Source organism: Oncorhynchus tshawytscha, linkage group LG13, assembly GCF_018296145.1.
Source record: "Oncorhynchus tshawytscha isolate Ot180627B linkage group LG13, Otsh_v2.0, whole genome shotgun sequence".
Classification (NCBI taxonomy): Eukaryota; Metazoa; Chordata; class Actinopteri; order Salmoniformes; family Salmonidae; genus Oncorhynchus; species Oncorhynchus tshawytscha.
The window spans coordinates 34,108,445-34,231,487 of record NC_056441.1 but is presented as its reverse complement, the minus strand read 5'-3'; the positions used below and the strand labels follow the sequence as shown (position 1 = coordinate 34,231,487).

Here is a 123,043-nt window from a genome sequence, read left to right as displayed (position 1 = left end):
TGGAGGCGTACAGGACCACACAGTCATGGGTGAACAGGGAGTACAGGGGGTTGAGCACACACCCTTGTGGGGCCCCATTGTTGAGGATCAGCGAAGTGGAGATGTTGTTTCCTAGTTTCACCACCTGGGGGCAGCCCGTCAGGAAGTCCAGGACCCAATTGCACAGGGCGGAGTTCAGACCCAGGTCCTCAGGCTTAATGATGAGCTTGGAGGGTACTATGGTGTTGAATGCTGAGCTTTAGTCAATGAACAGCATTCCTACATAGGTATTCCTCTTATCCAGATGGGATAGGGCAGTGTGCAATGTGATGGCGATTGCATCGTCTGGGGTCCTATTGGGGCGGTAAGCAAATTGAAGTGGGTCTAGGGTGACAGGTAGGGTGGAGGTGATATGATCCTTGACTAGTTTCTCAAAGCACTTCATGATGACAGAAGTGAGTGCCCAGGGGGCAATAGTCATTTAGTTCAGTTACCTTTGCATTCTTGGGTACGGGAACAATGGGTGGCCATCTTGAAGCATGTGGGGACAGCAGACTGGGATAGGGAGTCAACATGGGCCAGCATCCCTGTGGAACGCTTTCAACACCTTGTATAGTCCATGCCCCGACGAATTGAGGCTGTTCTGATGTTTTTTACACTCAGTGTAGTACCTGAATGTACTAATAATATTTTTTAAAGCTGTGAGTGAAAATATAATCAGATACAAAATGGAGTAAATAAATGTTTTCACACCTGGCTTGATGATATGAAACATAGGACATCCAGTAAGAAATTCAACGTGTTATTTTCTAGTCACAGAACTTGACTGCAAATATCAGAATATTCATCAGGCCTTGAGGCTAAGATGCCGTAAATAGCCGACTACTAGGTAGAGAGTGTGAGGTGTTCCACGAGTGTTAATTTGATTGAAAAACATATTCCTGAGGGAATTGGTTATGTACTTTTCTTATTCAATTGCATTTTCCAAATGTCTGATTTCTGATCTCTCAGCCGCAATGTGTTTTCATTGTCAATATTGTATGCCTGATTTATTGTGAGGAAAATAAAGTATCTCTTGCAGCCTATGCCATTTTTGCGGTCATGTGAGGACCTCTTGTGGTAGTCTGTAGTACAGTACAATTAGTACCTTCCCTCATTCATAACCAATTAGAACCACAATCCTAACCCTAAACTTAACCCTAGCTTCATGTCCACATCCCAGTTCAACCCTAACACTAGCATCAACCACAACCCTACCCATAACACTAGCTTCATGTCCACATCCCAGTTCAACCCTAACATCAACCACAACCCTACCCCTAACATTAGCTTCATGTCCACATCCCAGTTCTACCATAAACCCTCAACCACAACCCTAACCCTAACCTTAGCTTCATGTCCACATTCCGGTTCAACCCTAACCCTCAACCACAACCCTAACCCTAACCTTAGCTTCATGTCCACATTCCCGTTCAACCCTAACCCTCAACCACAACCCCAACCTTAACCTTGGTTTATTTAACTTCATTTTCGTTTATCCTACTTTATTCTACATTGTATCCTACTTTTCTCTTTGGGCCTGTAAGGTGCTAAAGCTCAGCTCTACCTGGCTTTCCCTTTGGAACTTGGTGCAGGAGGTCAGCTCTGGGTTGCTCTGGGTAGCTCTGGCTCAGTTACATCAGTTCAGTGAAAACCTTTCTGGGGACTTAAGTTTATTCTTATTTTGTTATGGAAACATGGCACTCTCCGCTCCTTAGCACACATGCACTCACCCAAGCACACGCATACACTCCTCCACCCATCCACTCACACACATACACTCATCCACCCATCCACTCATCCATCCACCCACCCACCCACCCACCCACCCCCACACACACACACACATACATTTATGCTACACACACATCACAACTCTACCAGACTCTTAGTGTTATTGCAAAATAGAGCACAATTTAAACACTTGCCCCCAATCCACCCTTCCCCAAAACAAGTGTCAATATTGGACAATAAATTGTGCCTTTTTGTATTGTAACTATGCTAAAATGTTTTTTCGATTCTATTGAGCCATTTACTTTATGTTCGTATTGTTGCTGCATTGTCGAGGATGATCCATTTTGTTGGACAATACATTGGACAATACATTGGTGCGTGTGTAAGATGTGTAACCTACACATACAGTACGACTAATTAAACTTGAAACTTGATGGCGATAGTGTCAGTAAAATAACCACTAGGTGGCCATAGCTGCATTGGTTACACAGTACAGTACATTTCAAATGAAATAGGATAATGAAAACATTTCCCATCTTGGCTTACCACTGTAAGGGGTAATGAGGCCTGGTTCAGCTTTGTGTCAATTTACTATGATAAAGTATTATGGCTAGAGAGGAGATGGAATTATATTTATTGACATTTCCTAAAGATTGGAAAGCTGCCGCCGTCACCCCCCTCTTCAAAGGGGGTGACACTCTAGACACAAACTGTTACAGACCTACATCCATCCTGCCCTGCCTTTCTAAAGTCTTCAAAAGGCAAGTTAACAAACAGATCACTGACCATTTCGAATGCCACCGTGCCTTCTCCACTGTGCAATCCGGTTTCCAAGCTGGTCACAGGTGCACCTCAGCCACGCTCAAGGTACTAAACGATTTCATAACCGCCATTGATTAGACACAATACTGTGCAGCCGTCTTCATCGACCTGGCCAAGGCTTTTGACTCTGTCAATCACCGTATTCCTATTGGCAGACTCAACAGCCTTGGTTTCTCGAATGACTGCCTCGCCTGGTTTACCAACTACTTCTCAGATAGAGTTCAGTGTGTCATATTGGAGGGCCTGTTGTCCGGACCTCTGGCAGTCTCCATGGGGGTGCCACAGGGTTCAATTCTCGGGCTGAATGTTTTCTCTGTATATATCAATGATGTCGCTCTTGCTGCTGGTGATTCTCTGATCCACCTCTACGCAGACGACACCAGTCTGTATACTTCTGGCCCTTCTTTGGACACTGTGTTAATTAACAACCCTCCAGACGAGCTTCAATGCCATACAACACTCCTTCAATGGCCTCCAACTGCTCTTAAACGCTACTAAAACTAAATGCATGCTCTTCAACCGATCGCTGCCCGCACCCGCACCAGCCCGCCCAACTAGCATCACTACTCTGGATGGTTCTGACTTACAATATGTGGACATCTACAAATGCCTAGGTGTCTGGCTTGACTGTAAACTCTCCTTCCAGACTCATAATAAACATCTCCAATCCAAAATGAAATCTAGAATTGGCTTCCTATTATGCAACAAAGCCTCCACTCACATTGCCAAACATACCCTTGTAAAGCTGACTATCCTACCGATCCTCGACTTCGGCGATGTCATTTACAAAATATCCTACAACACTCTACTCAGCAAACTGGATGCAGTCTATCACAGTGCCATTTTGTCACCAAAGTCCCATATACCACCCACCACTGCGACCTGTACGCTCTCGTTGGCTGGCCCTCGCTACATATTCGTCGCCAGACCCACTGGCTCCAGGTCATCTATAAGTCTTTGCTAGGTAAAGCTCCACCTTATCTCAGCTCACTGGTCACCATAACAACACCCACCCGTAGCACGCGCTTCAGCAGGTATATCTCACTGGTTATTCCAAAAGCCATCACCCCTTTGGCCGGCCTTTCCTTCCAGTTCTCTGCTGCCAATGACTGGAACAAATTGCATAAATGGCTGAAGTTGGAGACTTATATCTCCCTTACTAACTTTAAGCATCAGCTATCTGAGCAGCTTACCAATCGCTGCAACTGTACACAGCCCATCTGTAAATAGCCCATCCAACTACCTATCTCATCCCCATATTGTTTTTATTGACCTTTTTGCTCTTTTGTACACCAGTATTTCTACTTGCACATCATCATCCTTACATCTATCACTCCAGTGTTCATTTGCTGAATTGTAATTACTTCGCTACTATGGCCTATTTATTGCCTTACCTCCTTAATCCATTTGCACACACTGTATATAGATTTTTCTATTGTGTTCTTGACTGTACTTTTGTTATCCCACGTGTAACTCTGTGTTGTTTGTGTCACACTGCTTTGCTTTATCTTGGCCAGGTCGCAGTTGTATTCAGGGTCGCATTCAACTCATTCAGGGCTTGATGATTAGTTGACCAGTTGAATCAGGTGTGCTTGTCCAGGGTTACAATAAAAAGGTGTACTGTTGGGGTTACTCAAGGACCATGGTTGGGAAACACTGCCCTGACCTGTAGCTATCCCTTCTCACATGTTCCTCTTGATCTGCTCATCATCTTCTACTTCTACTTCTAAAATCTCACAAGAATAACATGCATTAATACCATTGTTTCATAGGCTTCACTTTACTTAGGTTACAGTATTACAATTATAAGTGATCACATGTAGAAAAAAAGGAGGAAGGGAAGCGCTGCTAAGGTACAAAATAGTAGGATTTGATAGACAGAAGGTGCTCTTTGGTAAAAGGGGTAAATTGGTCATCAAAAAGAAAGGAGGACCAAGGCACTCTTCATATAATTAATTAAAATGCCTTAATTTGTATGGCATGTTCAATGGAAATAATGTTTAAACATTCCGATGCATTTCGGCTGCATGGTCTTCGACAGGGAGTAAATAGGTGATCGCATATTTCAAATGAGCCTACTAGTTTTACAAATTAGGTTGCTGACAATGGCTAGAGGTTTATGGCTGTTTGACAGAGTTGTCACTGGCTGAATCACAATACACATTGTTGTTGGACATGATGTAGGCCAGGGTTCCCCGCAAGTTTTCTGAGCAATTTATATACATATATATTATATAAATAAGACTGTTGGAAAAGCATTCCAGGTGAAGCTGGTTGAGAGAAGGCCAAGTGTGTGCAAAGCTGTCATCAAGGCAAAGGGTGGCTACTTTGAAGAATCTCAAATATATTATATTTTGTTTAACACTTTTTTGGTTACTGTCACACCCTGACCTTAGATAACTTTTATTTCTCTATTTTGGTTAGGTCAGGGTGTGACTAGGGTGGGTAGTCTAGTTTTTTCTTTGCTATGTTGGCCTGGTATGGTTCCCAATCAGAGGCAGCTGTCTATCATATTTAGGCAGCCTTTTCCCACCTGTTGTTTGTGGGATCTTGATTGTGTATTGTTGCTTTTTAGCCCTACATAGCTGTACGTTTTGTTTGTTACTCTTTCTAGTTTTGTGCCGGTTATCATTAATAAAAATGATTAACCTACCCCACTCTGCATCTTGTTCCGACCATCCTTGCAATAACGATCGTTACAGTTACTACATGATTTCATTGTGTGTTATTTCATAGTTTTGATGTCTTCACTATTATTCTACAATGTAGAAAATAGTACAAATAAAGAAAAAACCTTGAATGAGTAGGTGTGTTCAAACGTTTGACTGGTACTGTGTATATACAGTGCCTTGCAAAAGTATTCATCAAGTTTGGCGTTTTTCCTATTTTGTTGCAATACAACCTGTAATTTAAATTCATTTTTATTTGGATGTAATGTAATGGACATACCCAAAACAGTTTATATTGGTGAAGTGAAATGGAAAAAAATAACTTGTTTAAAAAAATTCTGAAAAATAAAAAACGGAAAGTGGTGTGTGCATATATATTCACCCCCTTTACTGTGAAGCCACTAAATAAGATCTGGTGCAAACAATTACCTTCATAAGTCACATAATTAGTTAAATGAAGTCCACCTGTGTGCAATTTCAGTGTCACATGATCTGTCACATGATCTCAGTATATATACACCTGTTCTGAAAGACCCCAGAGTCTGCAACACCGCTAAGCAAGGGGCACACCTAAGCAAGTGGCACCATGAATACCAAGGAGCTCTCCAAACAGGTCAGGGACAAAGTTGTGTAGAAGTACAGATGGTTGGGTTATAAAAAAATATCAGAAACTTTGAACATACCACGGAGCACCATTAAATCCATTATGGCACCACAACAAACCTGCCAAGAGAGGGCCACCCACCAAAACTCACGGACCAGACAATGAGGGCATTAATCAGAGAGGCAACAAAGGGACCAAAGATACCCGGGAAGAAGCTGCAAAGCTCCACAGCGGAGATTGGATTATCTGTCCATAGGACCACTTTAAGCCGTACACTCCACAGAGCTGGGCTTTACGGAAGAGTGGCCAGAAAAAAAGCCATTGCTTAAAGAACAAAATAAGCAAACAAGTTTGGTGTTTGCCAAAAGGCATGTGGGAGACTTCCCAAACATATGGATGGAGGAGGTACTCTGGTTAGATGAGACAAAAATTGAGATTTTTGGCCATCAAGGAAAATGCTATTTCTGGTGCAAACTCAACACCTCTCATCACCCCAAGAACACCATCCCCACAGTGAAGCATGGTGGTGGCAGCATCATGCTATGGGGATGTTTTTCATCGGCAGGGATTGGGAAACTGGTCAGAATTGAAGGAATGATGGCTGGAACTAAATATAGGGAAATTATTGAGGGAAACCTTTTTCAGTCTTCCAGAGATTTGAGACTGGGACAGAGGTTCACCTTCCAGCAGGACAATGACCCTAAGTATTCTGCTGAAGCAACACTTGAATAGTTTAAGGGGAAACATTTAAATGTCTTGGAATGGCCTAGTCAAAGCCCAGATCTCAATCCAATTGAGAATCTGTGACATGACTTAAAGATTGCAGAACCCCTCCAACTTGAAGGAGCTGGAGCAGTTTTGCCTTGAAGAATGGGCAAAAATCCCAGTGGATAGATGTGCAAAGATTAGAGACATACCCCAAGAGGCTTGCGGCTGAAATTGCTGCAAAAGGTGGCTCTACAAAGTATTGACTTTGGGGGGTGAATAGTAATGCATGCTCAAGTTCTGTTTTTTTGTCTTATTTCTTGTTTGTTACCCCAAAAAATGTTTTGCATCTTCAAAGTGGTAGGCATGTTGTGTAAATCAAATGATACAAACCCCCAAAAAATTCATTTTAATTTCAGGTTGTAAAGCAACAAAATAGGAAGAATGCCAAGGGGGTTGAATACTTTCGCAAGCCACTGTAAATACAGTGCATTCAGACAGGATTCAGACACACATTTTGTTACGTTACAGCCTTATTCTAAAATGGTTTAACTAGATTTTTCCCTCATAAATCTACACACAATACCCCATAATGACAAAGCAAAAACAGGTTTGGAGAAATTTTTGCAAATTTATTAAATATAATAAACTGAAATATTACATTTACATAAGTATTCAGACCATTTACTCAACACTTTGTTGAAGTACCTTTGGCAGCGATTACAGCCTCGAGTCTTCTTGGGTATGACGCTACAAGCTTGGCACACCTGTATTTGGGGAGTTTCTCCCATTCTTCTCTGCAGATCCTCTCAAGCTCTGTCAGGTTGGATGGGGAGCGTCGCTGCACAGCTATTTTCAGGTCTTTCCAGAGATGTTCGATCGGATATAAGGCCGTGCTCTGGCTGGGTCACTCAAGGACATTCAGAGACTTGTCCCGAAGCCACTCCTGCGTTGTCTTGGCTGTGTGCTTTGGGTCGTTGTCCTATTGGAAGGTGAACCTTCACCCCAGTCTGAGGTCCTGAGCGCTCTGAAGCAGGTTTTCATCAAGGATGTGCTTTGTTCTGTTTATCTGTCCCCTCAATCCTGACTAGTCTGCCAGTCCCTGACTCTGAAAAACATCCCCACAGCATGATGCTGCCACCATCATGCTTCACTGTAGGGATTGTGCCAGGGTTCCTCCAGACGTGACACTTGGCTTTCAGGTCAAAGAGTTCAATCTTGGTTTTGTCAGACCAGAGAATCTTGTTTCTCATGGCCTGATAGTCCTTTAGGTGCTTTTTAGCAAACTCCTAGTGGGCTGTCGTGCGCCTTTTACTGAGAGCTGCAGAGATGGTTGTCCTTCTGGAAGGTTCTCCAATCTCCACAGAGGAATGCTTGAGCTCTGTCAGAGTGGCCATCTGGTTTTTTGGTCACCTCGATGACCAAGGCCCTTCTCCCCCGATTGCTCAGTTTTGCCGGGCAGCCAGCTCTAGGAATAGTCTTGGTGGTTCCATACTTCTTCCATTTAAGCATGATGGAGGCCACTGTGTTCTTAGGGACCTTCAATGATGCACACATTTTTTCCTACGCTTTCCGAGATCTGTGCCTTGACACAATCCTGTCTCGAAGCTCTACAGACAATTCCTTGGACCTCTTGGCTTGGTTTTTACTCTGAAATGCACTGTCAACTGTGGGACCTTATATAGACAGGTGTGAGTGCCTTTCTAAAGCCAATCAATTGAATTTAACACAGGTGGACTCCAAGTTGTAAAAACATCTCAAGTACAATCAATGGTAACAGGATGCACCTGAGCTCAATTTCGAGTCTCATAGCAAAGGGTCTGAATACTTACACTACCGATCAAAACTTTGGGGTCACTTAGAAATGTCCTTGTTTTTGAAATAAAAGCATTTTTTTGTCCATTAAAATAACATCAAATTGATCAGAAATAGAGTGTAAACATTTAATGTTGTAAATGACTATTTTAGCTGGAAACGGCAGATTTGTGATGGAATATCTACATAGGTGTACAGAGGCCCACTATCAGCAACTATCACTCCTGTGTTCTAATGACACATTGTGTTAGCTAATCCAAGTTTATAATTTTAAAAGGCTAATTGATCATTAGTGTCACATTCGTTGTAAGGATCGGACCAAGGCGCAGCGTGAGTAGAGTTCCACATAATTTTAATAAATCGAAACTCACTGAACAAAACAAACAAATGAAACGTGAAGATACTGATGTGCACTAAGGCAATACATAGACAAGATCCCACAACAGAAAGTGGGAAAAAGGGCTGTCTAAGTATGATTCCCAATCAGAGACAACGATAGACAGCTGCCTCTGATTGGGAACCACACTCGGCCACAAACAAAGAAATAGACAACATAGAATGTACACAACATAGACTGTACAAAACTAGAGTAGCCACCCTAGTCACACCCTGACCTAACCAAAATATATAGAAAACCAGAGATATCTAAGGTCAGGGCGTGACAATTTGAAAACCCAATTATGTTAGCACAACTGAAAACTGTTGTGCTAATTAAAGAAGCAACAAATCTGGCCTTCTTTAGAATAGTTGTGTATCTGGAGCATAGCATTTGTGGGTTCAATTACAGGCTCAAAATGACTAGAATCAAAGACTTTCTTCTGAAACTCGTCAGTCTATTCTTGTTCTGAGAAATGAAGGCTATTTCATGCGAGAAATTGCCATGAAACCTAAGATCTCGTACAACGCTGTGTACTACTCCCTTCACAGAACAGCGCAAACTGGCTCTAACCAGAATAGAAAGAGGAGTGGGAGGCCCCAGTGCACAACTGAGCAAGAGGAGAGGCGACTCCGGGATGCTGGCCTTCTAGGCAGAGTTGCAAAGATAAAGCCATATTTCAGACTGGCCAATAAAAATAAAAGATTAAGATGGGCAAAAGAAAACAGGCACTGGATGGAGGACCTCTGCCTAGAAGGACAGAATCCCAGAGTCGCCTCTTCACTGTTGAGACTGGTGTTTTGCGGGTACTATTTAATGAAGCTGCCAGTTGAGGACTTGTGAGGCGTTTGTTTCTCAAACTGGACATGCTAACGTACTTGTCCTCTTGCTCAGTTGTGCACCGGGCCTCCCACTCCTCTTTCTATTCTGGTTAGAGCCAGTTTGCGCTGCTCTGTGAAGGGAGTAGTACAAAGCGTTGTACAAGATCTTCAGTATCTTGGCAATTTCTCGCATGGAATAGCTTTCCCACTCATAATATAGAGAGATATGTGATAGTATACAAATGTAAGCAAGATTTGGAATTATTATGTTTTAGTCAAATAATATGTATGTTTGGGCTTCTTGTAGTCAATTTGCAGTCGATAAATGATGTGAAATCTAAATATCACATGACATCTAAGGATTAGGTCTACAGTATAAAATGTGATATAAAAAAGTTTCGTTTTTTCCAAACCCTTTGTAATGTATTATGATCCATGCACCGCGATGCATAGAAGTAAGGCCTACAGTATCCTTGTACTAGCCTCAAAAGGAGGGGCGACGCGGACGCGCGCTCAAGGTTTGCATGCTGGCGCGCGTGGGTAAAACACTTGCAGTTCGCATGTCAGCTATGGCAAGAAACTTCATTAAACCTCGACTATGCCGTGATAGTACTCGAATTGTTTTCGTTTTTTGTCACACGTTTTTAAACAAGTGGTATTTCCTCTAGGATTTCCTATTTTGTATTCTTCTTTCAGTATGGTCTTAAACGCAAAAACATGGAATGTATATCTGTGTGGAAACTAACGTGGGGTTTAAATCTCACGGCTGTTTTGCTTTCCATCGTTCGGGAGTGCTGCCTACAGGATACTGCAGCAAGTCTTTGAAAGGATATTTGCCCTTAAAATATACTTTACTGTTGAGTTTCTTTTTTCAGTCAGTTTTGGAGGACAGAATACACATTTTTACTACAGTTTTGGCAAGATAATACATTGCTGAAAATGGAGACTGTCATTGAAAGAGAATGCAGTGCGCTCGGAGGACTTTTTCAAACAGTGATAGGCGACATGAAGGTAACACTTCGGGGACTCATGTATTCATTGTTTATCTTAATATTTATTTAGGTTCCGTAGGGTATTATCTTCATTTTAATTTTTAATAGAATAATACGTTTTCTTGATATGGCAGTACGTGCCCGTATATGTTTATACCGAATCGATGTGACATTGACTGTGATAGATAAAGGGCATGCAATTATATTTGATTTTGCAGAATACGATAAAAAATTAAGAGTGGCTGGTAGGCTAATTATTGTGTACAGCCTAGGCTACTAAATTGCGCTCGCCGAGGGACTGCCTAGAATCGAGATAAGCACGGTGGGTGTGTTCTGATTCGTTGACAACAAACGGATGCATATAAAAGGCTAAATGATCCAGGATATGGATTAGAATAGAATGTTCTAAAACCACGTCAATCAAGTAGCAGTAAATGCATGTCCTGAAGGTTTCCCCTTGACTTTTGTTCTGAGGAGAGCAATAAAATGTGTCACTGTTGATGTGAAACTCATTTAGGCTACGCATCTGTTTTTATTTTGCTTTTATCTTACACTCAACAGTTGGAAATGAAAGAAATTGTATTTTTGCACAATGTCATCTCCGAAGGAAGCATGACAATGTGTATTTTCTATGCTCAGCCTAACAAGCAGAGAGAGAGAAAATAATAGAAAATATCATATTGTCGCACGCTCCAGTCTGCCCGAAAGTGTTGGCGCGCCTATTCTTACACGTTCCCACCTGTTCCTCTGACAACTGAATGCACCCCCATATTACAACCTAATATGTGTTGTGATAATTGCGTTGTTTGTAATTTCATATGCCTTGCGACCGTGATATATAGGCGTAAAGGGGTCGAGACAATAAGAGGACACAGTGGAAGCATAAATTCAACCACACCTTTGTTTTATCACAAAACCAGATAACAACCTATTTCCAGTGAAGTCCACAAAGCATTTTGCATGTACAGTGACAGACAGTTGTTACATGACCTACAGCATGGTCAAGCAAGTTAATGTTTCCATTTCAACTTCAATATTTCAACATCATCAAATCACCTCTGCTTAGTCTAATACAGTGACAACTAAAATATACCAAAAACAATTTAGTGCAATCAACGTAAGCTAAATATGTGGCTCGCCATGGTTCTGATTTGTGTTCGTGCTCGTGCAAGTAGTAAAACATGTCGACTCACCCTACTTGTAGAGAAACGCCAACGCCATCCTCCTCTCTTGACGAAACGGTCTATCACTCTGTCATACAAGTACACACTTTTATTTTTTGTTGTCCTAGGCTACCTAGCTAAAATGCTTACTCGCTAGCCTAGGTAACATTAGCCTTCTACATCTAGCTACTTTTTGAACTTCCATCCTCTCAGGCCAGGGGCACAACAATGTATGTATGGTTGGATCAGAATCGCCTTTATAATAATTGGCCAGTACTGGAGAATTAAGTAAAACTACAAGTCCAAATCTCCAGCCATGGCTTATGTAGGAAAGGAACAATTTTAGCCACCAGAGGACAACAGCACAACGAGATGCAACAATTAAAGTTTTCGGTCAAATCTTTTGTCAAGGGAGGCCGATGCTCGCTGGCTTTCCTTGCCTTCAATGCTACCGCCGGCAACAATGTCATACTCGTTTTGACCAGACAGCGTAAGATAGAGGGCCTGCACATACCGAGGGGCTCTGTTTCGTGCTTTCTCCGGTGAAATACATTCAGCCTTTTGCAAATTGTAGGACAATTATGAAACACAGAGAGGCGAAAGATAAAAAATAAAATAAAATATTGGTCAGTTGTTTTGGGAAGCCAGGCTTCCTTTGGCATCCATGAATACAGCCACTGGTGGTGGATAAACATTTGATGTAGGAGAATAGAGATTGAGATTCCAAACAAATGAAAACCACGATGTCCATGATCTGGTTTGAGAAACTTTTGCAAAGCCATGTGATCAACTCTGCTTAACTATAAACTATTTCAGAGAAATGGGCAACTTTTGTAGATTCTGATGACGACAAATGCTTTCCAGTGGTCTAACATTAGGCAGAAATATGTTCATTGATGATAGCCTTCTACAGCCATTTCAGACAGGTTTCACTAGACCTGTGTAATACACCATTTACGTAGGTGGAGGGCTTTTCCAAAGGGTACCAGGAATTGCACTCTGGTCTGCTGGCGGATGTGTACATATGTGGGTGGGGATTTTCTATGTGTGCCTATATTTGCTCGCCAATGTTTGTGCTTAAATTGAATCAGCGTGCTGGATGGTGTGTGTGTGTGTGTTAATACATCATTCATTTAGATACTGTTCACACATCCCTTATTGTCTAAGCAGACATATTACCATTCATCTGTTTAACTGGAACCAATCATACATGCCTTTCCTGAGCTCCAAGCGTTCTTTAAACTGTGTATAAATACTGCAGTATGAATGACAAAGAAATCATGGAATTCAGTGGTAATTGAATCATTTCAGAATTGGTTCTATAGAGTTGTACTTTTAGATTTTATTTGTGAGTTGTGCTACTTCGTGGATCTGTTTTCTGGATACATTAAGCCTAGTCCTGAAATAAAACACAGGCTACTCAATGGAGAGTCTAGGACTATTTTTAGTCTAGGCCTAATACTGTATGTGTCTGGGAAACCGGCCCATAATGCTTTATTCTCTATTACCCCTTCAAATGTATACGTGTTTGAGCACCATTACATTATTAATCTGTTGGCTCGAGGTTGAAGGTAATGCTATCGAGGGCATTGGATGTAGGCCTACTTTGGTTTATTAATAAGTATTTATATTAAATCAGAGTGGATCATCACTCTGGCTAAAATAATCCTCTCACTGGGGGGTTGGGGTGAAATTACTAGATGAACCATAGAACTGAAATGGATGGAAAAGATAACCAGATACAAAGCAGAGCTCTAGGGTTTATGACCATAAATTGATGGATCCATGCGAAGTCTTGTTGAGCATAGAGCCATGTTCTTTTTACCCATTTTCATTTCTGAGATGAGCACCATGTGTTAGAATTGCCTGAGTCAAAGCCTGATCTTTTTGTTTGCCTGATTCAATGCATTTTAAATTATCTGCAATTATTCAGTCACTGCATTGAATTTGAAATGCCGTTTGCGATGCTAAAATTATGATCTCTCAGTAGGAAATCAACGCACAGAAGCCATATAAGTGAGTGGCGTGGTGAATTCAAGCAGTGCATATTTCATGTAATTCCTCGCCCAGCGACGTAAAGGATGGGTGCCAGGGAGATTGAAGTGCAGCGTCACTGCCTCGATCGTGTTGTCACGGTAACCAATGTGGAGGGCTAGTGCCGTGGATGAACAAAAGGATGCCTGAGTGAGGCACTGAGAGACGGCAGACTTCACATGTATTCCTCCTCTCAGGGGAGTGTGGCTAGGGCACTAATCAATCACTCAAGACACATCACCTTGACAACGACAAGTCTGACAGTGTGCTATCTCGTTAACCCCACCACCCCGTAATGTGATTGTTCGGCCCCATTATCAACTCATGGCTGTGATCCATTGCTATCACAGTAAAATGGCCAATATACCACGTAGTTATTTGAAGGTAGCTCTTCTTGAAATGCATCTTGTATCTCAAATACACATGTTCATGTAATGCATAGTGCCTACCACTAAGTAGTTTAACCCCTGTCCCCGAGGTGCCTTATTACTATTATAAACTGATTACCAACTAAATTGGTATATGGTCTGATACACCACGGCTTTCAGCCATTCAGCATTCAGGGCTTGAACCACTCTGTTTATAATCCACTTTTTAGAACTCTTCGGTTTAGTGGAGTTCAACTTCAGTCATGGTAGCCTACGTTCTCAACAGAGATACTGCAATGCAGTATTGGGACTTTGAATTGAACCCAATTTGATCCTAACTGTATCCATATTGCCTGTGGGCTATTGTTTTACATACACTGAAAGTGAGAGCGGGGTCTACAATCTCAGTATGGGTCTATGGATTTACTTTATTGATCTCTCCCATTGTTGCTCTTGTATATGTGAGATTTTTCAGACATGAGCTTGCGGACATGTTGCATTAGAAATGTTTTTGTGTGTACTCCTCGTCCTCACATGTTTCTCTTTTATGTCCTCAGAGCAGTTACCCAGTGTGGGATGACTTCATCAGCAAGGCCGGGAAGCTACAATCACAGCTCAGGTAAACAAAGAAACAAAGCAAAACAACACAACAAAGAAACACGGGACTTACTGCACATCTCTACACACAGGTAAACACACACACACACACACACACACACACACACACACACACACACACACACACACACACACACGCACACTGCATTTACCCAACCTCATAGAAACAAAAACAAAAAATCCTTCTTCTTCAATTGTTCCTTGTTATCTGTCTAGAATTTCACACACACACTGCCCTAGCTCTTGTGAGCGTGTTTCTGGATCACAGTTGCACACAGTCACAGCTGAAGGTCATGAGGGAAGGAAGAAAATGAAAAAAAGGGAAAAACTTAATGAACCTTTCATCAACTGAGATTAACGATCAAATCATAAAGTCATTATCTCAGCGTGGTGGATCAGCGCAGCGCGCCAGACGCTTTTATTTCAGGCCAAGGGTTACACCGGGTTAACCCGCTGAAAAACATCTCTACTTCCTTGTCCCGCTGAGGTTTGTGGAGGAAAAGGGTTCCTGAGAAATCCTGCCACTGATGTGACGGAAGCCAGCTGGAAATGTCCTCCTAGCCTCTTGGCCTTTTTCTCATTCAACAAGTCGTCTTGCATCCATAGCTCTATAGTCTCGCCTTTTACTCTCCGCAGGAAAATGAAACATGCGAACATTACGAACAGCACATGCATTTTTCTAGTTTTCTATTTTTGCAGCTCTTTCTCACCACATGGTAAATGGTGTGTCTACAATAGCATGTTGTGTGAAGCAAATTAGTTTTTATTTTTCTGTTGCATCTGTGTACAGCACTGTGCATGTACGTGCTTACGTGACACACACCTCTGTAATCTAGAACAGTAGCAGTGGCACGGTGCACCAACTACATGCTATAGGGAGGGAGTTCCAGAGTGCCAAAGGGCAGAGACACATAACCTCTGCAGTGCCAATTGTGTGCGACCTAGTCCGGGTGTTTTCCTAACACCATTTTAAAGGAGAATTTTGCTTTTTAAAATGGCATTTTATAGAAGGGTCCAGACCCTTTTTTTTTTTTTTTTTTTTTGCGATTTCTTCATCCTCGTTGTGCAGCTCTGGAAAAAAACATGAATTAATGCTCCGAAAACAGCCAAGTAAGTCCTTTTAGAGCCCCCATACTGCACAACGAGGATGAGGAAGTGAATCGCTGGTTGGGGTAAGTGAAATTGCTATAAATAAAATGTGTCTGGACCCTTCTACAACTTGCCATTTACATCCAAAATAAAAATTAGGTATAAAACGGCCAAATTCTCCTTTTAAATATCTCATCTGAATTTAGAGTAGACATGCCCACTCTTTAAGAAACCATGCTCTGCTTTAAATAACGAAGAATGCGTGCATCCACTTAGCCTTGTGTTTTTCTGAGCTCAAATGAATAGTCGTTACTTCATTAAGAATGAGAGAAAAGCAACCCTTTGGATTGCACATTGTACAACAGACTACCATCATGCAGCATGTGGCTCAGTTGAATTCCCTATCCTGAAATGATTTATGACATCAAATTGGTTGATGATACCTTGCCTACCTACTGACTTCAATTTCAGCTCAGTTTCTTGTCAACAAAGGTCAGTCTCTACTTTATACAATTTCAGGGAGGGCTGGAACAGACAATTTAGTAATGGATTTGTTTCTCTGGCTGCATGGTAATCTTAAAATGCAGAAATGCAAGAGCATAGAGGTAAAAAAAAAAAAGCCTCAACAATAATCCAGATTAAATCTACCGTGACCCCTTTATCCATAGTTTTGTACCCCCATGCAGTGTGGTTGCTTATGGTTACCAACTAAGGGGGTTTGAAATTGTGTAAATACGGGGATGGTTGAAGGTTAACATCTTCATATAGTTAGATGGTGAATACTCATGAAAGGTAATGTAAAAAAAATGGGAATCTAGTTGGATGCAACCCCAGTCTTTCCCCAAATTCAATTTCCATGTGGGGTGCAAAGGCCCCTAAAGCAACATCCATCACCCATCCGGGCCCTCTGGCATCAAATTGTCAAATGAAACCAATAGAAGCCTATAACATGTTTAGGGGGGGGCGTGCATTAGAACTAGATGGAGGGACCCACCCCACGTATACAATTGTAGGGTAAACACTGACCCAACCTTGACCAGACTACTAACTCTGTCCACCCCTTTCCCAAAGCATATGGTGCTACTGGTAAAGTGATTCAAACCATGGTGAATATGGGTGTTGTATGGTTGTAGGCCGATGTTGTACATACTGTATGTTCTGCTGCCAATAATAATCAGAATGGTGACCAGCTGTGTCTTTCTCATCTCCCAGGACGACAGTTGTCGCGGTAGCCGCCTTCCTGGACGCCTTTCAGAAAGTGGCTGATCTGGCAACCGGCAGCAGAGGTAAGCAGATGTACCTCATAGTCGGGGGGCTATGAAGTGTGTGTGTGTGTGTGTGTGTAGGTGTGTGTGTGTGGTTTGGAGGACAAATGGCAGTGGAGTATTGTGGGGCCTGGTCGTGATGCTAAGGACACATATTGACAGAGGAAATCACATTTTCTCCTGGTTGCTGTTGCAGTCTTTCATGTTCAAATACATGGATAAGACTTGTCATAATCATTTAGAATGATTTACAAAGAACCACATTGTAATAATGTATGTGCCCCTCTTTAGCCAGCTCTCTGCTTAACCTTTAATTTGGACTTCAAGGAGCCACTAATAGTCATGCTCAGTCACCCTCCTGTTAACCTCTAACCTATAACCTGCCTTTCTGGCAGACACTTGAGCACTGAGCTGTCCACCTCATTGATGGATGCCTGTACAGTATGTTCATGTCTTGGAAACTATGTTTTCCTCATACCCACTATCCTAATACACTATGATAGTGTTTTCGTCAACATAACTGGAGCTGCCTTGTCATTTCTGAAGGCATATGACACTACCTAACTGACGATGTGGGGAATATTTTTGCCATACACACTTTTATGTGGTAATAGTGAGTGTATTACATTTATGTAATGCTATATGAATGTTTTCTGAAGGAGTAGTCTCCCTCGCCCTCAACAATCGGAACTGTCAATCTAATGCAACATCAAGCTTCCATCAGCAGGATTTGTGGTCCTAATGTTGTTGACAGAATGGTTGTGAGATGCAGGAAGAGTGGGTTTGTGGTCAGGTCGGGGTTGGTCTGTTTGCCCACTACAGAGCGCTGTCATGGCCACTGACTGTCACGGTGACAGAGCGAGCCATGACCAGGCAGTCACTCTTCGCTTGGTTAATTTAAGGGTTAGTAGGCCAGTGGAGCTTTTTTCATTTAATGTGAGGGGTGTCACATCTTAAAGAACTGTCATGTTCCATCAAACACTTTTTAAAAAGTGTTTCAAGTGTTAACATGAGAATATGGTTCAAGAACATGGTCACACCATCCTGGGCGGTTGAACCATGGTTGTGGTCGCGCCTGTGACGGTGCAGCTTTGTTTTGGGGCGAGACTGGGCACCTCTGAGGGTTTACTGTTGAAGTTCACAGGCAGGGCATGTCCTGAACAGAATGGACTTTATTTGGAGACTTTTGTCACTTGAATTAAGTGGTAAGGCGGGATACCACGGCAGTGGACAGAGTGAAGTGAGAATGGTGACCTCCTTTTCCTCTCCTCTCCTTCTTTTCTCCCTCCTTTCTAATATGTAGGCTACTACCCACAATGATTTCCAAGGTTTTATGACATAACAAAGGAAGCCCATATAGGGCCTTTTTATTATCAATATGTAAAATGTAAGAAAAAAAAATCGGCATTTAAAAAAAATCTCCCTTGGCTTTCATTATAAAACCCCTCTGATTCTTCAGTAATATGTTTTCCATTTTTCAATACCTCAGTAATGACATATTGTAATGCCACATGTTTTTATTCAATCCAGTAATGGCTATTGAATCTGGCTGCCATAGGTTCAATTCAATCATTACGTAAGCTACATAACCCTATTTATACATTTCCGCATATTCATATCCTCTGCTGTAAATTATCAATCAGACGCTCACAACTCAAAGGCCACAGTGGGAGGCCTTTCAACACAAAGGATGAAAGGTCAACATTTGACAATACCTTTTCAACCGTGTAGGTGTACGGGAATATCAACCCAACACAGTGGAAATAGCCACCAGTGCTAAATAAAAGCATTTTCTTGTGCTGAGCACCGCAATCCAGTTTGTCTATGTAATTTCTTTCAATACCAGTTTTTGAATAGGCTATCATATAATATGGTCGAGGACAGCGATTCTCAACTGGTAGGTCGTGAGGTTTTGAATGGGTCATGGGTATCTGAGTTTAAAAAAACTACTTAAACCAGGTAGAAAGTGTGTTGACATTTCAGTGTACTTACATTTTAAAATAATTTAATCTCTGAACACTATTTCTTCAATCCCAGTATTTTCAATGTAGAGTTTAGGGGGGCGACGCACTATTGGCCTAGCGTCGTCCGGGTTAGGGAGGGGTTGGCCGGTAGGGATATCCTTGTCTCATCGCGCACCAGCGACTCCTGTGGTGGGCCGGGCGCAGTGCGCGCTAACCAAGGTTGCCAGGTGCACAGTGTTTCCTCTGACACATTGGTGCGGCTGGCTTCCGGGTTGGATGCGCGCTGTGTTAAGAAGCAGTGCGGCTTGGTTGGGTTGTGTATCGGAGGACATATGACTTTCAACCTTTGTCTCTCCTGAGCCGGTACGGGAGTTGTAGCGATGAGATGAGATAGTAGCTTCTAAAACAATTGGATACCACGAAATTTGGGGAGAAAACGGGGGAAAATTCCAACAAAAAAAAAAGTTTTCCAGATTGTATTTTGCCGATTGTTTTTCGTAATGCTAGTATTGCGTCGCAACTGAGACAACCTGGTTCAATTTGGGTCCCGAGGCAAAACCAGTTGAGAACCACAGGCCAAGGAGAGGAGGTTGACAAATGAGATTGTCTGCCACAGTGTATGTATGTTTACAGATGTTTTTGTTGTACGATAGGTCCGTCTTTTCTCCATGTCAACATACATTGTCATATAGACATGAAAACGTCATTATGGGAGGTTCCGCAGTTAGCCACACTGCACCATGATTAGCCATTGGCTGTTTTTGTGTGCTAGACCCTAGACTGGGGAGATTGACTGAGTGTAGGGAGGCCCATTTCTCAATCTAAAGTGGAGTACGCCGAAAATAGCAGTGCTTTGCCCTCTTTTCATTCTTCCCTTTCATTACTCGGTCTGACTGTCTGGGTGTGGTGTGAGGCAGCCCGTATGATGACCATGTAAGGTCAGGGCCCAGCACAACGTCCAGTCACAGTTTTGTTTATGCGACACACAAGGCCACTAAGGTTTGTTTCTATTGTGCCCTTTGTTTGTGCCTTGTCTTTTGTTCCAATGCGTGTTGCATACAGTATTATCCACTTACGCAATCGCACAGCCTTTTGAGGAACCTCGAGGTTTCTAAAGGACAGGGCTACAATTGTCAGTGCACCTCCCAGATTGTTTGAACTAAGACAGCCACACTACTCCAGTCCGCACCCCTGTCCTTTACCGTTGATCCAGGATAAACAGTCCTTCAGTAGGCTACGCTAAACCCCCCCCCCACCTCATTTTCATATTTATCTGCGTCTCAAAGAGGCCGTCTCGAACGGATGGCCATAAGTGCTTGGCTCCTGTCCTGTCCTTCCACACAGCAACTAGTCACAGCTAGACCGGTGCTCATGGCAACAAGTATGGAAATCAGGAGGGCTGGTCCCGCCTCTGGAGCCATGCTGTAGGAGTCCTTAGCACCTCAACGGTGGGAGACGGCATAAACAATAGAAGGTAGACCATTGTGAAGAGCTGTGTGTGAAGACACCTGACATAGGACTTTGTTCATGTTGATGCACCCTTGTTCAGTGTGATGGGAGTTTGATTTCAATTTCCAATGGATATGAACATAGGTACAGTCTCAATGAGGTTTACTTGCATCGGATCATGTGAGCAGCCCTTTGTGTTAATTAATGGCCATTTGGCACTCAACTCTACGGCTACATGCATCATAGAACTAGAAATTACAGAACAGTCATCACTGCCAAAAGTATGTGATAAACACATGTTTGCTACACTCACATTGAAGTCTCAGTTTGTATGCAACAAGCATTCAACAGCTAAATCCGGCCTACTTCCTCTGACACAGCACTGTTAAGGTCTTTATATGAAAACTAGGAGATGCAGTCATTCTGTCTGCTCTATTTCTACATCCAGCACCTATTTGCTATGTATTGTGTGGCTGTGGTTGCCATGGCGCCCCACTGCCAGGAAGGATTCCTTTTTTTAAGAGCTCGGGGTGTTGTGGCAGATGTCAGCAACCCTTCTGTGTTACCTTTGAGAGAATTAGATCCTGCAGGTAAAAAGGGCTAGCCTGGTCCCAGATCTGTTTGTGCTGCCTTGCCAGCTCACTCACGTGACGATGAGTATAGGAGTTGTCAAGACAGCACAAATACAGTGGCGTAGTGGAGTTTCGCGGGGCCCCCCACAAGGTCCGAGCAAGGCCCCCCCCCCGTGGGGCAGATAGAAAAATGTGCAGTACTATAGCTTATCTTATGCTACAGTATTTTACACGTTTTGCCATGAGGCTGAAAGGAAGTGTTGCTGTTTTAGAGCTTAGGGATTCTTGAAGGATGGCACAATCTAAACTTTTTTCCCCCACAAATATTTGTCTTACTATTAACCCAAAAAGGTATCTATATTTTGATAGACCAAAGTATCAGCCATCAAACCATGTAAAGGAACAACCTTCTATTGATTTATTTTTCATAAAATGTAACTAACTGGATTTTTGTCACCTCTGTCAGTCACCATGAAAGGCATTTCATTTTTACTATTATTGTCCAACAAATGTTTAAAGGCTTTGATTGTTTCATTCTAACATTTGATTATTCAAATAAAAAATACAAATCACCAAACGTCTTTTTGTTTTATTTTATAGCACTATTAAAAGCTCCAGGGCTAATTTAGATTTAGAACATGAAACAAAATGTATAAAGCAAACATTATCCATTAGGTCCAGCACAGCAAATTGTTTAAGCATATGTTGCAGATCTGTGATTATAATATTTTTTCAGAATATGAAAAAAAAAATGTTTTGACTCCATCAGTGACGCAGTTGACAAGCTCTGACGTAGTTGACAACATATACTCACAACAGACATTTTTGCCTCTAAAAGCTCAAGTTCAATACAAACATCTGTAAAATATGGAAAATGATTCATTTGAAAATCACCAATAAAAACACAACCATTTTATCAGATCTTTCAGCACTCTGACGGAGTTGATGTCAGACAAAAATCTGACGGAGTTGATGTTTTACAGAGTTGACAAACATTTTGTTTTTCATCAGTTGCTTTAGGACTATAAAAAACAAATTAAATGTAACATATTTGAACCAAAATTCATATTCTATCAGGCAGAAGGAGTTGACAGTTTATGGTTGTGATCGTGGTGATTCCAATATTGTTTGTTTAAATCTATCAAAATTGGAGAACTTTATAGACTATGAGTGGTCTTGTTGCACTACATGTAATGAGGACATGAATAAGGGGTCCTTATGGTATAGCTGTCCCTGCTCATTCCTGATTCATTTAGGATTTTAGACAAATATGACGCAGTTGACCAAATCTCCAAACACATCTTTTAGGAATCTCAGTTTTGAGATACATAATTCTTTAAAGTCACAAAGCGCTATTGCAAGAAACTACCATAAGATAATTGAGTTAATATCCTTTATTCCTTTATTGACCCATATTTTATATTTATTTATATATATATATATATATATAGCTTTTGGGCGTTTGAAAATGGGATCCTTTGCGCCAGACATTGAGCCGACATTAATAATATTGAAAGTATTTAGAAAATTCTCAAAACAAATCTTTTCCATAATAAAATTCCCTTAAATGTCAATTTTCTATTGTAACAAAATCCATTATTTTCAACTATAAAAATAATTGTCCCTGCTAGACAAGGATTGTACCGACTTTCAAGAATCTTTGAGGTAATCTCCTGCTATTCTAGCATTGGGGGCCCCCAAAGCTCGTGGGCCCCCGTCTTGCGGGGGCTGCAAGGGCGTGTGTGCTACGCCAGTGCACAAACAGATCCAGGACCAGGGTAAGAAAGAGCCTGAATGTAGGTGACAGAGGTGAAAGGGTTTGGAGGATTACTCAAATATACTGTAAGGTCAAGCGGTACGGAGAAATGACTGTTGCATCAGGACTAACATTAACGTCACATGCAGTGGTTCAGATTGGAGGGACTGGAGATCTACCTTCTTAGGTTTAGAGACAACCGTTAAAAATGGTCCTTGAAAAACAAGTCCGTCTGAGAATATGAAAATTAGAAAATGTGAATATCCACATATGCTACTTGATGATTGTAAAATGTACTACAACGTACATAAAACTTCAGATGATATGTAGTTATTATGTAGATCAATTGGTAGCCCACGGTTTCAAAACCGGTCCACGAGCCGATTTGATGTGGCCGGCCAAGGCCTTTTTGTTTATGTGGGCAAATCACTAGAGGATGCACAGTGAGTGGTCCCCATACAGACAGAAGGACAGGCATGCCAGTCAGGGGGGAAAGCCTCAGTGCCATCAACTGTACAGATGGACTCCTTTGGCAGCTTCTGCTTTTATGATCTCATCTCTGCAAAAGGGAGAAATCATATTTACTGCATTGCGCAAGACAGGGCATTTTTATCATTTCAAGGGATTTTCAGTGCTACTTTTCACACTAAAGGGGTAGATTTGTGGAATTGTTTTTGTTAGGTTCTTTGATATCAGTGCAAACTAGCAAATCACATTTTGTGGATGAATTTAATTTGTGGGTTTCTTTTGCTGAATCCACTTTCCTTAGTAGCTAGCAGTGGTGGAAAAAGTATCCAATTGTCATACTTTAAAGTTAAGGTACCATAATAGAAAGTGACTCAAGTAAAAGTGAAAGTCATCCAGTAAAATCCCACTTGAGTAAAAGTCTAAGTATTTAGTTTTAAATACACTTAAGTATCAAAAGTAAATGTAATTGCAATTACATACTTTAGTATCAAAAGTATAAATCATTTCAAATTCCTTATATTAAACAAAACAGAAGGCACCATTTTCTTGTTTTTTTATTTCCTGATAGCCAGGGGCACACTCCAACACTCAGACATAATTTACAGATAGCCAGGGGCACACTCCAACACTCAGACATAATTTACAGATAGCCAGGGGCACACTCCAACACTCAGACATAATTTACAGATAGCCAGGGGCACGCTCCAACACTCAGACATCATTTACAAATGAAGCATGTGTTTAGTGAGTCCTCCAGATCAAAGGCCGTAGGAATGACCAGGGATGTTCTCCTGATAAGTGAATTAGACCATTGTCATTTCCTGCTAAGCATTCAAAATGTAACAAGTACTTTTGGGTGTCAAGTACATAATTTCCTTCAGGAATGTAGTGAAGTTGTAGTAAAAGTTGTCAAAAATATAAATAGTAAAGTACAGATACCCCAACAAAAACGACTTAAGTAGTACTTTCAAGTATTTTTACTTAAGTACTTCATACCACTGATACCTGGGCCTGTTAGACAGAGACTTGCCTGGTACTTTGGCCACTGTCCAATTTTATCAACAGCCAATGCTGACGAACCTAGCAGCACCCTCAAAGTAAACCTCCCCATAGTCCCCGCAGTCTCTTTTTCTAAGCCCACGAACTATGCCTGAAACCTTTTTAGCTTTAATCCTAGGCGTTGCACTCGACCTACAAGTCCATTCTCTCTGCAGTTAACTGAAAAGTATTTTTGTGGCGATGGTGTGGCCAGGTCTCTTCCTGTTGCGTGCCTAAACAGCCCTATAGTGTCATGGCTGACTTGTTCCCCCCTGAACCCATGTCCAATAAGGTACTCTGGGAAATATGAGACCGCTATGTGTCTACTCTACTCTCAACTCGGTGGCTACGTTCCAACAATCTCACATATCCTCCTAACTTTGTCTCCTCGCCTTCAGCGCCGCTGTTCTGAAAGGACTTGTTCCAAACAGTCTCAAATATCCTCCTTCCGTCATCTCCTCTCCTTCACACCTACTGATCTGAAAGGACTTGATGGGTGAAAGCATCAAGGCAAAATCATATTCCATGCATTCACATGTTGGAGGCCACAAAGGAAAGGAGATGAGGAAAGAAAGTTTGTGTGTGTGTGTGTGTGTCTGTGTGTGTGTGGTCTGGCAGAGTTAATAGGTCACCGATCCCCACCTGTCCCTCTCCATATAGATTCTACTGGCATTAATTGATTGTGTAATAGTACAATTACAAGCGGGCTGACATGGTATGCAGCATAGCAACAGCCGGCGGAGTTCCTGACGTCACTGTGCACTTGATTCACTGTCGGTGAGTTTTTGGAGGAGAGGGAGCATGCTCTGCCTCTCTAGATGCATACATGAAAAGCCTCCCGTAGATTCAGTGCTCTGCGTACGACGTAATTTACACGGTTGGCTGGGCTAGTCGAAGGAGGGGTGGTAGTGGAGATCTGAGACATAAAGGACAAGTCTTCTCAGACTGCCTGTGATGTTAGAAGTGGCCATCGGTAGCCTATATGAAGGACCGGAGTGTTGACATAAACCTATAGCTTGTGACACCATAAGAACTGTAAGAGAGGGGTATTACACTCTGTCTTTCTCTCTCTCTCATCCATCCCTGCATTTAGTCGAATCCAGTTATCATTCAATACCCTCAATTGAGCCCACCCCCCCCTAAACATTTTGCTATCTAATTCCCTTGCAAGCAGTGTGTGATTTTTGGTAGCTGGCGGACAACGCGCAATATGTGTAACGAAACAGAGGCTGTCATTTTGTCTTTGTAACCAAGCCGATAGTGAAAATAGCTGAACACCTCAACTATTCAACGTTGCCCTTTCTCCTGTAGCGTGTATGACCATGTTCTCCCCCAGCTGACTGTACAGCCAGAGGACATGTTTGAATTATTGACTAAGATCACCCAGCAGGTGAGTCTGTTCTTTCAAGTGCTTCACAACGCCCAACCCCCCCACCCTTTTAATTAGTTATGAAGCCCTGCTCGTCTCCGCTCGTTAGCGTGAATCAAACAGCATAATTTACCGCCCGTTCGTCTGTTGATAACTACTTTATTGAGGGTAATTGTACTTACTATGACTGTGATATGTGGTTGTCTCACCTAGCTGTCTCTAAATGACTAGAACGTAAATGCTACAATGCTAGTCTGTTATCGAGGACCAGTACCTGTAGCCACAATGGAGTAGATGGTAGAAGCTGGTGATAGAACAGGTCCAGGGTCAGATATTATATTTAGGTTCCTAATGTTTGAGGTTAAGGTTGGGGGTAGGGGGATCTGATCCTTTATCTGTGGTTATAGCTGTATGGGGAGCTCCGTATCATGGTAATGAAAGAGGGAAGTTCTCCCAGTGCAATAACAATACAAGCCCTCTCAATCGCCATTGGCACCTGCCATGAAATATGCAGCCCACATTATGAGATACTACTACTTGTTTATACACGATTGTTCATTGTCTAAAGCATGTCGTCACACAAAGTGGCAGTCTACTGGTGGAGTCCTATCGTGACACAGCCCACAGAGAGGTGAGATGCCAGAGGATCCTAAGGGAAAGCTTAGTGGTCACCAGGGGAGCGGCGCATTTTGTAAAGGTTGAACAGGTATTCAATAATTCAGTCATGTCATGCTGCAAGACTGACTCACAAAGACTCGCAAAGCACAAGTGGTCTGATGTTGAATGTAAAGGTCCAAACAAAGTTGACAGTAGGTCACTGATCTCTTGATTGACTCTGTTTCACCAATCTTTTTGCTGTAACATGTTGTCATTGAACGTGAAACGGATGCACTGCTATCCAATGAACATTGTGCTTGGGTGGTGTGTAAAAGAGAGAGGCTACCCTCTTCTACCTCAGAAACCATTATGTTCTATTTATAATTATATATATTATTCTTTTTTCATTTATTTTTTAAATGTAACCTTTATTTAACTAGACAAGTCAGTTAAGAACAAATTCTTATTTACATTGACGGCCTATAATATGTGGGATTCAAATCCCACATTGGGACTGTTGACAGTAAACTCAGTACAGTGTTTGTGTTAACTCTCATGGTGTACCATTTCCTTGAAATGCACTGTTGTTGTCTCATTAGCCTAAATGCACAATGGGCCTAGAACAATGCTTCATAGTATTTTAAAATGAGAGTACCTCAGGAAGGGACACAGTTACTGTATGGGAGGGGGGTAGGGTTGTCTGACTACCTTTTCTCAGTGCTTTGTTGCACACCACAGTACATAATAATTCAACCATTTACTGCTTTTGTGGTACTTTGGCGCACAAACAGCACATACCTCATCCGACACAATTTACACCAACAGCACCACTCACATGTTGCTAACCTTCAGGCAGCTAGCTAGAGAGATCATGATTCTAGTGGCCAGGGACTTTAATGCAGGGAAACTCAAATCTGTTTTACCTCATTTCTACCAGCATGTTAAATGTGCAACCAGAGGGAAAACAACTCTAGACCACCTTTACTCCACACACAGTGACATGTACAAAGCTCTCCCTCGCCCTCCATTTGGCAAATCTGACCATAATTGTATCCTCCTGATTCCAGCTTACAAGCAAAAACTAAAGCAGAAAGCACCAGTGACTCGGTCAATAAGAAAGTTGTCAGATGAAGCAGATGCTAAGCTACAGGACTGTTTTGCTAGCACAGAATGGAATATGTTCCGGGATTCTTTAGATGGCATTGAGGACTACACCACATCAGTCACTGGCTTCATCAATAAGTGTATTGATGACATTGTCCCCACCGTGACCGTACGTACCACAACCAGAAGCCATAGATTACAGGCAACATCCGCACTGAGCTAAAGGGTAGAGCTGCTGCTTTCAAGGAGTGGGAATCTAACCCGGAAGCTTATAAGAAATCCCGCTATTCCTTCCAACGAACCATCAAAAAAGCGAACACTAAGCACTAACCTGCCTAAATGACTACAGACCCGTAGCACTCACGTCTGTAGACATGAAGTGCTTTCAAAGGCTGGTAGTGACTCACATCAACACCATTATCTCAGAAACCCTAGACCCCGTCCAATTTGCATACCGCCCCAACAGATCCACAAATGATGCAATCTCTATTGCACTCCACACAGCATTTTCCCACCTGGACAAAAATATATATATATGTGAGAATGCTATTCATTGACTACAGCTCAGCGTTCAACACCATAGTGCCCTCAAAGCTCATCACTAATCTAAGGATCCTGGGACTAAACACCTCCCTCTGCAACTGGATCTTGGACTTCCTGACGGGACGCCCCCCAGGTGGTAAGGGTAGGTAACAACACATCCGCCACACTGATCCTCAACACGGGGGCCCCTCAGGGGTGCGTGCTCAGTCCCCTCCCTGTTCACTCATGACTGCATGGCCAGGCACAACTCCAACACCATCATTAAATTTGCCGATGACACAACAGTGGTAGGCCTGATCATCATCAACGATGAGACAGCCTATAAGGAGGAGGTCAGAGACCTAGCTGTATTGTGCCAGGACAACAACCTTTCCCTCAACGTGATCAAGACAAAGGACATGATTGTGGACTACAGGAAAAGGAGGACCGACCACGCCCCCTTTCTCATCAACGGGGCTGCAGTGGAGCAGGTTGAGTGCTTCAAGTTCCTTGGTGTGGACATCACCAACAAACTATCATGGTCCAAACACACTAAGACAGTCGTGAAGAGGCCACGACAAAGACTATTCCCCTCGGGAGACTGAAAAGATTTGGTATCGGTCCTCAGATCCTCAAAAAGTTCTACAGCTGCACCATTGAGAGCATTCTGACTGGTTGCATCACTGCCTGGTATGGCAACTGCTCGGCCTCTGACCGCAAGGCACTACAGAGGGTAGTTTGTGTGGCCCAGTACATCACTGAGGCCAAGCTTCCTGCCATCCAGAACCTCAATACCAGTCAGTGTCAGAGGAAGGTCCTAAAAATTGGCAAAGACTCCAGACACCCTAGTCATGGATTGTTCTCTCTGCAACCACACGGCAAGCGGTACTGGATCGCCAAGTCTAGTTCCAAAAGGCTTCTTAACAGCTTCTAACCCCAAGCCATAAGACTCCTGAACAGCTAATCAAATGGCTACCCGGACCCCTCTTTTACGCTGCTTCTACTCTCTATTTTCTATGCATAGTCACATCTATACTAGATGCTATTGGCAGATCAAAGCCATAGGTTTGGCAGTGGAGGCCCAAACAGAGAGTGAAGCGGTGCCCAAAGCCAGCTCTGTGTGGTAAACATTACGCAACGGTAATATGTATCACGGTGTAAACCTAGGCCTCCCAGACAGTTTTGCGTGTGTGTGTGTGTGTGTGTGTGTGTGTGTGTGTGTGTGTTGTGGAAAATTCGATCCAAAGACTAAGGCAGAGATTATTGAATGATATAATAGACACATCTTTAGTTAGAAGCAGCTACAAGGGAGATCTATCTCTGATTTCACAGGGAAGAACTCAAATAATATATGGTTACATGCCTCTTTATACTGTATAGTGGGAGGTGATAGTACAATCATATTGTTTACACAACAGTTCTTTCAATACAAGCAACAGCCCCGGAACACAATGTCCTTGTGTTAGGGTGCAGACATACTAGGAGTCTATGAAAGGCATAGTCCAACACAGAACGTATCCCTTGAAGTTGCAACAGCTCACCCCAAGTTCTGCCGCCACAGTATTATCCAAGTGCTTTTGTCTGGGTACTGGGAATTCAGAAAATCAGTTGAGTAACTTTTTCTTCTTCTGAACACCAGGTGTAGACTAACGGGGGGGATTCTTGTTTTTGGGCCCTCCCCAACAATGCAGAGAAAGAGAAAATAAAGAATTAATAGAAAAGTAAAACGCGTAATAATAAATAAATACACAATGAGAAACGATAGCTTGGCTAATATGTGATATTCCCACCTATACTCAATACAACACATGGAACTTTATTTTATTATTAGATTTTTTTTTAAATATGAAAACATACAATCTACTTGCAGTGAAGCCGCTCAACATCGACATCACATGCAGTCACCTAACAGACTCCATCCAGAGTGACCCACAGAAGTCACTTTGTGTGCATTTCTTATTTGATGGGACGACACACAGGGAAAACATGGTACAGTACAGTGCCTTCGGAAAGTATTCAGACCCCTTGACTTTTTCAACCAAAAGAAAGAGGTTACAGCCTTATTCAAAAATGTATTAAATAGATGTTTTCCATCATCTACACACAATAACCCATAATGACAAAGCAAACACTTATTTTAGAAATGTTTGCTAATTTATTTTAAAAAATGTTTTTTTAAATATCACATTTACATAATTATTCAGGCCCTTTACTCAGTACTTTGTTGAAGAACCTTTGACAGCGATTACAGCCTCGAGTCTTCTTGGGTATGACTCTACAAGCTTGGCACACCTGTATTTGGGGAGTTTCTCCCATTCTCTGCAGATCCCCTCAGGCTCTGTCAGGTTGGATGGGAAGCGTTGCTGCACAGCTATTTTCAGGTCTCTCCAAAGATGTTCGATCGGGTTCAAGTCCGGGCTCTGGCTGGGCCACTCAAGGACATTCAGAGACTTGACCCAATGCCACTCCTGCATTGTCTTGGCTGTGTGCTTAGGGTCGTTGTCCTGTTGGAAGGTGAACCTTGCCCCAGTCTGAGGTCCTGAGCACTCTGGAGCAGGTTTTCATCAAGGATTTCTCTGTACTTTGCTGCGTTCATCTTTGCCTCCATCCTAACTAGTCTCCCAGTCCCTACAGCTGAAAAACATCCCCACAGTATGATGCTGCCACCACCATGCTTCACCGTAGGGATGGTGCCAGGTTTCCTCCAGATGTGACGCTTGGCATTCAAGCCAAAGAGTTCAATCTTGGTTCCTTCAGACCAGAGAATCTTGTTTCTCATGGTATGCGAGTCTTTAGGTGCCTCTTGGCAAACTCCAAGCGGGCTGTCATGTGTCTTTTACCGAGGAGTAGCTTACATCTGGCCACTCTACCATAAAGGCCTAATTTGGTGGAGGGCTGCAGAGATGGTTGTCCTTCTGGAAGGTTCTCCCATCTCCACAGAGGAACTCTAGAGCTCTTTCAGAGTGACCATCGGGTTCTTGGTCACCTCCCTGACCAAGGCCCTTCTCCCCAGATTGCTCAGTTTGGCTGGGTGGTCAGCTCTAGGAAGAGTCTTGGTGGTTCCAATTTTCTTACATTTACGAATGATGTAGGCCACTGTGTTCTTGGGGACCTTCAATGCTGCAGAAATGTTTTGGTACCCTTCCCCAGATCTGTGCCTCAACACAATTCTGTCTCGGAGCTCTACGGACAATTCCTTCGACCTCATGGCTTGGTTTTTACTCTTATATGCACTGTCAATTGTGTGACCTTACATAGATAGATGTGCCTTTCCAAATCATGTCCAATCAATTGATTTTACCACAGGTGGACTCCAGTCAAGTTGTATAAACATCTCAAGGATGATCAATGGAAACAGGTTGCACCTGACCTCAATTTCAAGTCTCATAGCAATGGGTCTCATAGCAATGCGTTTTTTTCTTCTCCAAAAAATGTCTAAACACTTCTTTTTGCGTTGTCATTATGGGGTATTGCGTGTATATTGCTTAGGATTTATTTTATTTTATCCATTTTAGAATAAGGCTGTAAAAACATAACAAAATGTGGAAAAAGTCAAGGGGTCTGAATACTTTCCAAACGCACTGTATATTGCTTTAGGATGCTGCAGTAGGGTGAATTGGCTACAGAGTAGAAGAGTTACTGAGTTCCTTTGATCCTGGGAGTAGCCGTGCCTATCAGGGCGTACATGTTGCTCTTTGCCTCCCTGTGATGCTCCCAATGTTCCTAACTTCCAAGTTTTATCTGCTAATGTTTATGAAAGCGTTACCGAGCTTGGCCTCAACAGGCTTCAACCCCACAGACCACACACACTTTGGCTGTGGCCCAATTCTCTTAATAGACATAAAAGCAGTTACCCCCCCCTTTCTTTCTCTCTGTCTGGTCTGATATGATGAATTTTTGGCTGGTTTGCTTAGTAGGCGTTTTGCTTTCGTGGCTAGCCAGCCATCCAGAAGCCGACCGATCAGAAGTGTGTTCCACTCCGGAAATTGGGTCTTGTTAAATCCATGCTTCCCCGAGGGCACGATCACCCCTGATGCGCCAGCCTGATATTTCCATATCAGACACACATGTGGGCATAGACACACTCATGCACATGCTTGGAAACGCACATGCGGGGAGGGAGGGAGAATGTCCTACACCCCCCCCATTCTGGTTCTCTGTCCAATTTCAAAGCCCCAACAGAATTAATGAAACAGACAGGGAGATATCTGGCTGCACTAGAGGATGGAGGAGAACGAAGACAGTGGCACATTTTTTCAATGGATCCTCTAATAGAGCTGTTTCTATTGGGGGATTTTCGGCGTGAAACGATTTGGTTGGTGTCTTCATAGTGTTGGCGGCCCTTTCCATTTCTACCTCTCTGAGAATCACCTCAAGGTTTTTTCAATAAATTAAAGCTAATTAAAGGTGAGCGGCGTTCGGGAAGCTGACCCACTGGTACCGCCACCACCTCACTCACGTTTCAAAGTGAACAAACACGCCAATTAACACCCCAAAATAAGCCCGCCACGCACCAGCCCCTCATGCGCCTCACCAAATAACTATGCTAATCACAGCTGATGACGAAGGCTCGATACAGTACAGTGGAGTTGTCTCGGTAGTAAAAAGAACAATTTACGTTTAAATGCTCTCCCTTCCAACCTCCATTACTCCACAATCTTCCAGACTGCAGCCTCCGTCTCCTTTATTTTCTCCCTTATTTCATCACGTCTCCGTTTTCTCATTCACAGCCCATTGACTTTTATCTGGCTATAGCTGAGAGTAGGCTTATCATCATAACGGTGTCCCTTCTGGTTCAGAGATGGCCTGGTAATATGGGAAGGCCGTCAAACACTTGAGCAAAGACGGGGATTAGGGGGAAACTTATTTTAGCCTCGGAGGCCTTTCAGCCGTGGCACGGGTCGGCTCGCAACTAGGACTAAACGGTGTCACGTTGTCGCGCATTAAGTCCGGTGAATAATCCCAGATCCAGATATGTGTGTCAAAGGGATGAAAAGAAGAGAACTAGGCCTCTGCGGCAGGGTCTTGGAAGACGACAAATGGAGTGGGAAACTAATGAAGAGATAGAAGTGTGTGTGTGTGTGTGTGTGTGTGCGCGTGTGTGTGTGTGTGTGTGTTGGATACTCTGGGGCTTATTCGTTTAGCATTCAGCTGCAATACACATACAGGAAACAGAGCCATGAATGTAATGCCAATGGGTAGTAGTGACTGAGGCTGCCAGTGGAAAAGTGTTTTCCTGTCCTCACTGGGGCTTTAGCTACAGATTACTGCCCTATTGAGGGAAATGATTTTGCTTAGAGACTAGTCACGAGAACTGGGTCATATTCATCAGGGAAAGCCTTAGCAAAACAAAAATGAGTATTTCTTATTTAGGTAATTGCTCCCTGTTTCGGTCCGTTTTCTTCTATTTGGTGCGTAATGAATACGACCGTGAATACGAGTGAAATAATATGATGGGAGGGATGAACTGGATCAATAAATTATGCTGTCTTCATTGGTTGACCCGCATCGTTATATACTGCAATTCGGAAAAGGTCAACACAATCCTGTCAACCTGAACGTTATTTTAAACCACACCCTAACCGCTGCACTTAACATACAGATGGAATATCATATTAGTCCCACGGTCTCCCAAACGGCCTGCTTTGGTTCTCACAAGCCGTGCCCTCACAGTTTTTGTCTTACGCTCACAGTTTGCGAGGCCTGTACTGTCTCCCAGTCGTCTCATAGTCGTGAGCCATCCTCAAAAGCCCTTATGAGGAAATACCGAGGGGCTGGGATGTCTCTCAATCCCTACCCGTATTCTAGGGCTGTCTGTCTGCCTGCATTCCTATAGCCGCCCTGTCTACCACCCCTACACTCAGCTGTCAGTAGTAATCCAGTCTCCACCCCCCCAGCCCCAGGCAGCTATAGGACCGCCAACGTACCTAATATAGAAGGGAGAGCCTTCTTCAATCTGATAGTCTGCACAGTTGCATAGACGCCAAAACCTGGTTCAAATAGCCTACCATTTGTTTTATTGGGGCGTTGGATTGAGCCTGCGGGGAGGGTTTGCAATTTTTTACTTTTGGGACTAAGTACCGTTGGTTCCCTTGCGCCAGGTGAGCTCAATCAAGCTCAGCTTAAGTATTTTATGGATTAGTTGTATTATTTGAACCCAGTCTGTCTTGTAGAGTCTGCCCCATCATACAAACACCATATGTCTATGGCATGAAGATTGACAAGGCTCTACGGGGCTATAAGCTGGGCTAATGGGGTGATAGGATGAGTGGGAGGGAAGGAGGTTAGGGGGTTCTCTGGGTCTTATTTAAGGAATCTTGGAGGAATGTGAAGACTGTGCCCCCACCCTTGAAGCTATTTGGAATGTGTAGTTCATTAGTTTCCGCCCTCACTGTTTTGAGGAGGAACACCCTGGGTAAGGAATTTAAAAAAGGAGTTAAGTTGATCTTGAGGGCTGTAAAGAACTGATGTAACACCCTGCAAAACTGTCGAAGGGATTTGATATCGACAGCTTTTAGATACTCCTGTCTCATGACTGGGCCTGTCCATCGTCTCTCAGCCAATCAGAGCTTCCTCAGCAGTAATTGTGACATGATCACAATGGGGTGTTTTTGTTAACTTCACAGGTGGTCACGACACCGTAGTGGTGTCATTGGCAATTTTGCAGTAGAATTTGCTAAATTGAACCACATCCTTTTCCTCTAATGTGAACTTCTTTTGGAAAAATAGTTCTGTTTAGCTAAGAACTTAGAGCCTGTTTTTTGTCCTCTTTTTTTTGTCCTCAAACCTTGTGGGACTTTTCTCTATTTCAAGGAAGGCATCTGCTCATATTCCTTACTTTGTCATGCCCCAGTTAATAAAGTTAATTAAATGTCCGATTCTGAGGAGGAAGGGCTTAGTACCAAAGTGCTCTATCCATTACCCTGGCTACAATAGGACTCATGACAATTGACTCGATTAATTGACTCAATTTTTTTTTTTAAAGAAGAAGAAGAAAAAAGTCAAAGCCCAGACACACACAATCTAAAAGAGTTAGCTTCGTGGTGGTGCACTGAATCCAACCGTTGCCACGCTGAACCATCCTCATCATTTCCACTGTATGCATTGGGTCTTTGGCTCTGTCTGGCCCCATCTCTCAGCCTCGGCCATGTCCTCGTCCTCATCTGCTCTAATTCCCCGTCCCGGTTCTCTCCCTCCACCACAGGCCCCTGTGGCGGCATGGCTGGGATGGCGCTAGCACTAGCGTAGCGTCACACGCTAACACAGGCTAACACAGAGGGACAGGGACAGTTCTGCCTGCCTTCCCAGACTCCCGTCTCAGTAAAGGGTGATTGTAGGACACTGCTGTATCTAAGCAGATATATAGGCAGTGTTATGTTTCACTATCATAAGAAAAGCTTGGTTAATGGTAGCTGAAATGTGGTGCTCAACAAGGAGATGGATTTACTCTTCAGCTTCAGTTTCCCTCCGATAAGAGCCTTCCCACTTTTACACCCACTGACAGCCACAACAATCCATTCAAAACAAACCACAGACAAAACAAAGTCTACACGGCTGTTTCTCATCTACAATATGCTCTTGACGCTGCATCTTCCTCCCTGAGTGGGCCTCTGACTGCCAGTAGCAGTATGGTGAGTCTTCATCCCTGCGTTCTGCGCGTGTTTGTGGTGCCCTGCCCTTACCCATGCCCCCCCCCACACACACACACACACACACACACACTCTCTCTCCACACCACACAGCATCCCAGAGAGACGCCACACATTCCTCATGCCCTGTCACATTGTGTGAGCAGTGGGAGATGGAAAGGACAGCTCCATCTCTTCTACCTACTCAGGGGAAGGCTGATGCACTGACATACAGAGACAAGTGGCTGAATGGGCTTTCAGAGTGACCTAAAGAAATACACCGCAGATACTGTAGAACAACATTGGTAATAACTAGAAGAAGGATGTGCCTTGAAGCATCACTCCCTCTGATTGTCCCACGGACCTTGTAAGTAGTATGGAGATTAGCCTAATTATAAGTGCACTTCACCGTTTTCAAGATCGTATTCATTATCTCCAGCCCCACACCAGTGTCGACATGTGAAAACGGCCATTTTCTACATTCTGTTGTCAAAAAGATAAGAAGGAACTGTCTGTTGCTTTACAGATGGCTAGATATCACGCCAAACATATTTGGTCACTGGTCAAACAACATACATGTCTAGCTACATTTTGCTGACTTGTCTAGACCAGACAGAATTATGGCGACACACGTTGGTAAACACACTGGACTGTTAGCGCTGGTCTGGACAAAGAGGTGAATCGATCAGGCTGATCGTCATTAAAATGCCATCAACTCTGCTATGGTCAATACTTGTGTGACAGCTGTAGCCTGGTTGGCCAGAGGGCGTTGGCCAGCCTGCAAAGTCAGTACAACTTGGCAACACTAAACTGCAAAATGGCACCCTATTCCCTCTATAGTGCACTACTTTCCACAGGGCTCTGGTCAAAAGTAGTGCACTATATAGGGAATAGGGTGCCATTTCACACAAACTCTACCAGCTTCCATTGCTCTGTATATTTCTAGCCCTCTGAGAGCCTATACTGTAGCTATGTAGGTCTTTTTCTGGTTTGTAATATATTACTTTATGCAGGTCTCGTTCTGGTTTGTAATATATTACTTTATGCGGGGCTCTTTGTGGTTTGTAATATATTACTTTATGTAGGTCCCTTTCAAACTAATCTGGGCCGACTGTTCCGCAACTAGATCAGACCCTTCCTTATTTTACGATATTTTACGACAAAGCTCATAAAAAAGCTTAGCATTTTAAGCTTGTTGTTAGTGTCTGCCTATTAAGTTTATTCGCAGTCGGTGAATCATTTGTCATCTACAAATGATACATCAGCATAAACAGTTACCCTTTGTCTTCAGTAGGAACAGGCTATGTCTACATGTTTCTATTGAAATGCTAGGTCATTCTACAAAGACCAGACTGACAGATGGAGATATCAGAGGCAGTCTTCCTCTTGCATCAAAGAGGTGGAGAGAAGAGGAGAGAAGAGGTAACTCACAGAAGGCGAGTGAAGGGGAGAGGGAAGGGGAGGGTGAGCGAGGGCGTGAGGAGAGGGTGAGAAAGAAGGGAGGTGTTGGTGCAATGCAGTGCTCACCATGCCACAGGGCCCCCATGTCACAGCTATTAATAAGGAGTGCTATTCCATACATCAGCTATTCAGGAGGGATCCTGGCAACCAGAGCCCCCGCGCCAACCAATCGGGTTATTTATAGATTTGGGGGTCAGGAGATTTTTTTTGGGAGACTGGCATTGTAGGGGCGGGACTTCACATACTAGGAGTAGGAGACAGTGTGTATGTGCGCGTGTGGTGGGGGTGTGAGGAGATTGGTATGCGTGTGTCCGCGTGCCTGTGTGTGTGTGTGTGTGTCTGTAGAGCAGGAAGTATGTCCGGAATTTTCCAAACCTCTTCTGGACTTCAATTAGATGTAAACACACCACCACCAAAGTATTGTACCGTATAAACACGACTCCTTATGTAAGATAGTGAGCGAAGGACGGTGTAGAGAAAGAGTTGAATCGTAACGACTGTGGCATAATATATTGGGGAAGAGCTGGAGATTTATTACAGACGGATGCCATTCAGCAGAGGGAGTCAGATGCATTTGTTCTATGTCGAGAGGGATGAGGAGGGAGAGCGAGAGAGAGAGAGAGAGAGAGATTGAGATTTATGTTGACTGCTGCTGTCTCCATGGCAACCCTCGAGCATCATGGGGCGGAACATTGTATTCCCCCCTTCTCGTTGTTGTCACTTGCAGGAGACCTGTCACATTGACAAGGCGCTGAGGCACTTACATTAGAAAAAAACAGCTTTTCACTGCTTCTACAACAATGTAGAGATTTGAATGGCAGTGGAGCAAGTTGCCAGGCTAGGATAGAACTGTATTAATCCATCGGCAGCTAACTTCTGAGTTTGCCAGCGTAAAGTGCCTATACGAGAAAAACCTTACAGTTATAGATCTGACTGTCCAGTGGGTACTTGAGAATAAAGAGCCCCGTGTTACACACAGACATGGACGACACATAATAGGAGAGTGGTGAGCAGAAATCCCCCTAACAAATGTTGAGCTAAAGGAGCACTTTACAGATGTAGGATCTTAATTTGAACCTGTTTTCTACAGCAGGAAAATAATCCTGCAGCAACAGGAGAAGTGAATTATGACGTGGATTGTAAAATCAGTGGATATTTTATTGTAGGGGTCGGTGCATTTTCTTGGTAAGGGAAAATCAAGTTTTGACATTTCCAATTTGAAATGACAAACTTCAGAAACCTTTTTAAGAGTTCTCCTGCAACAGGCTGATCAGATTAAGATCCTACAGCTGCGCATAATACTGTCACACAATACCCCCAACCGCCCTTTAAAATAATGTAACTCCCGGGTTCATTTTCAATAGCTTTACATGGCCAATCTCTGCAGATGGAAATAACGGTTAGAAATACTGTGCAATAACGTATGGAAATATCATACCACAGCACATGATTATATATCTGTTAATGCAATAGTAGATGGATGACAGAGGGGTCATGCAAACAGAGTGATGACAGTCAGACAGCCAATACACAGAAACCTAGTGAATGATGGATGAGGATGATATGAAAAGCTGGGAGCTGGGAACTTGAGAAGGGAGAATGTGAACCGTGGCTGATGAGCTTCCAGTTCATGGTTGGATGAATTGACAAGAATGGTCTTTTTAATAATTCATCGACTTAACCCTAGCTATGGATATTGACATTCATCACGGTACTTCCTAGGAGATCAGTGACAAGTGCGATGACATGGATTTTGAGCACGAAATGGATCTGGTTTGAGAAACATCATCCGAGCTTGTACTGAATTGGGTAAAATACTGTAGAAAAACTAATTTGTTTTTACAGTAATGACTAAATGCACAAGCTGGTTTCTGTAATCCCCACGGTTTGAAATGATGGTCATCAGCCGTGGTTGCAAGTGCAGAAGTGCAATATGAAACCCAAATAGATTAGTTACAGTGGATCTGGCCATTCCATTGTCCACTGCACCATTGAATCACACACCCACTTGTTATAATGGGATGTTTTTGAAGAACTTCCTCCTCCATAGAGCAGCCTGGGTCTTTACTGATGAGGCTTGAAGTCCGAGGAACAATAGCCCAGGAGGGAGTCTCTGTCTGGGGGAGAGAGTGGCCATCTGTCCCCTGGTGCCTGCATAGCTATTAGCTACTGCTAGTCTGCTACTGTTGAGTGCTAGTCAGTCAGCACAGGGGGGGTCAGGAGGGGGTGTGGCTTTTTTACTGTCCCAGGGAAACCAGGGGGGGGCTTTGTGGAGGATTACACAACTTTTTCTTCTGGTGAGGAATTTTTCAACACTTCACACTCTCCTCTACTCCCTCCTGTTTTTCTAGAGAGGTGAGGTCAGAGGCTTTGTTTGCTTTTCACTAGAAACCCTAACGGTCACACTTAAGTGATTACGGCTGTGTGTGTGTGTGTGTGTGTGTGTGTGTGTGTGTGTGTGTGTGTGTGTGTGTCAGTGAGTGATGGAATGAACCGTGTGCTACCTCTCCCCTAGCAAGCTCCTCCTGATAGTTCTAGACTTAGACAGACCAGGCCAAATGGAACGGGTGTGTTACAAGTAGTAGCATTTTGAGAAACCACCAAGTCAGCTAAGTGATGTGTGCTTGACTGTCTTTTGACCCCTGTCCAAAGGACCAATCACTGCCTCTGTTGCTTCAGCCTTCCACTGTGGAGCTAACTCTCCTGTTCGTGTACATATTTGGACACTGTATGAGTCATTGACGGCGTACCGTTATGTTGGCCTCCGCTGCTCAGGGATACAGCATCCAACTTCTGTACGTTATGAGATACTTAGGTTTCACTTACAGTATTTTTCACAGTAGCACTCTTATTGCTTATCAGTTTGTTGACGCTGTAACACAAAGCGGTTGAAACTGGAATCGGCTGTAAATGATCATGTCAGTGATTGGGCTTGAAATTCATTTTGATATTCCAGTTGAACGCGAAAGCACTTCTATGCATGCTCTGGCTGTTTGTGATTTAGCTCGTGAACCCGTTCGCCGATTTCGACAACCTTCCATCATTTGTACAGGGGAATTACAAATCGTCATAACATATTATGAGACGAGATCCCTCTTCAACAGACTCTGCCTGACAGCTTGTGTTGTTGGTCTGGTTTCAGGTGGCACCAGAGACATCGGTTCAGCCCTCACCAGGATGTGTATGAGGCACCGGAGCATCGAGGCCAAGCTCAGGCAGTTCTCCATGTGAGCCCCCATCTCCTCCTCTTCATTCAGCCCTTTTTCTCTCTCTCTCTCTTTTCCATCCTTCTGTCTGAACGGGCCCCATTTAGCTCGTATTGTGGAGAGGGTGAAATAGGCAGAGATGATGGAGATGAAATTGCATACAATGTCTACACACCACACACCTAGAGGAATGCCCCCCCCAAAAAGTAGCCTTGTAGCAATTTTTTGCTGCTACAGATCGTTATTCTCTGCTCTGTTTGACTTGAGTTGTAAATCCCCACCCAAGGGTTTTCATCGACTGCCTGATTAACCCTCTGCAAGACCAGATGGAGGAGTGGAAGAGAGTGGCCAACACGCTGGACAAGGACCACGCCAAAGGTAGGGGCTACACACACACACACACACACACACAGGGTACTACCTCCTACCACTACAACACACACTTTCTCAAACCTCTCCCCCCATTATTGCCTGCAGTGCTACAGTATAATGGTTAGCTAGATATCTCCCTTTATAATCCATGTAGGTCAGAACACACCGTTTCCCTGAGCAATCAAATCACAAAGATGCTAGTCGTTTATCACTAGCCTCTTTGTGTTTAAAGGCATTACTTTGCTTAGTTAACACTAAAATGGGGCGGCAGGGTAGCCTAGTGGTTAGAGCGTTGGACTAGTAACCGAAAGGTTGCTAGTTCGAATCCCCGAGCTGACAAGGTACAAATCTGTCGTTCTGCCCCTGAACAGGCAGTTAACCCACTGTTCCTAGGCCGTCATTGAAAATAAGAATTTGTTCTTAACTGACTTGCCTAGTAAAATAAAGGTAAAATTTTAAAAAAAAAGTGATTTTATGTGCTTCAGCTAACCACCTTGAACCCAATCCCCATCTCCACTCAATAATCCCCAACCTAGGAGTTCAGTTCTCCCCCTTAGAGAAACAGGGTGCTCCCTCGTTGCAGGGTTTGATTCCAGCCACTGCTTATCATAACGAAGTTACAGTAGGATGAAAAGCGCGTCGCTCAGAACAAAGATCAATCAGATATTATTCCTTTTTAAGAGTCGCCCACGTTTTTGGGTGTGCTGCCGCACTTCAAAGCACTGACAATGGCAACGTGCGACACATTGTGTCCACTGTGTTTCCCTTCCTTCCGCAGAGTACAAGAAAGCCCGTCAGGAGATCAAAAAGAAATCATCCGACACTCTCAAGCTGCAGAAGAAGGCTAAGAAAGGTAGGGTGACTCTGAGGATGCCTGGTGTCGGGTTTGGACTGCTTACGACTGGAACTAGAACTTACGACTTTGACTTTTGAAGCTAAATCCGATTTTGGGGGGTGGCGGAAGGAAACTAAAGTGTTGATACTGAATTCTACCAAGACACATCTCATACTGTCCCAGGTGACTTGCCAAAGGGTCAGAATAGTAATGGGATGAGAGGCAGCTGAGCCACATAATTTTGCGAAGTTATGTGTCTGGATTTAGGAGGGACTATATTGTGCAAATAACAGGATAGAATAGTACCCAAGTCACTAATCCTTGCTGCATCTTGGCAAATCCTTTGGATTTTATTACAGACCTTATATCTTTACGATTTTGGGCCAAAGTCTAATGTACTGGGCAAGATGATAAGGATCTGTGACAATTCTGCAACCTGTAGCCATTGAAGAACCGGTCCCCTTCTCCTGGGTCTAAACTGACTGAGATTTCTCCTCTCTGCTCCAACAACTGCCATGTTGCATCCGATCACGCCCCTGTTCTTTCCAGCTGACGTGTTCGGTAAGTCGCTGCCCCCTCTAGCTCCCTTTGTGTCACGGTTCTCTGTTGACCTCCGTTGACCTTTCCCACCTGTGTGTGGTCTCGTCCCTGTCCCCCCACCCCATGTACCCTGTCACATTGTCTACTGGTCTGTTTCATATTGTGCGGTCACATTCCTCACTCAAGGGTTAAAAATCTCCTGAATGCCCAAAATAGTTCATCTCCCTGCTTCTCTTACTCTTCCGGTCTCCCCTGAGGTCCCCTCCCCCACCCACTACCCTCACTGTGTCATGAGTTTGGTCTGCTTCCAAATATACCTCACTGACTCCCTTGGGCTTTTGGCTGTGGCTTAATTTTGTATCATCAGGGGAGATCGGGACTGCGGCAAAGTCAGTAAATAATTGTGGAGTTCATTATTTGTCTGGCTCCAATATACAGGTAAATGCCAAAATAAAGGAAACCCCAACATAAGGTGTCTTAATAGGGCGTTGGGCCACCACAAGCTGCCCGAACAGCTTCAATGTGCCTTGGCATAGATTCTACAAATGTCTGGCTCTCTATTGGAGGATGCGACACCATTCTTCCACAAAAAATTCCATCATTAGTTTTTTTGTAGATGGTGGTGGAAAAACTGTCTCAGGCGCTGCTCCAGAATCTCCTGTTAGTGTTCGTTTTTGTTCACACACACACACACTCACACACACATACACACACACACACACACAATGCTCCTTTGAGACCCCTCCTTAAAAGTCACTGAGATCTCTTCTAGCCATGGTAGCCAAACATTTTGGCAACTGGGCATTTTTATACATTTTATACAACTCAGCAACCACACCTGTGTGGAAGCACCTGCTTTCAATATACGTTGTATCCCTCATTTACGCAAGTGTTTGCTTTATTTTGGCAGTTACATGTAGATCTCCTCTGAAACCCAGTCACAGCCAACAATCAGGGCCTCTTCTTTGACAGCTATGACATTATATAGATTTGTGAGAAGCTTGTCAAGAAAATCGCTTGTTGTTTGGAGTTATGTTTTGACCTGACTCCTGCACTGTCTCACCCTGACCGTATTCTGCCTGTTATGAAACCAAGTACAGCTTAGTTTGTATCTTGTATTGTGATATACGTGTTTACATCATTTGTAGAGTTTAGGCGTATATCATTCTTGTTTGTAGAGGTTTGGAATGTTGTAATATTCAATGTGAGAGAATGATTCAACATTTTGAATGATACCCCTTTGCATACATTCACCAAACACAAATAATTTGCAATTACAACGAAAAACTAGACATTTGCCTTTTGAACCAGTCTGTTTGTCTGTTTTAGAAGCATAAAAGGCCTATTGTGATTATAAACAAGGCCATATTATCCTGACCGTCAAAAGAGTTTGATTTCCAGCTTCAATCTCACATGTAAGACAAAACAAACAGGACCGATAACTGACCCCTGAGGAACCTCAGATGTGGTCAGAGCTCTCTGGTTCAATAGTCTCCCTAGCCTGTTATATAGCACAGGGAAACTCCCCCAGTGCATTTCTATGAGTGAAATAGAGAGCAGCAACATGCCCGAATGTGATCCTTCAGCACACAGTAAATACTGTGGGAAACCAAACGTTGCATTCTGTGTCCTGTGAAGGAATTCCTCTGCAGTGCTTTCCCTGGAAAATAAGAAGGGCCTCCATCTATCAAGCCTTAACCACATAACTAGTACTGGCTCTTCTAAGAAATGTAAAACTTTAATTGCATGTTTACGTCATTAAAGCCTACAGAGGAGATTATTGAACCTTTCTCTACAAGTTCAGACTAGAGTTTTATCATTTTAGCACACAATGTCTTGATACTTAATCTACTTAGATTGTGTTCTTAATGCCCTTTCAGTGTAAGAGCTGTTTGAAAAGGCCGACCTAAAATTTCAGCCTGTTTTGTGGGATGGAGTTTTGGCCTGCCTGGTGTCATCACCAGGTGGTCAATTAGTTAATAGAGCAATAAGAAAGAGTTCACCTGCTACCTGCCAAATGCGGGTAGATTTTTTTCATTGGCGAGTAAGAATGTCTATTTCACCAGCCATGTTGGCGGGTGGTCACACAAAGAATTTGGGATATATATTTTTTTTAAAGGCCACATGTAGAAGTTGGTCGAATTGACAAAAAATGGTTACTAAAGTGTGACTTTGCCCTCGTTTTTCTTGGCCAGTTACATTGTTTTGTTCACAGGCTAGGTTAGTTGCTGCAACTGTCTGATGCTAGGAAGGTGTCACAGTCAGATATTTTTTCATCACAGACATGCAAGTGCCCAAGTTGCCACGGTAAAGGCTTGTCCCTAGACATTTTTTGTCTCACCTAATGATTGTGCTTGATTGAGCATGGATCAGTCCTAAAAACTTTTAGTAATTTCTCATAATTAAAACTCTCATATGTAAATTGTTCTCATAGATTTATTTGTGTTCTTTTACATTTCTAGTTACTGACGTAGTCCTTGTAAAAAAAAAACTGTCCGCTTAGCCGTAGACCGTAGAGCCCTGAACAATAATAATAATAATAATAATAATGAATAAGCTGTATCAATCAGCCTTTTGTGGCAGGGTTGGCACTCTGTTGATTCTTGATGTTCGGTTTTAGAGCTGTCTATCTGTTTTTACTATTGTATCTATACTGAACAAAAATATAGGTGTTGGTCCCATGTTTGATGACCTGAAATTAAAGATCCCATAAATGTTCCATATGCACAAAAGCTTATTTCTATCAAATGTTACACACAAATTGGTTTATACAGACTATGAACACATTTTAAAAATGGCAATTTGATTGCACAGAGATACCGTGACGACATCCTGAGGCCCTTTGTCGTCCCATTCATCCACCGCCATCAGATCATGTTTCAGCATGATAATGCATGGCCCCATGACGCAAGAATCTGTACACAATTCCTGTAAACTGAAAATGTCAAGGTTCTTCCATGGCCTGCATACTCACCAGACGGCACAAATTGAGCATGTTTGGGATGCTCTGGATTGATGTTGTACAACAGCGTATTGCAGTTCCCGACAATATTCAGCAACATCGAACAGCCATTGAAGAGGTGTGGGACAACCTTCCATAGGCCACAATCAACAGCCTGATCAACTCTATGCGAAGGAGATGTGTCGCGCTGCATGACGCAAATGGTAGTCACACCAGATACTGACTGGTTTTCTGATCCATTTAACTACCTTTTTTAAAGGTATCTGTGACCAACAGATGCAGATCTGTATTCCCAGTCATGTGAAATCCATAGATTAGGGCCTAATGAATTTATTTAAATTGACTGATTTCCTTATATGAACTGTAACTCTGTACAATCTTTGAAATTGTTGCATGTTGCGTTTATATTTTAGTTCAGTATAAATTATTTATTTGAACATACATTGGTTTAAAGATGCAGGTCACACAAATTAAATTAAGCAATATACCCCATTACTTCTTACTAGTAATAAATACATTGCTTTTTTGAAAAACATAAATCATGCTCATCCGTTTATATGTATATTTTTTGGTGTAATTATGGCAACAAAAAACATTTGAATTGGTAAAAAATCTGAATGGCTGGTAGATTTTAAAAAACTTACCTGCCACGGTAGCTGGTGGACAAAAAAGTTGATTTCCCACTCTGGTTCCAAACCTCTGTGCCACTAACAGCTAGTTTTCAGTTTTCCCCACCCAGACCACTCCCAGACAGTCCTAGCAAAATTCTTGCTTGAGAAATTGATCTTTGCTAAGAAGCTATTTTTGTTTGTTTTCAACTAAAATGGTCAAAAACTATCACAGTAAGTTACTTAATTGTTACCCAGAAATAATTAGATATTGAGACAAAAATGGCTGCTTTGGACGTTTAAATAAAAAAGTCACACTTTTTATATTAAAACACTGCTAGATTTTTGAATGTCAGTAAAACCAAAGACACTGATTTGATACGATTAAGTGGTTGAATTTGAGAGGGTAAAATGTCCAAATCAGAACAATGCTCCATTTTGTGAAGAGTGATTACATAAATGCACTCCCATCTCCTAAGGCGATGGTTCTTCAGTGTGTTCCCGAATCCTAAGTTTGTCTAATATTGTGAGGGTGTGACCCTGATGTAAACACCAATCGGTTCCACAACATGATTTGATTGGTGCTTGAGATAGCACTGTGAGGATTGTACTAATAGATATAAATTGTCTATGATCACACAGAACATTAGTGATCAAAAGATTAAACGTGAAGTAGTGCACCGGATTGATGGTTATATCTATATAACCATATATCTAATGGTGATGACGATGACGACTGGAAACCACAACAATTCAATTAAAACATACCTTTAAGAGACATTGGTGTCTTTTTGTGCTGTTTTCACCTCACACGGCCACAGTCCCTTTGTCTGGTTTGAGACCGAACATCGATTATGTTGCTGTGTACTCAGAAAGACCTTCTCCCTCCTAAACCCTAAGTTAGGATAAAACTAACAAAAGATGGTTGTTGTGTGTGTGTGTGTGTGTGTGTGTGCCGCAGGCCGGGGGGACATCCAGCCCCAGCTGGACAATGCCATGCAGGACATCAGTGATAAGTACCTGCTTCTGGAGGAGACAGAGAAGCAGGCGGTCAGGAAGGCCCTGGTGGAGGAGCGGAGCCGCTTCTGCACCTTAGTCTCCATGCTGAGGCCCGTCGTGGTGAGTCCCCCAACAGTCTGTGTAGTCAAACACACATCATTTTGTTAGGGGGGGGGTTGGGCTGAAGAAAGCATGTAGAAATGAAGTCGGACCCCACGTACACAATTGCTCCAACACATTAGAACCAATCGTGTTGTTCAATAAAGTGAGTTCCAACCAACAGCGTTTTTTGTTATGAACGGTAATATACAGTGCACTTTGCGCGTCCAAACAACCATCTCATCCTTTTAAAGTGAACTATTTGGCAATTTTATTTTGGTGAAGGTGTACGTGACTCAAATGTTGCATTTGTTAGTAAATGTTTATTCTGGAAGTAGACACAACCTGCGGTAGTCCATGCTGGTCAGTTTACTTTAGTTTTTGCTTCTGCTATGCACCTGTGAACGTGATTAATGTAATCTATTCTAAGTGTTTCTATTGCCAGTGTATCTTGCTCTCCAAAGAGATTTGGAAAATCCCAGTAGAGAGGGATGACCTGCTTCAATTCAGTCTAAAAGTAGAAGTATTGAGTTAATGGAGAACAAGATCTCATTTGAAATGGATACCACATTCATAAGCTAGCACAATCCCTTACACCAGGGCTCTCCAACCCTGTTCTTGGAGAGCTACCGTCCTGTAGGTTTTCACTCCAGCCCTAATCTATCACACCTGATTCTAATAATTAGCTGGTTGATAAACTGAACCAGGTTAGTTACAACTGGGGTTGGAGCGAAAACATACAGGAACGGGGTTGGACAGCTCTCCGGGAACAGGGTTGGACACCAACCCGCCATTCTTGTTCATCAGGAAGAGGAGATGTCCATGTTGGGGGAGATCACTCACCTGCAGACCCTCACTGACGACCTGAAGGCTCTGACCATGGACCCTCACAAGCTGCCCCCCGCCAGCGAGCAGGTCAGTGATTTGGCCCGCACTCTCAGGACAGGGCTTAAATAGTCCTCTTTTTACATGTTACACTCATGTCCTGGATAACGGTTAGTGTCTCTGTGTTACTGATTCACACGAATGGAGGTACAATGGTAAAGAAATCCATTTCCCTCTAGAAATAGAGCTTTTTTTTACAAGATTCCTTGTTTATAAATTCCCTTGTTCTGATGTTCTTCCTCCAAGGTCATTCTGGACCTGAAGGGATCTGAGAGCAGCTGGTCCTACCAGACCCCTCCTTCCTCACCCAGCACCACAGCATCCAGGAAGTCCAGCATGTGCAGGTTAGTGAGCATGCCCACAAATCACCACTACTACACCACTACACCCAAACCTCTCCGCTGGTTGGGAACAGACTGGGAGTGACGAATCAGCCTAGCATTCAGTCCTCCTACTCCATCTTGTGGATTGGAGGTGGTACTGTAGCTTTGACATTTTTGCCATAATCTGAATGTTTACAAATGTGAGGCCGCAGAACGCCTCCATAATGAATGAGTTAACTGTCTCAATAATTTATGTGAAGTGTGAGGCGTTAGGTGTCAAAGAAACCATCATATTTGTGTTCTAGGCGAGCTTGTTAGCAACCTCTGCTTGTGGCTGGCGCTGTAACTTGTTCAAACTGTAGCTGTTTGCAATGACCTAGTAACAGTCTTTTACAAACCTTAACATGTAAATATTTTTTTGAATCAATATTTATGTATCTATTTACTTAGTTTAACCAGGCATTTCAGTTGAGAACCAGTTACCAATGTCCATAGTAACCAAAAGACTGTGTTCTCTCATTGTCTGTCGCAGTAGTCTGAACAGCGTCAACAGCAGCGACTCTCGCTCCAGCGGCTCTCACTGCCACTCCCCCACCTCCCACTACCGCTACCGGAGCTCCGCCCTCCCTCAGCAAGGCCCCGCCCGCCTTTCTAGTGTCTCTTCCCACGACTCCGGCTTCATCTCCCAGGATGCCTACCAGTCCAAGTCGCCCTCGCCCATGCCCCCTGACACCCACCCACAGGTACTACGGAGAGACGAGAACAGGAACTTGTGGTGTTATGACTATTTTATCAACACCCCTCAAACCCTAAACCGCTAAGAAGCAGCAACATACTCTATGAACTAAAACATATGCACACACACAGTAATGGTGACATTGTATTCCACCCGACACTTCACTCTCCCCACCTGGGCTCTGTTGCTGGTGAGAGACAATCCTCCCAGGTTGCTAGGTAACGGGGCTCATTAGAGACAGCAGAGGTTGGCGTCACTGTGAGAAACGGTGCAGATAGATCTCGATGAGTCACCCTCACATTCAAACCCACATTACATTAGACCAGTAGGGCCACAGGGGTGAGCAGCAGCCCAACCAGCCAGGAACCCTGCTCACAGACCCAACACACACCTGGGTCTGATTGATTGCGCACCCACGCATACACACAAAGTGTGTGTTTAGTCACTGCATGTAGATCATGTAGATTACGTATTGTATACCTGTATGACAACTACAGTGTTGCTTAGATACAAGATAAGGCTTGTGGGGTCTCAGTGGTGGCTGGAAGTATATGCCTTTGTTGTGGCTGCTCAATTACCACTGAAATGGCTGTGCTAAGTGGAAGGATTTTAGTGGCTGAGCAGCTCCTCTGTTTTTTGAGGTGTGTACATAAGCCCCCCCCCACCCACCCACCCACCTTAGACTCAGCACCTGCTGTATGACTCTACTATTAGTAATACGGTCCATTGCAATCTCTGCGTCTGCATACTGTCAGCTGTTTAGTGTGTGACAAGTCATGCTGATTTGCATAACTTTCATGCTTCGCCGTAGTGCTTATAGCTTTTGTAGGATATGTTTCATATGTTTTTCTTCTTATCGATGTTGCGAACCCAGAATGTTTTTCTCCTGTTCTTTTTCTCTGTACTTCTGTCTGTGCGTCTTGTCTTTCTTACGTGTCTCTTTGTGGCTGCTTTGTTTTGAACTGCTTCTTTGTGTGTGTGTGTGTGTGTGTGTGTGTGTGTGTGTGTGTGTGTGTGTGTGTGTGTGTGTGTGTGTGTGTGTGTGTGTGTGTGTGTGTGTGTGTGTGTGTGTGTGTGTGTGTGTGTGTGTGTGAGTGTCTTTTCATGTATATTTGTGTGTGCGCCTTTCTGTCCTGCTGCACGGCTTTGCTGCAGACCTCTACCTCTTCATCCTCGGCCATCTCTGAGACTTGCCAGCCTGTCAGTGAGGGCAGCTCCTCCTCGTCCTCCTCTTCCTCACCTGCCTCCTCTAAGGAGACCTGCTCCAGCACTAGGGTGGAACAGGTGAACACACGTTTAGACACTCATAGACACGTACAAAACACGAGCAGTGTTATTAGGTGCACTTTTGCTGGTTGATCAAACCTCCCTCATTCCTGTCACATAGACAACAGCGTCATGTTCAGTGGGCCTCAAATACAGGAGCATTCTTATTGGACAAGTAGTAGCCTACCTTCTCCGTTTCTCTGTTGTTTCTAAATGTACCTGCTGAACATGACACAGGTGTCTGCTACCAGGATTTGATGTTATTAGATTCCATCTGGTGTCAGTCGTGTGCATCATTTTGACCTTCCTTTTTCATCACCAGCAGCTGCCATTTTGACTTATGATTTCTCATTGTTGTGTCACTTTGTCCTCCACTCACATTCAGCTGTCAAACGGGTATGATCATCATCATCAGGGGACCTCCGCAGCCCCCTATCTGTCTGGCGGGGGCATGCAGGAGGTCTACCCCGACCTCCCTCCATCCTCCCCCTCCACCCCCCTCGCCTCGCCCTCCTACTCTCCCACCTCCCCCGAGTGGGCATGGTCGAGACCAGGTTCCGCCCACCTGGTGGACCGCCCCCCCTATTGCGCCCTGGGACCGGGCATGATCCCCTCCTCCAAGGTCCTCACCTGGAAGGTGCGTCCGTTTTGTCATCGACCGCCTCCTCCTCTTCCTCCTTCCTTATTCTTCTCCTTCTCTTCCAGTCTCCTCTGTGGATGATCAGACACTGATACAATCACGTCTCACAATCACGTCTCACAGTCACTTCTCACAATCACAGGGAGATTGCAAACACTCTCCGGTTACATTATGCAAGTCTTTATATGTGAAGTCATACAGTATAAATGTAATTCATAAAGGCATGAATGCTATAAAAACCCAATCAGTTTCAGTCCTTTTTCTTCCGTTTCTTGCGTAATGAACACAACAGAGCTATCAGAGCTACACAACAGATCTGAGCTATTTTTGGTGGGCATTGCTCAAGAGCTTTGTCTCTCTGTGTTTTGTAGGACTGGGCCAAGCCAGGGCCCTACGACCAGCCCATGGTGAACACCTTGAGGAGGACCAAGGAGAAGAGGGAGACTCCAGATCCCAGCAGCCCCCAGGCCACCACACCAGGGGATGAGCCCCAGAGAGCCAAGGGCACCAATGCAGTTATACAGCGGGTGGGTCTAATCCTGAATGCTGATTGGTTAAAACCGCATTCCAGCCGGTATCTATTCCACAAGTTACCACCGGCTAAATCTATGAAGTTAAAATGCCTATTTACTCTGTTCCATCAGCTCAGCCAATCAATTTAAACATTTGATCTCCACTATAAAAAGCATCTAGACATTCTCACATTTCTTTTAGACTAACATTTAGTTTTCAAAGCAGAGATTTGTATAAACCTTGCTATCTGTCTCTCTGACATTTGTTTTTAACATTGTTTCAATATTCAAATTCGATCTCCAGCTGTCCCCTAGTAATAAACGTGTAGGTGTCGGGACGAGGCAGACAGACAGGCAGGCAGGCAGCGTTTCTCAGTGGGCGAAATCATGAATCAGCTCAAAACATCGGGTGGTGTAGGTGTCCTGGAGGGCAGGTAGTTTGCCCCCGGTGATGCGTTGTGCAGAGGCGCTGCTGCGCCATCTTCACGATGCTGTCTGTGTGAGTGGACCAATTCAGTTTGTCTGTGATGTGCATGCCGAGGAACTTAAAACTTACTACCCTCTCCACTACTGTTCCATCGATGTGGATAGGGGGGTGTTCCCTCTGCTGTTTCCTGAAGTCCACAATCATCTCCTTAGTTTTGTTGACGTTGAGTGTGAGGTTATTTTCCTGACACCACACTCCGAGGGCCCTCACCTCCTCCCTGTAGGCCGTCTCGTCGTTGTTGGTAATCAAGCCTACCACTGTTGTGTCGTCCGCAAACTTGATGATTGAGTTGGAGGCGTGCGTGGCCACGCAGTCATGGGTGAACAGGGAGTACAGGAGAGGGCTCAGAACGCACCCTTGTGGGGCCCCAGTGTTGAGGATCAGCGGGGTGGAGATGTTGTTGCCTACCCTCACCACCTGGGGGCGGCCCGTCAGGAAGTCCAGTACCCAGTTGCACAGGGCGGGGTCGAGACCCAGGGTCTCGAGCTTGATGACGCGCTTGGAGGGTACTATGGTGTTAAATGCCGAGCTGTACACCCATAATTACAGAAACACGTGGATGCTAATACCTATATCCTTAATGTAGAGGTGTACAGTATATGAATGTGTTTTATGACCATGTGAATGCCATGTGTGTATTTTTATTGTACTAAAGACCTGTCAAATGTTTACTGTATACTATAAGGGAAACTAAATCAAGCACAGCTCAAGTTTTTAAAAGTATTTGACATAGTATTTAACCCAGGTCTGTTGTGCGGCTGTTTAATGCAGTTGTCTGTTTGGTGTGAAATATGTGTTTTAATATGTATTTTGCTGTATGCTTGAGATAACATGGACTTAATAAAATGTGGACATAGGTCAACATTTGTTTTTACTTAAGTCCATATTAAAGGGAAACTCACCCACTTTTCTATCTAATTTTCCCCATCACAATACCATTGTCTACATACTGTATGTGAAAACGGCGCATTTCTACATTTTGTAGAATAAAATATATCCGATGACATCACCAAAATGTTACGACATTTTATTAACGGTGATTTTCAAACACTATGAGATTCACGGTGATGTGTGGGGAGCCAGAAAATATCCTCCCTCGTTAAAAACGTCTCTGTGATGTCACAGATAAGCATATTTTTTTAGGACCTTTCTTCTTATCATCTTAACCACAGATCATAGCTCATAGACCGTGCCGTTTTCAGATCTGTAGACACTGGTATGGTGCTGGAGATAATGAAAATTAGATTGAAAAGTGGCAGGAATTGTCTTAAAGTCAACTTATCCCAAGTCTGAATAGGGCCCGTATTGCATAGGTATGTATAAGCTATACGTCTTAATATGTGTGTGTCGGCAGGAGGAGGCGGAGGCCCATGAGGAGCTGGCCCTGGCTCTGGCCCGCGGGTTGCAGCTGGATATCCAGCGCTCCAGCAGGGACTCCCTGCAGTGCTCCAGTGGCTACAGCACCCAGAACACCACACCCTGCTGCTCTGAGGACACCATCCCCTCACAAGGTACTGTAGTGTGTATGTGTGTCTCCCGCTGCATGTTAGGGGTAATCGCCGTCAGTCCTTAATATGTACCGTAGGTTAATGTATGGATATTTGATAGGGATCCACTCACTTTGAATTATAGTGAACAATAGTAGGTGTTAGTCGTGTTTTGAATAAGGATCTGAACCTCTGTCTAATGGCATTTTCTTATTAATATCCATACGGATGAAAAATGTGTATTTGAAGTGTACTGTGTGTGTAGGTGACAATGATCCTCATCCACATATTATCTCTTCCCGCCAGTGTCCGACTACGACTACTTCTCCGTGGGTGGTGACCAGGAGACAGACCAGCCCGACTTCGACAAGTCCTCCACCATCCCCCGCAACAGTGACATCAGCCAGTCCTACCGCCGCATGTTCCATGCCAAGCGGCCGGCCTCCACAGCGGGCATCCCCACCACGGCCCCCTCCCCCGCTAGCATTGTCACCCCCGGGGTGGCCACCATCCGCCGCACGCCCTCCTCCAAGCCCAACCTGCGCCGGCCCTCCGGAAGCTTGGGTCTGGGCCCCATCCCTGTCAAGCCCCCCATGATCCCCGTCAAGACGCCCACTGTGCCCGAGCACCCTGGGGTGTTCTTCAGAGGAGAGAGTGAGGGAGGGGGACCACTGAGCCCCCGGAGCCCACTCTCTTCAGCGGGTGACAACGGGTTGTTGGTGTCTCCCAAGGCAACTTGGGACACTCAGGCCCCCTCCGATCCTCCCACTTCCCCACCTCAGTCTGGTAGTAGGCTGTCGGAGTGGGACCGCGAGGCCCTGCCAGAGGTTCAGGAGGAGGAGCCCGGGTGCGGCGAGGGGGAAGACGTGCTCTTGGCCATACGGCGAGGGGTCAAGCTGAAGAAGACGGCATCCAACGACCGGTCGGCGCCGCGAATAGTGTGAGATGCTTCGCTTAGTGTGCAATGTCCACTGCCCCTCAATGTAGCAGATTGAATCACATACAGTATCTGTGTCTTCACCCATAGGTTTAAGAAAAGGGTGGGAGTCTAGACACGGGAAAGTTGGGGAGGAGGGAAACGGAGCGACAACTGCTTTGACTATTTTCAAATGACGGAAAATATATAATCTTTTATTTGTATGTACATATTTATATTTTGATGCCGTTTGTATGTTTCGTGTTCAATGCTCCTCTTCGTACTTTCACGTTTTACCCATCCATTGTCATGAAAGGTGCCAAAAGACTTGAAGAGATGAATTAACTTAAATGACTTTATTTTACTGAAAATGATTCATCTTCTCTGTGAATCCACAGCAACAAAACAAAAAAAAGATTGTAGGGAGAAAGATATAGAAGGTAAGACTGTGGAGAAGAGGGGTACATAGGGAAATAACCACAATGGAGAGCAACATTTTACTTTCCTGTAATAGCCAGTGTTTTATCAATTTTTTTATTTTGCCATTGAAAAATAAATCAAATTGCTTGTTCTACCCCAAATAATTGCAACCCTAATAAACTAGACCGCCAAAAGATTCAGAGCTAGAATAAATACAACCCACTGTCAATAGGAAGCTTCTTGGTCAGCAAATAAGGACGCAAAGACTTGCCACACGAACAATTCTTAACAATCGAAGGAGTGGTTGTCAACGGGTGTCACATCATTTGTCAATAGTAAAATATGTTGCAAAGGGTTTCTACCTTGAATGCAACTCTGGTGTCAGTGGAAGCACTCATTGATTGGTGGCTATAGGATAGGCTTATTTACTTTCCTGTTTTTCTCTAGAATTAGAGCCCGAGAGTTTCCATTACGCTTGAGACTGATCATTTATTTCAATGCAAGTGATGCTGTGCTAAAGGGCATACAGAGGATTCATACGCAAATATAACTGGAAAATGTAACAAGTGCTTGTCCTGCTGTGAAAATACTAGTAGACTCTGTGAAAGCTAGTGGTGATCACTGGTAACTAGAAGTCAATCGAAACGCGGAAACAAACTAATAGTGTTAGAATATGTAAAGAAAAAATATTAAAAAGTAAAAGGTAACATAGTGGAGTTTGTTAGCTTGTGTTAAGCACCGTGAACTGAAGACAGAATTCACTATTGCGACTACCTAAAGTATTTCACAAAATGACATGGCCTAATATGTGTAGATATTCTAAACATTGTCATATCTTCCACTATAATTTTTCATGAACGCCATACCTTAGTTTGTGGTGTTGTAGACCAGCTTCACTGTCAAACACACAGCCCGTTAAATGAGATCGAGTAATGCATGTTTTTTGTTATTTTTTACTCAAACGTGTTAAAGCTCATTTTTATACTGAACCTATTTATCCCAATACATTTCCCCCATTTGAGAGCAGTTTGACTTTCTGCATAGTGACTGCAGCCTGATTATTTTTCCATTCAAGACAGGTAAGGCAGGGGAAACTAAAGTGTGGCCGATGCAACGACATGCATATGAAGCTGAAAATCCTGTATGGCTCACAACTCAATTATTCTATAGAAATGGTCTGATATTGTCCATGTAAAAGTTAGCTGTAATATACTGTAGTATTTTTTTTCGAAAGTACAGCCGTTGGTGTAAAGATACGTTGCTAAATCTAATGTATGCTAAATGGTTAGAAGTAATCAAAGTTAAACTCACACCTTGCAAATACGAGGTTTTGTCCCAATAGTCTGCAATAGTTTCCTTCTCTCATTTCCTTTTCTTCATGGTCAGATTCAAGAGGACTTAGCCTACTTATATGTGACAGGTAAAAGTAATATGATGTAAACATAATGTTAATCTATTGTGTTCATCTTGAAGTTCACGGACACGATGGAAAAGAGGCAGCATTGGGACGCAGATTGGGGGTCTAGATTGACACACACTAGTACTTTAGCCTTGTGAGTCAGTTGCTGATGACCTAGAGACATGTTGAGTTGACCTCTTTCTGTACCACTGACGTTGTCGAAGATAATTATTGTTCAGTTCCGGAATTCTGTCTCCTATTTTCTATGTAACAGTTGTTTCAGCTAAAAATAAAGATGTAGCAGAATGTGCGTCTGTTGAAAAAGGTTCTAGAAGTGTTTCTTTGATTTTCTGCTTTCTACATTTCACATCAAAAGTCTCATCTTTGTTGTAGTATGATTTCCTGACTAAATGGAGATCATAAAATTGGTATCACTTGCTCAAGATACTCAACACTATAATGTCAATACTGCATATCAAGAGACGCATGAATGATACTCATTTATTTAAACAGATGTCCTTGTACAGGAAAAGAAGTACATCTACAGTACATTTGAAAGTCATTCAGGCAGGGTGGAATATCTTTTGACAAAACATACCGCAACCTCTTCCAAAACAACTCCATTATATAATTATCTTTACAGATGGATAGTAATTCACCAGGAGGTGAATCTGCATGCTGTTGTGTGGTAGTAGGTACCGTGGTGAGCTGCCATGTGCCACTATGGAGTTATCACCAGGTAGTGTCATCCGGGGGCTCTTAGACGGGGCGCTCCCTGGGGCGGGTGACGTACTGCCACCACAGAGGGGGGAGGTCACCGTCCTTGCGGGCTGGGGGCAGGGCCTCGGTCTTGGGCCCAATGGCAGGGGTCTCTTCCTGCAGCTGCTGAACCTGAAACGAGAGATGACACCAGCTTAAGACTCAGAACAGTTCAAATTTCAACAATTGATGTAGATTTATACGGCGGTCTGAAGTGAGTATAATCAATTGGGTTATTTAATTCATATGAACGTTTGATAATGTCATATTTCTAATCCAACAGGAGGGAAGTAATTAAAGAACTCCAAAGAAAATATGCCAGGGCCCTGATTATGACTTGAACGAACATTGCATAAATCAAATGTTCCCAGACTTCCAACTCAGACCCTTTTTGGAGGATTTAGGTTGGGGAGTGTACTTGTCGGCAAATATAAAGATATAAAATAAAACATAAAAGTACCTTTTGTAAACTAACACTTGCCCTTGGCTTTCCCCCCCTACTAGCAGTGACTTTTCTGATAGCTAGGTGGGACGACCACATATCACAATCATAGTAAGCTATTTTAGAAGAAAAATGTACTAAGTCGCAATGGATAAGGGCTTGTGCTAAACTACTAAATGTAAAAACAGACCCACTGGTGAACATCAAACCATGCATTCTTTAACTTTGATGCTTTGTTTAGCACAGAGAATGGACAGAATTATTCACTTCATGGAAAAGGGACTGTAGCCTAACTCACCTCTCCTGCCCAGCTCTGTTCTCGCAGCTTCTTCCACTGCTCCCTCTTGGCAAAGTAGTCAGGATACATGGCCTTCTCTGACGGATGCCAGTGATCTAGACACCATTCGGGGACCTGTACAAACAGAATACAAGAAATCAGAAAACTGCTTCTCCAATAGAATTCCCAGATCAAGCTTGGAGATGTCATGGCGACTTTGGCTAGCTAAACTCATGCACAGAAAAACGTAATCGGTTCTAACGGTCATCTCATGCCGAACTGCGCATGTGCAGGCCGTCAAATGCAGTCGTTTTTTGAAAATGAAAATGTGTCAGCTATAATAACCTGTTCAGCAGCAGCTACTTAAGATATTGGCTCAAATCTAGGTTGTACCTTTAGATTGAGAAAATTAACAACTAAGAATTCCGTGTAAACTTGCAAGTTAACACAACCCCTAAGTTTATCTAAACAAGTGGCTGAATTAATAAGGTCACAAGGCATCAGTGTTCGCGTCGGCCGTGTTTGAGAAATCAATGCCCTTTGGATGAGTTATCTGTACAGCTGCCACTACATGGTTTCCTTGAGTTTTTTGTACTGTCCGTTCTCGGCCCTGTCTACTCCTGCCACCTCTTCTCTAAGCAAAGCAGGCAGGACCGTTGCACTAACCGTTGCTCTAGCGACTCCAGGCACAGCGTGTACACATGCTGCTTCAGAGCCTGTACTGTTCTTCTTTCGACAAAACTTTGTTCATTTGCACAATGTCTCTCGTTCACATTCACTTGTAAATGTCCAAAGTCACCAAAAATGACATTCAGTAGCTCCTACCTACAGTACCAGTCAAAAGTTTGGACACACCTACTCATTCCAGAGTTTCTTTATTTTGACTATTTCCTACATTGTAGTGAAGACATCAAAACTATGAGATAACACAGCCAAAAAGTTTTAAAATTTAAATATAAAATATGAGATTCTTCAAAGTAGCCACCTTGACAGCTTTGCACACTATTGGCATTCTCTCAACCAGCTTCATGAGGTAGTCACTTGGAATGCATTTCAATTAACAGGTGTGCCTTGTTAAGTTGTGCAATTTTCTTTCCTTAATGCGTTTGAGCCAATCAGTTGTGTTGTGACAAGGTACACAGAAAATAGCCCTATTTGGTAAAAAACAAGTCCATATTCTGGCAAGAAGAGCTCCAATAAGCAATGAGAAATGACAGTCCATCATTACTTTAAGACACGAAGGTCTGTCAATCCAGAACATTTCAAGAACTTTTAAAGTTTCTTCAAGTGCAGTCTCAAAAACCTCTCTTCTTGGCCCAAGAGACTTGCTTGGGCAAAGAAACACGAGCAATGGACATTAGACCAGTGTAAATCTGTCCTTTGGTCTGATGAGTCCAAATTTGAGATTTTTGGTTCCAACTGCTGTGTCTTTGTGAGACGCAGAGTAGGTGAACGGATGATCTCCGCATGTGTGGTTCCCACCGTGAAGCATGGAGGAGGAAGTGTGATGGTGCTTTGCTGGTGACACTGTCTGTGATATATTCATGAATGAGTAGCTGTGTCCAAACATTTGACTGGTACTGTAACTAAACGAGCTGGATTGTCTGTCTTTGTAATTTCTTTATTTTCATTTGCGCTCGTTATCATATTCAGCTAGCAGCCTCCATGGAGATTTGCTATTACTTGTGCTAATTTTGTTTGCATTGTGGTAATAGACTCCCAATCAATGGGCTTTTATGCATATTTTTGGTGCCCCCTTGTGTACTTAACTAGTAATACCGTAAATCCCAGGATAAAAGATGGACCCTAATCCGTAACACACAATGCACATGCAGATGTTGGACAATCTCCTAATTTAGTTACCTTGTACATTTCATATCTTTCATAGGAAGTTCCTCCGGGAGAGTCAGGGAATAGGTAAGGCTGGGGGTGTTGGTTAGACCAGAATTCCTCCTCTCCTGCCTTCAGCATCATAGTGGCTTTGACCATGTCCTTCTCATCCTTGGCCTCGTCGAAGCGTGCCCTCATCATACACGCGTAAAAGCGGTATTTATCCCTGTAATCCAAATTAGTACTGTTAGGTGGTGCCAACGTTGATGTCAACAACAATAGGCTACACTGACTGTGCGTGTATGATCGACAGCTAGCTAAACACATTAGCTATCATAGTACAGAGGCAAACACCAACTTGAATCGAGCAGATAGCTAGCTAATGTATTGTTTATCCATCAGCTAGTTACTATAGCATGTCAGAGAGCTTATCATTACATTAGCACCGCGCAGGGGTAAACCGAGGGTGACCTAGCTAGCTAGTTGGTTGGTTCCATGCAGTCGATAAGAACATTGCACATTATTCAATACGACTCCATAACTAGAACTACTTTGCTTACCTAAAAATACACCATGATTCAAGGTGCCTCAAGGATTTTTTGTACAGCCGCAAGACTTTTTGGTGGTGAGTAAGGTACGCAGTTGCCATTTTTTCTGTCCCCTGTCACCTTCGGCGGCGATGAGGATTGTGGGACATTGGATGTCTGCGATTTGGCATTACAGTTTACACCTACGTGATGCGTAATATACATTTGTACTATTTTAGCAATATTGATAATAGCAAAGAATATATGATAATGATCTAGAGTGGCTGTAATAATACACAACACATACTATTTCCTTTCGTTGTTATCATTTTTCGTCACCTGAGACAAAGGTAAATATAAAATATGCGCATCTATTTGGTTATACATGGTAATTGTGTATGAGGTTGTAGAATAATGTGAAATGCTCAAAATTGCTTGTGGAGTTTCTTTCAGCAGCCTGGCAAGGATGGCACACTTAAAATTTATAGGTAAGACGTTACCAGGGATCGGATTGAGCAGTGCTGCCATATACTACGAGCAACTATACGTTGTCTAAATTAGAGAAGTGGGTGTTGCTGAATGTACAGTACTACTGATAGCTATTTTAGCTTACAGAACCCACCACAACTGCGGAACGACAGCTAGTCTAGCCAGTTTTCTGAACTATGCCCCTTGATGTAACAATACATTATTACATTACATTAGCTGTGCATGGAAGCTTGTACAGGAATCATCTACAGAATCAGAGATGGTCTATTGTTACTGTGCCACTTGACAATAGCCTAACTTTATACACGGTTCAAAATTGCTGTTGGGCTGCCTATTTGTGGTAAAGCTGAACGTGATGTAAGGTTGTCTTGTGTGAATTATGTAAGTACTAAGCTGCTTAGTACTTACTATAGACATGGATGCCTATAAAGCAGGGGATATATATGATTTCTGAGTTATGATTATGTATGCCATTCTGCTCCACAGATATCGGTATTAACCTAACGGACACTATGTTTCGAGGAGTTTACAGAGGAAATCAAAAACACCAAGGTAGGTGTGAGTTGAACATGCATTTGGGCTACATAACACGGCCAAATGAAACATCTGATCTGATCTGATATGTGCAATATACGTTACATTTGCTAGGCTGATTGGGAATGTATTAAGCATTTCTAACATATCTGTACTTCATTGTTGCCTAGTTATATACTCATAAATTGGTCTACTTTTTTATTTAAAAAAATAATAATTTGCAGGTGACTTTGATCAGATAATTGACCGTGCTGTCAAAGTTGGAGTCCAAAAGGTAAGATTTGTGTCAGTTTAATTTCATGTCAATATCATAAATATGATATCGTGTGAATAGCCTATATCAGGGCTATCCAACCCTTTTCCTGGAGAGCTACTGTCCTGTTGGTTTTCACTCTAACCCTAATCTACGGCACCTGATCCTAATAATTAGCTGGTTGATACACCGACTTAGGTTAGTTACAACTGGGGTTGGAGTGAAAACCTACAGGAGCGTAGCTCTCCAGGAACCAGGTTGGAGAACACTGGGTCATGTTCCTTAATGCTTACAGTTCATGATCACGGGGGGAAATCTTGAAGACAGCAAGGAGGCCCTCAAATTAGCAGAGTCCAGAGGTAATGATGATGTATCAAAATGACTAGGATTAAAATGATTATTCACTCGTGTGTTAATACATTTTGTCAGCGCTATCAGAGTTATAACAGTTTCATTATGGTCATCCAATTTGTTTCTATGCACAGAGGAATTTTACAGTACGGTTGGATGTCATCCAACACGCTGCAGCGAGTTTGAACAGAGTGGACCAGATCAGTACTTCACATCACTGAGGGAGTTGGCAACATCAAACAAGGGCAAGGTGGTGGCCATTGGAGAATGTGGATTAGGTAGGTTGGCAGCCATATATTGTCATAATCTCCAACTCTTAACAGTCCCTGTTATACATGTATGTTTTAGTGTTGTTTACAGTTTCAACATACTGGTACATGTACAATAAATGGGTCAAGTTATTTAGCCCACTATATGCCTCTGCTCTCAACATCACAGATTTTGACAGGTTGGAATTCTGTCCAAAAGAAACTCAAATGAAGTGAGTTACCTTTTTTCTTTTAGAATAATGTTTCTAGACTGCACCAATACAAATAATGTACTGCACTTAACGAAAGGAAAAATGTCAAAGTTAAGATTATAAGTGCATCAAACCACTTTTTCCCTGTGACAGGTATTTTGAGAAGCAGTTCGACTTGGCTGAGGAAACCAAACTGCCAATGTTCCTTCACTGCAGAAACTCGCATAAGGACTTCCTTGGTATGTTTGTTGTCTCACACATATACAACATCTGCCTCTTGATGCCATGACAATGGCTAATGTTTTATATTGTAATTTGTTTTCTTGGCAGACATCATGAAGAGAAACAGAGACAGATGTGTCGGAGGTGTGGTAAGGACATTTCTCAATCAGATGCTATTTTGTAGTTGAGAACCATTCATGTAATGAATACATTATTTCCCCTTGACCCCTAGAAAAGTTATAAATCAGAGTGTCATTGAATGCTTTTCAAATCTACCAGGTCCATTCTTTTGATGGAACTAAAGAAGATGCTGCTGCCCTCACTGACCTGGATCTATATATTGGCATAAACGGCTGGTGAGATCATTTTGAGGTTGAGAAGTTATTATGGAGAATAGTGACCTGTGTAAATATTGTCTATTTCATGCCAAATCTTTGTTTTTGTTCTCTCACCATTTCAGTTCTTTGAAAACAGGAGCAAATATTGAAGCGATGAAGTCCATTCCCAGTGAAAGACTGATGATTGAGACAGGTTTGTGACTCTGCTGAGAAAAAGTGCTGATATTAATCAATTAAGTCTCATTTTGCTTCAGAACATTGGGAGAATGCTAGTTTGACTGAATGCTCTCTTCTCATTTCTAGATGCTCCATGGTGTGGGGTGAAGAACACTCATGCGGGGGCCAAGCACATCAAAACCACATTTCCCACCAAGAAGAAATGGGAGGCAGGACACTGCTTGAAGGACAGGAACGAGCCTTGCCATATCATGTATGTCAGTTGGTTCCTAGGTTGAAAGGGATTGTACAAAATCTGGGGGTCTCCTTAGCATATAGTATGTTACAGGGATGACCCAACTTGGACTTGTTCATTCATTCATGCTAATCTGAGCATTACCAGCTGAATTGATTAGCCCTGTGATCTCATTGTGTTGTTGTTCAGGATGATATCTGACTTTTTGTCATGTGAATCGCTTTTTCTCCTTTGTTCCAGACAAGTGCTTGAAATCATGGCTGCTGCAAGGAATGAGGATCCTGTGGAGATGGCAAACATCATTTACAACACCACTATGAAAGTGTTCTTTACTGGAAGCTGATTACTTTTCCAAAAATACATTTTCCCGGACCTAATTTGAAAATGCCTTTTGCCCTTAAGGAAGAGCATTTCATGCTACTCTTCAAGAGTGGTTTATGTTTACACCATCTGCCAACTGGCTCCAACTGCTCATGTTAGCACTTGCTGGTGTCAATCAGTGAACTCCTCAGAAATGCCTTATCACTAACTTTGCATGGAGAATTTAGATAGCATGGCCTTAAAATGCCTATTTGCTCTGTTCCATCTGACTGTGCAATCCACTGTTTCATCAGCCCAGGGAGGGACGTTATAAACTTGATCTCCACAATAAAAATAATCTAGACATTATCTCACATTTATTTTAGACTAACATTTTGTGTTCAACAGCGGAAAGCAAGGGATAAGAACATTGCCAGCCAGTATGGCAATGGAACATTTAGAAAGAACAACTGGGTAACGTCCATAGATACAGATCAAAAAGACTGAACGACTGGGTCGTGTCTCTGGCAACTGAACCAATAGATCGAACGACCAGCCGGCTTGGGTAGCAAACCTAGATTTGTATCGGGACTATCTTGTGGAAGTGTGAAATAGTATGAATTAATTAATCAAAATAACGTTTTTAATTAAAATGTTAATTGTTATTTTAATGTGTTGTATAAAAGGGGTAATGCCCTCGAAGCCAGCCTGAACAACATCCGTGCTAATATATCCTCCAAACACCAGATTCGAGGGCATTATCACTTAAGTATAAGTATTTTAACCTTTATTTAACTAGGCAAGTCAGTTAAGAACAATTTCTTATATACAATGACGGCCTACTGGGGAACAGTGGGTTAATTGCCTTGTTCAGGGGCGGAACCACAGATTTTTACTTTGTCAGCTCAGGGATTCGAAAGGTTACTGGCCCAACGCTCTAACCACTAGATTGCCTGCTGCCCCTTGTGTTCCCCATGTAACTTTTGATTTGATGTAATATTGTAATAAAGTATCCTATTTCCGACTAGCACGTGAACGCGGCAGAAAGCACCATAAAGCCACAAATAGGAGAATGCGCCAGATATTTCGCCAGATGTCTAAATGTGAAGCATCCGGTTGGCGTTTCCACTCACTACCAAATATGGTGATGAGAGGAAGAAGCCCTGTGGCCGGAAGCGGGAAATATGGAGCGAGATGGATTTTGGCCAACATTCTGCAGATTTTCTCATCAATAAAACATTTGATCTACATACAGTATTCTGTTTCCAAAAACTTGCAGACTTCACCCTTTGCCAAAGTTTCTGAAATGTGCGTTTAGAAGGAGCGCAAGAGCGAACTTAGTTACTGCACATGCGCACTTCACAGATTAGGCAAATATGCAAATAATTGCTACAACGCGCCAATAGAATCTCAGTAGCTGGTGCTTGGCTCTGCCCATCATCTCCCTGCTTGTTCTACCCACTATGATAAAATCACTCCCATTGGAAAAGACAGGCTCTGGTCTATCTTGGGTTAGTTATAAAAAAATCTTTGATGAAGCACGTCGTTACGTCACAGACTACACCTTTTGATGTCCAAAACGTCACTAGGGTTTAAAAAAAGTAGCAACTTCCGCGTTCTTTGCATAGCAACAGGATGGCAGCGAATATGGCGGATTGTACCGACCCCGTTAAATAACGTGTGGGAAGTTGACACCAAAAAGAAGCGAGAAGCTGGAGTTTTTAACTCTTTAAACGGAGTGACCGAGTCCTCCAGGACTTACGCCCTAAGCCATGGCCTCAGCTAATGTCCGAATCGGCCAACAAGCCTTGACCGTGCTGGATGTGGCATTTCGAGTCCCTTGTATCTTTATTATCGACGCCATTTTTAACTCTTACTATGATCCTGGGTCAGGATGGGCCGGAACAGCGGGCAAGATTTTAATCCGAGTAATGGGTAAGATTATTAGTAGTTTTGGACCCCTACATGCGAGCCGCTGTCACCCTCTTGACAGCTAACTAGTTACTATTGCAGACGTCAGTGTGGCTGACTCGTGTCACCTGTCAACCGCGAGGGCCTGGACCACAGCCCAATCCTCCCAAAGCCGTTTTATTTTTGTTATTTGACCTTTATTTAACTAGGCAAATCAGTTAAGAACAAATTCTTATTGACAATGACGGCCAAACCCCAACCTGGAAGACGCTGGGCCAATTCCTGTGCGCCGCATTATGGGACTCCCAATCACGGCCGGTTGTGATACAGCCTGGAATCGAACCAGGCTCTGTTGTAACGGCTCTAGCACTGAGATGCAGTGCCTTTGACCGCTGCGTCTGTGCCACTCGGGAGCCAGTTATAACAACACGAAGACCATGTTCTTTGCAGTTGTTAGCCAGATAGGTAGTTAATAACCCTACCCCTTACTCCTGGGCTTTCTAGTACATTTAGCTAGCCAGCGTTAGGCAGGCAATTAACGTTAGGCAGGCATATGATCAACATATTGGCTATCAGACAAATTAATACCAGCCAGGTGTTGTAGGATAATTTACCTCTGGCCAAGTAGCTAGTAAGTAAGGTTATGAAGTATGGGTAAACCTGTTTTGTCAATGCAGGACAAATAACTGATGTTGTGGCCTTCATTTTGGCCTGTCAATACTGTCACAGGCAAACAAACATGTCTAGATAGTTTGCTGACCTCAGTGTGTGTTTGATCAGTTACTTTTTGGCCATACTTACTGCCCTCAAGTCCAACACTATGTTTGCATGACCCTTGTCAAACAGCCTACCTACCCTGCAAGTTACCATACTACTCTCTCTCCTTGCAAACATGTAAATCGTTACACATGTTTTCAGACAGTTTTAGATACCGAACCTACCTTTGCGCTTGATTACACTGAACTACACTGGGGTCGGAATGCAATCATAATTACATTAAGAGACAGTGGAGCCGAAGTGAGATATGGGTCTGAAAACCTCCATGCAGGGAAGGGATATGCCACTGTATATCAAGTTACACTTCATCCACACTGATACATAGAGAATGTTGAAATACTGTTCGTTTTCCTGGAACACTGCCCTTTTCATCCTCATATTAGCAAACAGTAAACACTGCAGCCAATTTTGAAATGGCAGTGTCTGCCATTGTTCAACGTGACGTGCCATTTCATAATGGCTGCTAGGGCTATCTCGTATGAGGACGAAAAGGGTTTGTTTTCCAGGAGAACTAGCAGTATTTCAATATTCTCGATGCATCAGTGTGGATAAAGGTACAATTTGGAGTACAGTGGCATATCCCATCCCTGCATTGAGGTAAGTTTTCCGACCCCAGTATAGTTCAGTGTAATCAAGCTCAATGGTAGGGTTGGTAGTTTGCCTAAAGTAAGATACTACGAAATGACTGATCCCTCTCCAGCTAAATGTAGTTCTAAACCTTATCATAAATCAAGACCTTTTGTACAGTAGATCGTCTGTTTCACTTGATGTCATGTTGAAACTATGGTTTGAATTTGTTTCAGGTATCGTGGTCTCCAGTGTGGTCCTGGTGTTGTCCCAGAAGGCCCTATTCAAGTTCTACACGCTATTCTTCGCTGTGCTCCTGGGAGTGGTAGCTGTTCTTATCAACTACTACGCCATATCTCACATAGACTTCTACAGCGCCTACTACAAAGCAGCACTGGGCGTTAGACTCGTACCACGAAACGGGCCCACCCTGTGGTTGGGCATGGCCGTGGTGCAACTCCTTTTCGGCATGGGCTATGTGGTGCTGCTAAACATTCAGTCTGTGTTTGCTGCTCTTGTGGTCCTGGATGTCATGATTCCGCTGTGGGGGCTCATCATCGAGCTTCCCGTGGACGTACGGCAACTGGTAGCGGTGGCCTCGGGCCTGGCTCTGGCTCTGAACACGGCTGTGTGCCTGGCCCTTAAGCTCAAGTGGTTCTACTACTCCTGCCGCTACGTCTACCTGCTGGTGCGCCACATGTACCGAATCTACGGGCTGCAGCTTCTGGTGGAGGACACCTGGAAGAGGATCCACTTCCCGGACGTGCTGCGTGTCTTCTGGCTCACACGCATGACAGCGCAGGCCATCATCCTGGTCTACGTAGTCAAAGTGGTGCGGCACGAGAGCGGCGAACACAGCTACCTGACGTCGGATGTCTTCTGGGACCTGTTCAGCAACCTTATCATCAGCGGCTGCGACTCTACACTGACCGTGTTGGGCATGAGTGCCGTCATCTCGTCCATCGCCCACTACCTGGGCCTCAGCATCCTGGCATTCATCGGCTCCACCGAGGAAGAGGACAAGCGGCTGGGCTTCGTGGCGCCCGTTCTTTTCTTCATCCTGGCCCTGCAAACGGGCCTGAGTGGTCTGGACCCTGAGGAACGGCTGGTGCGGCTCAGCCGCAACATGTGCCTTCTGCTGACTGCCATCCTCCACTTCATCCATGGCATGACGGACCCCGTGCTCATGTCGCTGAGTGCCTCGCACGTCTCCTCCTTCCGCCGCCACTTCCCGGTTCTGCTGGTGTCACTCTGCCTCTTCGTGCTGCCTGTTGTGCTCAGCTACACCCTGTGGCACCGCTACGCCCTCAACACCTGGCTGTTCGCCGTCACGGCCTTCTGCGTGGAGCTCTGCCTCAAGGTGGTGGTGTCGCTGACGGTCTACGCCCTGTTTATGGTGGATGGCTACTACAACGTGTTGTGGGAGAAGCTGGACGACTACGTCTACTGCGTGCGCTCCACGGGCAACGTCATTGAGTTTGTCTTTGGCGTCATCATGTTTGGAAACGGCGCCTACACCATGATGTTCGAGGCGGGCAGCAAGATCCGCGCCTGTATGATGTGCCTCCACGCCTACTTCAACATCTACCTGCAGGCCAAGAACGGCTGGAAGACCTTCATCAACCGCCGTACGGCTGTCAAGAAGATCAACTCCCTGCCGGAGGTGAAGGGTGGCCAGCTGCGTGACATCGAGGACGTCTGCGCCATATGCTACCAGGAGTTTGCCACGTCGGCACGTATCACGCCGTGCCAACACTACTTCCATGCACTCTGCCTCCGTAAGTGGCTCTACATCCAGGACACGTGTCCCATGTGCCACCAGAAGGTGTACATTGAGGAGGAGGCCCGGGACAGGGTGCCCTTCAACAACAACGGCTATGTGGCGCCAGGCGGGGACCTGGGCCAGTTTGCAGAGCCCGGCGGGGCAGAGGCTGCAGCAGCCGCAGGTGGGCCTGAGCATGAGAATGAACTACTGGAGGATAATGATAGTATTGAGTATGACGAGGATGAGTGGGGGACAGAGAACGGTGAAACGCCCATAGAGGAAGACTATATTAATGATGACACAGACTCTAACGGGGACTGATCAGCCCTATAGAGATAAATATATTATATATATTTAAGTACATGTTCTCAACATCAGGGATGTCACTCATTTTCACTCTTAAGATTTGTTTCCTTTTTTGTTTGTCTTTGGGTTAGCTCCTCCAAGGGCTTGCAGAGGTGTAGCTGCTATGATGAAGTGTGCCTAGGTGGTTGGGTGTCCCAACAGGTGCAGTTCTGTGTGAGAGACCCACATTCCTTGTGTTTTGTAGGGATGCTGTTGGTCGTGTGTTTGCTGTTTTGCTGAAAGAAAGTAAGCAGGGAGCCGAGAGGGCCTCCAAGAGCTCCGGCGCCAAGAAGAGGTTTAATTAAAACGTGAAGTTCTACTGTAATCACAGATATACCTCTTATTATTACTACTGGTCTCTTGTGTGACCTTGCTTAAATTGTGTACGTTATTGTACATGTAATAAAAATACACTTTCCCTTAGAAAAGAGAAGGTTGTATTCAAATGAGTGTTTTGAGAGATGCTACTTTACTCGACTTCAAGAGATGTTTGAGTCTTACCTTGGAAATGAAACCGCAACATTGCACCATGTTTTGCTCAGACCATGTGTTCATTAAGAGATCTCTGCACTTCAACTCACTTGGTTGAAATAGTTTTGTTAGTGATGCTTATCCGCACTTTTGCAGTTTTTAGTTTTTAAAAGGGTAGTTGATTTTACATTTTACAACTGAAATGACATTCTTTAGAAATTGCAACAGCTTCCAGAGCAACTAAAGATTACAGTGTTATCTTCAATACAATAGTAATTATTATTAATCATGGTGAATTGAAATTACTGAAAGTATCACTTGTCTTAATCAGGAATTGAGAGGTATCTTATTTAATTGAAAAGCTGTGCTTTCAGTTTGTTTCAGCAATGAAGGACTTTGATTATTGGTTTAGTTGTTTGCTTTTAATGACAGGTAAAGCTGTGCATTTTGTATTAAAAAAAGATTAATGTAAATAAAATCATCTTTAATAGTGGTTTGGTCAATAAGTACTCAAGAATAACTTCAAACACTGTAGTACACGCTAGTGAGTTACCTTTTCATATCAGCATTACATGAGCTACATTTCCATCCAATTTGCATCAGATTTTCATGCGAATATTCTGAAATCTGCATAAAATAATTTGTATTCATTCGGTGTTAGAATTTAACAGCGAACGTTATTTTTATGTGCACGACGTCATCACGCACATACTTTTATCCTCAATAGTTTGATTTTTCGCATTTTCAGAAAAACTGTTGGGTTAACGTTATATAGAAATCAATTCGCGGGTAGGATACCGACATGAGATTATTATGGATAAAAGCGATATTTGTATTTGTCAAACGGCAGCAAAGCATCGATCACCATGTCATCAGAATAAGACCCTCTAACGTTACATATATTGGAAAGGAGTGTCAAACTCATCCACGTGCACTTTGACCAACCTGTAAAGTTCATAATTTATTTAATCTGTAGCCTAATAAACTGCATGGTTTCACGAGTCGTACTGTGAGGACCACACAACATATAATTGCGTGATGGTTATTATATCATTATTTGCGCATAAAGGCGTTTCCACCGCAATTTCTCGCAAAATTAATTTTACAGACAGAAAAATCCCACCATGTTGAACGAACAAATTGTCTTTCGGCATTTATAAAATTGTACCGGCATATCCTGTTTCCATCAACCGGTCGGATGTGACTTTTTTCATGCGTCAGGTAATTCATCCACATGAAATGGCTGGATGGACCTGGTTACTGATGATGAACATGAGTTTCTTTGTTAAAGTACCTAGGCAGAACTACCAGGGATTAGGGAACAACATAGTCTTGCCCGCTCAACCCTGCTTACAACACACACACCAAATGTAAACCTTATGAAACAAATGCTAAATCCTCACACACAATATATACAAAAGTATGTGGACACCTTCAAATGAGTGGATTCGGCTACTTCAGCCACAACTGTTGCTGACAGGTGTATAACATCGAGCACACAGCCATGCAATCTCCATAGACACATATTGGCAGTAGAATTGCTTTAGTGAAGAGCTAAGTTACTTTCAATGTGGCACCGTCATAGGATGCCACCTTTCCAACAAGTCAGTTTGTCTAATTTCTGCCCTGCTAGAGCTGCCCCGGTCAACTGTATGTACTGTTATTGTGAAGTGGAAACATCTAGGAGCAACAACAGCCATGAAGTGGTAGGCCACCAAGCTCACAGAATGAAACCACAGAGTGCTGAAGCGCGATACGCGTTCCTTGGTTGGAACACTCACTACCAAGTTCCAAAGTGCCTCTGGAAGCAACATCAGCACAATTACTGTTAGTCGGGAGCTTCAAGAAATGGGTTTCCATGTCGGAACAGCCGCACACAAGCCTAAGATCACCATGCGCAATGCCAAGTGTTGGCTGGAGTGGTGTAAAGCTCGCCGCCATTGGACTCTGGAGCAGGAGTGATGAATCACGGCTTCACCATACTGCAGTCCGAAAGACTAATCTGTTTTTGCGGATGCCAGGAGAACGCTACCTGACCCAATGCATAGTGCCAACTGTGAAGTTTGGTGGTGAAGGAACAATGGTCTAGGATGGTTTTTCATGGTTTGGGCTAGGCCTCTTAGTTCCAGTGAAGGGAAATCTTAACACCACAGCATAAAATGAGATTCTAGACGATTCTGTGCTTGCAACTTTGTGGCAAAAGTTTTGGGTTGGCCCTTTCCTGTTTCAGCATGACAATTCCCCCGTGCACAAAGCGAGGTCCATACAGAAATGGTTTGTTGAGATCGGTATGAAAGAACTTGACTGGCCTGCACAGAGCCCTTACTTCAACCCCATGAATTAGAACACCAACTGCGTACTACCTCACTAATGCTCTTGTGGCTGAATGGAAGCAAGTCCCTGCAGCAATGTTCCAACATCTAGTGGAAAACCTTCCCAGAAGAGTGGAGGCTGTTAAAGCAGCAAAGGGGGTACAACTCAATATTAATGCCCATCATTTTGGAATGAGATGCTCAACAAGCAGGTCTTCACATTCTTTTGGTCATGTAGCATAGATGCTTGACAATGCAGCAATTACTACACATTATTTTGCAAAACAAAGGTACTTATTATTATCATCACACGTGGATACTAATGTAATAAGAAAGATGAGTATAACTAACCCTGGATAGTTAATCTGTGTCGTTTACAGTGGGAGCAAATTAAGCACAGTGGCCAGAACAGGCCAGGGTTAGGGTTAAGGTTAAGGTCAAAGCCAAGCACGAGTTTGCAAGATGCACTACAGCTCGTTACATCAATATTCTAATGTAGACTTTGCCTTCAAGCGAAGTGTTTTATGCGTGCTCAGTTCTTGGGTCTCGGGGGCTCCCGGAGTAGAAATTATAAATGGAAGTTTGTGAACTCCCTCGCTTGGTTCTTTTATGTGGAGAATGATACATTTGACTCTGTTGTAGCCTATTAATTTGTATACCATTGTAGGCTACCATTTGATACAATAAATATGTTGAAATTATGATATCATTTAGTCATTGCAAATCAATGTGCCACTTGTGTAGCCTACATGGGGCTGGCAAACCAATTTAATAAATAGCCTATAACTGTTGTAGCATTGTGTTATTATGCAATTATTAATGGGAATGTTTAGTTAAATACATTTGAAGTTATCTAAACTCTATCGCAATTGCCGGTCAGTTGTTAGAACGCATTAGATTGACGGTAACTAGTCAGATTAGGCTACAGTTTTTTTTTTAAATATCCAAAACACTGGCTGTTGTTGACAAGCATATTCTGTTCCTAATACACTAACATCAAAAGTTTTAGAACACCTACTCATTCAAAGTTTTGATGTCTTCACTATTATTCTACAATGTAGAAAATAGTAAAAAAAATAAAGAAAAACCCTTGAATAAGTAGGTGTTCTAAAAATTTGACCGGTAGTGTACATATTATTAATATTTAATTCAGTGATTGAAATTGTGACCCCATCCTCAGTAGCCTATTCCAGCAGGCTATTGGGAAAAACAAGCACTTCTTACCTCGAAATCGCTTCACTATTCATGTTGAATAAATTAGTCTTAATTTGAATAAAGCACGCTGCTAAATTGTTCAGTTGACATTTTACCTTCATCTTGTCTAGGCTAGCGTAGACTATATGAAATGAGATGTAGGCCTATCAGGAACCTACCTTTATCTAAGCAAACCATGGCAAAATTGAATTGATAAACCCAGATTTTTGTCTGTAGCCTAAACCTATTGAAATGACAAACCAATCACGCTAATGGGCCATTTATAACAGTTTGTAGTCTTAACATCTGGCACAATTGCCAGAAAATAGCCTAACATTTTTTTTTCAAGTTTGCCTGAGTGTTTCTTGCTCAGAGATTTAGAAATCCTATGACCAATTTTATTTTTCTTGACCTTTATTTAACTAGGCAAGTCAGTTAAGAACAAATTCTTATTTTCAATGACGGCCTAGGAACAGTGGGTTAACTGCCTGTTCAGGGGCAGAATGACAGATTTGTACCTTGTCAGCTCGGGGATTTGAATTTACAACCTTCCGGTCCAACGCTCTAACCACTAGGCTATCCTGCCATCACTCAAACTCTCCTGTCTGATTTATCAATATTTATGCACATGCACAAAAGGGATTTAATTACAATTATAAACCTGGTTCAAACCCTGAATGCTGCTTGGCTGAAAGCCTTGGTATATCAGACCATATACCACCGGTATGACAGACAATTACTTTTTACTGTTCAAATTACATAGCAATAAGGCACCCCAGGGGGTTGTGTTATATGGCCAATATACCACCACTAATGACTGGATTAGCAGTGTATTAATAAACCAATTAGGCACATTTGGGCAGACTTGATACAATATTCTGAACTGAATGGAATGGTTCATTGGATCAGTCTAAAACGTTGCACATACATTACTGCCATCTATTGGCCAAAGTCTAAATTGTGCCTAAACTTGAATAATACATTGTGGCCTTTCTCTTCAATTTCAAATATGATTAAAAATAAATAAAAAAATACACGTTTTTTCTTTGTTTTATCTTTTACCAGATCTAATGTGCTATATTCTACTTAATTTCACATTTCCACAAACTTCAAAGTGTTTTCTTTCAAATGGTTTCAAGAATATGCATATCCTTGCTTCAGATCCGGAGCTACAGACAGTTAGTTACATTTGGGTATGTCATTTTAGGCGAACATTTAAAAAAAAGGATCCGATCCTTTTCCTTTATAGCAGTCAAACGAGTTAAATTTAACATCCATTGATGGAAGATGATCTGGCGAGTTTAATAAAGGCAAATGATCTTTTCTCTTATGATATAGTCAAATGATTTTATTATGTCATGTCATAGCTAGCAACAATTATTATTTTGAGGAAAACCGAATATTGCTTCAAATGTTGGTACAAGTTACTACAATATTCCTTCTTAGTTGACTCGATAACAATATGGGAAAAGGTTTATTGTATAAATATGGCACCGTAAAAAAAAGGGCTCATTTTCAGACCTTTTGAGCAGTTTTTAACATTTTAGCTGTTTAAAACCACAAGGTGGTAATATAACAGCCGTTTGAGTAACTTTGTTTGACAAAAAGACAGCACGGGATGATTCCCTAGTTGTCTGATTGCCCTTTTAGCCGAATGTATGTACATTGGAATAATGTATATTTTATATTTGTAATGAATTACATGTTAATTGAATACGTTTTGTGTTGCATTTTGGTAAATGTGGTGTACTACTACTCGGGCCGAATTTCATGATCAAATTTGGAACAACAAGTATCTCAGGACACGTGGTAGCTAGGAGCAAAAATAATGTATCTAGATGAATACATCTAAATGATATGTCAGCTCAATATACTAAATTAAGATTGAGGAAAAACACGTTAGAAACCATAATGTCTTCGGGAGAAAAAAAAACTACATTGGTCGCATGTGGAAGTAATCGAGGAACGCTTCCAGTCGACGACAGTTTATGACGTTGAGCTCTATTTTTTGGGTCCATATCAATACTTTCTGATGAATTGCACGGACGTTTGCCATTGTAAATCACTTATTTCTCAAGCCAAAAAGAAAGAGGACCCGCTAACGCCACAATAGTAGCAGGCATGTCAGAGTCTGGTCACACGCGGTTTTGTGCAATTAACGTTAGCTAGCTACTGTGTTTTCCTTTCGTGAACTGCTCGGTCTTGCCAGACATATTTAGTAACGTTAATGTATTATTGCAGAAATGTAACAGGAGTCGACTGTAGTTGCTAGCAAACGTTACATAAAACCACTATTACCAAATAATAGAAGAGGAAAGAGAGGACTTAAACGTTACATGTTGGGCATTAGCTACAAGGTAGCGTTGCAACTTGGCAATAATACTTAACGTTACCTAGCTTAGCTTTACTTGCTAGCGTACTAGTGTGGGTTCGCTACTTTGACAGGTCTCATTACTCTTAACACTTGCAATATTAGCTACAAATGTTACTAACAGCGAACACCTTAGTTAAAGTTAGTTAGCTCGCTGAATTATCTGGTTGGCAGTGCCGTTGAGCATTCAACGGGTAACGAACCTAGCCATCTTATTTTAAGTTATTTGTACGAACATATTTGCCCTATTTTGCCACAATGTTCAAGCTTTGTCTTCAGATAGCTCTACGACCCACCATCCCAACAAGAGCAGTGCTGGAAAGTGTCACGGTCAGAAAGGTTTTGAAGGTGTCCCACTTGCAAAGTTGTTGGATGGGAACGCTCGGACGCAACGAGCCGCGGGAACCCCTAAACTCTCCGAAAAGAGCGAAAGAATTCATCTACAGCCTTCACCCCAAAGAAAGAAAATGCTTGCTGAAAGAACTGCAGAGCTTTGAATCCATAGCTATAGCTCAAGGTAAGATAAAAGCAAGTTTCCCTCCCATTTTTATAATGATTGACATTCCCTCCCTCCCTCTGCAGGCAGGGTGACATTGTGTTTCCTATTCTTATAGTGATGTCAGGAATGTTGAAACTTCCCACCCCCAGTTAGTCGCTATCGTGGTGGGAACAGTGTCCTCCACTTTTATATATTGGGATATTCTGGGCAACATTTCAGTCATATATTTGTCATCCTTATTTTTGTATTTTCAATAGTCACTATTAGGATAAAGTAATTGCTTTTGTCAAGTCAACTGACAGGCTACCATTTCATTAATTTCATTTTTCTTAACTTTTGTTTGACCAGCACAACTATGGGTATTTTTTGTTGTTGTTTTATCCTGAAGAAGTTCCTAATACGGTGTAAAGTGTCCCTCAGCTTTGTAGTTTAACATTTGTAGCCTTTTTGAATGGTCTTCAAGTGCAAAAACTTTGAAGGTGTCCCATTTGCAAAGTTGTGGCAGAAGTAATTTCATCCACAAACACACACAAAAAAAAAATGATATATACACACACACACACACACACACACACGTGTGTTGACAACACTTAGAATTATTGGATTTGGCTATTTCAGCAACACCCGTTGCTTACATGTGTATAAAATCGAGCACACAGCCATGCAATCTCAATTGGCAGTTGAATGGCCTTACTGAAGAGCTCAGTTACTTTCAACGTGGCACCAACAAGTCAGTTTGTCAAATTTCTGCACTGTTAGAGCTGCCCCGGTCAACTGTAGGTGCTGTTTATGTGAAGTGAAAACGTTTAGAAGCAACAACGGCTCAGCCGTGACGTGGTAGGCCACACAAGCTCCCAGAACGGGGCTGAAGTGCGTAGTGTGTACAAAATCGTCTGTCCTCGGTTGCAACACTTACTACCGAGTTCCAAATTGTTTCTGGAAGCAACATCAGCATGAGAACTGTTTGGCTGAAACTTAATGAAATGGGTTTCCATGGCCCACCAGCCACACACAAGCCTAAGATCACCATTTGCAATACCAAGCTTCGGCTGGAGTGGTGTAAAGCTCGCTGCCATTGGACTCTGGAGCAGTGGAAACACGTTCTCTGGAGTGATGAATCATGCTTCGCTAGCAGGCAGTCCGACAATTGAATCTGGCAGATACCAGGGGAAGACTACCTGCCCCAATGTATAGTGCTAACTGTAAAGTTTGGTGGAGGAGGAATAATTGTCTGCAGCTGTTTTTCATGGTTTGGGCTAGGCCCCAGTGAAGGGAAGTCTTAACGCTACAGCATACAATGACATTCTAGATGATTCTGTGCTTGCAACTTTGTGGCAACAGTTTGGGGAAGGCCCTTTCCTGGGATAACTGCCTGTTCAGGGGCAGAACGACAGATTTGTACCTTGTCAGCTCGGGCATTTGAACTTGCAACCTTTCAGTTACTAGTCCAACGCTCTAACCACTAGGCTACCCTGTCGCCCCAATGTTGAAATGAAATGCTTTTTCACTCATTTGATGATAGAATCAGAGTTTCTAAACCCAGAGGCCAAACATTGAGAGGAATGCTTGCGAAACGGTAAACAGACAAGGCCAGGGTTTGAGAAGTGAAAAATTCTTCCTTATTGCTTAATTTTCACAATCTAAAGGCACAACCTCAATTTGAGACAATGTCTTAAAGCCCCAGTGCAGTCAAAAACTAGATTTTCTTGTGTTTTCTATATACATTGCTCAAAAAAGTAAAGGGAACACTAAAATAACACATCCTAGATCTGAATGAATAAAATATTCTTATTAAATACTTTTTTCTTTACATAGTTGAATGTGCTGACAACAAAATCACACAAAAATTATCAATGGAAATCAAATTTATCAACCCATGGGAGGCCTGGATTTGGAGTCACACTCAAAATTAAAGTGGAAAACCACACTACAGGCTGATCCAAATTTGATGTAATGTCCTTAAAACAAGTCAAAATGAGGCTCTGTAGTGTGTGTGGCCTCCATGTGCCTGTATGACCTCCCTACAACGCCTGGGCATGCTCCTGATGAGGTGGCGGATGGTCTCCTGAGGGATCTCCTCCCAGACCTGAACTGAAGCATCCGCCAACTCCTGGACAGTCTGTGGTGCAACGTGGCGTTGGTGGATGGAGCGAGACATGATGTCCCAGATGTGCTCAATTGGATTCAGGTCTGGGGAACGGGCGGGCCAGTCCATAGCATCAATGCTTTCCTCTTGCAGGAACTGCTGACACACTCCAGCCACATGAGGTCTAGCATTGTCTTGCATTAGGAGGAACCCAGGGCCAACCGCACCAGCATATGGTCTCAAAAGGGGTCTGAGGATCTCATCTCGGTACCTAATGGCAGTCAGGCTACCTCTGGCGAGCACATGGAGGGCTGTGCGGCCCCCCAAAGAAATCCCACCCCACACCATGACTTAGCCACCGCCAAACCGGTCATGCTGGAGGATGTTGCAGGCAGCAGAACGTTCTCCACGGCGTCTCCAGACTGTCACGTCTGTCACATGTGCTCAGTGTGAACCTGCTTTCATCTGTGAAGAGCACAGGGCGCCAGTGGCGAATTTGCCAATCTTGGTGTTCTCTGGCAAATGCCAAACGTCCTGCACGGTGTTGGGCTGTAAGCACAACCCCCACCTGTGGACGTCGGGCCCTCATACCACCCTCATGGAGTCTGTTTCTGACCATTTGAGCAGACACATGCACATTTGTGGCCTGCTGGAGGTCATTTTGACAGTGCTCCTCCTTGCACAAAGGCGGAGGTAGCAGTCCTGCTGCTGGGTTGTTGCCCTTCTACGGCCTCCTCCACGTCTCCTGATGTACTGGCCTGTCTCCTGGTAGCGCCTCCATGCTCTGGACACTACGCTGACAGACACGGCAAACCTTCTTGCCACAGCTCGCATTGATGTGCCATCCTGGATGAGCTGCACTACCTGAGCCACTTGTGTGGGTTGTAGACCCGTCTCATGCTGGTAATGAATGGTGTGGCTGTTGAACAAGTTGAGGAGACTAAATTGCTTGGTTTTACTTAGTGATGCACCGATATTACATTTTTGGCCGATACTGATATTTTCCTTGCCAAAAAAAACGATACTGATCTTTTTTTACATTTTTAAATCAGCATTCTAGTACAGTTAAATAGTTAACACACACACATGGACGCAGCGGTCTAAGGCACTGCATCTCAGTGCAAGAGATGTCACTGCGTCCCTGGATTGAATCAAGGCAGCATCACATCAGGCCGTGATTGGGAGTCCCATAGGGCGGCGCACAATTGGCCGGTGGTCTGTGGTTTGGCCGGGATAGGCCGTCATTGTAAATAATAATTTGTTCTTCACTGACTTGCCTAGTTTAAATAAAGGTTACACGCACCACGCTGACCAAAAAGTTATTTTGTTGGCATTTATGTATTAGAGGTCGACCGATTATGATTTTTCGACGCCAATACCGATTATTGGAGGACCAATAAAGCCAATACCGATTAATCGGTAATAATGACAATTACAACAATACTGAATGAACACTTATTTTAACTTAATATAATACATCAATAAAATCAATTTAGCCTCAAATAAATAATGAAACATGTTCAATGCTTGATGCACAACGAAGAGCTGCTGTTTAAAGCAAGGGGAGCAAGGGGAACAATTACTAGAAGGCTCAGAGCGAGTGACATTTGAAATGCTATTAGCGCGAGCTAACTAGCTAGCCATTTCACTTCGGTTACACCAGCCTCATCTCGGGAGTTGATAGGCTTGAAGTCATAAACAGCGCAATGCTTGACGCACAACGAAGAGCTGCTGGCAAAACTCACAAAAGTGCTGTTTGAATGAATGTTTACGCGCCCGCTTCTGCCTACCACCGCTCAGTCAGATACTTAGATACTTGTATGCTTGTATGCTCAGTAAGATTATATGCAACGCAGGACACGCTAGATAATATCTAGTAATATCATCAACCATGTGTAGTTAACTAGTGATTATGGTTGATTGTTTTTTATAAGATAAGTTTAATGCTAGCTAGCAACTTACCTTGGCTTACTGCATTCGCGTAACAGGCAGTCTCTGTGTGGAGTGCAATGAGAGAGAGGCAGGTCGTTATTGTGTTGGACAAGTTAACTGTAAGGATGCAAGATTGGATCCCCCAAGCTGAAAATCTGTCGTTCTGCCCCTGAACAAGGCAGTAACCCACCGTTCCTAGGCCATCATTGAAAATAAGAATGTGTTCTTAACTGACTTGCCTAGCTAAATAAAGGTATAAAAAATATTAATACAATTTTAAAAATCGGCGCCCAAAAATACAGATTTCCGATTGTTATGAAAACTTGATATTGGCCCTAATTAATCGGCCATTCCGATTAATCGGTCGACCTCTATTACGTATGTTCCCATTACCAGTAAAACATAATCAAAACCTATTTCTTTCACTTGCTGTGCTGTTTCGTTGTTCATTTTATTCAGTTTCATTCTCAACCAGGATTTCTCATACTATGGAACACCGTTTGGGTCTTGGCGTGTCAAAAAGGATACACGTCAAATAACACTATTCGACACGTCAAATAACACTATTCGACACGTCAGGACCTGAATACGACTGCACGTCACATAATAATTGAGCGCGTTCATTAATTTTTTCTTTTTACGTTATTACACATTGATTACACTCACTCGTATTTCATATGTGACAACGATTCATGACCAATGCTGGTCATTAAAAAAAAGCTAGCTAACTAGCTCATGGATGCAAACAATGTTCATCCCCAAAAACATAGCAAAACGTCAATCTGTTTCAGTAGCTATAGTTAGCTAGCTAACTATATAGCTAGGTGTCATCTAAAATAACCCTAATTTATAAGACAGTTCTTACTTGATTAATGGTGGTCGGACCCATCTTTGTGACTCTATCCACAATAGTTGACTTTGCGGTTAGCCTTCAAAATAAAAGTATGTCATTGACAGTGATGCAAATTAATACAAATAGTATAATTATGCCATAATTGAATAGATCATGCTAAATGTGGTTGGAATGTTATATAAAATCAACTATTTGTTCATTTGACAATCTGTTGAAATCACACTAGATGTATTATACTTTAGAATTGCTTTGGGGGCATACTTATTTCATTGCACAGCCTTACCTATGGATTGTGGATCAATGACATGGGGTATCAGTCTACTCAGTGACACCCAGAGAACATTAGCACCATAGCCCTTTTTGCTGGACTCTGAAACAACTGTAAATTGAGCCACATTTATTGTCAACCTATGTGTGTTGAACACTATTCCTAATGAAAAACAATACTGTGTGGATGTTTTGGAGTCTAACTCTTGAGGAGGACTTTTGGAAAAAATATCTTGTGTATTGAGTTGACTGATACCCCATTTCATTGATCCCCAATCCTTAGGGAAAGCTGTACAGTGCAATATGAATGTCAATTCACACAATAGGCTGACTGGGGAGGTGATTTCACACAGTCACTGTCCCGCGATAAGAGCTACAACGCTAATATTTGTGTAAACTCTTCACAGTTGTGTTCTGTGGGTGTCACCGAGTAAACTGATACCCCATTTCATTGCTTCACATTCCAACCTTGTTTAACATGATTTAGTCTAACTATGGCATGATTCCACCAATTGTGTAACCTTCTGTATCACTTTCAAAGAGGTACTTTTATTTCGAAGGCAAACCGCAAATTCCACTATTGTGCCTAATCCTTATTGTGGCTAGCTTCATAACACATAACCCGGTCCGGTCGAGCCTCACTAGCCAGATGAAGCTATCTGGCTGCTTATAATGTTAGCTTTGGGCAACAGGGATAAGTAGCTGGCTAGCTATTTATTTTCATGAACTGAAGTTCAATTTCATTAGGCAACCTAGCTAATACTTACTCATAAGGATTCCTAAATCGTTGCTAAGAATAATGAAAATTACTGCAGTTTCTACTGGTCATTGTTTTCAGGCTGATTGTATTGGGGCAAGCTAGGTACCAAGCTAAAGCTAGCTAGTTACCCCAGAAGTTGCAGTCAAACAAATAATGCTTTATTACCAACGCGGTATTGTAATCACATCGTTCGTGGCCAGTGTTTGCTTGTTTGCAGACGTTTTTGTACAGCTTTGACAGTGCTACTGATTGTAGTGGTGGAGCTTGGCTTGCATGTGCAAATTCAGAACACACAACATTCTATAATAGAACTGGGTTATTTGACGTATCTTTTTTTGACACCCAAACGGCGTTCCATAGTATGTCGTGAAGCTAATAGCAGTGACGCCATTACTGTGTAACTCCGGTAGGGCAACATCTGAAAAATAGCGCTCTTGGTAGTCGAAAGCCAAAATCACCCTTGACAGAGAACGGTTGATTGTCAAGGGCAATGAATTCCATTATCTTTGCATTAATGGATTTCGCATTTGAGTTGTCTCGCTGAAACGTTCTTACTCTTCAAATGACTGCTCGACTTGTTGACTGCTCATTCCACACAGCAGACATTGTGGGCTAGGTTAGGAATTCTGTGTTGCACGTGTAGCGCAACATTAAAGTTGACGCCATTACGTCATGTACCTACGTTATATAGGTATGCACGTCAGCTTTGACATCGGTTTTTAACATCGGCATTAAACTAGACATCGGGCCGATACCGATATTGTCATTTTTAGCTAATATCGTCCGATTCCGATATGTTCACCAATGTTTTTTAAAATTTGATTTATTATTATATATTTTTATTTTTTTATTTAAAATCATATCGTGCATCCCTTGTAAACTGTCATGGTCAAAACCTATAGATTCAATGTTGTTAAGATGGGGAGAGGTTTGTCCATAGTAAAGATGCTCTGCTTTTTTGACACTGCACAGAGCACGTCCTGCAGGCTTTAGTTTTATCTAATCTTGATTATTGTTAAGTCATATTGTCAAGTGCTGCAAAGAAAGTCCTAGTTAAGCTGCAGCTGGCCCAGAACAGAGCGGCTCTTCATTGGCTAAGAGTTGAGGAAAGACTGACTGCATAACTTGTTTTTATAAGAAACATTATTGTGTTGGAAATTCCCAATTGTTTGCATAGTCAACTTACACACAACACTGACACACGCACACTTACCCCACCACTTACCCTACCAGACATGTCTTTTCACAGTCCCCAGGTCCAGAACAAATTCAAGGAAACGTACAGTATTATTCAGAGCCATGAGTGCATGGAACTCCCATCTTAAATAGCGCAAGTGAACAGCAAACCTGGTTTTTTTTTTTTTTAAACAGTGACCTTCTTGTTGTGTGTATCTCATAAATGCGCACACACACTACATGTTTATGTTTTTAAATGTATGTAAATTGTAAAGTCTTTTGTCTCTAATGTATTTTTTGTAATGTCGGACCCCAGTACGACTAGCTGTCGCCATTGGCGTCGGCTAAGGGGATCCTAATAAATCAAAATCCTCGACTTTAACCCTGGGAGAAATATGTAAGCTTGAAGTACAGTGACCTTTTCCAGAGCTCATTCCTGACCCTCCCTCATGCCAGCTGGTCTATCTTGGAGCAGGCCTCTGACAGATGGGCTCTCTCCACCATGTCCCTGTTATGCCAGCCTCTGGTAAATACCCAGGAAACCACTTGAGCACTATTAGCCCTGATGCCTCCTTGGTCATGCATTCAGAGTTTTAAATGGACAACCATCATGCAATTCAGGTTCTCCTTTTCCCAGAAGTGTTCACTCTATATATGAATGAGTGCAGTGGCTAATGAGAAGAGACTAATGTTTTGCACTGGTGCTCATTATAGTTTTATTTTTATAGTAAAATTGTAGAGGGTTCACGAGGTAGACCTAGGCGTTTATCTTCTTTAAATGTACATCCAATGTCAATGCATTATGAGGATAATTTTCTCTTGCTGTTTGAACTGAAATGATAAAAGCCACCCAGTCAGGAGTTAAAGTGAGTTAACTTTTGACATCCAGTACATATCGTACCTCATAGCTTATTATTAAATGTTTGAGGAATTGAGGAAGACCTACCCAGTCAGGTGAGTTAAACTGTAGTGTGACAATGTACTTCAGCTGTCAGTAGATGAAGCCCTTTTTCCATAAAGGTCCCAGTGAAACTACCTTTACACACAGTCATGCCCAACTCTTCTTTTTATGTGCCCCGTATCCCCCTTTCCCCCCCCTCCAGACTCTGAGGTGTCCAGCTGCACAAGCCAGTTGCGTGGCCAGAGTGAGACACCTGAAGGAGAAGTGGGGTTACAGGGTACAACAATGTGTGTTTTTCTCACGGACGGACTGCCAACATTTCCCTTACCTGCTTTGTGTACCTTCAGTGTTTCCCCTAAGAACACAAGCTGGGGTTTTCAGGAATTGTTGTTTTCATTTTATCTCCTGCTCTCAATGACATCACCAGCCAATTCTATATTAACCCCAAATGATGTTTTGCTAATGTAACGTTACTGTAACTTAGCTAACAATTATTACATACTGTACATATATTAATAGGGTTGGTTCATGGATATAGTTAGAGGATGCCACATGTCTGTGAGAGTACATTTTCTTCTACTACTATGAGTGTTGTTTGAATCGGTATAAAGCCAAGGTTGGTGATTTACTGCCACCTGCAGTTATAGAATGTTTGCTCATGAGTCTAATTCATTGGCTGATCCCTCCTGATGTCCAGGATGGAATTATGTGATCCTTCCTTAACCAATAAGAAGGCCCACCCAGTGACTCCTTAAAAATGGTGAAAGTCCTCAATGTTGCTGCCCATGCTAAAACAGGCTTTTGGGCAAGAGTCTTCTATCTACATTATCTCTGGGTTGGCTACACTAGTTACCTTGGCGGTTTCTCGGACGATCTGATGAGAATCTGACAAAGATATATAAGTTGTTGTAACTTGTCACTCTGATCTTAAACTCTAATCTGCAGGAATATTGTTGTTGTTCCGGCAATGATTTAGCTGCAGCAGTGCGCTGCTGCTAAATGAATATAGGGGAAACACTGACGTTACTCAAGTTTGTCCATACTGTTGCTACATTATCAGCTGGCATGACAATCCAATGCTGCTGCCTTGTTCCATGTTACTCTGTGTTCAACATGAAATCCCTAGGAGAGTCAGTTTAGTGATACAGGTAACTCTTTTCTTTTTTCACATTCTTGTTTGTCACTAGTTGTGAGGCTTGTGATTACAACATCGGCCTAAACAGCGTTCAACACAGAAATTGCCCTGAATGTCAAGGGGCACTGTGGCATTTCAGTAATGGGCTATTTAATATGTTAATCCTGTGAACCAAACCTTAAGGCCCTATTCCCACTACGAGATATGAAGGAGAGTCTGAGGAGCGGAGTGGCAAAAAGGATTTCTACTTTTCAATTCACATTACATCCTTACCTTTCGTTGTGGCTGGCGATGCGACACTCTTGGTCCGCAGCTCAAATTGACCTTCAATATCACAGTAGTCAGTAAGCACAAACTATTCAACAATGACAAACTTTTCTTTGAAAACATTTTACACTATTGAATAATGCAACCAACCCATATGACAATTTACAAGCATGTGCAGACAAAGGGTTTATTTTCTCGTCTGTAGGCTAGTCATTTCATTTGTCTTGAAGCTAAAATGTAGAGTTGCTAGCTGCATGTCTTCATCAAGTAACGTTAGACAATCTAAAATTAACGATTTTAAACCTCATTTGCATATAAAGTACAGAAGGCCTACTTTACAACAAACCAGGCTTCATTTTTTTAATCAATATCATGCAAATCATTACATGTGCTAAAAGCAAATTGCAACTGAAAACGTGGGTATAAGTGAATGCACTGCGACAAGCTGTTTTATATGGAAGCCCAAGCCCACTACCAAAATAGTTTTTATAAATTGCCTTATGATTTGTCAATGTGCACAATTAGTCTGTGCTTCAGTCTGATCAACTGTAGCTTACTGATAACAACCACAGCTGCAGGTAGCCTAGAGAAGCCTAAGTAAAAAATGAATGGAAGTAAATATGGAAGTAGTTTAGTGGCTAAAATAAGGGGTTAAATAGGTGATCTTTCTTATCGCTCAGATATGAGACACTTCACAACAAACTTAAAACATTTTTTTATATAAACGTTTATGGTCTAAATTCAACGTTTCATCCATAGATTTTTTTTAGTACCTTAAGGAGTCTTAAAATTGAATAGCTAAATGATTACCATCACTATAAAGTGATGATTTTATTTTTATATTGTTATGGTCCTTAGGTTGTCTGAGCAAGATAGTAGTTAGATTCCATAGAGATTGTAAAATGAGTCCACTGCCCTAACTTCTTCACTGGGAAACAACACATATTGGCACATCTCCCTGTTCCGCTCCAATTTAATATGGGAAATATTTACATCCACTACTTTAATTGGGGAGAATTAATTGGCCCTCAAAAGAATAGCAGACTAAAGATGAACACATCTCCTCTCCAATTCCGTCCTAGCAGCAGGTTGTCCTGCACTTCCCCTGTTAAGCCTTTCTAATGTGTTGGAGTGCCAGTTCCTCAGAACTGTGACAGCGGACAGATGGTGGTGACGATTGCCACAGACAGCAGGAGTAGACACTTCTGTAATTAGGCAGTTTCACATGCACCACTTCACCTAAGCTCTGAGGGAAATGACTCATCAGCACTGCTGCTGCCTGCTGTGACCGTTATTGTTTAGAAGGGTAATATAGCGGGCGGGGTTGGACATTGGAGTGACCGATGACAAATATGTAGCCTTATGCTATATCTCATTGAACATTGCCTGAAGTCATTGCCAGAAGTCTAGTGGCTGCAGATTGCACAGATATCAATTTTTGTCATCTAGAAGTTTATTGATATTTTCCCATCAGCCAAGTGTCCTCGAGTCAACAGAAATTAAATAAACTTTTGTTGTGTAGCATTGTGTTGTGCCGCACGATGTTGTTGCATGGCCTTTAGCTGCAAGGTGTCGTTGCATGGCCTTGTGCCGCAAGGCGTTGTGTTGCATGGCCTTGAGCCGCTAGGCGTTGTTGCCTTAGGGTTACCTACAGACTTTGACCATGCCCCCTGCTCAACTCGTTTACTCGGACACTAGCAAGCAGTTTATTATGGGTTTTAGAGCGACACTCTCCCTCAGTGGGAGGTTCTACACTCCACACTGAAAGCCTGTTCTCTTCTATGAGCTGCTGTGCAGTCATGAGCATATTGACCCGCTGTTCTGATTAATTAGTATTCCATGACGGTCAATAGTATTTCCATTCTCATTAAAGTCACCTCGTCAGCTGGCGGTCACCTCGCCTTTATTCTTGGGTTCACTTTTCCAGAAATAGCACCCCAGCCCCTCTTGTCTCAAGGTAGGGTCCTTGACCTTTCCAAACGGCATTCATGTTAGAGGTGTGAATCTGTTTAGCACTGGGGTTTGTGTTAGTCTTTCTCAATGAATGAGAGACTACGTAATTTGATAACTGTAATGGGAGACTTTCATGTCTGTCTGAATTCACTCCCACAAAACAGTTGACTGTCTAGTAGTCCTATGACTTTTTAAACACACTAACACATTCACTTGGAACATGCCCCTTTAGTTCTCAATGAATATCCTACCAAGAATCTGTTTCTCACAAGACTATAGAATACGGAGCCTCTTGGACAGAGCTGAGTAGTCAGCATTATACAGTGAACATGTTTATATTTGTGCTGAAGAGTTTGCAGTCTACACCTCTGTGCAAAACGTTTTGGGAGAGAAAGCATGAGGGTTGATCAGAATCTGACATTTCTACCCCAGTGCACATCATTTTTCAGATATGAATCTTTGTTTTTGATCTTGTCTTTCAGAGACTCAAGAGGCTTCACCGCTTACTCAAGCTCAGATCAAATACGGTAAGATAAAAGCGGTCTCTCAAATTATGAATGTAATTTTCTTTATACCATAGAGATTTATAGCTCAAAAGTGCTCAGTGGGATCAAAAGGGTCTATGCTTCCGTAGTCACATTATACCCCTTTGAAAGCGGTTTCTCAAAACGAATTAATTATGGCCTTATCAGCTTTTGTTTCCCAGCAGCTCTACCCGTGCTATTTCTCTTAATGAACCCACAAAATAAACTTAGCAAAAGAAGAAACGTCATCTCAGTGTCTACTGCGTTTATTTTCAGCAAACTTAATGTGTAAATATTTGTATGAACATAAGATTCAACAACTGAGACAAACTGAACAAGTTCCACAGACATGTGACTAACAGAAATGGAATCCTGAACAAAGGGAGGGATCAACATCAAAAGTAACAGTCAGTATCTGGTGTGGCCACCAGCTGCAATAAGTACTGCAATAAGTACTGCAGTGCATCTCCTCATGGACTGCACCAGATTTGCCAGTTATTGCTGTGAGATGTTACCCCACTCTTCCACCAAGGCACCTGCAAGTTCCCGGACATGTCTGGGGGGGAATGGCCCTAGCCCTCACCCTCCGATCCAACAGGTCCCAGACCCAGACGTGCTCAATGGGATTGAGGTCCGGGCTCTTCAGGATGAGCCTGCAGGAGGGTACCACATGGAGGAGGATGTCTTCCCTGTAACGCACAGCGTTGAGATTGCCTGCAATAACAACAAGCTCAATCCGATGATGCTGTGACACACTGCCCCAGACCATGACGGACCCTCCAAATTAATCCAGCTCCAGAGTACAGGCCTCGGTGTAACGCTCGTTCCTTCGATGATAAACCCGAATCAGACCATCACCCCTGGTGAGGCAAAACCGCCACTCGTCAGTGAAGAGCACTTTTTCCAGTCCTGTCTGGTCCAGCGACGGTGGGTTTGTGCCCATAAGCGACATTGTTGCCGGTGAGGACCTGCCTTCCAACAGGCCTTCAAGCCCTCAGTCCAGACTCTCTCAGCCTATTGCGGACAGTCTGAGCACTGATAGAGGGATTGTGCGTTCCTGGTGTAACTCGGGCAGTTATTGTTGCCATCCTGTACCTGTCCCGCAGGTGTGCTGTTCGGATGTACCGATCCTGTGCAGGTGTTGTTACACGTGGTCTGCCACTGCGAGGACGATCAGTTTTCCATCCTGTCTCCCTGTAGCGCTGTCTTAGGCATCTCACAGTACGGATATTGCAATTTATTGCCCTAGCCACATCTATAGTCCTCATGCCCCCTTGCAGCATGCCTAAGGCACGTTCACGCAGATGAGCAGGGACCCTGGGCATCTTTCTTTTGGTGTTTTTCAGAGTCAGTAGAAAGGCCTCTTTAGTGTCCTAAGTTTTCATACCTGTGACCTTAATTGCTGACCGTCTGTAAGCTGTTTGGTTCTTAACGACCGTTCCACAGGTGCATGTTCATTAATTGTTTATGGTTCATTAAACAAGCATGGGAAACTGTGTTTAAACCCTTTACAAAGAAGATCTGTGAAGTTATTTGGATTTTTACTAATTATCTTTGAAAGACGGGGTTCTGAAAAAGGGACGTTTCTTTTTTGCTGAGTTTACATTAGAAAGTGTATTATGAGGGGAAATGTTCATGTCAGCCATTGAAAAATTACTGCATGCTGTCTGTTAGTAAATACATTTGGATTTTCCTCAATGTCAGTAGGACACTGCCCCATAAACTTACAGTACACACAGGCACAAACAAGCAGGCATGTATGAGTCCCTTAGTGACACGTGTGTTCTGCTGCCAGTCAATGTATATTCACATGCAGAGACCTAACTCACAAGACAAGTTGATCTTAGCAGCAAATGATAAGAAAATGTTTGTTTTTATTGGGGTTCTATCTTGTTTGCAGTGCTTCTACACAATGCGATCCCCTTTATTGGTTTTGGCTTCCTGGACAATGCCATCATGATTGCAGCAGTAAGTGGTATTACTTTTTCTGGTATTTAAATGTACCTGTATTCATTGTTTAATTTGAACTAGCATTTAAAATGTATTTTGTATTTCACGTAGTTTTCTTTAGATACTGGCCGTGTCTGAATACCCATACCCTTCACGTACTACATAGTATGCAAAAAAAGAAAGTGACATAGTATGTGACATTTCAAAAATAATACTCTGACTGCGTCATCTAATGTGCGATTGCGTTGACTCCCGCCATTTGTTCATTTTGGTACAACCAGTCAATTTATCTGATTATCAGCTGTTGTCAGACATGTAAATCAGAAGAGACGAGTGAATTCTATTAGATCTAACACCAAATTGAGTATGCAGTTTAAGTATGTAGTACACTAGTATGGGTATTCGGCCACTGCCACTGTGAGGATGAAAGGGAACATTGCAAAAAAAACATTGGGTGGGAAAGTCAACATGATTGTTAGCCCACCAAGAAACAAATGTCCACGTAATATTTCTGCTTTCTTGACTTTTAGGGAACCCAGATTGAGTTGTCTATAGGTGTCACCTTTGGATTATCTACCATGGCAGGTAAGACTGTTCAATTGTGATCTGAAATGTTCAAATTTGGCAGTAGCTCCCTCAATAAACATTGGTCAGAATACTTCTCAACCTTACAGGGGTCAAATATTTTTCAATGTAACAAAAGTCTAGCCAGCCTCTACCAAATGGGTTAGATTAACTGGTGTTCTGGAGATCACATCAAAAGATACAGCATATTGTCCTTATTTCAGAGCTAAACCAAAAGTACATATTAGGTTACCATCCAGTCTTGAAAGTGATACTGGTCAATTTCTGTTTGTTTTTGTCACCACCATGTGTATTACTCCTCTCGATTCACACTGTGGCAGTAGATAGCAGTCATTTTACCCTCACTATGGGGCCTGATGGTATTTTGTAGGCTATGTTTTTGGAAGCATGTATGTATCTGTCCCTGATTTTATGAACCTCTTCAACTAACATACTTTGTCTATTTGAGGCCTGCTTGTTCCATGGATGGTTACTGCAGCTATTCACATTAGACAAAGCCCCTCCCAATAATTGTGGGATGGTTTTGTCTAGGCTATATACTTTTGTTTAGAGTGGACATACAATGCCAGACGGAAGCCACTCCTCAGTAAAAGGCCCGACAGGCCGCTTGGAGTTTCCCAAAAGGCACCTAAAGACTCTCTGACCATGAGAAACAAGATTCTCTGGTCTGATGAAACCACGTTTGAACTCTTTAGCCTGAATGCTAAGTGTCACTTCTGGAGGAAACCTGGCACCATCCTTACAGTGAAGCATGGTGGTGGCAGCATCCTGCTGTGGGGATGTTTTTCAGCGGCAGGGACTGGGTGACTAATCAGGATCAAGGCAAAGTACAGAGAGATCCTTGATGAAAACCTGCTCATGATCTCCGACTGGGGGCGAAGGTTCACCTTCCAACAGGACAACGACCCTAAGCACACAGCCAAGACAACGCAGGAGTGGCTTCGGGACAAGTCTCTGAATGTCCTTGAGTGGCCCAGCCACAGCCCGGACTTGAACCCGATCTAACATCTCTGGAGAGACCTGAAAATAGCTGCACAGTAACGCTCCCCATCCAACCTGAAAGAGCTTGAGAGGATCTGCAGAGAAGAATGGGAGAAACTCCCCAAATACAGGTGTGCCAAGCTTGTAGCAATATACCCAAGAAGACTTGAGGCTGTAATCACTGCCAAAGGTGCTTCAACAAAGTACTGAGTAAAGGGTCTGATTACTTATGCAAATGTGATATTTTTTTCTAAATTAGCAAATATGTCTAAAATCCTGTTTTTGCTTTGTCAGTATTGCCAAGGACCATACGATACGATATTATCACAATACTTAGGTGTCTATGTATTGCGATTCTCACAATACTTTGTATTGTGATTTGACACTGTGATTGCGATTTGTTCCAAAAAAAATTGATGCAGAAGGACGAGAGAGCCACGAGAAAACAATACATTTTGATGAGTCATGGAAATAAGAGCTCCCTATTTAAAGCTGCAATATTTATCTTTTTGGGGCGAATTGGCCAAATTTACATAGAAATGTGAGTTATAGATCTATAATTTGCATCCAAATCAAGTCTAAGAAGAGGTATATGTTCTATGTGTGCTACTTCTACTTTTGGTTTTGCACACCAACTGAAAATACAATATTTGTTGTTATTGAAGAGAATCAAGTGGTTTAGATGGTACAATGATTCTCTACACTAAACTGAAATTATGTAAAGTCTCATCCATGATTTACCAAATGCTGGGAGATTTGGCATCATATGCCACCATACATCCACAATGCAATTTACAGTCGCTCCTCATCCCAGTGCGATGCACAAGCAGCGTTTTCATGAGGCTTTCAGGGTTTATAGCAGTTGGATCTATGCAGTTCCTTGGGCCTGGTTCATATTATGACTGACAGCATATGAAATGAATTGATAATACAATTAGGTACACTGATCCGATTTTATAAACTGTGGAGACAGTGGCTGACCTTTTTGAACGTTTGAAAAGGAATCAACATGCCGCAACAGCTGTTAAGCATCGTTTACATGTTTAAACAAGCACCAGGAGCAGTTGTATTGAAAAATGATCTGATTTCAAGAATCGTTTGGTTTAGAGACTGTGAAATCTCATTCGTCTTCTGTTACAGCTGCAGCTCTTGGGAACCTAGTGTCAGACCTGGCTGGACTTGGGTAAGAGAACCAACCACTTCTCCATTCGGTGTAATATTTAGTCAGTTATATAACTTTCAAAGCCTTGCAAGTATTTCAGGGGTGGGGATCACAAGTTACTGGGTAGACTGGTATGATTTTGACATACACTACATTACCAAAAGTATGTGGACGCCTGCTCGCCGAACATCTCATTTCAAAATCATGGGCATTAATATTAAGTTGGTCCCCCCTTTGCTGCTACAACAGCCTCCACTCTTCTGGGAAGGTTTTCCACTACATGTTGGAACATTGCTGCAGGGACTTGCTTCCATTCAGCCACGAGCATTAGTGAGGTCGGGCACTGATGTTGGGTGATTAGGTCTGGCTCGCAGTCTGCGTTCCAATTCATCCCAAAGGTGTTCGATGGCATTGAGGTCAGGGCTCTGTTTGGGGAAGGCCAGTCAAGTTCTTCCACACCGATCTCGACAAACCATTTCTGTATGGACTTCGCTTTGTGGACAGGGGCATTGTCATGTTGAAACAGGAAAGGGCCTTCCCCAAACTGTTGCCACAAAGTGGAAGCACAGAATCGTATAAAAGGTTATTGTATGCTGTAGCGTTAAGATTTCCCTTCACTGGAACTAAGGGGCCTAGCCCGAACCATGAAAAACAGCCCCAGACCATTATTCCTCCTAAACCAAACTTTACAGTTGGCTCTATGCATTCCAGCAGGTAGCGTTCTCCTGGCATCCGCCAAACCCAGATTAGTTTGTCAGACTGCCAGATGATGAATCGTGATTCATCACTCCAGAGAACGCGTACCCACTGCTCCAGAGTCCAATGGCAGCAAGCTTTACACCACTCCAGCTAATGCTTGGCATTGCGCATGGTGATCTTAGGCTTGTGTGCTGCTGCTCGGACAAGGAAACCCATTTCATGAACCTCCAGAGGAAAAGTTATTGTGCTGACGTTGCTTCCAGAGGCAGTTTGAAACATGGTAGTGAATGTTGCAACCGAGGACCGACCATTTTTACGCGCTTCAGCACTCAGCGGACCCATTCTGTGAGCTTGTGCCTGCCTACCACTTTGCTGCTGAGCCATTGTTGCTTCTAGACTTCCCACTTCACAATAACAGCACTTACAGTTGACTGACTGGGGCAGCTCTAGCAGGGCAGAAATATTATGAAATGACTTGTTGGAAAGGTGGCATCCTATGACGGTGCCACGTTGAAAATCACTGAGCTCTTCAGTACGGGCCATTCTACTGTTTTGTCTCTGGAGATTGCATGACTGTGCTCGATTTTTATTTTTTAATACACCTGTCAGCAATGGGTGTGGCTGGAATAGCCAAATCCACTAATTTGAAGGGGTGTCCACATACTGTATGATTGTGATTATTATTTATTTTTTCTTGAAATGGAATGGTAATACAAATTTTACATGACTACCACAGCTGTGTTTCTTATTGTCTGTCTGTGGGCAGTCTTGCCGGATACGTGGAGGTCCTAGCCTCCAGGCTAGGGATGCAGGTTCCTGACCTCACACCCAAGCAGGCGGACATGTGGCAGACCAGGGTTAGCTCCCACATGGTGAGTGATTTAGAAATGATTACCTTTTATGGGCTGGTCTACTCCTGTACTAAAAATCTTAGTCTGGTTAGGGGAAACTGGCCCTATAAGGTTGAGATATTTAGATGGGTGGGTTACTAGCGATCTATGTTCAAAGATTTATGATAACCTTAATAGTAAGAGAAACATGCACAAAACTCAAACTGTTGAACTTCCCATTTGACATGCATTTTTCTCCCGTTGTGTGCAGGGAAAAGGCATTGGAGTCACAATCGGATGCATTCTCGGAATGTTCCCCCTGTTATTCCTAGGGGATGATGAGGATGAGAGCAAGAAAAAAGAAGCACACACCAACACCACAGACTCTTAACAGCATGTGAACCAGCTTTCTGGTCTCAGGGTCAATTGCAAGCTGCATCATCAGCATGATTTTAAATGAATCTCTAACTCTGGAAAACCTTTCTTCTCTATTTCATAATATAATACATGTAATTTATCCAAAGCGACATAGTCATGGGTGCACACATTTTACTTTCGGGTGGTCCCGGTAATCAAACCCACTGTGCTGGCGTTGCAAGTGCCATGCTCTACCAACTGAGCTACCAAATAACCTTCCAAAAATGTACTATGAGCCATTAGGCTTACAAAGTAGTTGCATTTGATGGCAAGTTATTTTCATAGGATGGATTTTGTAGATGAATTTGCCTAGGAGTTGAAAATGAGTTTGAGATGACTTTAAACGAATGTTTTAAGATTGTGAAACAAAGGAGTGAACTGCTACCTCGATGGCATTTTATTTTTTGGGATTTGAAACAGCAAGAGTTGAACTAGCTTGTGCAATATATCTTTTTTGTTGAGGAATTTCTGTACAATATATTATGCATTGAACTTTATTGATTTAGTTTGTCAACAAGGAAAAAGCAATTACGCTATGATTATTAGCACTACCAACCCTGTTTTTCAGACGCATAATTACAAACATACCTCTACTACACGCGCACTAAATTGAGTGGGTGTAATGCCTTGGGTTCCTAGCATGTCAGGCTTAAGTTGCCTATCTATTCTAACTGCTGATCTATGTCTCTTAGCTTTCACATGTATTTTTAGCTAAGCCAATTTTCACAGTCCATACCATAGAAGTGCCTCACTTTATTTTCTTCACATCACTCTAACCAAATGTATTTTTATGACCTTTTTAAAAACCAGCACGTAGGAGATTTAATTTTGTGAAGTATTAAACTTCATGTTTGAAAGAACGTCATTGTTAATATGCTTGATTTTAAAGAAATTAAGGAAACGAAGTAAGCTGAACAACAGAGTAAAACTGCGCACTCACTGTTTGTTGAAATGCAATTACAGCACCTACTATTCCGTTGCCATTATGATTGACTTTTTGTGGGATAGTTACTGTTTGTTCACTGATTGACAACCATTTGCTTATGGTGGCCTAATCAAACTAGTCATTTATTGTGTGAAAGGATCTTCTTTGTGTTTTCTGTCTATGAATATTGGTTTTCGTTTTTCCGTTTGCCTTTTCGTATTACAGTAAATGCAGTACTTAAACTGGAATGCCCCTCACCATGCTGCTGTATTTCCTCATGAACTGTAGAGAATGTTCATAATGACCCTTATTATTTAAACTATTACTGCCAAATGCAGTTTTCTTTTTGTCGCCAAAGTACTTGGCTGTAAAACGAAAACTGCATATTTCAGCACAACCAGACTGATAAGAAAACGGGCACCAAGGTGTAACATAAATGCTTTGATGGGTTTTGTTTGAAAGCAATGGAAATGTTCTGTTCTGGGTGACTAGTATTTCTGCAGTTTGATCATGGTCTCACTCCATCCCTTTCTTCTGCGCTAATAGAAACCATGCACTTGTTCCTCACCTCCTCTGCCCTCTGGTGGACGGAGACATTTTGTATCTGCCCCGACTCATTCTCCCTACTGCTTATCCTCCTGGCGACCTCTGGTCTTGCTTGTTGCACCACTGTTCTGGGCTTGCTGGAGACTCCTGGTCACATGTGCCCTTCAGCTGTTTTAGGCTCTACGGCTCCAGAGACCCTTGATCCACACGCTCTGTCCTCTTCTATTTGGTGTTTGTCTAACTCTACTCCATTGGTCTCCTCTATAGCCTCGGGAAAACCCAGACATATGTTGGAACATGTTAATGTGGAAGGTAAGCCATCTTGCATCTCTAGGATGTATTTGGCTCTTGCCAATTTTCTCCTGCAATCTTCATGGGATCTCCATCTCTTTCTGTCTTTTCACCTGAACACTTGTTCTCTATCCCAAACATGTACATCAAGTTTCCTTCAATCTTGTTTGGTGTTCTGTTCTCCAGTTTGATTCCTGTGGTATGGTTCTCTGTTTGTCTGTTTTGCCATCTGTATCTGAACCTCACTCCCTGTCATTGCTTTCCAACTCTTCTCTCCCTTCTTGGCTATTGGTCCACCATGATATCAAAGCACACCTCGTCTGATTCTTTTTTTCTCTTTGTCACCATTAATGACATGATAGAAAGTCTGGCATGGTAATAAGAACTATTCATTTAAACAAACATGGACTTATTTAATGTTCATCCCCACTCCCATGTAAATGACAGGTGCATAAAATGTATCTATGCTGCCATGTTTACATACTTATGCCAACAAAAATAGAGAAAATACTGTTTGATCGCTCTTGTATTTTGCAATGATTTAATAAACCGATTGGAACTATTTCACCATTTGACCTCTAGGCTTTATGGGTATTATGACTCATACTGTGGTACTCTATACTAATCAACTGAAATATGTTAATCCCATGCTAAATTGGCCTGGGTGGGGCTACATCATTTGTGGGGGGTGACATGTTTACTGTTGCCTTGTTTCTATTGTGGCATTGTGTTTCTGTGCACCAATGGAAAGTCTACAAAACTATGAGTAACCAGCCTATGTATTGAATACATGGAATTGGATTGTGATACTGATGAATGAATCCTGCACACTGTGTGTGTGTATATATGTAGGGGGGGGGGAGTATTTAGTCAGCCATCAATTGTGCAAGTTCTCCCAAATAAAAAGAAAAGAGGCCTGTAATTTTCATCATGGGTACACTTCAACTATGACAGACAAAATGAGAAAAATATATCCAGAAAATCACATTGTAGGATTTTTAATGAATTTATTTGCAAATTATGGTGGAAAATAAGTATTTGGTCAATAAAAGTTTATCTTTTGGAAACCAATGTACTTTCATCTCTAGGAGAAAGATCGCGTCTCCTTCCTGAGCGATATGACAGCTGTGTGGTCCCATGGTGTTTAACACTTGTGTACTATTGTTTGTACAGATGAACGTGGTACCTTCAGGTGTTTGGAAATTGCTCCCAAGGATGAACCAGACTTGTGGATGTCTACAATTCTTTTTTTCTGAAGTCTTGGCTGATTTCTTTAGATTTTACCATAATGTCAAGCAAAGAGGTGCTGAGTTTGAAGGTAGGCCTTGAAATACATCCACAGGTATACCTCCAATTGACTGAAATTATGTCAATTAGCCTATCAGAAGCTTCTAAAGCCATGACATAATTTTCCAAGCTGTTTAAAGGCACAGTCAACTTAGTGTATGTAAACTTCTGACCCACTGGAATTGTGATACAGTGAGTATTCTTGGGGAAATTACTTGTCATTCACAAAGTAATGTCCTAACCAACTTGCCAAAACTATGGTTTGTTAACAAATGTGGAGTGGTTGAAAAACAAGTTTTAATGACTCCAACCTAAGTGTATGTAAACTAACTTCAACTGTATATTACTTTTTATAAAAAAGGTTAGTTCCATGTCCCTCCTCACTGTCCCTCTCCTTTGTGCCTGTGCAAATGCAGGCTCAGGGGACTTGACCTTACCCACCTACAGCGAATAAGAGTATTGTAGCGACCTTAATCCAACACCTTGCGACCTCAATAAGGGTCATTTGGCGTAACGGCTAAGGTGTTGGGTTGAGAGTCGCTAGACCCAGGATTGAGTCCTGGTCGGGGGCCACCCCATGAATTTGCTACAGTGTTTTGCAGGTGAGTAAGTCAATACAAATGACAGAATTAAAAATACCAATTTCTGTAACAGTCCTTTATTATTTGAACATTTCAACAAGTGAACAGGTAGCTAGACATGTGTTCCTTAAAAATATACCTTTTGCTAACCAGCTGGGCGAGTTAATTATTTTCCCTTGCATCTCGACAGGTAGCTAGACATTATAAAATATTCCCCTGAGTCACCAAGATTTTTCTTTCCAACTAGTATTTTGTTTTTATTACTGGTGTGAGCCAGTCAGAGGCGCACTGGTGGTGCCAAGACAAATTCAGGCGCATCTGTCAATCACACCCACAGGGGCGTCCTATTGTGTGTAGGAAACGTTTAGAATCAAACAACTGCTAAAATCAATTCACAAAGAAAATGGCAGTGGAACTGAAGTGGGAGGGATGAGACTGAACAAGTAGGTACAGAACGCTACAGTACAGGTTGGTGTTCAAAATGGTGTCTGAAATATAAGAGATACCAGAATAGTTGTGTGCCTGGTTTTCCTCCACGAAAAAGAGGTAGACATCATACTAAATGTCCTGTGTAGAAGATCTGAAGCTCTTTAAATACATTTCCAGTGGGAGCTGTGGGGAAAAGATAGTTGTATACCATACTGTACATGTTGGGCATATTCCAAGTCAAAAATTCAAACAAATACTGTACCAGTAAAATGTTGACAAATTCCTGGTGACCCCTTGAGCTTCCAGGAACTCCTTCGCTACCAATTTGATGCACTGGCTTGTCTAGGTCCATGGGGTTGTAGAGGAGGATGGATGATTCCACCCTAATTTATCAAGCTGAATGATCTAGATAGAAGCCATGGGATTAAGAAGATACTTTTGTTCATGCAGTGTATTGTAACGGTTTTGACTTGAGGTTATTATTTATAGGGGTGCCAGGTAGGTTGTGCCTACCAGAGAAAACATTGGTTTCTCCTTTTAGTTTGGGTGGGAATGAGTCTCATCTGGTCCGTCAAGTCTACACCAATACAAAGGACTTATGTAAAAGTCAGGATTGAAATAAACTTTTCATAAACCCTTAACATTGGAAAGAACTTCAAAAACAACTATATTCTTTTGCGTGGGTTGTATTAGCAACAACAATGATTACACACATATAATATCACTCAAGGGCCTAAAAAGAGTCCAGCCCGGTAAAGGAGTTCAGTGAACTCAAGTGACTTGTCACGCAATGTTTGTCCGTTCATTCCGTGTAGCGTAAACCCAGTATTAAACATACAATCAATATAACAATTATTTTACCAGAGAACTTTAAAGCGTATCAACTCTTACTAAGTCCTCATCTACAACTAACTACATAAATCACAGTATACATCACATCAAAACAAATGAAATACCGTATACAAAAAGGTGGTAGTCAGTCGGTCGGTCAGTCAGACAATCCAATCCGCCAATAGATCTCCTGCGGAGAAAGGCCACGAAGAACGGAGAGGTGTAGTCCATGGACGCAAAGAGTGGATCCGATCCTGGGTAAACTCTATTAGGCTACAAAACACACGTTTAACGGCAACAAAACAAACGGAATAGAGAAGCTTCGGCACTGAGGGTTGAACACATCCTCATTCACGTCTCCATCACAACCCCACTTTTGCGCAGCTGATGCTGGCTATTTAATAGGGAATTAAAGGGAAAGCGCCCTATTGGAAGGAGCTGCACTGAGACGGTTCAGAATAATTCAGGACCGTCACACACCCCCTCCCCTGGAAAAAGCCGACCATTGCCCTGGAAGGCACATCTTGGTCGGGGAAACCGAGAAAGGTCTCATCGCTTTCCTCTCCAAAAATATTCATGACTTTTTGGAGCTCACGCTCCTCAGCTGAGGGGTCACAGGCCTTAAGGTGTGAGACTTCTGGGTCTGGGAATCCAAGAAAAGTCTCCTCACTTTCCTCTTCAAAGATATCCAGGACCTTGCGGCGCTCAATCGCCTCAATTCCTCAGCCGAGGGTAACAGGCCTTAAGGCGTGAGACATGGACAACGCGCATATCTTCACCTGTGTCCTCTTTCACCACTCGGTAGTTCAAAGGGCCCATCTGCTCCACAATCCTATATGGTCCTTGCCATTTAGGAGCGAGCTTGGCAGAGAAGAATTGTTCAGCTTTTGAGTAAGGATGAGAGCGAAGCCACACCCGATCACGAAGCTGGAACTGCATGTCTCGTCTGTTCTTATCATAATTTCTCTTCTGCTTGAGTCGAGCCTGGATCGTGTTCTTTGAGACAAGAGCTCTCAAGTCGTGGAGATGGACTACCTGGTCATAGTAAGCAGCGTCTGGAGTAAGCTGCTGGGGCTGTAGCACCATATCCAAGGGTCCTCGGAGAGGACGACTTAGGTTCAGCTCTGCAGGTGTGACTCCAGTGGACTCTTGCACAGCAGAATTCAGGGCAAATCAAAACTCGTGAAGGTGCTTGTCCCAGTGTTTGTGCTGGGTCCCTACATAGGAAGCAATCACCGTCTTCAAGGTTCGATTTACTCTCTGTGAGATTGGTCTGTGGGTGATAGGCCGTGGTCAACTTCTGTCTCAGGTTCCATCTTTGGCAGGTCTCCTCAAAGAGATCAGAGACAAATTGGGAACCTCGATCAGACAGGATGTAATCAGGCACTCCCCAGCAAGTCAGGATCTCTTTCGTAAGGATGTTAGAGACGGTCCTTGCTGTGGCCTGACGCAGGGAAAATAGCTCCACCCACTTTGAATAATAATCAACAAAAACAAGCATGTACACATTCTGATTGGAGCTTCTAGGAAATGGACCCATCAAATCCACTCCTAACATTTCCCAAGGTCGGGTAACCACCGTTTGCTGCAACTTGCCAGCAGGCTTTCTACCTTCTGGTTTGTACATTTGACAAACCTGACAGTTTCGGATGTGCGACTTCACATCCATGCCCAGATTTGGCCAGTACAGTAACGCTTGCAACCGCTTGTAGGTTTTGAACCTGCCCAAATGACCAGCTAATGGGTCTTCATGGAAATGTTGAAGCAGTTGAAGGCGTAGAGTTTCAGGTATGTACATTTGGTAGAGTGTTCTGTGAGGTAGTTGTACAACACGGTAGACTTTGTCTTCAATGATGGTCAGCTTTGTGGTAGGATTGGCCATCTTTTCTCCATCTTCCAGGATAGTCTGGTACAAAGCCTGTACTTCTGGATCATCCTGTTGGGCTTTCCATATGGCCTCATCAGAGATGGGAAAGTCCATTTTGGGCGAGTCTCGACTGCTTGACAGGACAGTAGCACATGTAAGACGAGGGCCACCGTTATCACAAGCAGGAGCTCTGGACAAGGCATCTGGAACAGTGTTGTATTTTCCTTTCCTGTATTTTACTGCAAAGGTGAACTCTTGCAACCGTAGAGCCCATCTTATGAGTCTGGTACTTGGTTTGTTGGTCTTGAACACCCACCACACAAGGGAGGAATGGTCAGTGACCACAGTGAAGTGTCTTCCCTCCAGGTAGTACCTCCACTTTTCCAAAACCCAGACAACTGCAAGGCACTCTTGCTCGGTTGTGGAGTAGTTCCGTTCTGCTCCATTCAATGTCCGACTGGCGAACGCTAGCACTTCTTCAGTGCCAAGTCCAGTCTGTTGGACTAGGACAGCACCAAGTCCAACATCACTTGCATCAGTGTAAACAACAAAAGGGCAATCAAAGTTGGGATGACCTAAAATGGGAGGTGTGACGAGGTGTCGTTTCAGGGTTTCAAAGGAGGTCTGGCACTCTGCCGTCCATTGGAATTTCACTCCTTTTCGCTTCAACGCGTTGAGGGGTTCTGCAACCTGGGAGAAGTTCGACACAAACCGATGGTACCATCCAGCCATCCCAAGGAACCGTTGAAGGGCCTTGAGTGTGGTTGGCACAGGGAAGTTTTGTACAGCCTTCGTCTTTTCAGGATCCACATGAATGCCGTCAAAAGACACAATATGCCCAAGGAACTTCAGGGAGGTTTGGCAGAAGTTGCTCTTCTTCATATTCAAGGTCAGACCAGCTTCTCTTAGCTTGTCCAACACTGCTTGAAGATCTTGAAAGTGTCTTTCTCTGTTCTGAGAGTAGATAATTATATCGTCCAGGTAGACGAAACAGATCTTCCCTTTGAGCTCACCTAACGCAATCTCCATGAGTCTTTGGAAAGTGGCAGGGGCATTCTTTAATCCAAAGGGCATCACCTTAAAGGAAAACAAGCCCTCAGCACAGACAAAAGCAGTCTTGTCCTTACTTTCCTGGTCCATCTCAACCTGCCAATAACCACTATTGAGGTCAAGGGTAGTGAACACAACAGCGCCAGACAATGACTCCAGGATCTCGTGGGTGGTAGGAAGAGGATAGGCATCAGTCTGGGAAACATTGTTGGTCTTCCTATAGTCCACACAAAATCTAAGACCACCAGTCTTTTTGGGATGAGAACAACAGGAGCAGCCCAGGGAGAGGAGGAACGTTCTATTATATCTTGTGTTAACATATCATTAATGAGTCCCTTTTGGATGATTAGCTTCGCTGGGGACAAACGATATGGCTTTTGCTTGATCGGCATTTCCTGTGTAAGGAATATTTTGTGCTTCAGGAGCCCGGTGCGTCCTAGCTTTGATGTACATACATCAGCATTATTCTGCAGCTGTTCCAACAGCCTTAACTCCTCTGGCTGTTCCAGCTGAGCTCTTCTCACAGCCTGTAAAAGGAGATCGTCAGAAGGATTATCAAGGGTTAGTGGTATCGGAGCAACGGCAGAGTGCCACATTTGAACCCCAATCATGTAACTTTGTAGCTTCTGATTGGTGCGGTATTAACTGAAAGGAAGGGGATGTCGATGGGGGCGTAGGCAGTGACTCTTCGAGTTTCAGCTCTGGTTAAAGCACCCAGAGTAGGATGGTCATTCCTGCGAAGAGAGTTAGGTGTGTTGGCCTGTTGTGATTTGTGGTTTCTGGAAGGGTTTACTTGATACGGTCTTGGACATGTAGCTGAAGAATGTCCCTTTTGGCTACATCTCCAACGGAACATGAGAGGGGTCTCGGCTGGAGACTCTGGCTGTTGTTGATGGTCTGTCTTGGGTAACTGTTTGGGTGTCTGTTTCTTTCTCTGGTCATATTGCTGTTGGCATTCTCTGTCCTTCTCAAACTGCTGTCCCAAGCGAACCAGTCCATCGACAGTGGTGACTCGTTCTCGGAGTTGACTGGCTAGTAGTGGGTTGATGTTCTTCAAGATCAATTTAATGACCTCTTCCTCCTCAATGCCAGGTTTCCACCTTCTGCACAGGGAGTGGTAACCGTATGCAAAGTCACGGATACTCTCTTTCTCGCTTTGCACTAGATTCCTGACTCTGTCTGCCAGCTCATCTGTGTAGTCCTCAGACAGAAATGCAGAGGAAAACTTGGCCTCAGTCAGCCCAGGAGGTAGTGGTGAGACGTGCCACATCCCACCAGTCTCGAGCTGTCCCATGCAACACATTCCTCAATGTGGCAAGGAGTTCTTCGTCAGCCAGGGGATTGAGGGCAAGAAAGTCACAACATCTTTCTAGATACATTAGCGGATCAGGACTGTCATCTTTTTTCCCAAAGGTGGGAAATTGCAATTTAATGGGCATCGCCCCCACATGACGTCTACTCATATCACCATGAACAAACGAGCTAGGAGGGATTGAGGAAGTAGAGGGGGAGGGAGTTATCGGACCATGAAAATGAACACCAGGATGCATGGTGGATTGCATCCTGCAAGGGGTGGCTGCAGCATGTCCTTTTCTTGGCTGTTCAGAGGTGCCATCTTGGCCCTCAGTGGTCTGAACAGAAGTGGACACCAGAGAAACTCTGTGTAAGGAGTTGTGCCTAATGGAGGCCATGTCCACAGACACGTCATCCAACATTTTAACACAATTCGAGAGTTCTGTCTGCAAGTGGCCTACAGTGTAAACCATGGGAGAAAAAACAGAATTAACGTCCTTGAGGACCTCAGTGTGGTGATGTTGCAGGCGCCATTGGAGAGTGGCAGTGAGTTGGTTTCGTTGGTAGTCAAACTGCCGGTCCATGGCACCAGTAATTTCCGTCTTCCACTCTCACTGAGCTCTGTCAGCGTGTGGGTTAGAGTGCTCAGTGAGTTTCTGAATTCCATGGCACTCTGTTGTTGCTCTTCCCTCAGACATTTGAAATTATGGTGGATAAGAGTTTGGAGATGTTGTTGAGTCCGACAAATATCAAGGATGTCACCTTGAATTTGTAGGACTACAACCTCTGGAGATAAACCAGACAATGGAGGAAGGTTGGGTGTCAGAGGGAGGGCTAGCTCAGTACTTCCACACAGATCCATGTCAATAAGTGAGTAACTGGTTAGACCTCCTGTGGCCTGTGGTCCAGACCGAGCATTCAGATTCCCAGGGCTCTGGCCCAAATCAACTCCATTATCTCCATTCACCTTAAGATTTGTATTGTCAGCTTGATGGTCAGAATGGCCCTGTGTATTCCCATTGACAGGTATGACATGGATGAGCACATTATCTTGGGGTGAATCCATTGTTTTAATTCCACACAAAAGATTTGCTTTGGTTAGTTCTCAATGTTGAGCTGTCCCATCTGGGGTGCCATTTTTTATGTAACGGTTTTGACTTGAGGTTATTATTTATAGGGGTGCCAGGTAGGTTGTGCCTACCAGAGAAAACATTGGTTTCTCCTTTTAGTTTGGGTGGGAATGAGTCTCATCTGGTCCGTCAAGTCTACACCAATACAAAGGACTTATGTAAAAGTCAGGATTGAAATAAACTTTTCATAAACCCTTAAAACATTGGAAAGAACTTCAAAAACAACTATATTCTTTTGCGTGGGTTGTATTAGCAACAACAATGATTACACACATATAATAATATCACAATGAGTTCTGGTTCCTCCAGAAATGTCCTGTACCTCGGGCCTAAAAAGAGTCCAGCCCGGTAAAGGAGTTCAGTGAACTCAAGTGACTTTTGTCACGCAATGTTTGTCCGTTCATTCCGTGTAGCGTAAACCCAGTATTAAACATACAATCAATATAACAATTATTTTACCAGAGAACTTTAAAGCGTATCAACTCTTACTAAGTCCTCATCTACAACTAACTACATAAATCACAGTATACATCACATCAAAACAAATGAAATACCGTATACAAAAAGGTGGTAGTCAGTCGGTCAGTCAGACAATCCAATCCGCCAATAGATCTCCTGCGGAGAAAGGCCACGAAGAACGGAGAGGTGTAGTCCATGGACGCAAAGAGTGGATCCGATCCTGGGTAAACTCTATTAGGCTACAAAACACACGTTTAATGGCAACAAAACAAACGGAATAGAGAAGCTTCGGCACTGAGGGTTGAACACATCCTCATTCACGTCTCCATCACAACCCCACTTTTGCACAGCTGATGCTGGCTATTTAATTGGGAATTAAAGGGAAAGCGCCCTATTGGAAGGAGCTGCACTGAGACGGTTCAGAATAATTCAGGGCCGTCACAGTATGTGGACACCTGCTTGTCGAACATCTCAATCCAAAATCATGGGCATTAATATGGAGTTGGTCCTCCCTTTTGCTGCTATAACTCCACTATTCTGGGAAGGCTTTCAACTAGATGTTGGAACATTGCTCTGGGGACTTGCTTCCATTCAGCCACGAGGATTAGTAAGGTTGGGCGCTGAGGTTTGGTGATTAGGACTGGCTCGCAGTCGGCATTCCAATTCATCCCAAAGGTGTTCGATGGGGCCAGTCAAGTTCTTCCACACCGATCTCGACAAACCATTTCTGTATTTACCTCGTTTTGTGCACGGGGGCATTATCATGCTGAAACAGGAAAGGGCCTTCCCCAAACTGCTGCCATAAAGTTGGATGCACAGAATTGTCCAGAATGTCATTGTATGCTATAGCGTTAAGAGTTCCCTTCACTGGAACTAAGGGGCCTAGCCCGAACCATTATTCCTCCTCCACCAAACTTTATAGTTGGCACTATGCATTCGGGCAGGTAGCGGAAGTTTGCAGAAGTTAATGGATATTTCTTTAAATACATATTTTTCTTTCTTCATAACATGGTTTATAGAAAACTTATTATAGTTAATTGCTTTTAAAGTACTTATAGACCTCCATAATACTACACTGCACAGTACGTGAGGCCCACCATACGTCATCGTACATTTTCTCACTTTTGAATGCGTTGATTTCATTATTCCCTTTACATTTATTGGACTTTTTATTTTCAGTGAGGTAGTCATTTGAGGGAATGTTAATTTTCCGCAAAGGTAACTGCAGGTCTTGAACGAAAGGGCAACTGAATTTGACATTTTTAGCATAAAAACACAAACCAACATTTTTCTTGAAGTCACTCCAAAAGATATTGTAGGATGTTAGTCATTTACAACTTAATTGGCGGCAGATTGACGAGGAAGGTATTTTCTGAGCTGAACTGATGAAGACGCACCTCCAACAACACAACATTCTGCCCCAAATCAATGACACTTTCTCTCACTACAGTGCCTTCGGAAAGTATTCAGAACCCTTCATTTTTCCACATTTTGTTACTTAACAACCTTATTCTAAATGTGATTACATTTTAAAAATTCTCATCAAACTACACAGTACCCGATAATGACAAAGCGAAAACAGAAATACCTTATTTAGTATTCAGACCCTTTGCTATGAGACTCGAAATTGAACTCCGGTACATCCTGTTTCCATTGACCATCCTTGAGGTGTTTCTACAACTTGATTGGAGTCCACCTGTGGTAAATTCAATTGACTGGACATGATTTAGAAAGGCACACACCTGTCTATATAAAGTCCCACTGTTGACAGTGCATGTCAGAGCAAAAACCAAGAATGAGAGAGGATTGTGTCGAGGCACAGATCTGGGAAAGGGTACCAAAAAAAGTCTGCAGCATTGAAGGTCCCCAAGAACACAGTGGCCTCCATTATTTTTAAATGGGAGATGTTTGGAACCAACAAGACTCTTCCTAGAGCTGGCCATACGGTCAAACTGAGCAATGGTGGGAGAAGGGCCTTGGTCAGGGAGGTGACCAAGAACCTGATGGTCACACTGACAGAGCTCCAGAGTTCCTCTGTGGAGATTGAAGAACCTTCCAGAAGAACCAACACACAACGCACAACCAACTCCACCAATCAGGCCTTTCTGGTAGAGTGGCCAGACAGAAGGCATTCCTCAGTAAAAGGCACGACAGCCCGCTTGGAGTTTGCCAAAAGGCACTTAAAGGACTCAGACCATGAGAAACAGGATTCTCTGGTCTGATGTAACCAAGATTGAACTCTTTGGCCTGAATGCCAACTGTCATGTCTGGAGGAAACCTAGCACCATCCCTACGGTGAAGCATGGTGGTGGCAGCATCCTGTTGTTGGGATGTTTTTCAGTGGCAGGGACTGGGGGACTAGTCAGGATCGAGGGAAAGATGATTGGAGCAAAGTACAGAGAGATCTGGGGGCGAAGGTTCGCATTCCAACAGGATAATGACCCTAAGCACACAGCCAAGACAATGCAGGAGTGGCCTCGGGACAAGACTCTGAATGTCCTTGAGTGGACCAGCCAGAGCCCGGACTTGAACCCGATCTAACATCTCTGGAAAGACCTGAAAATAGCTGTGCAGCTACGCTCCCCATCCAACCTGATGGGATCTGAAGAGAAGAATGGGAGAAACTCCCCAAATACAGGTGTGCCAAGCTTATAGTGTCATACACAATAAGATTCAAGCCTGTAATCGCTGCCAAAGGTGCTTCGAGTACTGAGTAAAGGGTCTGAATACTTATGAACATTTGATATTTAAATGTTTTCTACAGTTGCTTTGTCATTATGGGGTATTGTGTGTAGATTTTAGAATAACGATATGTGGAATAAGTCAAGGGGTCTGAATACTTTACGAGTGCACTGTATGTCTCATGTACTGAGGGAGCGTGCAATTGGCATGCTGACTGCAGGAGTGTCCACCAAATCTGTTGCCAGAGAATTTGATGTTAATTTCTCTCCATAAGCAGATTCCAATGTCGTTTGAGAGAACTTGGCAGTATGTCTAACCGGCATCAACCGCAGACCACGTTTATGGCGTTGTGTGGGTGAGCGGTTTGTTGATGTCAACGTTGTGAACAGAGTTACCCCATGGTGGCGGTGGGGTTATGGTATTGGGCAAGCATAAGCTATAGACAACGAACACAATTACATTTTTATTTTATCAATGTCATTTTGAATGCACAGAACAACCGTGCCGAGATCCTGAGGCCCATTGTTGTGCCATTCATCTGCCTCCATCACCTCGTCTCAGCATGATAATGCACAGCCACATGTCTGTAAACAATTGCTGGAAGCTGAAAATGTCACCGTTCTTCCATGGTCTGCATATTCACTCGGCATGTCACCCATTGAGCATGTTTGGGATGCTCTGGATCAACGTGTACGACAACGTGTTGAAGTTCTTGCCAATATCCAGCAACTTCCACAGGCCACAATCAACAGCCTGATCAACTCTATGCGAAGGAGATGTCACGCTGCATGAGGCAAATGGTGGTAACACCAGATACTGACGGGTTTTCTGATCCATACCTTTTTTTAAGGTACTGAGGGAGGGAGAGCATCTTGAGGGCCAGGTTCTGTTAGGGGGCAAAAGAAGGTGTGTGTACACACATCTGTGCGCCGTACCAGGGGTACTGAAGAGCCTGGTCACAAGTGTAGCGTATCCTTGGGTCTATCTCTATCAGGTGGACACTAAAGTATTTCGTTTTTAAAAATCACCAAAGAGAGACACACAACGATTTATGTCTCTCTCGTCTGAGAGTGGAGGACTAGCGTACCTGGGTCGACGATATTGTCCCAGTTTCCTCCCAGTAAGGAGAGTAAAACTCGTATTCAAATGAAATTGTAGAAATTGTATGTCACATGCGCCGAATATAACACCTTACAGTGAAATGTTTACTTAACCAACAATGCAGTTCAAGAAATAGAGTTAAGAAAATATTTACTAAATAAAATAAAGTAAAAAATAAAATAAAGTACACAATAACGAGGCTATATACAGGGGGTACTGGTACCGAGTCAATGTGCGGCGGTACAGGTTAGTCGGTAATTTGTACTTAGGGGTAAAGTGACTATGCAATGATGATAAACAGCAAGTAGCAGCAGTGTAAAAACAAAGGGGGGAGGGGGTCAATGAATAGTCCGGGTGGTGATGAATTGTTCAGCAGTCTTTCTTATGGCTTGGGAGTAGAAGCTGTTAAGGAGCCTTTTGGACCTAGACTTGGCGCTCCAGTACCGCTTGCCGTATGGTAGCAGAGAGAACAGTCAATGCTGAGCAGTTTCCATACCAGGTGGTGATGCAACTGGTCAGGATGCTCTCGATGGTACAGCTGGCTAACTTTTTGAGGATCTGGGAACCCATGCCAAATCTTTTCAGTCTCCTGGGGGGAAAAGGTGTGGTCGTGCCCTCTTCACGACTGTCTTGGTGTGTTTGGACTATGATCGTTTTTGGTGATGTGGACACCAAGGAACTCAACTCTTGACCCGCTCCACTACAACCCCCGTCGATGTGAATGGGGGCCTATTCGGCCCTCCTTTTCCTCTAGTCCACGATCAACTCCTTTGTCTTGCTCACATTGAGGGAGAGGTTGTTGTCCTGGCAACACTGTCAGGTCTCTGACCTCCTCCCTATAGGCTGTCTCATCGTTGTCGGTAATCAGTCCTACCACTGTTGTGTCGTCAGCAAACTTAATGTTGATGTTGGAGTCGTGCTTGGCCACGCAGTCGTGGGTGAACAGGGAGTACAGGAAGGGACTAAGCACGCACCCCTGAGCGGCCCCCGTGTTTAGGATCAGCGTGGCAGATGTGTTGTTGCCTACCCTTTCCACCTGGGGGCGGCCCGTCTGGAAGTTCAGGATCCAGTTGCAGAGTTGTGTTTAGTCCCATGGCTTAGTGATGAACTTTATCCTTAGATTAGTGATGAACTTTGTGGGCACTATGAGCTGTAGTCAATGAACATTGCCGTTCCTTTTGTCCAGGTGGGAAAGGGCAGTGTAGAGTGCGATTGAGATTGCGTCATCTGTGCATCTGTTGGGGTGGTATGCGAATTGGAGTGGGTCTAGGGTATCCGGGAGGATGCTGTTGATGTGAGCCACGACCAGCCTTTCAAAGCACTTCATGGCTACCGATGTGAGTGCTACGGGGCAGTAGTCTTTTAGGCAGGTTACCTTCGCTTTCTTGGGCACAGTCAAGTGTGTGTTTGGGGAGGGCATGTTAAGCCTGCTTTATGTAGTACAGTACTGTACCCCGTCCATGTGTGTGTATCTCTCTCTGTGCCGCCCCCCCGTCATCCATTCCTCACCTGTTCCTGGGTCCATTGCCAGTGCTGATGCTCCCTCCTACCAGTGTCTAATGTGTGGCAAAGCAGAGCGGCTTTGCTGCACAACACAGAAGAAAACACAGTGAAATATCAAATGCTTGTTTCGTTTTTAAGAATCACTTCCAGAGCCTTAGGACACCGCAGACCTTCCATTTGATTTGTGCATGTTTTTTAGACAACAGTGAGGTTATGTTGTTCTTTGCCAGCAAGTCGAAGCAAGGTAAGGACAGTAGAACGACTCCCTCTGGTGGGTAGGACCGGTGTTTTGAGTTAGACTAAAAACTTAAGGTAGGTAACGTTATTTCATTAGTCTTGAGGACCACCATTCGCGAAGTTGCTGATTTTTTTCAACATAAAATATCTTTGTTCATTTTAGCAGTTCATGTAACATTAAAGGCCTATTATTAGCATTATGAAAATGTATGTGTATATATAAAATACACACAGTACCAGTCAAAAGATTCTACTCATTACTTTTTACTATTTTATACACTGTAGAATAGTAGTCAAGACATCAAAACTATGAAATAACACATGAAATCATATAGTAACCAAAAAGTGTTAAATCAAAATATTTTATATTTGAGATTCTTCAAAGTAGCCCACCTTTGTCTTGACACCTTTGCACACTTGGCAAAATTCCCATAGATATGCCCGAAAGAGAAGTCCAATTCCTAAAAATACACATTTGTTATCATCTTTGTGCCAAAATGATCCATTACATTTGTCCAGTAATTGTCTTAGAGGCCGTTCTTTTTTCATCACTCGCAGCCAAAGATATTAACATTTTAATCTTCATACAATTTCTGTCATGCGTCTGGAAAATGTGATGCGCTGCTCATGCTTGATCCAGTGCGCGCTGAGTGCTAGTGCACAGGCGTTATTGGCTCTGTAAACCAGATGGCAGCGACCATGAAATGTGAGTAGATTACACTGAAAACGATCTCGGAAGCAATCTCCAGTTCCTTTATACCTCAATGGTCTAGACAGAGGAAATACACCATCTTCAACAGAAATAAAGTACAGTACATGTTGTGTAGAACACAAAACTCACAGTGACAGCATACAGTGCCTTCGGAAAGCATTCAGACCCGTTGACTTATTCCACATGTTACTTTACAGCCTTACGTGCTGACCTCACTGCTTGTGTTACAAAATAAACGTACACATACATCTTATTCAATGATTAAACCCACACTGCTCGCTCGCGTCAACGTTTTGATATTACAACCTGCGTGTCCTGGTCGCATCTGGCGTGGGTGGACAAAGTCAACATGTGAGCAATGGCGCACGAGCTGGCTGTCATGTGCCTTTTTACTGAGGGTTGGCTTCCGTCTGGCCCCCGGCCTGATTGGTGGAGTGCTGCAGAGATGGTCGTCCATCTAGAAGGTTCTCCCCATCTCCACAGAGGAACTCTAGAGCCCTATCAGAGTGACCATCGGGTTCTTGGTCACCTCCCTGACCAAGGCCCTTCTCCCCCGAATTGCTCAGTTTGGACGGGTGGCCAGCCAAAGGAAGAGTCTTGGTGGTTCCAAACTTCTTCCATTTAAGAATTATGAAGCCCACTGTGTTTTTGGGGACATTCAATGCCACAGAAATGTTTTGGTACCTATCCCCAGATCTGTGCCTTGACACGATCCTGTCTCGGAGCTCTACGGACAATTCCTTGGACCTCATGGCTTGGTTTTTGCTCTGACATGCACTGTCAACTGTGGGACCTTATATAGACAGGTGTGTGCCTTTCCAAATCATGTCCAATCAATTGAATTTACCATAGGTGGACTCCAATCAAGTTGTAGAAACATCTCAAGGATGATCTATGGAAACAGGATGCACCTGAGCTCAATTTCAAGTCTCAGCAAAGGGTCTGAATACTGATGTAAATAAGGTATTTCTGTTTTAAGCATTTTCATAGATTTGCAATCATTTATAAACCGGTTTTCACTTTGTCAATATAGGGTATTGTGTAGATTGCTGACGATTATCTTTTGAATCTATTTTAGAATAATGCTGTAATTTAAGAAAATGTGGAAAGTCAGGGGGTCTGAATACTTTCGGAAGGGACTGTTTACTACTAGTGAAACAAGGAATTCTATTGCAATACTTTCCATTTGAATGTGCAAAACGAGGTTTTGGGGGCCAAACGACACCATTCACAGGGGAGAATGCCTTCCCCTCCAAATCCTTTCATTATGCAAAGTAGCCACATTCTCAAATAAATCTGATGTCCATAACTGAGTTGCTGTTTTTAAAACTGTTGCAGGTTGGGTGTACCTGGGGCTTCTGCGCATTTGCAGGATTCTCTACTTTTCACACATCCTCTCCTCTACTCGCAGAGAATCTTCCTTTACATTTCTCACTGTCAATCGCGAATGGTACTTCTCACGATTGTACCGGTGAAACGTCCATGCAGCATCTGCATACCAACTGGATGGCGTTAACACACTGTACCATAGCCTACCGTTAATTTAGTTTCGATCAAAGCACATATTTGGCCTCGTGGAGCATCCCCCACATGCACAGAGGCTTTGGGACCTTAAGCACGCGGAAGGAAAGGTCCGGAAATGTCGGATCCGCAGCCAATCCTTTAAAAGAAAGATCTGAAATCAAAATGGCCAACTTGAAAATGAATTCGCTCCGAGTCTCATTTTTGTCTGAATACATTTTTTTTAACAAACTATTTGGCAGGCATCATTTCCTCAGTTTGTAAACTTAAGTTCAGATCTGGGGTTAGGCCCACGAGGATCTCTGAGCTAGTTCTGGTCTTTTTTTACCTTCAAGTTTTAAAGTGAACTGAAGTCCCAATACTGATAAAGCCTTTTGCACAGCTGCAGCTCAACTGAAGTGTTGTTTTGTAACTGATTTGATAATAACTGTTTGTCTTCATAGTGTGGAAACTGACGAAGATGAAGTTCATCTGCCGAGGACCTTACATCCAGACCAACAGCATAGCCCGTCAGCAAAGACCCATTCCCCACGTAAAAGAGTGCTGGCCTCACCCTCTCTCAAGTCCAAAGTACCACGGCTCTCAACCTCAAGCGAAACCGCTCGCTTACCACACAGAACAACCGAGTCAGATCAGCCACCCCAGCCATGGAAAACCGAGGAAGAACCTGATGAGGGTCCTCAATCTATGAGATTTTGTCCAAGCAGACCTCCTGGACCTCAAGTAGATCCCTCAGCCATGTACTCACCGCTAGACCTATTCCACTTGTTTTTCACCAATGCCACAGTCAGAACCCTCTGCGACAATACAAATAGAAAAGTGTCAAGAAACATTTGTAGAGGCAAAAAGTTTAAGTGGATAACTGTTTAAGTGGATAACTGTGAAGGAGTTTTACAAATTCATTGGATTGGTCCTGTTTACTGCGCTGGTTAAGACCAGAGCCATCAGTGATTACTGGAAAACAAACTCCATCTTCTCGATTCTATTTCCAGCTACTGTGATGAACAGGGATAGATACAGAATCATATCATGGAACATTCACATGAGTGATCCTGATGAGGACGCTATCAATGACAGTAAAAAGGGCACACCTGAATATGACAGGCTATTCCGACTCAAACCATTAATGAATGACATCCGTCATGCCTGCCTGTCCTGTTTCCACCCACATAGAAACCTGGCTGTAGATGAGCGGATGGTGGCATCAAAACTAAGAAATGGGTTGATTGAATATATCACTTCAAAGCTGACTAAATATGGCTTTAAGATTTTTGTGTTAGCTGATTTTGTGTTATCCTTCCACTTGTGAAGTGGAAGGATGCCCGGGAAGTATCGATGGGCTCCACCATTCATCAAGCGTATGGAGGGGAGACAATAAAAAGGAAACACAAGGGTAAGTCTCATGAGTCAATTCCAGTACCCACCCCGATTCTAGAATATAATAAAAACATTGGAGGCGTTGACTTATCTGACCAACTGATTACGTACTTCTCTGCCCAACACAAAGCAATTAAGTGGTACCGCACTTTGTTCTACCATTTTGTGGACATAGAGCGACTACTAACAGCTACATCATTCACAAGGATCTGTGCAAAGTGAACAAGATGCAGCCCATGACCCACAAAGAATTCACGCAAGTGCTCGTGGCCCAGCTTTGCCAGGTTTCCATTGAGTCTCGGTCCAAGCCGAAGAACATGGGACACACACCTGTCCCGATCAAGCGTGTGGCAGACAAAAGCAAGAGAAGCTCTGCAGGACGAAGGCGCTGCGAATTCGGCAAGAAATCAGGTCGGAGTGACAAGGACACTCCCTGGAAGTGCAATGAGTGTCAGGTGGCGCTCTCTGTCATTCCAGACAGAAATTGCTTTCATGATTGGCACAACCTTGAGGGAATGGCCCCAGTTGAGTATCAGTCTTCTGACTCTGAGTAAAGTTGCAAGGCTTGGGCAGCTACCCATGGACTTATTCTGCAATTCAAAATGGATTCAATATATTTCTTCTCGCCCATCTAGAAACAATACCCCATAATGACAAAGTAAAAACGTATTTTTTCAAATGTTTTGAAATGCAGTGTTCACACCCTTGAGTCTAAGAGCTTTGCACACCTGGATGTAAAGTGTCCATTATTCTTTTCAGAATTCTTCAACTTCTTCCAAAGTGGTTGTTGATCATTGCTAGACAACCATTTTCAAGTCTTGCCATAGTTTGTCAAGCAGATTTAAGTCAAACTGCAACTCGGCCACTCAGGAACATTCACTGTCTTGGTAAGCAACTCCAGTGCATATTTGATTGTTGTCCTGCTGAAAGGTGAATTCATCTCCCAGTGTCTGGTGGAAAGTAGACTGAACCAGGTTTTCCTCTAGGATTTTACCTGTGCTTAGGTCCATTTCTTTCCTCTCTTATCCTTAACTCCACTGTCTTTATTGACTACATGACGCAGTCACAACTATGCATGACAATATGGGGAGTGGTACTCTGGATTTGTCCCAAACATAACTATATGTCCTGAATACAAAGTGTTAATTGGTTTGCCACATTTTTTGCAGTATTACTTTAGTGCCTTGTTGCAAACAGAATGCATGTTTTGGAATGTTTATTCTCTACATGCTTCCTTCTTTTCACTGTGTCAATTAGGTTAATATTGTGGAGTAACTACAATGTTGTTGATTTATTCTCCAGTTTTCTCCTATCACAGCCATTAAACTCTGTAATTGTTTTAGTCACCATTGGTCTCAAAGTGAAATCCCTGTGCGGTTTCCTTCCTCTCCGGCAACTGTGTTCGGAAGGACGCCTGTATCTTTTTAGTTCCTGGGTGTATTGATACACCATCCAAAGTGTAATTATGGGCTATTCAATGTCTCCTTTTTAAAAAATGTACTCATCTACCAATAGGTGCCCTTTTTTTGCGAGGCATTGTAAAACCACTCTGGTCTTTGTGGCTGAATCTGTATTTGAAATTCACTGCTTGACTGAGGGACCTTACAGATAATTGTATGTGTGGGGTACAGAGATGAGGTAGTGTATTTATTGCACACAGAGTGAGTCCGTGCAATTTATTATGCAACTTGTTAAACACATCTTTACTCCTGAACATATTAAGGCTTGCCCTAACAAAGGGATTGAATACTTATTGACTCGGGTAATTTCAGCTTTTCATTTTTTTATTAATTTAGAAGAATGTCTACAAACATAATTCCACTTTGACATTAGGGGATATTGTGTGTAGGCCAGTGAGACAAAATCTCTATTTAATTCATTTTAAATTCAGGCTGTAACACAACAAAATGTGGAAGGGGTGTGAATACTTTCTGAAGGCACTGTATTGCCTATCCGTCACAGATCAGAAGTGCTGTTAAGCCTGTGCTTCATTGCAATATTTGTCTATTTCAAAGCCTTTTTGTAAGCGATTGTCAACATTTTTCTCATCTTCCACTTTGACATGATGAATAATCATTGTGTTTTTCCAAGATGGTGGTATCCGAGCAGAAGTTAGTCTGTACCTCTGCAATTTGAAATTGACACGGCAGCGGGTGTGAAGTCTGAACGAGTAGGAAAAAAGTTACAGATATATGGTTTTTGGAATGTCATATTTGTAAATAACTTGTTATTAAATCATGTGCTGCTTTTCTTCAACAATGTTGTCTTCTGGTATTCTAGTATGTTGTTAAATCCTGCGTGACTGTATGCCCCCACCTTCAAACTATTGCCTTCTGTTAGATCACAATTGATCTGTGTCAGATTACATAGCCTGCCCTTTTTTCCCACTGATGTAATAACTACATTTACTGGTCAATGATGTGGAGTTGAAACATACTGTATATTGCAACCCTATGGCTCATAATGTGGGGACGCTACTATGACCAACAATGTATTTTCAGCTGTGTGAAAGAATCGACCTCGAAAGAACCCAGGTTCTCACTTCCATTTTACTGGGTCATTCTCGAAAAAAAGAAAGAGTAGTTACTACAAGAAACAAAACGTACCTCTAAGATGAACCAACCTTGTATATTATTTGTCGAGTCTCTCTTTTCTACTGTGTAAAAATGTGTTTTTGTTTTCTTAAGGACAAACAGGAAAAATGCCAACTGCATTGGGTAAAATAAACCTAACAGACTGTCCCCACTTTGTTGTGTACCCCATGCCCTTGTGTACCCCAAATAAATTTATGCTTGGTATGAGTACATTTATGACATCCAATACAACTGTTATGTAATATTAATAACATCAACTAGGTTTAGAATTGATAAGGAAAGCGATAGTGTAATGCCCTCCTGTAGAGCCTATGTAATGGCAGGTCATTTAAGGGCTAGATCACAAAGGGAATCGTGTATATTCTTTCACGACCACTGTTGTGATGTCAGGTAATCCCTTTTTCAATAGCTTGAGGCAACTGCTGTATTGTGTCACATGTACAGACCGTTCAGTCAAAGCACATGGGGGGGGACTAGGGGTGCAGGTGTGAGTCACTTTCAGACAGGTAATGAGGGAGATTGATTAGGCTGAACCGGGGTGCACAGGGCTATGGCCCGTTATGTGACCAGGTAAAATTGGGCGGCAGGGTAGCCGAGTGGTTAGAGCGTTGGACAAGTAACCGGAAGGTTGCAAGTTCAAACCCCCGAGCTGACAAGGTGCAAATCTGTCGTTCTGCCCTTGAACAAAGCAGTTATCCCACTGTTCCTAGGCCGTCGTTGAAAATAAGAATTTGTTCTTAACTGACTTGCCTAGTTAAATAAAGGTTAAAAAAATATAAAATACCCTTCTCAAATTGAAAAGTAATCTGACCTGGCTGGTCATATTGTCAATGAGTACGGCGAATCGTTCAGGAACATACATGTCTTTTCCATAAAATGTTTTCCAAAGCAAACGCATGTGAAAATATATTTAGGTGAAAACTCAGAATCCTTATTCACTACTCCATGTGCTTGACATAGGTCACTTTGTTTTGAAATGACAGGGAGGCAGCCCTGTTATGAAACAAACGCTACATATGATCTAAAGCCAGAGACCCAACATCGCCAGACTTCTGGGAACACGGGCGAGGCAGACTAACTAGAGCAGACTAACTAGAGCAGACTGGGGTTTGGGGTTTAAGAAGTCTTTGGGCTTGTTCGACAGTGCAGGCGACTGCTGACTGACTGATCTACAATGAACCTTGTATCATAAATACCTACTCATTGTTATACTAGGGGCGGCAGGTAGCCTAGTGGTCAGAGCGTTGGACTAGTAACCGAAGGTTGCAGGATTGAATCCCAGAGCTGACAAGGTAAAAAAATATATAAATCTGTTCTGCCCCTGAACAAGGCAGTTAACGCACTGTTCCTAGGCCATCATTGCAAATAAGAATTTGTTCTAAACTGACTTGCCTAGTTAAAATAAAATACTGAACAAAAATATAAACACAACACTCAAAGATTTTGTTGAGTTACAGTTTATGTAAGGAAATCAGCCAATTGAAATCAATTAAATTAGGCCCTAGTCAATGGATTTCACATGACTGGGCAGTGGCGCAAACATGGGTGGGCCTGGGAGGGCAGAAGCGATGAATTAATGAATGAATTAATGAGCTTTTCCCCACAAAGGGCTTTATTACAGACAGAAATACACCCCAGGGGCCAGTTACCCCCTAGTAATTAGATAAACTTACCACAATATCTATTTTGTTGAAATATCTCCAAAAGTTATGACACAGAGGAAAAGTTTTGTTGAGCAAGAGCAGTGGCAGCCAGGGAAAGTGGTGGGACAATAATTTGGTGACATCTTGTGGTGTTAATGTGAATTACAGGGGGGGCAGTTACCCCCTAGTACCCGAAAGAACAATGGTTTCATAATAAGGCAATGTTAACTGACTGATATTAGAAACAAAACGTATAAGATCTCCTAAGCCTGTGTTAAACTCAGACCTTATTTTTGGTGCCATTTATCCCTAAACCTTATTTTTTCCCCATTCATTTTTGGTTATGGCTAGAAGGGATCCAGCTTTTGTCAGAATATACGTTTCGTAGCAAGTTGAGGAGAACGTATGCAGCAGGTTAAGAGAATTCATGTGGCAGGTGAGGATAATTATGTTAGGGTCAACTAAAATGCTAAACAAAAAAATCAACTTTTTATATAAATATGACAAAAGCTGGGTCCTACCTAGACTTGACCTTCATTCTCCAATAAGAATGGCTTAAACGAGCCAGAGAGAACAAATTTCATGGTTTTCGGACTACAAGCTGGCAAGCTGGAAATTACCACCTTCCCACTTGGTTATGAATGCAGCATTATGGATTTAATATATTACACAATAATGACAAAGTGAAAAGGTTTTTTTAAACATTTTTGCAAATGTATATGAAATTGAATACAGTTCTCATTCACATAAGTATTCACACCACTGAGTCAAAACTTTGTAGAAGCATATTTGGAAGTGATTACAGCTGTGAGTCTTACTGGGTCTGCTAAAACAGTTTGGTTTCAGAAAACTGTACTGTCAAATAAGTATTGTGGAATGATTAAACAGTGTTCTACTTAACAGTGGTGTACTTACTTGGAATGAAACCTTTGTAGGTCATTGGATGGGTTGTAGATCGGGTTTCCGGTTGTGGAAATGAAGAAGCTCTCATCTGCTTCCGTGTCATCAGAGTTTTTAAGAAAAGCTGGTCGAACATGTCGGTAGTACACATCAAACCACTGAAAATATAGACAACATTAATATATGTTTAACTGGTTTGTATTAAATCAATCACATTCATAATAACATATTGTAGTAAATATACTTACTGCCTCTTCCTCCTCATCTAACGAAATGGTTGCAACTTGCTGTGTTGCTGTTTTGTGCTTCTTAACACCGATGACAGTCCAATTCTCTCCATCTGGCAACTTGCACGGTTTCCTTGAGAGCCATTTGTCCAGCTGCATTTGGAACAGTGACATATTAATAACACACATGCCAAAGAAGCAAATACAATTCAACATTATAGCAAATTTATGACATTAGTTAACTTACGGTCAAGTTTTTGACCACTCCAGCCCTTTGGAGATGTTTCAGAATGAGCAGAGACTCAAGGTAGTACAGAACGTGCAGTTTTTCAGTTTCCAGCAAGGATTCTTCATTCATGGCCTTCCCAATGATACACAGAAATTCGTTCTTCACCACCCTCAAAAGTTCCCAACATTCATGTGGTGTCTTCGCAACTGACACCATCTGTGTGTATCTGCACAAAAACAATAAGACATTAATAATACACACTTATTTTAAAATACATTTCTGTGAGGATCAATTTGAAATATATACCTTTTCCCAGTAATTTCCTTAGACACCTGCTTGCTCATGGACTTCTGCAGTTCATTCAAGCATAGGAGGAAATGCTTGCATTGCTCAAACAAGGCTCTGTCTGTCTGAATAAGGCTTGTAATGGCAATGATGTACTGAAGAAATCTCTTCAGATTCTTCATGTAGTTGGCAATGGTTTGCTTCTTCTGTCCAATGTCTGCAAGCTTGGTAAAAAATGATCTGCTTTTTTCCAAGTTATTAACAAAATCCAGCGATGGTTTGTTTGAGTCCATGTAAAACAAAAACCTTGACACATTTGCAACCTGTACATGAAAATTAAAATAATATTAATTACATAGTTAATAACTACTTTCTAATCTATTAATTCTTATTGAAATATGTAAACAGTAAAATCTCTGTACATACCTCCTGTTTGAAATTGGGAATGTTGTTGTCGTCACGGAGAAATTTCCCAAATCCAGCCAGCAGATCACAATCCAGAGGGTGCTTTTGGTATAAACCACTGCTTTGCGTCCCCTTTCTCAGTTTGGTGTCCCATGACTGGTTCAATGGCCTGGAAAATATTTGGTATGCAGATTAGAATAAAGAAAATACATCCATGTTTGCTTATATACTTATACGTAGTACTTGTTATTAATGAGTTGATTTCTATTTATTTACTTACGGTTGGTACAATGCCGACTGGTCATGTTCCTTGTCTGATTCTTCATCCATATTTTCATCTGTAGCTGGGGGTAACACTTGAGCCACTTCCACTTGGCTGAAATATCACACAGATTAACAAAAACATTTATACAATTTTAACAATCAAACATAATTGGACAACATTTCAAATGAGTTCCAATAGCATGTAACTTGCACATATATTATTTTATCAGTGCTTACCCAGTTATTTGTTCGTCTTCTGGCTTGTTGATCACAAAACCACCCAGTTTTTCAAGATCCTTAATCAAAGGTTGGACTTTGTCCAGTTGTGTCACAACAGAGCTGAGTGTTTTGTAGTCAATGATCCTGCAGTGCCAAAGATACTCAATCATCAAATTCTCTCAAAAATTTTAGAGAAGGCTGTTGCTCAGCAACTCACTGCCTTCCTGAAGACAAACAATGTATACGAAATGCTTCAGTCTGGTTTTAGACCCCATCATAGCACTGAGACGGCACTTGTGAAGGTGGTAAATGACATTTTAATGGCATCGGACCGAGGCTCTGCATCTGTCCTCGTGCTCCTAGACCTTAGTGCCGCTTTTGATACCATCGATCACCACATTCTTTTGGAGAGATTGGAAACCCAAATTGGTCTACATGTTCTGGCCTGGTTTAGATCTTATCTGTCGGAAAGATATCAGTTTGTCTCTGTGAATGGTTTGTCCTCTGACAAATCAACTGTAAATTTCGGTGTTCCTCAAGGTTCCGTTTTAGGACCACTATTGTTCTCACTATATATTTTACCTCTTGGGGATGTTATTCGAAAACATAATGTAAACTTTCACTGCTATGCGGATGACACACAGCTGTACATTTCAATGAAACATGGTGAAGCCCCAAAATTGCCCTCGCTAGAAGCATGTGTTTCAGACATAAGGAAGTGGATGGCTGCAAACTTTCTACTATTAAACTCGGACAAAACAGAGATGCTTGTTCTAGGTCCCAAGAAACAAAGAGATCTTCTGTTGAATCTGACAATTAATCTTAATGGTTGTACAGTCGTCTCAAATAAAACTGTGAAGGACCTCGGCGTTACTCTGGACCCTGATCTCTCTTTTGAAGAACATATCAAGACCATTTCAAGGACATCTTTTTCCATCTACGTAACATTGCAAAAATCAGAAACTTTCTGTCCAAAAATGATGCAGAAAAATTAATCCATGCTTTTGTCACTTCTAGGTTAGACTACTGCAATGCTCTATTTTCCGGCTACCCGGATAAAGCACTAAATAAACTTCAGTTAGTGCTAAATACGGCTGCTAGAATCCTGACTAGAACCAAAAAATTTGATCATATTACTCCAGTGCTAGCCTCTCTACACTGGCTTCCTGTCAAAGCAAGGGCTGATTTCAAGGTTTTACTGCTAACCTACAAAGCATTACATGGGCTTGCTCCTACCTATCTCTCTGATTTGGTCCTGCCGTACATACCTACACGTACGCTACGGTCACAAGACGCAGGCCTCCTAATTGTCCCTAGAATTTCTAAGCAAACAGCTGGAGGCAGGGCTTTCTCCTATAGAGCTCCATTTTTATGGAACGGTCTGCCTACCCATGTCAGAGACGCAAACTCGGTCTCAACCTTTAAGTCTTTACTGAAGACTCATCTCTTCAGTGGGTCATATGATTGAGTGTAGTCTGGCCCAGGAGTGGGAAGGTGAACGGAAAGGCTCTGGAGCAACGAACCGCCCTTGCTGTCTCTGCCTGGCCGGTTCCCCTCTTTCCACTGGGATTCTCTGCCTCTAACCCTATTACAGGGGCTGGGTCACTGGCTTACTGGGGCTCTCTCATGCCGTCCCTGGAGGGGGTGCGTCACCTGAGTGGGTTGATTCACTGTTGTGGTCATCCTGTCTGGGTGGCGCGCCCCCCTTGGGTTGTGCCGTGGCGGAGATCTTTGTGGGCTATACTCAGCCTTGTCTCAGGATGGTAAGTTGGTGGTTGAAGATATCCCTCTAGTGGTGTGGGGGCTGTGCTTTGGCAAAGTGGGTGGGGTTATATCCTTCCTGTTTGGCCCTGTCCGGGGGTGACCTCGGATGGGGCCACAGTGTCTCCTGACCCCTCCTGTCTCAGCCTCCAGTATTTATGCTGCAGTAGTTTATGTGTCGGGGGGCTGGGGTCAGTTTGATATATCTGGAGTACTTCTCCTGTCCTATTCGGTGTCCTGTGTGAATCTAAGTGTGCGTTCTCTAATTCTCTCCTTCTCTCTTTCTTTCTCTCTCTCGGAGGACCTGAGCCCTAGGACCTGAGCTCCAGGACTACCTGACATGATGACTCCTTGCTGTCCCCAGTCCACCTGGCCATGCTGCTGTTCCAGTTTCAACTGACCTGAGCCCTAGGACCATGCCCCAGGACTACCTGACATGATGACTCCTTGCTGTCCCCAGTCCACCTGGCCATGCTGCTGCTCTAGTTTCAACTTCCACCTGACTGTGCTGCTGCTCCAGTTTCAACTGTTCTGCCTTATTATTATTCGACCATGCTGGTCATTTATGAACATTTGAACATCTTGGCCATGTTCTGTTATAATCTCCACCCGGCACAGCCAGAAGAGGACTGGCCACCCCACATAGCCTGGTTCCTCTCTAGGTTTCTTCCTAGGTTTTGGCCTTTCTAGGGAGTTTTCCTAGCCACCGTGCTTCTACACCTGCATTGCTTGCTGTTTGGGGTTTTAGGCTGGGTTTCTGTACAGCACTTGATTCTGTCTTCATGCACACTCTGGTGAGATGTATAGATATGTTTTCCTGGTTCTTTATGCAAAATCTGCACACAATAGGGATCCTTCTTTGTTTTCTGTAAGAGAGTGAATGCACAATCAGTAAATGTAATGAAGTTATTACTTACAGTTTTTCTCAGTCGCTTTGGTGCATTTTTCGCATCATCCGTAACATGTGCAAAATAATGAGTGCATTTCTCAGAACTATTTGTACAAACTGCAATATACAATAGATATGTTTCTAAAGCTAGTCAGTCACTAAAAATCCATAGTACATCTCTCAAAGGTAAATATTCATGCCAATGATC

The 123,043-nt window shown here is 42.9% G+C and overlaps 6 protein-coding genes and 1 long non-coding RNA gene across 14 annotated transcripts in view; 4 read left to right on the top strand and 3 right to left on the bottom strand.

Moving 5' to 3' along the window:
• Window positions 1-10,082: 10,082 nt before the first annotated feature.
• On the top strand, window positions 10,083-56,037 carry LOC112264754 (MTSS I-BAR domain containing 1). Of its 6 annotated transcripts, XM_024441556.2 has the most exons (16): window positions 10,083-10,575; window positions 14,679-14,740; window positions 17,041-17,114; window positions 40,164-40,248; window positions 40,514-40,605; window positions 41,378-41,452; window positions 41,984-41,995; window positions 46,506-46,663; window positions 47,450-47,557; window positions 47,774-47,871; window positions 48,383-48,593; window positions 49,742-49,870; window positions 50,238-50,489; window positions 50,864-51,019; window positions 52,846-53,002; window positions 53,285-56,037. In XM_024441556.2, the coding sequence occupies exons 1-16, from the start codon at window positions 10,504-10,506 to the stop codon at window positions 53,920-53,922; spliced, it is 2,379 nt and encodes a 792-aa protein (XP_024297324.2). In that variant the 5' UTR covers window positions 10,083-10,503; the 3' UTR covers window positions 53,923-56,037. The 6 variants fall into 6 exon arrangements, with proteins under 6 accessions (XP_024297324.2, XP_024297325.2, XP_024297326.2 ...); XM_024441557.2 differs by lacking the exon at window positions 41,984-41,995; XM_024441558.2 differs by lacking the exon at window positions 49,742-49,870.
• A 163-nt stretch (window positions 56,038-56,200) lies between these two features.
• ndufb9 (NADH:ubiquinone oxidoreductase subunit B9) lies at window positions 56,201-59,732 on the bottom strand. Its single transcript, XM_024441562.2, has 4 exons — window positions 59,582-59,732; window positions 59,055-59,247; window positions 57,213-57,326; window positions 56,201-56,604 (listed from the first exon to the last, which is right to left on the bottom strand). Exons 1-4 carry the CDS (start codon window positions 59,668-59,670, stop codon window positions 56,473-56,475), a joined length of 528 nt encoding a protein of 175 aa, XP_024297330.1. The 5' UTR covers window positions 59,671-59,732; the 3' UTR covers window positions 56,201-56,472.
• A 202-nt stretch (window positions 59,733-59,934) lies between these two features.
• tatdn1 (TatD DNase domain containing 1) lies at window positions 59,935-63,281 on the top strand. Its single transcript, XM_024441561.2, has 12 exons — window positions 59,935-60,036; window positions 60,524-60,589; window positions 60,796-60,845; window positions 61,120-61,183; window positions 61,310-61,453; window positions 61,614-61,656; window positions 61,789-61,874; window positions 61,966-62,006; window positions 62,137-62,213; window positions 62,318-62,388; window positions 62,499-62,625; window positions 62,848-63,281. The coding sequence occupies exons 1-12, from the start codon at window positions 59,970-59,972 to the stop codon at window positions 62,948-62,950; spliced, it is 939 nt and encodes a 312-aa protein (XP_024297329.1). The 5' UTR covers window positions 59,935-59,969; the 3' UTR covers window positions 62,951-63,281.
• A 1,114-nt stretch (window positions 63,282-64,395) lies between these two features.
• Window positions 64,396-69,236, top strand: LOC112264752 (E3 ubiquitin-protein ligase RNF139). Of its 2 annotated transcripts, XM_024441555.2 has the most exons (3): window positions 64,396-64,842; window positions 66,399-68,108; window positions 68,478-69,236. In XM_024441555.2, exons 1-3 carry the CDS (start codon window positions 64,680-64,682, stop codon window positions 68,510-68,512), a joined length of 1,908 nt encoding a protein of 635 aa, XP_024297323.1. In that variant the 5' UTR covers window positions 64,396-64,679; the 3' UTR covers window positions 68,513-69,236. The 2 variants fall into 2 exon arrangements, with proteins under 2 accessions (XP_024297323.1, XP_024297322.1); XM_024441554.2 differs by having other exon boundaries at window positions 64,398-64,842; window positions 66,399-69,236.
• Window positions 69,237-74,176: 4,940 nt separating this feature from the next.
• tmem65 (transmembrane protein 65) lies at window positions 74,177-95,934 on the top strand. 2 transcript variants are annotated; one of them, XM_024441552.2, is made up of 9 exons: window positions 74,177-74,606; window positions 74,900-75,137; window positions 83,297-83,371; window positions 86,932-86,976; window positions 88,874-88,941; window positions 89,454-89,508; window positions 91,630-91,672; window positions 93,117-93,222; window positions 93,452-95,934. In XM_024441552.2, exons 1-9 carry the CDS (start codon window positions 74,586-74,588, stop codon window positions 93,569-93,571), a joined length of 771 nt encoding a protein of 256 aa, XP_024297320.1. In that variant the 5' UTR covers window positions 74,177-74,585; the 3' UTR covers window positions 93,572-95,934. The 2 variants fall into 2 exon arrangements, with proteins under 2 accessions (XP_024297320.1, XP_024297321.1); XM_024441553.2 differs by lacking the exon at window positions 83,297-83,371 and having other exon boundaries at window positions 74,197-75,137.
• Window positions 95,935-119,021: 23,087 nt separating this feature from the next.
• Window positions 119,022-120,434, bottom strand: LOC112265911. Its single transcript, XM_024443441.2, has 5 exons — window positions 120,204-120,434; window positions 119,983-120,078; window positions 119,724-119,871; window positions 119,319-119,620; window positions 119,022-119,238 (listed from the first exon to the last, which is right to left on the bottom strand). The coding sequence occupies exons 1-5, from the start codon at window positions 120,353-120,355 to the stop codon at window positions 119,022-119,024; spliced, it is 915 nt and encodes a 304-aa protein (XP_024299209.2). The 5' UTR covers window positions 120,356-120,434.
• Window positions 120,435-122,714: 2,280 nt separating this feature from the next.
• The window catches only part of LOC121838998, a 1,683-nt gene continuing 1,354 nt past the window's right edge, over window positions 122,715-123,043 (bottom strand). Inside the window, exon 2 of the long non-coding RNA XR_006078525.1 lies at window positions 122,715-122,812. This is a non-coding gene — a long non-coding RNA (uncharacterized LOC121838998). The remainder of the gene's footprint in view (window positions 122,813-123,043) is intronic.

Excerpts from the sequence above, each read along its gene's own strand:
- LOC112264754 (XM_024441556.2), top strand. The coding sequence starts at position 10,504 with ATGGAGACTGTCATTGAAAGAGAATGCAGTGCGCTCGGAGGACTTTTT. Across the intron at positions 40,249-40,513 it reads AAGCTCAGGCAGTTCTCCAT|GGTTTTCATCGACTGCCTGA; the intron begins GTGAGCCCCCAT and ends TCCCCACCCAAG. Across the intron at positions 46,664-47,449 it reads CCATGCTGAGGCCCGTCGTG|GAAGAGGAGATGTCCATGTT; the intron begins GTGAGTCCCCCA and ends CTTGTTCATCAG.
- ndufb9 (XM_024441562.2), bottom strand. The coding sequence starts at position 59,670 with ATGGCAACTGCGTACCTTACTCACCACCAAAAAGTCTTGCGGCTGTAC. Across the intron at positions 59,248-59,581 it reads GAATCATGGTGTATTTTTAG|GGATAAATACCGCTTTTACG; the intron begins GTAAGCAAAGTA and ends TTTGGATTACAG. Across the intron at positions 56,605-57,212 it reads AACAGAGCTGGGCAGGAGAG|GTTCAGCAGCTGCAGGAAGA; the intron begins GTGAGTTAGGCT and ends CTCTCGTTTCAG.
- tatdn1 (XM_024441561.2), top strand. The coding sequence starts at position 59,970 with ATGCTCAAAATTGCTTGTGGAGTTTCTTTCAGCAGCCTGGCAAGGATG. Across the intron at positions 61,657-61,788 it reads CCAAAAGAAACTCAAATGAA|GTATTTTGAGAAGCAGTTCG; the intron begins GTGAGTTACCTT and ends TCCCTGTGACAG. Across the intron at positions 62,007-62,136 it reads ACAGATGTGTCGGAGGTGTG|GTCCATTCTTTTGATGGAAC; the intron begins GTAAGGACATTT and ends CAAATCTACCAG.
- LOC112264752 (XM_024441554.2), top strand. The coding sequence starts at position 64,680 with ATGGCCTCAGCTAATGTCCGAATCGGCCAACAAGCCTTGACCGTGCTG. Across the intron at positions 64,843-66,398 it reads GATTTTAATCCGAGTAATGG|GTATCGTGGTCTCCAGTGTG; the intron begins GTAAGATTATTA and ends AATTTGTTTCAG.
- tmem65 (XM_024441552.2), top strand. The coding sequence starts at position 74,586 with ATGTTGGGCATTAGCTACAAG. Across the intron at positions 86,977-88,873 it reads TCAAGCTCAGATCAAATACG|TGCTTCTACACAATGCGATC; the intron begins GTAAGATAAAAG and ends TCTTGTTTGCAG. Across the intron at positions 91,673-93,116 it reads TCAGACCTGGCTGGACTTGG|TCTTGCCGGATACGTGGAGG; the intron begins GTAAGAGAACCA and ends GTCTGTGGGCAG.
- LOC112265911 (XM_024443441.2), bottom strand. The coding sequence starts at position 120,355 with ATGATTGAGTATCTTTGGCACTGCAGGATCATTGACTACAAAACACTC. Across the intron at positions 119,872-119,982 it reads CAGTCGGCATTGTACCAACC|GCCATTGAACCAGTCATGGG; the intron begins GTAAGTAAATAA and ends AATATTTTCCAG. Across the intron at positions 119,239-119,318 it reads AAGGAAATTACTGGGAAAAG|ATACACACAGATGGTGTCAG; the intron begins GTATATATTTCA and ends GTTTTTGTGCAG.